A 144179-nucleotide genomic window follows, 5' to 3' on the forward strand; every position below is an offset into this window, starting at 1 on the left:
AATGTGGGTCTTCAGGCTCCTGTACCTTCTTCCCTGATGGTAGTAACCATCATGGCCCGGACGGTGAGGGTCCTTGATGATGGATGCCACCTTCAGGAGTCACTACTCTTTGAAGATGTCCGTGATGGTGGGGAGGGTTGTGTTGGCAATGGAGATGGCTGACAGCCTTCTGCAGCCTCTTTCCATCCTTCGGATTAGAGCCTCAGTATCAGACAGTGACGCAATCAATCAGAATATTGTCCACATAATCTGTAGAAATCGATGTCAGTTTAGAGTGTGCTGTCTAGATTCATTGCGGTTCAAAGAGGCTGCTTTAAGTGTTGAAGTTTCAAGAAAACATTAAAGTCATTTGACGGCAAGTCTCACCCATTCTCTTGGGTAGGTGACAAAGATCACATGAACAGTATTTCATTCAGGCGGGGGCCTTCTCCACAATGTGTTTGTCAGTAGTCGTCCTTCAACAAATATCAACAAAAATCTTCGAAAGGCAGTTACAGGGAGAATGAAAAAAAAGGAAATGAGCGGATAATTAAGTCAGCTACGATGGAGCAGACTTGATGGGCTGAATGGCCCAATTCTGCTCTGATGTCTTCTGGTGCTAGTAGGTACGGGCTGCAGTATGAAAACCAGGGAATTGATGAATTGGTTTGTTATTGTCACATCTACCAAGGTACAGTAAAAGGCTTTGTATTGCATGCCATCTGTGCAGAACTTCATCACATTATTACATCGGGGAAAGCAGTAACAATGCAGGATAAAGAGTTACAGAGAAAGTGGGGTGCAAGTAGACTGAGGTTCAAGGCAGCGATGAGCTAGACCATGAGGTCAAAAGTCCATCTCAGCATCTGAGGGGCTCTTCAACAACAGGATAGAAGCTGTGCCCCTGCCTTGGGTGGCTTCTTCTAAGGATGTTGTATCTTCACATTGGATACTCAGTCTAATCCTACCTGGTGCAGGCTTTACGAACCAAGATCACACACTTCTCTCTGTGGTTTATTCACACAACTTTCCAGTTCCGGCAGTGTTGCCCCATTCTTCTGGTGAAATCTGTATGGAGTGTTGTGAGCAGTTTTGTGCCCCTTATCAAGAGGATGACCCTGGGATAACATATGAGAAGTGTTTTTTGGCTCTGAGCCTGTACCTGCTGCAATTCAGAAGAATGAGAGGGTTAATCTCATTGAACCTATTGACTATTGAAAGGCCAAGAAGGAGTGGATATAGAGAGGACTTTTCCAATAATTGGTGAGTCTAGGACCAGAGGGCACGACCTCAGAATACAAGGACATCCTTTTTAACAGAGATGAGGAAGAATTTCTTTAGCCAGTGGGTGATGAATCATTGGGTATATTTGAGGTGGAAGTTGATAGGTTCCCGATTAGTAAGGGTGTTAAAGGCTGCAGGGAGAAGGTCAGAGAATGGTGTTCAGGGGGAAAATAAATCAGCCATGATTGAATGCCGAAGCAGACTCGGGCCAAATGGCTTAATTCTGCTTCCGTGTCTTCTGGTCTGATCTTATGCAATGTAGACACAAGATATTGTAGATGCTACACACGACCTGCTGGGGGAATTCGGCAGGATAAACGGGGTTCTGACAGTTTCTTTCCTCCCTCCAGTGTGACTCGAGCACATAGTGATTTACCCAGTCACTGTGTCCCCACACTCCCATCAAGATTGCAAACTGAAAAACCTTGATCACAATCGTCCAGGACCCATCTCTACTGATCCCATTTTCCAGTATCAGTGCCACAGTCTTCCCTGCCCTTGTGATTCCTGTGCTCCACTATGCACATCCTCCATGGTGTGAGAGTCTCTGTCTCCATCACCCCTCAGGCTCTGACCCGCATCCTGGGAGAAAAGAAATTCCCCCAGACACCTCATTGTCTCCCATCCCATGGAAAGCCGGGGCAGTGTGGCTCACATAACCCCACTGTGGTGCCAGTGGCCTGGGTTCGAATCCTGCTGCTGTCTGGAAGGAGTTTGTACATTCTCCCTGTGACTGCACAGGTTAGTAAGATCATCGGTCACGTGGGTGCAATCGAATGGCACAGGCTCATTGGGCCAAAAGGGGCTTTTACCATGCTGGATCTCTAAATGAAAGAAAATAAAAAAATAAAATTTTGATGATTGTTCGCCATCGATCTCAAGCTCGGCTGCGAAAGGAGGGGGCTAGGAACCCCATCCCGCAAAATCCCAGAGCTACAGAAGCTCCAAAGACCTTGACCCTGGGAGCGGAAGGATCTTCCCGTAGAAGACGTAAGCTGGGTTACCCCTGGGGATGACCAGAAAGACTGGCCCAGGCAGAGCACTCTGGCGAGCTGTTGTCAGTGACCTATGCTCCAGTTGGGATGATGTAAGTAAGTAAGTCTCCCCTCCATAGACTCTGCCTACTTGTCTGGCTGCCTCGGCAAAGAGCCCACCCATCCTGGACATTTGCTTTTTCCCCTTTCCCACCTGGCAGAAGATTCTGAAAGCATGAACCGCCAAGCTCAAGGACAGTTCTACCCTGCTGTTAAATGGTTCCCTGGTATGATTATGGCCTTATTGTCTGCCTGCTCTGTTCTTTCTCTGCAACATCTTATTTGGCACTCTCGACTTGTGCTCTCTCAGTGCCCTGATGATCTGTAAGGAGGGTGTGTAAAACAAACAAAGTTTTTGACTGTACTTTGTATTATGTGACAGTATAAAGACAATTTAGTTTTGTGATAATAGTGAGGGTAATCTCCAAATACAGGAAATGTTGGAAACAATCAGTGCGCCAGGCGGTATCTGAGGAGAAGCGAACACAGGTTTGGAAACTTGAGGTGGATACAGCCCTGTTAAGACGCGAAGGCCTTCGGGATTTGAAGTCCTAGTCTACCCGGGGGTCTACAAAGCCCAGAAGGCTCGGCGGGGCGCCCATACGCAGCGGCTGAGGTCCGGGGCGCACCTGGCGGTGGAAGGGCGTGTGTGCAATTACGTCGAGGGCGGTGGTTGCTGCTTGAGCAGAGTTTAATCTGAAGTTGCGAAAGTTTTCTCATCTTTAGCGGAACTCCGTCTTCACGCCATTTGTTCGGTTGAGAGTCGGGGCCGCAGGTAAGTGCGACGATGGGAATGTAACCTCACCCCGACCCTCCGTCCAGTGGACAGCGCTGGGAATGGCTCGCCACCGTTCCCACCCGGATCCCGTTGCTTCTCTCCATCCCCAGTCGCGGCTCCTTCACCTTCACATCCAGCTGCGGTTCATCCGTTCAGCGCCTCTTTCCCTATCCCCTTCAGACAAAGGATTCATGGAGGCCATTCAGCCTATCGACCACGTCCTTGATTTGTTTCCAACCACCATCCCTTCTCCTTCCCGAATCCACAGCTACTAAAACAGAGCTGCCGGCCACCCGGCTCACGCCCTCTCCCCTCCCCGACTCCCACTCCTTCTGGACTCTTCATTGCCATACCCGTCTCCCAGCCGTCGTCCTGGGTGATGGGGATCCTCAATGATGAATGCCGATTTTTTTGAGGCATTGTCTTTTGAAGATGTTTTAATGCTAAGGAGGCTAGTGCCCCACGATGGAGCCGGCTGAATTTGCAAGCCTCTGCAGCTTTTTCCGATCCTGTGCAATGGCCCCTCCGCATCAGACGGTGAGTGCAACCAGTCTGATGGCTCTCCACCGTCTATCTGTAGAAATTTGCTAGTCTTTGGTGACTCCTCAAAGTCCAGCTGAAGTATGGTCGCCGAGGTGCATTCTTCGAAATTGCATCAATATGTTGGGGCCAGCATAGATTTTTCGAAGTCCAAAGTAAATATTTTATCAAAGTGTGGCACCATGTACAAACCTGAGATTCGTATGAAAACCATAATAGAATAATAACCATAACAGAATCATTAAATCAGACGTGTAGACACCCAGGAGTTTGAAACAGCGCACCCCTTCCACTGATCTGTCGATGAGGACTGGCGTGTATTCCCTCCATCTCCCTTCCTGAAGTCTGCAATTAATTTCTTGTGTCTCCATGAATCCAGGTTTAATTCCTGAACTATCTGCTTTGCTGGGTTTCCAATACATTTTTTCTCACAAGTTATATGATTTATAGATGTTGATATTTTTCTCTGTGCTGCTGCAAAAAAGCAAATTTCAAATCATGTGTCGGTGGCACTTTGATTGTACACCAGTTGTCCAGCCTTTGGATGCCAGCTTAGTAAGAACTATGTTACAAGGAATTCTGTATTCCCCCCTCTGACCTTTTACCTCTTCTCACTGCCTATTACTTCCTCCTGGGTTCCCTCCTTCCCTTTCTCCCATGGCCCACTCTCCTCTCCTATCAGATTCCTTCTTCTCCAGCCCCTGATCTTTCCCGCGCACCTGGCTTCACCTATCACCTTCTAACTTCCCCTGCCCCCCCCACCTTTTTTATTCTGGCATCTTCCCCCTCCCATCTCAGTCTGAAGAAGGGTCTCAGCCCGAAATGTCAGCTGCCTATTCATTTCCATAGATGCCAGAGCTGCTGAATTCCTCCAACATAGTGTGTTGCAAAGGAATTCAAAGTTGGCATTGCAGTTGACAAGACTAAATAGGCTTTGATAGGTTAAAGCTTGGAAGCTGCAGATGCTGGAATCCGAAACAAGAAATGGCAACGTTGCAAGTACTCAGCTGATCTAGAGGCGTCTGTGGAGCAGCCAGCGAATATTTGAGGTCAGGGAATCTTCCTCAGAATGGCAATGTAACGCAGGTAAAATGCTGGAGGAACTCAGCAGGTTGGGCAGCATCTATGGAGAGGAATAAACGGTCGACGTTTTGGGCCGAGCTCTTTCCTCAGAGGTAGTTCATTGCCCATTCAGAAATCTGATGGCAGAAGGGCTGAGGAGGAATTGATTGTGGACATCCCTTAATTCAAGGGGTGTGGGCTTGGCAGGCTGAGACGGCATTTAGTTCCCCATCACTAGTCGTCCTGGAGAAGGTGGCAATGAGCTGTTGCGGTCCTTGAGTTCTGTGCATACCTGCAATGTTGTTAGTGAAGCGGCTCAGGGATTTTGACCCAGTGGCGATTTGGTTTCCAAGCCAAGGTGGCGTGTGGCTTGGAGGGCAATGTGCCGGTCGATCAAAAATCAACTTTATTCACCAATCACCATTACATGTGCCGTGTTCTGTTGGTCAGGGCATGATGTGCAACAGTCAACCATTGTAAAAAATTGTACATTAAAAAAACAAAGTTAGAGGTTAAAGATGTGAATTAAATGTGCATAAATAATACATTTCAGCCTGTATTTACAATAAAAAACAGCATTATATATAAAGTGGTTTAAAGTGTCCGCAGTGCAGGGCAGCGATGATGGGTGTTGGGGCTAAATACAATGTTTGATCAGATGTTGGGGGAGAAACTTTTAAGATGGCGTGAAGTTTTTGTTTTAATAGTCCTATTGCGCTTTCTCAAAGTGAGGTTTTGGAAAAGGCAGTTTGGTGGGGGTGGGGGTCTGCAAAGATTTTCCTGCCTGCTTGTCTGGCCTGGACATGTATCCTGCAGTGATGGTAGAGCACAGCCACTGATCTATTTGGCCCGCAGAGTATACTGTACGTGTCCTTGCTGGTAGAGGTCATGGATTTGGAAAGTGCTGTCGAAGGAGTCTTGTAATGACTGAGTGGTGCAGACTGGTCCTTTGTGTGTCAGTGGTGGCTCGTGACATGAGAAGAAGGTTGAGAACCCATACTCGAGGGGTTGTAGGTTGAAGATGAGAGGTGAAGGATTTAAGAGAGACTTGAGAGGCATTTTCTTCACCCATAGGGAAATGGGCGAGCTGCCAGAGCAAGTGTTTGAAGCAGGTACACTAACAGCATTTAAAACGTACTTGGATAGATACATGCAGTCCTCAAAGTCTGTACCTCCTGCCCAAGGTAGTGAGAGGGCACACAGAGGATGTTGCCATTAGTGAGAGAGTTTACACTGGGGGCAGAGCCTCAGAATCGAAGTACATCCCTTGAGAACAGAGATGAGGAGCTCCTTTAGCCAGAGGGTGGTGAATATGTGGGATAAGAAAAGTTTTGAGGGATATGGGCCAACTTGGGCAAATGGGACTGGTTTGGCAGGCACGGTGGTTGGAATGAATGAGTTATTCTAAGCTGTTTTATTCTGTCCTATGTCACTGTATAAGTGAACATAAACTGTCAGGAATGCAATAGGGCCCCACCCCACTATCTGGGCCACACCCTCTTGATGCCACTATCAGGCAGGAGCTACAGGATTCTGAAGACCCACACCTCAGGGTTCAGCAGTGGTTCTTCCCCACAGCCATGAAGTTCTCAAATCGACCTGAGAGACCCTACCAGACCAAGGACCAGGTCTACTACCTCTGCTGTATGTCGTGACATTTGTTAGGGATGCATTACCTACCTTGGGCTATGTTTTTTAATCTTCTCTCAGCTTTACAGTAATGTTATTGTATCGTGAGAGTCTCTACATTCCCTAACCTGTCTGCTAAGTGTGTACTGCACCCTCTCCCTTGAAGTCCATACCTGCTGCCCAAAGTATTGAAAGGTTCACGTTGAGTGGGTGTGGAGAGGATGTTTCCAGTCGTGGGGCATCTAGGATCAGAAGACATGGCCTTAGAGGGACGTCCATTTAGAACAGAGATGAGAAAGAATTTTTACACTCAGAGGGTGGTGAAGGCAAGGTTATTGGGTAGATTTGAAGCAGAGGTCAATAGGTTCTTGATTAGTGGACATCGAAGGTTGCAAGAGAAGGCAGGGTTGAAAGGGAAAATAAATCAGTCATGATCAACTAGCAGGGCAGACCCGATGGGCCGAATGACATTATGCTCCTACCCTCGGTGGCCACTTTATTAGGTCCACCTGTACATTCGCTCATTAATGCAAATATCTCTGCAGCCAATCATGCGACAGCAGCTCAATGCATAAAAGCATGCAGACATGGTCAAGAGGTTCAGTTCTTCAGACCAACATCAGAATGGGGAAGAAATATATTTTAAGTGACTTTGGCCGTGGAATGATTGTTGGTGCCATATGGGGTGGTTTGAGCATCTCAGAAACTGCTGATCTCCTGGGATTTTCACACACGACATAAGACCATAAGATACAAGAGCAGAATTAGGCTATTCAGCCCATCACAATTGCTCTGCCAACCCATCATAGCTGATCCTGGATCCCACTCAACCTCGTACACCTGCCTTCCCACCACATCCTTTGATGCCCTGACTGATTGGAAAACAGTCTCTAGAGTTTACAGTGAATGGTACAAAAAAAAATTCCAGTGAGTGGCAGTTCTGTGGGATGAAAATGCCTTGTGAATGAGAGAGTTCAGAGGAGAATGGCCAGACTGATTCAAGCTGACAAGAAGGTGACAGTAACTCAGATGACCAGGGGTTATGACAGTGGTATGCAGAAAAACATCACTGAATGCACAACACACCAGGCCACACTGGGTTCTAGTCCTGTCAGCTCAGAATAGGAAACTGGACACACGGGGCTGTTGAAGATTGCCTGGTCTGATGGATCTCAGTTTCAGCTGTGACATGCAGATGGTATGGTTGAAATTTGGTATAAACAACACGAACCTATGGATCCATCCTGTTGTTTCAATGCTTCAGGCTGGTCCTGGTGATGTAATGGTGTGGAGAAAGTTTCCTTGGCACATGTTAGGCCCCATACCAGCAAGTGAGCACTGTTTTAATGTCACAGCCTACCTGAGTCTCATTGGTGACCGTGATGGTCGCAGTCTGCACTTCTTCTAATGCAGAGGTCCACAGAAGGTTGGGAGCCCAGCCACCTTCCAGCAGGATAACACACAGTGTGTCACAAAGCACACATCATCTCCAGCTGGTTCAGTGTACTCCAGTGGCCTCCACAGTCATCAGATCTCAGTCCAATAGAGCACATTTGGGATGTGGTGGAACGGGAGAAACTCAGCCAACAATCTACAGCAGCTGTGTGATGTTCTCATGTGATCATGAACCAGAATCCATTTGGAAAGTTTCCAGTACCCTGTTGAATCCATGCCATGAAGAATTCAGGCAAAGTTCCAGGAAATCCTACCCAGTAGTAGGAAGGTGTACCTATGGTTTTATGGCATGGCGGTATATAGTTAAATATGCATCTCGATTTGCATTGAAGTAGAAGGAATCTCGTTTAATAATGGGACTGCAGCTTTATTGGTGAATATAATGGCAACAGATTGAATTTTGAAAGATCGTCCCATGCTTTTGGAAGCTCAGAGTGAAATGTTGTGATGATTATACTTTACCAAACCGTTCCTGAAACGGTTCGTCTGCATTGGCAGGTAATTTCTACCAAACAAGTTCATGCAGGTAATTAGCAATTTTCAACCTTTTTCTACTTGTGATTTTAATTTCTCTGTGGCCGCCACCTTCCATAGTCTCTGTTAGATGCTGAAGTTTTTTTTGTCAACTGTACTAATTATTCTAATATAATTCAATATTTATGCTTTAACAGGTTATAGATATTATATGTTAAATATAATGTTACATATGTATATGAAAAATAAAATTTTCAACACTCTGAATAGCATACATTATAATCTTCCAACCAACAATAAAAAAAATGCTTAATATTGTTACTTAGGGTATTTAGGAAGATGCTTGCGACTGATGAAAACTAGTGAGTGTTTGATTGCACCCTGGTTAAAGATGATAAAAGATCATCTCTTTTCACATCAAGTTGTTACAAACTTTTGATAGCAGGTGAAGAGCTTTAACTAAGACCACATTCAGATAGATAACAGGTAGGAAATCGAATTTAAAACAACATTGCTTTCTCCTAGAGCTGGTGGAAACCTAATTTGAATATCACAAGTTATCCAAAACTTTGGCTGTGTTTGAATTTTGCTTGAGCTGGTGTATCACTCTTCAACTCGATAAGACATTCTTGCGATGGGGTGTCAATGTTATTCACGTTCACCCCAAATGGACCCACCACCCAACCTGGAATTGGCATCTCCAGCAGGTCTCTGAACAGAAATTCCATATCAGTGTGCAGTTGTTTCAAATGATCAAGATATACAATCAGATCATTATCTTGCAATTTGATTTTAAGAGAGGTCAGTGAAGGAAATTGCTTGGACTTGTGACATCCAATATTGCTACTTAAAAGTTTGAGTTTTCCAAAGGAAAAGGTAATAGCCTTTTTGATTGTGAGATTGCAGTTTTTTCCTTGTAACTGTTTTTCAGTTTTTCAAATATATCTGACAAGTAAAATATGTCAGCCTTAGCAGCAACAATTTGTTCTTCATGCTGCTTATTACATAGAGATGCTACAAGGAAAGCAATTTTGGCTTCTTTTCAAAATACAAGTATCAGGGGTTTAGTGGAAGTTAAAATGGTAGATAGTGATGAGGTGGTAGACTTCATGTGTTCTTGCCTCTCTGCAGTTTAGTTGTATCTGCCCGATGATCCCTCTGCAGTAACCTCCTGTGTCCGGCTGCGTACTTGCTGTCTGGTCTTGCTGCGGACAGCGACAGCCAGTCTGCAGATTGTGATTTGGGGGTGGATGTGAAGTGGGGCTCAGTGGACTGCCCTGCAGATTGTGAACGGTGATTTGTGCGTGGTCAAACAGGAGCAGAGCAAACCATTGATGCCTCTCACATGATCTAGCATATTCTCCCATTTATTTTATTCAGGGTTTCAACTAAGTTATGTATATTCATCTTTTTGATTTATATATTTCAGTCATATTTAATTAAAACGGTAAACTCATCATGGCCCATTCAGACACTCCTGTGGTCCCACCAGTTTCTTGTTTTCCTGACCCTATGAAATCTGGCATGACCCTCTGGAGCCCACGTTGAGAACCAGTTGTAGAAGCTTCCCTAGAGCCTGGTGATACATGCTCTGAAACCTTTGTACCTCCTGCCCGGAGAGAGGAGTAGACAGATTGATGAGGATAGTTGCTTACCTAAGGCAGCAGGAGGTGCAGATGGAGCCGGTGGAGGGGATACTGGTTTGCGTGTTGCCCTGACTCTGTCCCTGTGCCCGTGCCTCCTGTCGATACTGCAGATGGAGGGGAGGATGTGCCCCGAGTGTTTTCAGCTGAGTCTGCCACTCTCCGCAGCCTCTGGGGTTCCTGCACGTTCAAATTGTTGTAAGCTAGAAGGGACACTGAGGGTGTTCAAGACGCAGCAGTAGATTGAAGTAAGGTTCTGAAATGCAGGGAAGACAGTGTCTGTGGAGAGAGAACTAAAATCATCTTTCATTAGAAGGTAGAACAGAATGCACCTGCACTTTGGCCCAAAATGTCCAAACCCTTTAACCTACTCCAAGATGAATTTAACCCTTCCCTCCCACACAACCATACATTTTCTTGTTATCCAGGTGCCTTGTAAATGTTCCTAACATATCTGCCTCCGCTATCTTCCCCGGCAAGGCATTCTACGCAACTCCACTCTGTGTTTAAAACTTCCCTCCAATCATAAAATGATGTTGCCTTGCGCCCCCCCACCCCCCCCCTATATTAGCCACTAGAACCAGGCAAGGTTAGAAATCAATTGTTAAGGTTGTTGGTAAAGTGGTAAACTTCTCATAACGACAATCAAGGAGGAGATACAGGAGGCTGAAGCCGCACACTCTGTTTTAGGGAGCAGGTTCTTCCCCTCTGCCACCAAATTTCTGAAGGATCCATGAACAGGACCTCACTAATGTGCTGTCTCTACACTGTATTTATAGTGGCAGTTTATAGTGGTGTTCATGCTATCACAGAACAAGGGACTTCACAACATCACTGATAATAAGCCGGCTTCCGATTGAGGGTGGGCTGGTACAAGACGCGGTATTGCCAGCAGATGGAGGTGCTATCTGCTGCTTAAGTAAGCCCTTGCCAACCCCTCTCAGTCAGCACCATTGCTGCCTGCAAGGAGCACCTGTCTGGCAGGGGCATGAAGGCACCAGCGTCTGCGTCTGAATCCGAGTTTGCTGGGGGCTGAAGGATTCAGTGTGGTGCTTTGGCACACACGTCACCTTGTCGTGGTGGAGAGGCTTGTGAGATCTGAGCCCCTGACAGTAATGGCACCTGGAGTTTAGCGCCTGGTAGAGTCGTCCAGTGGCAGGAAGGTCAGGGGGAGATTCCAGACAGAGCAATCCAGTGAAAACATCAGCAGCGGAGCTGGCAGAAGATGGTACCTCACAACAGTAGGGGAGTGTCCCCAATTGCCTTGCCTTCCACCGGTACTGACACGGGCCACGTGGTGACTGCACCTGCATCAGTCTCCCCATGAGAGACAGGGACTTCCCATCAAGATGGTGCCAGTGAACGATTCCTCAGGCAACATCTTCCAGTTTAGATTAGATTATGAGGACACTCAATCCTCATTTATTGTCATTTAGAAATGCATGCATTAAAAAATGATACAATGTTCCTCCAGAATGATATCACAGGAAAACACAGGACAAACCAAGACTAAAACTGACAAAACCACATAATAATAACATATAGTTATAACAGTGCAAAGCAATACCGTAATTTGATAAAGAGCAGACCATGGGCATGGTAAAAAAAAGTCTCAAAGTCCCGGTCGACTCATGATCTAACGCAGGCGGCAGAAGGGAGAAACTCGCCCTGTCATGAACCTCCAAGCGCCGACAACTTGCCGATGCATTGGAAGCACCCGACCGCAGCCGACTCTGAGTCTGTCCGAAAACTTCGAGCCTCTGACCAGCCCCTCTGATAGTCAATCATTTCAGCTCTTCTATGTTTTCTACTTATTCTTTTTATCTTACTTTTGTTTTTGAAACTGTTGGGAGCCTGGGACTTGTCATCTGTAGTTTGATCGAGCGAGCTAGCACCCTGCTGTCCTTGAGAAAACTCCAGGGCAGACCTACGAGCACGAACCACCATGAGGAGAAGCTCAGAGGCGAGTTGAGATTGACTACGCTTCTCACTGATTAAACCGCCGAGGAAGAATTGAAATATCGAGGCAAATGCGGGGGAGAGTGAGCAGTTCTCGGAGGGGCCGCTGGTTCGAGTCGCTGCCCTCGGAGGGGCCACTGGGTCCCGATGCTCTTGGAGGTGTGTTGAAAATTCTGAGATTTATGGATTGGACTGCAGTTCCTATCAGCCTCTTTCAGATCAATTTTTTCGTGCTGTTGCCCATATTGGTTGCTGATTGGTGGGCTGGGGTTTGGGTGTCAATGTTTTTGCTGTTTCTCCATCTGGGCGATTGGTTAGTTTTTGTGCAAGGGAGGGGTTGGGTTTGTGAGTTTTTGTTTCTTTTTCTTTTTATGCGGGGGTTACAACTAGATGGCGAGGGGGGTTGATGTTTCTTTCAACTACTTGTATGGTTTTCTTTATCTTATGGCTATCTGGAGAAGGTAAATCTCAGAGTTGTATTCTGCATACGTACTTTGATAAAGAAAGATACCTTTGAACGTTAAACAGAGCCATGTGCAGGCATTGTCCACTAAGGGAATCTACCCACGCATCCCAGATAGGTGAGTCCCAGATTATTGTCCACAGCCGCTTGAGAACTTGCCAAGAGGCAACCCCTCTGGAGAGCATCGTACGCGATTTGTGTGGTCGCACTCCTTCTGCACACGGTACTGAACAAGTCTGAGCTTTTCTCACTCGGGAGTTGCCTCCGTACATACCAGAACGTTCACTTTTAACAGCTGCGTCATTTTTGAATTTTAAGTTGGTTGTGTTGGCACAGGTTTTCAATTGTAAAACCACAGGTGTGTCAATTTGCGATGGCTTACTATGTCTGAGTCAGCATGTTAGGTATTATTTAGAAACATAGAAAATAGGTGCAGGAGTAGGTCATTAGGCCCTTCGAGCCTGCACCACCATTCAGTATGATCATGGCTGATCATCCAACTCAGAACCCTATACCTGCCTTCTCTCCATACCCCCTGATCCCTTTAACCACAAGGGCCTTATCAAACTCTCTTTCTTGGTTGGCTGAATAGATCCTGGCTGACAAGCTCCCGTCAGACACTGTATGCCCTTTGGTGTAAGTAAATTGTATTGTAAATTGTCATTATCGTTCATTATTATTGATCGTACAGCAGCGGTTCAGACCCTTCAGCCCATCTAGTCCCTGCTCACCATGAAGAATCAACTCTATTCACCAAAGTATTTGTTATAAAGATACGCATGTCATATCACTATGTGCTACCTTGGAAATGAATCTCAAGATAGTAAATGGTGACATATACATACTTTGATCATAAATCATAAACATTACACATATTAGGAATTTTCTGTAGTGTGTTGGTGCAACGTGAAACAAAAACATTCACTTAACTACGAAGAATTATATAGAAATACAGTGCAGATATGGAATAAAAGGTGATGCTGCCTGGCTTGCTGAGTTCCCCTAGCATTTTGTGGGTGTTGCATAAAAGCCAGCTTGTATTTACAATGTAACAGCCTTATTTTTTAAAAAAGTGGTTTGAAGTGTTTAAAATGCTGTTCTATGACAGGGGTAATAGAGGGGGTGGGGGTGGAGGGGGCTAATTGGAATGGTTGATCACATTAACTGTTTAATGTGATCTTTTAAACTTTTTAAACTTTTAAGAAGGCATAAGGGAGCTTGGGAAAGGGAAGTTTGCTGTGTGGGTAGTGTCTGCAATGATTTTTCCTGTCCGCTGCTTTGTTCTGGACACAGACAAGCCCTGCAGTGTCAGTAGTTATCTGCTGACCTGACAGGTCGCTGTAGTTTCTGTACACTGTGAGAGGATGCTACACCAAACCAAACAGTAATGGCCGATGTGAGGATGCTCTCTATCACCTAACCATCTAACCCAGTCAGTCAGTCAGTGGGTGCCGTCCCAAATCCGGGGTTCGCAGCTATGCACCTCCATCTTCTTTGATCTTGCGACAGCACCGAGTACAGCTTCTCCTCCAGTTGTTCTCGCTGGCCGCCTTGGCAGTGCCCGCCGTCATCCCCGCCGAACTCGAGCCCGAGGCCGTATCGGCCTCCAGCCGCAGCCGCTTCTTCGAGCTTGGCCCTTCCTTAGGCGGAGGCCTTGGGCAGGTCCAGGCACACGGTGCAGCGCCCAAGTTCATCATGTCTCTACTAACTAGGTGCACAGCGTACGATTCGTAGATACGTGGTGAGGCTTTAATCTCTCCCACGGAAGATGGCCGTTGGCTCACAAGGAGCTCATCCGCCCTTTGTCAGGTCCTGCTGGGTGTCCTCACACCCTCCTCACCAGACTAAGTCCGGTGGGGGAGCCGGCCCAAGTCGCCGACCACTCAACCATGGCCCCCGGCTGAGCGCTGGGTGCCCGCCCCCACCGAATCTCCACGAGTGCCGGCGCCCGACCGAAAAACCATGGTCATGCTCCCCAAATGAAGCGAATTGAAAGGTCTGTGCAGAGTGGATGTGGCGAGGCAGTTGAGGATTTGAGGGTGCAGCCCAGAAATAAAGGGTCGTCACTTTCAAACCAGGGTGAAGAATTCCTTCAGGCAGAGGATGGTGAATCTGTGGAATTTGTTTCCTCTGAGGAATGTGGAGGTTCTGTGTTGCTAAGGGGGAGGGGTAAAGCCACAGAATGCAGTTGAGAAAAATCAGCCATGATTGAATAGTGGAGCAGCCTGGATGGGCCACATGTCCTATTTCTGCTCCTATATCAGATGGTCTCGTGGCCTAACTAATCCCATTTAGCAGCACCTCATGCCCTTGTGTGTTTTAGCTCGTCCAGGGTATTAAATATTGTGAGAGCCTCTGCTTTTACTACCCTCTGAGGCAGTGTGTTCTGCACTACAGCTGTCCTCTGGGTAGCCTCGGGTCCCCCCTAACTCCTAGCCTGGGACCTTTGCGTGCGGGTTGTAGATCTCCCTTGTGTTGCTGTTTGTTGGGAGTGAGCTGTGTGCAGACTGGCCGCAACAACAAAGACTGAACGTCACAGAGTCACTGGGGGGTGAATTTCCCATTTCCTATGCTGCTTTCCAAAGCCGGTGTCGAGTTTATTGTTGTGGGACAGGTACATGCAAAGGTTCACTTTATTTAGCACTTGCATGTCAAAATGTACAGTAAGGTGCCTTGTTTCTGCCAGGAACCCACAAGTGTTGCCATGCCTCAGGTGCCAACGAAGTATGCTCACTACTCGTTACCACTAACTCGTACAAGTTTGGAGTGTGTGCGGAAAGCCGCTGATCACATCCAAACCGCTTGGGGACGGAGGTGGCAGAAGAACAAAGTATTCCAGCTGACGTGGCTAGCCGTTACGTTTCCACGCCACTGTGAGGCACTGCAATCGAAAGCCTGTTGCAACATCATCATGGCCACGTAAGCATCAGCTATTCCGAGAGCAATACATCACGGATACAGGCCCTTCAGCCCAACAAATCCGTACTGAGCACGGTCCACCCAGTGAGACACAATTACCTGCGTTCAGTGAATACCGAGCACCAGTTAGACTCAATTACCTGCGTTCAACCCACACTGAGCACCAGTGAGACACAATTACCTGTGTTCAGCCCACACTGAGCACCAATGAGACACAATTACCTGTGTTCAGCCCACACTGAGCACCAGTGAGACACAATTACCTGTGTTCAGCCCACACTGAGCACCAGTTAGACACAATTACCTGTGTTCAGCCCACACTGAGCACCAGTTAGACACAATTACCTGTGTTCAGCCCACACTGAGCACCAGTGAGACACAATTACCTGTGTTTAGCGAATACCGAGCGCCAGTGAGACACAATTACCTGTGTTCAGCCCACACTGAGCACCAGTGAGACACAATTACCTGTGTTCAGCCCACACTGAGCACCAGTTTGACACAATTACCTGTGTTCAGCCCACACCGAGCACCAGTGAGACACAATTACCTGTGTTCAGCCCACACCGAGCACCAGTGAGACACAATTATCTGTGTTCAGCCCACACTGAGCACCAGTGAGACACAATTACCTGTGTTCAGCCCACACTGAGCACCAGTGAGACACAATTACCTGTGTTCAGCCCACACCGAGCACCAGTTTGACACAATTACCTGTGTTCAGCCCACACTGAGCACCAGTTTGACACAATTATCTGTGTTCAGCCCACACTGAGCACCAGTGAGACACAATTACCTGTGTTCAACCCATATCGCTGCAAGTTTGAGAAGAGGGGATGTCACTTGCGCCCGCTGGCCGGGCAGAAAAAGGCAGCAACTGGCGGCAGATTTTCTGGAGCTCTGACCAACAACCAGTCAGTGTTTGGGATTTGATTAGCAGGAGCAAGTTAAAGGAAGGCAGGGGCAAGTGGAGTGACCCTGGTCTGAGTGGACAGAGTTGGGAAGATGATCTTGAGGCTTTAGATCTTCAAGGATGCAGCAAAGAAAGGCTTCAGTCAGAGGAGGCAAAACAAAGAAAGAAATGCTCCAGGTTAAGTTTTTTTTTTCTCCTCCCTCCTTTATATCGGCTCAGTGAGAACAGTGGAGATGCCAGGTAGGATAGTGGAATGCTCCTCTTGTGGATGTGGGAAGGCAGGGAGACCTCCAGTGTCCCTGACCACTACAACTGCGAGAAGTCCATCCAGCTGCAACTTCTAACAATCCATGTTAAGGAGCTGGAGCTGGAACTGGATGAACTCCGGATCAATCAGGAGGCTAAAGGGGTGATTGATAGATCATATAGAGAGGTAGTTACACCCAGGACACAGGAAACTGGGTGACAGTCAAGAAGGGGAAAGGGGTTAAGGAGCCAGTGCAGAGAACCCCTGTGGCCATCCCCCTCAACAACAGGTATATCACTTTGGATATTGTTTGGGGGGTGGCGCGCGGTGGATTTTACCTAGCAGAGGAAAGTCACAGTGGTCGGGTGGCTGGCACCAAGTCTGGCTCAGTGACTCAGAAGGGAAGGGTTGGGGGGAGAAGAGGCGAGTTGTGGTGATAGGGGATCCATTAGTTAGGGGAACAGAAAGGAGGTTCCTTGGGCGAGAATGAGATTCCTGGTTACCTTCCAGGTACCAGAGTCCGGGCCATCTCGGATCGAGTCCTCAGCAAGCTTAAGTGGGTGGGCGAGCAGCCAGAGGTCGCGGCCCGTGTAGGTACCAATGACATGGGTAGGATGAGTGACGAGGTTCTGCGTAGGGAGTTAGATGCTAAGTTAAAGGGTAAGACCTCCAGGGTTGTGATCTCAGGATGGCTACCCGTACCACATGCTGTGAGGCCAGAAATAGGAAGATTATATAGTTTAATACGTGGCTGAGGAGTTGGTGTAGGAGGGAGGGCATAAGATTTTTAGATCATTGGGCTCTCTTCCAGGCAAGGTGAGATCTGTTCAGAAGAGATGGTCTGCACCTGAACTGGAAGGGAACTAATATTTTAGCGGGAAAGTTAATTAATGCTGCACGGTGGGGTTTAAACTAGAGTTACAGGAGGATGGGAACAGAGTGCCAGAACAGTTAGTGGAGAGCTTGTGGAGACAGATGCTGTTAAGACCTCATACAAAGTCAGGAATCAAAAGGTTGAACATGCTGCAACTAGTGTCCTGAACTGCATATATTTTGATGCAAGAATTATTATAGGAAAGGTGGATGAGCTGAGGGCATGAATCAACACCTGGAATTATGACATTGTAGCCATTAGTGAGACTTGGCTGCAGGAGGGGCAGGACTGGCAGCTCAATATTCTTGGGTTCTGCTGTTTTGGACGTGACAGAATGAGAGGGATAAAGAAGGAGGGATGACTTTACTAGTCAGACAATAGACAATAGGTGCAGGAGTAGGCCATTTGGCCCTTCGAGCCAGCACCGCCATTCACTGTGATCATGGCTGATCATCCACAATCAGTATCCAGTTCCTGCCTTATCCCCATAACCTTTGATTCCGCTATCTTTAAGAGCTCTATCCATCTCTTTCTTGAAAGCATCCAGAGACTTGGCCTTCACAGCCTTCTGGGGCAGAGCATTCCATACATCCACCACTCTCTGGGTGAAAAAGTTTTTCCTCAACTCCATCCTAAATGGCCTACCCCTAATTCTTAAACTGTGTCCTCTGGCTCTGGACTCACCCATCAGCGGGAAGATGCTTCCTGCCTCCAGCGTGTCCAATCCCTTAATAATCTTATATGTTTCAATAAGATCCCCTCTCAGTCTTCTAAATTCCAGAGTATACAAGCCCAGTCGCTCCAATCTTTCAACATATGACAGTCCCGCCATCCCGGGAATTAACCTTGTGAACCTACGCTGCACTCCCTCAATAGCAAAAATGTCCTTCCTCAAATTTGGAGACCAACACTGCACACAGTACTCCAGGTGTGGTCTCACCAGGGCCCTCCAGTCTACCTGCATGTTGAAATCCCCCGTAACAACTGTAGCATTACCTTTGCGACATGCCAATTTTAACTCTTGATTCAACTTACACCCTACATCCAGACTACTGTTTGAGGGCCTGTAGATAACTCCCATTAGGGTCTTTCTACCCTTAGAATTTCTCAGTTCTATCCATACTGACGCTACGTCTCCTGATTCTATGTCCCCCCTTGCAAGGGACTGAATATCATTCCTCACCAACAGAGCCACCCCACCCCCTCTGCCCATCAGTCTGTCCTTTCGATAGGACGTATACCCTTGAATATTCATTTGCCAGGCCCTGTCCACTTGAAGCCATGTCTCTGTTATTCCCACAACATCACACTTACCAATTTCCAACTGTGCCTCAAGCTCATCCACTTTATTTCTTATACTCCGTGCGTTCATATACAATACTTTTAATTCATTACTCCCCTCACCTCCCATATCAATTCCTATTTCACTTGGCCATACTGTACGATCCCTTCTTGAGCTTTCTGCTCTGTTGATTCTGCTGTCTTTCTTAACTTTTCTTATTCTCACTTTCCCTTTATCTCCATCCTTATGTTTCCAGTACGTCCCCTCCCCCCTCCACTACTCAGTTTAAACACACCCGTGTTGCAGAGGCAAACCTGCCTGCCAGAATGCTGGTGCCCCGCTTATTAAGGTGCAACCCGTCCCTTTTGTACAATTCACCCTTACCCTGAAACATACCCCAATGGTCCAAGAATGTAAATCCTTGCTTCCTGCACCAGTTCCTCAGCCGCACATTCAGATCCATTATCTCCCTAGTCAGGGAAAATGTCACAGCAGTGCTCAGTCAGGACAGACTGGAGAACTTGCCTAGTGAGGTTTTGTGGGTGACACTGACTTTGATAATGGGGCTGAATTACAGACCCAACAGTCCGCAGGATTGAGAGAAACAAATTTGTAAGGAAACTGCAAACCGCAAGAAACATAAGTTTGTTGTAGTAGGTGATTCATAACTTTTCAGATATTGACTGGGACTCCCATACTGTAAAAGGACTAGATGGGATCGAGTTTGTCAAAAGTGTTCAGCAAAAGTTTCCTTAATAAGTATTTAGAGGTCCCAACGAGAGGGGCCATTCAGTACTGGATCCGCTATTAGGGAATGAGGAAGGGCAGGTGACGGAAGTTTTTGTAAGGGAACACTTTGCATCCAGTGACCACAATGCCTTTAGTTTCACAGTAATATTCAAAAAGACAGGTCTGGTCTGTGGGTTGAGATTCTAAATTGGAGAAAGGCCAATTTTGATAGTATCAGAAATGGTTTGGCAAGTGTGGATTGGGACGGGCTGTTTTCTGGCAAAGGTGTACTTGGTAAGTGGGAGGCGTTCAGGAATGAAATTTTGAGCGTACAAAGCTTGTATGTGTCTGTCAGAATAGAATGCAATGATAACAAGTGTAGGGAACCTTGATTTCAGGAGATATTGAGGCCCTGGTTAAGAGAGAGGGAAGTGCATAGCAGGTGCAGCAAGTAGGAACAAATGGAGGATGAAAAATGCAAGAGAACACTTCAGAAAGAAATCAGAAGGGCTGAAAAAGGTGTGAAGTTGCTCTAGCAGACAAGGTGAAGGAGAATCCTAAGGGATTCTGCAGATATGTTAAGAGCAAAAGGATTGTAGGGGACAAAATTGTTCTTCTGGAAGACCAGAGTAGTAATCCATGTGTGGAGCCAAAAGAGATGGGGAAGATCTTAAATAGATTTTTTTTTCATCTGTATTTACTCGGGAGATGGGCACAGAGATTATAGAAGTGAGGCAAAGTGTCTTCAACTTCATAGGCCCTGTACAGATTACAGAGGAGGAGGTGTTTGCTAACCTGAGGCAAATCAGGGAGAATAAATCCCTTCAGATCCTATGGGAGGCAAGTGCAGAAACTGCTGGGACCCTATCAGAAAGATTTTAATCATCCTTTGCGACAGGAGAGGTACCAGAGGATTGGAGGAGAACCATTGTTGGTCTGCTGTTTACAAAAGGCTCCAAACATAAACCAGGAGATCATAGGCCAGTGAGTCTCACATCAGTTGTGAATGACCTGGGTGACAATGTGGTCAACTGGATCAGCAGATTTGTAGATGACACCAAGATGGGGGGGTGTAGTGGCAGTGTGGAAGGTTATTATGGCTTGCAGAGGAATCTGGATCAGCTAGAAAAGTGGCAGATGGAAATTAATGCAGACAAGTGCGAGGTTTTGTACTTCAGTAGGACCAACCAGAGTAGATTGTGCACAGTGAATGGTAGGGCAGTGAAGAGTTCGGTAGAACTAACAAATCTGGGAATACAGGTCCATAATTTGTTGAAAGTTGCGTCACAGGTAGATAGGGTTGGAAGGAAAGCTTTTGGCATATTGGCCTTCATAGATCAATGTACTGAGTGCAGGAGATGGCATGTTATGTTGAAGTTGCATAAGATGCTGGTGAGGCCTAGTTTGGAGTGTTGTGTGCAGTTTTGGTCACTTACCTATGGGAAAGGCGTAAACAAGGTAGAAAGAATACAGAGAAATTTTACAAAGATGTTGCTGGGTCTGGAGGACCCGAGCTATAAGGAAAGATTAAATATGTTAGGGCTCTGTTCCTTGGAATGGAGAAGATTGAGAGGAGATTTGATAGAGGTGTTCAAAATTATGAGGGGTACAGATAGGGCCAATGCAAGCATGCTTCTTCCACTGAGGTTGGGTGGGACGACAGCCAGAGGTCATGGGTTAAGGGTGAAAGGTCTAAGGGGAACGCGAGGGGAAACTTCACTCAAAGGGTTGTGAGATTGCAGAATGAGTTGCCAGCACAAGTCGTGCATGAGAGCTGAGTTGCAAAGTTTCAGAGAAGTTTGTATAGGTGCACGAATGCGAAGGGTATGAAGGGTCTGGTCCTGGTGCAGGTTGATGCGACGAAGCAGTTTAAATGGTTTTGGCATGGACTAGATGGACTGAAGGACCTGTGTCTGTGCTGTACTTCTCTATGCCCCTATTTCTCCATGTACCTCATTCAGCCCCTATCCCTCCGAACCCCATCACGCAAGTACCTGTATTCAGCCTGAAATCTCTCTGAAATACAGCCCTCCACGTGCATTATAAATGCAACTATTTTACCTCCCTCAAACACTACCTTTTGGAGTGTGTTCCATACACTCACCACCTATGTTCCTTCTAAGCTGTGCGCGCGCACACACGTTTTTCAATCAGCGCACAAAGGAAATTACTGTGCGCACAGAAGGTTAGTTACCTAAAATAATGTAGTAATTAATAATTATACTTATTAAAAATAATCTTTTTGCTAAATGTTTCTGTTAACTAGTTAGTTGGTTTTTCAAATACCACAATGCATATCACTAATTTATGTCACCTCACCTTTCCTGTTCCGGTTTGTACAGCTGCATTACAGCGGCACCCATCTTTGGCGGACAGTGTTCATATCGTAAAGTTTACAAAGTTTCAAATCCTGTAGATAGCTTAGTTAAGTTTTTAATTGAAAAAATATTGATTCACTATGTTGAATTCAAAAGAAGTGAAGGGCGTGAAGCGCAAAAGAACAAATTTGTTTAAAGTTGAATGGCTTAACAAAACAGTAGAAACTGTTACACTGAAAGCTCATGAGGTCATGAACGTTCAGCTACGAGAAATGTTTATGTATTGTGACAAAAGAACCAGTTATCAGAAGATTTATGCCGATTAGAGGACAATGGGGGAACATGCAAGGTGCTAATAAGAGAGAGACGAGAGAGATTACCGAAAGGAAACACGGTTCCGAGTATTGTCAGAGACCGGTGGCTTTGAACCCTGAACCGTTTGAAGTTTGATGGACAGGCGATACCCCAGCAGGGGGATAAAAAGGGACAGGTTCACTAAGGCAGAGACACACAACTCCACGAGGTAATGAGACCCTGGAAGCGGTGTGCCCCCACAAGTTGGTGGGAATTTTTGAGGTCTGATCGCGGGACCCGCCATGGACGCACAGGGTAGAAAGGTACAGGTCGGCGGGAACCTGGTGTGTGTGTCCGCCCTTGCCTGGGTGCCGGGTTCACCGCAGAAGAACGATCGTATCTGGAACGGAGGGGTCACAGTCGGGGACCTCAGAAGACATTACAAAGGGCTCACCCGAGAGCTAACTGCGAGGAATATCGAAGGTCTGTGTGGAATCCGTTTTGAATATTCATTCGCTTTCGCTCTCTCTCTCTTCTCCCCGCCCCAACGGCACAACAGTGATTACTGCGAACTGAACTGAATTGAACTGAACTTTGCGTCACTTGAAACTGATCATTTACCCCTAGACTGCGATAAAGCTTGATTGATCCTATTATCCTAGATCTGTGTACATGTGTGTTTTATCATTGCTAAACTGTTGCATTTATATCCTCTTGATTAGAGTACTGTGTTACTTATTTCTTTAATAAAACTTTCTTAGTTCCAGTAATCTGGACTCCAACTAAGTGGTCCATTTCTGCTGGTTTGGCAACCCAGTTATGGGGTACGTAACAGTATGATTCGGAAACTGATGTTATCTGTTTGTATTGTCGTAATGCGAAAGTTGCTGGAGAATTTGCTAGTGGAAAGAAGCGAGATTATATTTGGAAACTTGACCTTTTGAAGTGTCATTTGGCAAGTAAATCGCATTTGTCAGTGTACAAAAGCTCGGGTAACCGAACCTGTCATTACCTGTTACAGGAGTGCTACGCATGTTACGGTTAAGTGCAAATGAGCAAGAGTGAAAAGGATCAATCCCAGAGGAGATCAAGGTTCTTAGCGACAGTGTGTTGTTAGCTGTTAAAATGAATAACTCTTTACATTCGGTTCAACACTTAATGAAGATATGGAAAAGTATGTTCAACTCCCAGACAGCTGGCGAAGCAAAAATTATGCGTTTGAATTTCTGGAGACTATCAAATATAATTTTCAGAAAGACATGTTTGAAGAAATAGCATCAGCAGATTTTCACATGTTAACAGTTGATGAAACCACAGACATATCTGTCAACAAATGTCTCATTCTATACTTCAAATTCAGATCTAAAGATTGTACTGATTTTAAAAAATGTTTTTTGGCAGAATAGTTCACCTGCAAGCATGTGATGCTTCTATTGTTTCAGCGATCAGGCAGTTTTATGAAGAGAAGAAACTTGATCTCCATAAATTGGCGATGTTTACGTCTGATGGAGCGTCACTAATGTTGGGCAGAGTTAGTGGTGTTGCAGCAAGACTTAAACAGGACATTCCACACTTAGTTCAGCAACACTGTGTAGCACACCGTGAAGATCTGGGGATTTGTGATGCATGGAAAGAACTCAAGTTAATCAGGGACATTGAAACTTTGAGAACAACCTATACAATGTTTTCTCGATCTGCAGTTAAAAGATGCAAATTTAAAGAAATTGCAGAGGCCTCTGAAAATGAAGCTGTTGCTTTCAGACCTCTTAATGAAATCAGATGGTTATCTAGACACTTTGCATTGCAGGCAATAATAAAAAAATTACAAGGCACTGATCACATACTTTGAAGAGATCAGTCAAATGACCCTGTGGCTAAATACTGTCACAAGAAATTGACAAACATCACATATAACCATTACAGGTTTTAAGTGATGTCTTTGATGAACTGGCTGCACTGTGCAAGATTCTGCAAAAGAGTGGCCTGACACCGATTGATTCACTTCATTTTGCGTGAGGCAAAATTAACAAGATAAGAAAACAGTATCTGGGAGACAATGTTTTGTGGAGTGACAAAGGTGAAGTTTTGCTAAGCCAACAACGTGAAGAAAACGTCACAGTAGATACAAGTTCGCTGTTGACTTTTATAAATAGTCTTTGTGTTCATTTAGGAGAAAGGTTTCCTGAAGATAAGGTACAAGAATGGTCAGCTTTTGATTTCTCTGCAATTGTAGATTGTGACTTCACATTTTGGCAATGAACAAGTTAATGCCTGGCTGAAAATACTGTAATAGTTAGACAGTTTAATGATTTCAAATTTTCCATGCAAGAAAAAATTAAATCCAAACTGATTTCAAACTTTGCTCAAATGGTGGCATTTGTATTTCAAAATGAACAGTTTTGCGACTTTGCACAGTTGATGGACATTGGGGGAACCTTTCTTGCACCTAGTGCGGACTGTGAGCGAGGTTTTAGCCTAATGAATCAACTCAAAAGCTGAGAAACCATTTAGTCTGAAATTTTTCCACTGTGACTGAAAACCAATTCCAATATTTCCCACTCCCTTTAAACCACTGGGAAATTTATTATACGACTGTGTAACACACAACATAAATGACACAGAAGTACTTTTAGATATCAATAAGAGTAACATCCAATAGTCCCGATAACCTGGTATCACCAAAGTGCTGGGATACTGAATTATCGCAGTTGGACTGTATTTTGTGAAGGAGCTGATGTCGAAATCTGACTTGAATATGAAGATGCTGCTTTACTCCCACAATCAGGCCATTAAGCTCGGAGGAGCAACACTCATCTTTTGTTTGGGTAGCTTACAACCTAATGGTTTGAATATCGATTTCTCCATCTTCTGGTAATCTCTCTCCCTTCCCCCTTCATTCTTTCCCCATTCCCTATTCTGGTTTCCAGACATCCCATCTCTCCCAGAAGTTCAGGGAGTCTCCGGCATATCGATAGTGGCTCCCTGGTGCCCGGAATTATATACAATATCCCGGAAATAGATTTTTTTGAGAGGGAGAGGGCGAGGGAGAGTGAGCATCCTGATTGGTCTCTCTTTATTGCTAAGAGTGGTCTCCAACCACCGGGCCGCGAGGAAACAATATGATTTGGCGATATGAAAGGATATGAGTCAGCTGCACCTTTCCTCACTCCCTGTCATGCACTGTTGAATTTTAACGCACGCGAGGTCATCAGTGACCCAAGACGTACAAAGGAATAGGTCTGTGACCCATTTGTGAATGTTCCCAGTGAATCATCCATGTCAGCGCGGGAAAAAGATCAACTCCTCGAGCTTGCAAATGACGGTGGGCTGAAAAGTATGTTTGACATAATATGTCTGCTGGCATTCTGGATCAAAGTCAAGGCTGAATATCCTGAGATGGCCACAAAAGCACTGAAAACGTTGCTTCCATTTCCAACGTATTTCTGCGAAGCGGAGTTTTCTGCAATGAATGCAACAAAAACTAAATTGTGGAATAGACTGGACATAAGGAACCCCCTTCGAGTATCGATGTCTCCAATCACCCCTCAATGGGACCGTCTTGTTGCAGGAAAACAAGCCCAGGGCTCCCACTGATTCAGCGATATTGGTGTGTTGCTATGATTTTATATGTTCATAACGAGTTCATAACGTGTGTTTAATATCCAAACATTACTTAAAATGTTATGATGCTATTGACTTATAAGTGACTTATAATTCAGTGGTCCCCAGCTTCCGGGCCGCGAAGAATACAGCGCGAGCTGAAATGCACCCAGCACATCTTTAAGAAAAAAGCCGAAATAAACAAGCTAATTAATTAGGTGCTGCCCGGCATGTAAATGTTGGCCCAGATCAGAGGCGATTGCTGATTGCGTCGTCTCTGATCTGGGCTGACATTTACGTACCAGGCGACACATAATCAATTAGCTTGTTTATTTCGGCTTTTTTCTTAAAGACATGCTGGGTGCGTTCTGGCTACAGCTGTACCGCTGCATTCTTCGCAGCCCGGAGGTTTGGGACCACTGTTATAATTGACTTATCACTACATTCATGTGAGGAAAATATGCACTGTGTGTTTAATACTAAATTCATTAGATAAACCCCTTTAGAAACAAAACTGAGTGTATTAGCCACTTACAAGTGACTTATAGTTGACTTATCACCTATATTCCAGTCGCATTTAACACCCACCCCCGGGTCGGCCGGTCCGGAAGAATATTGCCAATATTAAACCAGTCCGCAGTGCAAAAGAGGTTGGGGACCCCTGATTTAAACTAGCTGGCTGGCTGCCAAGGAGCTATGCTCCTACGTGATGAGGCCAAACTCCCTGCAGACTTGCTTAAAGTTGTAATAGAATAAACATGATAATATAATACAGTATAAGTAGATAATTTAATATCACATTTGCTGCATATACCCAACTTGGTTTACAGATTAGACAAAATCACTCAACAACGTATTACATACGCGCATAAACCCTTGGAGGTCGAGAAGGGGTTGGGGTGGGGTGATGTGGGGTTGTGAGGCTCAGGGGTGCTACCTCCCTGAAATGAGTTTTTGCAGGGTGGGATGTCTGGGTTTCGCTCTCGGCTCAGCTGCCTATTCCCTCCTTCCCTCTCTTCTGGTGTCTACTGCCCTCTCCTGTCAGATTCCTTCATCTCCTCATCTCTTCCACCTCTCCCCTTCCAGCTTCTTCATCGGCCTTCTCTCTCGCCAATCAGCTGCTAGCATGTATTCCTTCCACACCCCACCTCCTTCCTCCTTATTCTGGCTTTCCAGATCTGATGAAGGAATTTGGCCAAAAACGTTGACTGATTATTCTCCTCCTTCCTGCAGAGTTCCTCCAGTGTTTTGTGTGAGAGGTACTCAAGATTTCCAGTACTACTTGTATTACTGTCGTTGTCTAAGGAGGGTGTATTCCCCTGTCCTGTGCAGTTTGTAGCTCTTCATAGTCATAGTCATACTCTATTGATCCCGGGGGAAATTGCTTTTCGTTACAGTTGCACCATAAATAATAGTAATAGAAATAGTAATAGTAATACTGCTATTAGTAAATAGTAAATAGTCATAGAAATAATAAATAGTAATAGAATCGTAATAGAAAATAGTAATAAATAGTTAAATAGTAATATGTAAATTAAGCCAGTAAATTATGAAATAAGTCCAGGACCAGCCTATCGGCTCATGTTGTCTCACCCTCCAAGGGAGGAGTTGTAAAGTTTGATGGCCACAGGCAGGAATGATTTCCTATGACGCTCTGTGTTGCATCTCAGAGGAATGAGTCTGGCTGAATGTACTCCTGTGCCCAACCAGTACAGTATGTAGTGGATGGGAGACATTGACCAAGATGGCATGCAACTTACACAGCATCCTCTTTTCAGACACCTCCGTCAGAGAGTCCAGTTCCATCCCCACAACATCACTGGCCTTATGAATGAGTTTGTTGACTCTGTTGGTGTCTGCTACCCTCAGCCTGCTGCCCCAGCACACAACAGCAGACATGATAGCACTGGCCACCACAGACTCGTAGAACATCCTCAGCATTGTCCGGCAGATGTTAAAGGACCTCAGTCTCCTCAGGAAATAGAGACGGCTCTGACCCTTCTTGTCGACAGCCTCAGTGTTCTTAGACCAGTCCAGTTTATTGTCAATTCGTACCCCCAGGTATTTGTAATCCTCCACCATGTCCACACTGATGCCCTGGATGGAAACAGGGGTCACCGGTACCTTAGCTCTCCTCAGGTCTACCATCAGCTCCTTAGTCTTTTTCACATTAAGCTGCAGATAATTCTGCTCACACCATGTGACAAAGTTTCCTACTGTAGCCCTGTACTCAGCCTCATCTCCCTTGCTGATGCATCCAACTATGGCAGAGTCATCAGAAAACTTCTGAAGATGACAAGACTCTGTGCAGTAGTTGAAGTCTGAGATGTAAATGGTGAAGAGAAAGGGAGACAAGACAGTCCCCTGTGGAGCCCCAGTGCTGCTGATCACTCTGTCGGACACACAGTGTTGCAAGCACACGTACTGTGGTCTGCCAGTCAGATAATCAAGGATCCATGATACCAGGGAAGCATCCACCTGCATTGCTGTCAACTTCTCCCCCAGCAGAGCAGGGCGGATGGTGTTGAACGCACAGAAGTCAAAAAACATGACCCTCACAGTGCTCGCTGGCTTGTCCAGGTGGGCATAGACATGGTTCAGCAGGAAGACGATGGCATCCTCAACTCCTAGTCGGGGCTGGTAGGCGAACTGGGGGGGATCTAAGTGTGGCCGGACAATAGGCTGGAGCAGCTCCAGAACAAGTCTCTCCAGGGTCTTCATGATGTGGGAGGTCAATGCCACCGGTCTGTAGTCATTGAGGCTGCTGGGGCGCGGCGTCTTCAGCACAGGGACGAGGCAGGATGTCTTCCACAGCACAGGAACCCTCCGGAGCCTCAGGTTCATATTAGGAGGATAGAGAATTGTACCATCCTCCACACTCAGACCTTTCTCCCCTAACTGAAGAAACTCCACTCTTGGATCCCACATAGTGAGTGGACTCGGCTGGGTTTTGTGGGTGACACAATCTGAGCAAGAATTGCTGTTTTCAGAAGAAAAAGGCTGCACGTTGATGCAACTTTGCTGCATCCGTCACAAAAGGGGGCATTTCCTGGTGACCCCCCCCCCCTTTTAATCCCACTTCCCACTCACATTCCAACATGTTGGTCCATGGCCTCCTCTACTGAAACGATGAGACCCCACTCGAGTTGGAAGAGCAACATGTCATATTCCATCTAGGTAGCCTCTATCCAGATGGCGTAAAATTCTGGTAATTTCTTTCCCTTTCCCTCTCTCTTTTACATTCCCCATTCTGGCTCCCCTCTTACCCCTTCTCCTCACCTCTCTCTGGTTCCCCTCCTCCTCTCCTTTCTCCCATTGTCCTCTCTTCCCTCCTATTGGATTCCTCCTTCAGTCTTTTACCTTCCACCCACCTACCTAGTTTCATTTACCACCAGGCGGCTGGTATCCCCTCCCTCATCCCCACTCTTTTCTGGATTCTGCCCCCTTCTTTTCCAGCCCTGACACAGGATTTTGGCCTGAAATGTCGACTGTCAATTGCCCTCCGTAAATGCAGTCTGATCTGCTGAATTCCTCCATTTTGTGTGTGTCACACTGTTATGGCCTACAGGACAACCCAATGAACCTCAGCCAAATGAGATATCTCTTGCTGTGTGGTCACTGTTGGGTGGATAATGCAGACCCACTGGGGAATCCATATCCTTCTGCAATGTGGATAGGGGCTAAAATATTCGGAGGGGCTAAAGGTGGCAGTTGTGGCACGTGGCCAAGTGGTAGGGCGTTGGGCTCACGATCTGAAGATCGTGGGTTTGAGTCTTGGCCAGGGCAGTGTGTTGTGTCTTTGAGCAGGGCACTTAACCACACAGTGCTTCAGTCCACCCAGCTGGAAATGGGTACCAGCAAAATGCTGGGGGTTAACCTTGCGATGGACTGGCGTCCTATCCGGTGGGGGAGGGGGGGGGAGTCTCGTGCTCTCAGTCGCTTCACACCACGGAAACCGGCATAAGCACCACAAGGTGCTTATGCCACATGGGCCACAAGGCTCGGGACAGACTTTAACTTTAAAGATGGCAGCAGGTGGCAACTTCTTGGAGTTCATCTGCTTTGGGGTTCTAACATTTTTCTGCCATTCATTTTTTGGGATTTTTGTTCTTTTTGTGGGTGTCGGTGGAGAGTAAGAGTTTCAGGTTGTATGTTGTATATATTCCCTGATATTAAATGGAACCAACGAACTGCTCTGGTCTATGAGATCAGCGTGATCTCCCATATCCCGAAGATGTGCCGGTCGGTAATGGACCACTGTGAATTGTCACTTGCACCTATGTTCTCTAACTGGTTATATCACTGGACGGCTTGTCGTGGTGGCTGCACTGTCTTGGAGGAAGCTGCACAGGGGTTGCAAACAGCCAGATCCTTCAAGGGGACAAGCCTCCCCAACATCGAGGGCACCTTCGAAAGGCGCCTTCTCTCATTAAGGACCTTCATCATTCAGGGCATGTACACTCCTCATTGCACAGCAGCCCAAATACACACACTCAACACTTCAAGAACAGCTTCTTCCTTTTTGTCGTCAGAGTTCTGAATGGGCTATGAAACTGCAAACACTACTTCAATATTCTTTTTTTTTGCTCTCTTTTTGCACGACTTACTTGATTTTATATTTTTTCTTATTGCAATTTAGACTTTCCATTATGTATTCAATATCCTGCTACCACAAAACAACAAATTTCATCATATATGCCAATGATATTAAACCTGATTCTGATTATTTTCTTATAAGATTGTTGTAGCGTGGATGAAATTACCGGAGAGACAGAGTCACTAGTAGATACAAAGCAGCTTCTTTAATTGACACAACAAGGTACAGCAGGTATCTTACGGACGGAGACGCTTTCCGCAGAAAGGTCTGTTAGCTCAATGTGGGCTCGATATTTATATGCTAAACACAAAGGCAATCGCTACTTAGAAGTTATAGACAATGCTTCCTTTTGAAGCTACATACAAACAGCACACCTTCTGACTTCATCCTTTCCTTCCGACGCCAACATGTCTGGGTTGGTATCCACAGCCTTTAGGAATGTAAGTTAAGTCTACGATACATTTATTTGGCATTTCCCGTGCTAACATAGAAGACAATTAATATTTATAATGTATAAGTGATACTGCCTTCGAAACTACAGCATCAGGCGCCAGAAGCATCTGGTATTTACACCTTTTAGGAAGCCCATTGTGGTGGACTCGATCCACAGTCCTTTGTCAAACAGTTAAAATAGAAGTCTGGTGGCCAAAGTCATTTAAGTGTTAACAAATCATCTACCCAAAAAGAAATCCACTCTAACAGTCCTTCCTCTTGGCCCTCCTGGACAAATTAAATTTGTATCAGGAAAGGCCAACCTATGAGGATCTGCTCAAATGGGGCAGCAAAAATGCCCTGTCTCAAAACTCCCCCCAACTTTATGTACCCCGATATCTATCCTAGCATTACCGACCAAATGTTAAGCAGAGAGGCTGTTCCAAGTCTTTAGGAATGCAGCTCCTTTGGTGTGTCTACTCTTCCCCTGCAGGCTGACTGCAACTTAATTACATTCTTTTGTCTTCAGCCCTTTATCCTCTGGTCACTGAAACTCCTTCCAGGAGCACCAACAGGCTCTCTCATCGATGTACAGGAAGCGGGGGAGGGGTGGTGGCCTCTTCGTAAATGTCTGCAAGGACCTCTCCCCGGTGGCACCCCCTTCCGAGCTGTCCGTCGATCACTGGCTCAACTGCTGAAAGGGGCCCAGCTCCTCAGACTGGGGGTGACTGCTTTCAGATGCTGTGTGCCGTCTGAAATGCCATCAAAGTGCTGGAACTTGCCGTCTCTGCTTTCACTCAAAAATCTCTCCCCGTCTATTTCCCAATAAATTTCTATACTATGCTATAAAATTAATGATCTACCTTCAGCAGCCAGCCTTCTTTACAGAATACCATCATCATCACACTTCAGCAGGCCGTTCATGGTTTTCCAACATGTTCTCAGTGTCTTCAGCCACGCTCTCGGCGTCTTCTGTCGTTGCGTTTTTCCCGGGTATGTTTTCATCAGCTGTGGTCAGGTCTGCCAAGGCCGGCTGGTGTTCCTCTCTTAGGTTCTCTGTAATTACATGGTTACTGGGTACACTTGGTTGCCCACTCTGCCTCTGGGAGCAACAAAAGGATGAGTTGTATGCTTTAACCTGAGTCCAGTGTTTCCACTGGCTGCCTCGCTGAGTCTGTACACAGATGCACGTATCATTCGTTAATAGTACAGTCTGTGGTCCTATCCACCTGGGGGCAAACCCTGGCCTTTCTGGCAGCACCCTCGCTATGACTTGGTCGCTGGGCTGTGGAAGAACTATCCCCTTTCCCTCTGGCTCTTTCTGATCAGTGATTCGCTGTTGTTGTTTCGCTCGGTCCTTTAACACTTTAAGTTGACAGTAACTTTTCCCCCTGCTTTTCGGCAGGGGCCCTGTGCAGTCTATCTGGATGTTTTCCCAGGGTCCCCTCGGCCGAGGCTGATTTGCCAGCTATAGCTTTCTGCCCTTACCAGGGTTATGCTGGGCACAAGTGATACAACAGCGGCAGAATTTCTCAACATCCCCATGTGTCCCGCACCCACCTGGTCCCTTCTTTGCTTCCTTTCTTCTCCATTTTTCCTTCTCTTCTGTCTCTACCTCTTCATATAATTTTATTAAACTGGCTGCTGTCGTTTCCTCCTGCACACTTGCAATTTCAATTGCCTCTTGTTCCCCTGCTGCTTTATTCACGGTAACGTCTGCCCTCGGAGGAACTGGGAAAACTTTATGTTCTGGAGTGGCCGCAGTCTCTCTGAGTATCCCCTGGTGTTTTTGTTCCTTCACTATACCCTGAACAACGGTCAGTGTGTCAGTTTGTATTTCTCCTTTTCCTGAATCTATAACAGCTCCTACTTCCCTTAGGATGTCTATTCCAAGGATTGTGCCCTCATTATTTGGACGTTCCCAGAAATACACTGGAAGCTGCACTCCCCCGATTTCTAGTATTTGCTTCTCGCTTCTTTCTGCTTCCGCTGATTTCCCTCCCACACCCCTGATATAACTGGCCTGTCCAGTTGTTGGTAAGGGTAAGTCTGCTATCGATACTGATGCCCCTGTGTCCACCAACATACTGCATTGCCATCCCCCTAACAATGCCATTATGTGCATCCATGAGTCATCAGAGCTGGCCGTGGAGCCCGCTGCCACATCTTTTTCTGCCTTAAGAGGCGCCGTTACTAACTCTTTGATCTGATCGACAGTCAGACTGGTTGCTGATGGGGTGAGTGACTGGGTGTATGTCGTGACCTTCGCCTGGGCTTTACCCCTCCCTTTTGGACACTGTCTTCAGCCATGTCCCGAATAGGCCACAGCTGTAGCATATCAACTCCTTCACTGTCTTATACCTGGTCCAGCAGTCCTTTGCAAAGTGCCCTGGTTGTTGGCAAGCAAAACAAGCCCTCCGGGTTATCACAGCAGCTGCATCCGCTATACCCACTTTACGATTTCTCTTGCCTTTTCTTTGGTCTATCTCACTGGCCCACGAAACTATCGCAGAGTAGTTGGACCCTACCGTTATGCCTAAATCTATAACTTCCTGGTGGGCTGAACTCAGGCCTTCTTTCAGCATTTTTAGGAAGACAGGGTCGTCCCTCCCTGGGTTATCCAACCCGGAATACTCCTCGTACACTTGGTATTTACGTTCTGTGTAATCCACGGCTGTCTCGTCAGCTTTTTGAATCACTGCCATTATCGCTCCTGAGCTACTCTCGCCTCCCCCCAGCTGCTGCCTCACTTCTCCTTTAAAAGAGCGATATCTTTCTTCATTACAGGCACTCCCGGTAGTTGCCCATGCACCATCCCGCACCCCCTGGGCCATTCTGTCCCACATACTCCTCGGGCACTTGGCTTTCACTAAACACGTGTATATCTTTAGGATGCATCTGGTGAATTTCAACCATTTCCTCGAGCATACGCCAGAATTCTGAATTCCCACAGGTGACTTTAAGTGAGGGCAACTCGGACAAAATGCTCTGTTTCTCCCCAGGGGTGAAGGGCTTATGAATAGTCGTAATCAAGGTCAAGGGCTGGCTCGGATCGTCAGGATTCTCAACCTGATGTTGCCTGACCTCAATAGGTGCCATTCTGTTAGATCTCTCTGGGTAAAACCTCTCCCTGAGATATCCCCACACTAATTCCCACACTATACAAAATATAAAACCGCAGAGCATGTATTCCACAATCTGCCTATTTTGAGTACCTGAACTCGTGATGCCTGCTGTATTCCTTTGCATCACACTTGCAAACACGTACACTAAAATGCAGCTCCCCAAACGAGTATACACACCCCAACGCTGACGTCTTGAACCGTACCGTGGGTTACCACCTTTCTCAACTGGTGGTCCAACTCTCACCAAGTTAACATGCAAAGATTCCTCACTTACATAAACACACATGCACACGCACACACTACTTTAATATCTACCAGTCCAGCTCTCCACGTTCGTGTACCTCGTGATCCCGTGTACCACCGACCGAACAGATCCAAGGGTGAGTGTATTTTAGACAAATACTCACCAACTTAGACTGCTAGGAACGCTGGCCATACGACGGGTCACGAAGGCATCCCACTCCTGACACCAAATGTTGTAGCGTGGATGAAATTACCGGAGAGACAGAGTCACTGGTAGATACAAAGCAACTTCTTTATTCGACACAACAAGGTACAGCAGGTATCTTACGGACGGAGACGCTTTCTGCAGAAAGGTCTGTTAGCTCAATGTGGGCTCGATATTGATATGCTAAACACAAAGGCAATCGCTACTTAAAAAGTTATAGACAATGCTTAGACAATGCTTCCTTTTGAAGCTACATATATACAGCACACCTTCGGATTTCATCCTTTCCTCCTGACGCCAACCTGTCTGAGTTGGTATCCACAGTCTTTAGGAATGTAAGTTAAGTCTACGATACATTTATTTGGCATTTCCCGTGCTAACATAGAAGACAATTAATGTTTATAATGTATAGGTGATACTGCCTTCGAAACTACAGCATCAGGCGCCAGAAGCATCTGGTATTTACACCTTTTAGGAAGCCTATTGTGGTGGACTCGATCCACAGTCCTTTGTCAAACAGTTAAAATAGAAGTCTGGTGGCCAAAGTCATTTAAGTGTTAACAAATCATCTGTGGATGGCCAGAGGCTTTTTCCCAGGGCTGAAATGGCTAACATAAGGGGGATAGTTTTAAGGTGCTTGGAAATAGGTACAAGGGGGATGTCAGGGGTAAGTTTTTCACACACAGAATGGTGGGAGTGTGGAATGCCCTCCTGGCGATGGTGGTGGAGAGGGTTACAATAGGGTCTTTTAGGAGACTGTACATGGAGCTTGGAAAAATAGAGAGCTGTGCGGTAGGGAAATTCTAAGCAGATTCTAGAATGGGTTACATGGTCATCACATTGTGGGCCGAAGAGTCTGTAACGTGTTGTAGATTGCTAAGTTTTAAAAGATGCCACCTCCAGTGTATTGTTACGCCTGGTGGTGTCAGCCTGAGTTTTATGATCAGATGCAGAGGCAGTATACCATTGGCTGGAAAGAGAGCCTCTTTGTGTCCTGAAAGGAAGGATTGTCAAGCTTTCTTTAGTTCAAGGTGTTTGTGCCAGTTATTGTATCTCCAGTGTAATTTGTAAATGTGGGTTTTAGCTCAGAGATGGAGCACCCTGCTCATCCCTCAACTGTGGCTAGAACATTCCCCTGGCCATTAACTCACCCCCTGACACACCAAAGCACATGGCCTTCATTAGTCAGCAAGACCAAGGAGCTGATTATTGACTTCAGCAGGAGGAAGCCAGAGGTCCATGAGCCAGTCCTCATCCGGGCCTCGGAGGTGGAGAGGGCCAGCAACTTTAAATTCCTCGGTGTTATCATTTCAGAGACCCGTCCTGGGCCCAGCACGGCAGTGCCTTCTTCCTTGAAAGTTTGCAAAATATTGACACCCTTCTAGAGATGTGTTGTGGAGAATATACTGACCGGCTGTATCACAGCCTGGTATGGAAGCACCAATGCCCTTGAATGAAAAATCCTACAAAAAGTAGTAGATACGGCCCAGTCCTTCACAGGTAAAGCCCTCCCCACTGTTGTGTACATCTGCATTGAGCATTGTCCCAGGAACGCTGCCTCCATCATCAGGGACGCCATCATCCAGACATTATGTCTTCTTACTGCAGCCATCAGGAAGAAGGAGCCTCAGGTCTCACAACACCAGATTCAGGAACAGTTACAGTGCCTATAAAAATTATTCACCCCCCCCCCCGAAAGTTTTATTGTTCTACAGCGTTGAATCACAGTGGATTTAATTTGGCTTTCTTTTTTGACACTGATAAACAGAGACTCTTTCGTGTCTAAGTGAAAACAGATCTCTACAAACTGATCAAAATTAAATACAAATATAGAACAAAATAACTGATTGTATTGGTATTCACCCCCCTTTAAGTCAATACGTAAAGGTGCACCTTTGGCAGCAATTGAGTCTGTGGATAGGCCTCTGTCAGCTTTGCATGTCTGGAGACTGCAGCTTTTCCCCATTCTTCTTTACAAAACTGCTCAAGCTCTGTTAGATTGCATGGGAATCGTGAATGAACAGACCTTTCCAAGTCCAGCCACAATTTCTCAATTAGATTGAGGTCTGGACTCTGACTTGGCCACTGCAGGACATTAACTTTGTTGTTTTTAAGCCATTCCAGTGTAGCTTTGGCTTTCTGCTTGGAGTCATTGTCTTGCTGGAAAACAAATCTTCTCGCAAGTCACAGTTCTCTTGCAACTACATCAGGATTTTGTCCAGGATTCCCTGTATTTTGCTGCATTCATTTTTACCCACTACCTTCACAAACCTTCCAGGGCCTGCTGCAGTGAAGCATCTCCACAGAATGATGCAGCCACCACCATGCTTCATGGTATGGATGGTGTGTTTTTGATGAAAGGCCGTGTTTGGCTTACGCCAAACGTAGCATTTAGTCTGATGGCCAAAAAGTTCAATTTTGGTTTCATCAGACCATAGAATCTTCTTCAGAGTCTCCCAAATGCCTTCCGGCAAACTCTAGCCGAGATTTCATGTGAGTTTTTTCCAATAGTGGCTTTCTCTTTGACACTCTCCCGTAAAGCTGTGACTGGTGAAGTAACTGGGCAACAGTTGTTGTATACACAGTCTCTCCCATCTCAGCCACTGAAGCTTGTAACTCCTCCAGAGTCGTCACAGGTCTCTTGATGGCCTCCATCACTAGTCCCCTTCCTGCACAGTCACTCAGTTTTTGAGGACACCCTGCTCCAGGCAGACTTACAGTTGTACCATAGCCTTTCCATTTCTTGATGACTGACTTAACTGTACTCCAAGGGATATTCAGTGACTTGGAAATTTTCTTGTATCTATCTCCTGACTTGTGCTTTTCAATAACCTTTTCGCGGAGTTGGTTGGAGTGTTCTTTTGACTTCATGGTGTAGTTTTTGCCAGAATATTGATTTACCAGTAGTTGGACCTTCCAGATACAGGTGTATTTTTACTACGATCAATTGTAATGCCTTGACTACACACAGTGATCTCCAATTAATAATTACGTGACTTCTAAAACCAGTTGGCTGCACCAGTGATGATTTGCTGTGTCGTATTAGAGGGGATGAATACTTAATGCAATCAATTATTTTGTGTTTTGTAGTAATTAATTTAGATCACCTTGAAGAGACCTATTTTAACTTTGACACAAGTCTTTTTCTGTTGATCACTGTCAAAAAAAAGCCAAATTAAATCCGCTGTGATTCAATGTTGTAAAACAATAAAAAATTAAAACTTCCAAAGGGGATGGAGTGGATTCTTTTTATAGGAACTGTATGCAATTCACTTTGCAGCCTGAACAGTGCACAGCAAGCTGCTTGATCTGTTGATCTATCCCAGGCCACCAGACAAAGCTTTAAACCAACACTTTCATTTTGTCTATGCCTAGATGACTGGCATTTCGCTGTCTCAACAGTCTAGCTCTCAGCTTGGATGGTACCACAACTCTCAATCCCCACATAAGGCAACCCCTGTCAAGGGCAAGTTCATCCCAGCTCGGGTAAAAATGAGGGACTGGAATTTCTGCTGCATGCACATTCCAGCCATTTTGGGTGGCCATGTAGACCTGAGACAGTTGTGGGGGGGGTTTCCTTTGGATCATCATTGCCGTCGTCGGGACTTTTGATTTTGCATTAGAATATGTCAAGAGGATGTTCTCGCTTGTAAAATTTTCAGGAATTTCCTTTTCCAAGGGTAAACAGGACAATCCATGAGCATTTCCATGATTAGTTGTCCTGTTAAAAGTCTATCTTGTAATTGTGCTCTCCAAAAGCCAAAACCCATCTCTGCATTTGTGGTGCTGTTGTTAATTCACTTCTGTGGAGTGAAAACGACACCAGTGGTTGATGATCAGTAATGAGGGTAAACTCTCTCCATATAAGTGCAGGTTTAAAACAGCACCAGACTCAAGTCCTCTCTGTCGACCTGTGAGTAATTTTTCTCTGCAGCGGTAAGGGAACGTGATGCAAAAGCTCTGGGGCATTCACTTCCATCAATCATAAAATGAGACATGACTGCATCTCCAGAACATCATAAGGTGAGATGTCTCAGTGAAACTTCACTGGACAATGAGCGAGTACAGTGTCTGACGTCACTATTTCCTTTACCTGTTTGAAAGCCACCTCACACCGCTTTGTTCATTGCCATTTCTTCCCAATTTGAAGTAATGTGTTCAAGGGATGGAGCACAGTGGTCAGGTTTGGTAGGAGCCTGTTGTAATAGTTGTTAAATCCTAAAAGGGACCACATTCTTTGGCCTTGGGGCATCCACCACTACTTGAATTTTCTCAGCGCACTTGTGTAATCCTTAGTTTACAGAATTCACAGTTGTTCCATTGTGCCCTGAGTCCATGAATGTAATATTTTAACACTGTCTTCATTTTGGAGATGTTCCTTGCTGTCCCTACTGGTAACAATGATGTCATCTGGTCAACACTTGAGTGCTCGCTGCACCTGGTCCATAGCTTTTGGCCAGAGTGTAGGTGCAGATGCTACTCCAGAAATAAGCCTATTATAGCGACAAAGCACTTTGTGAGTGTTTATGGTGAGAAACACTTTGGACTCTTCTTCCACCTCCATCTGTAGGTAGGCCTCAGCTGTCCACTTTGCTGAAGTGCTTTCCTAGTGCAAAAAAATCCCTATCCTGGACAGGAGGGTATTGAACTACTTTGAGTACTGGCTTGCTGGTGATCTTGAAATCCTCACAGACCCATTCTTGTTGGCTTCTGGGACCACTGGTATTGTCCACGGGCTTCACTCAAACTTGGAAAGAATTCGTTCAGTGTCCGTGCAGCCTAGCTCACTGGCTACTTTATCACAGCTTGTATAAAGAACCAGACGGACTCTGTAAAACTTGGGCGCAGCGTTTTCGTTTAATACTACTTTACCCTCCATATGTTTGAGTTTTCCAACCCATCTTGAACACTGCTGTGGCATCATTCAGTACCTTTCTTAATTTGACTCTGTTGTTGGGGACATGACATGGAAATGGTGGATGGATCCCAATCAAGATATAACTGTCTGAGCCAATCATGCTCCACAATGTTGGCCCTCCTGTTTTTACACCATACAAGCCCAATGTGGCTTGTTGGTTGTTGTATGTCACTGTTACAAATGTCACTTACACAGGAGTTATCTTTTCTCCAGTATAAATACTTAGTCAGATATCTGCTGGCTTCAGTTTAGTATCTTTGAAATGCCATTCAAAGTCTTTTTGTGGAATGACTGAAACAGCCGAGCCAGTGTCCAATTCCATTTTAACTAATTTTCCATTTACTTCAGGTGTAAATACAGGTGTCCCCTGTTTTACGAATGTTCGCTTTACGCCACTTTGCTTTTACAAAAGACCTACATTAGTACTTGTTTTCGTTAACCAAAAGAGGATTTTCACGCTGATGAAAAAAGTCGCCCACTTTAAACTTGTGTTTACCCCGAGAAAGACTACCATGATCGTGAAGCCTTGTGCGGGCAGGTGTGTGCGCATGTGTGTACGTGTCGATTTTTTTCTACAAATTGGTTTTGGCTAAATCTTCCCAATTTCTGTTAAGTGAAACTACGCTGTACATACATTATTTCTACTTTATATAGGCTGTGTATTTATCATATCATTCCTGCTTTTACTATATGTTAGTGTTATTTTAGGCTGTATGTGCTATTTTGTATGATTTGGTAGGTTATTTTTTGGGTCTGGGAATGTTCAAAATTTTTTCCCATATAAATTAATGGTAATTGCTTCTTTGCTTTACGCCATTTTGGCTTACAAACGGTTTCATAGGAACGCTCTACCTTCGGATAGCGGGGGAAACCTGTAATATTGCTTGTCAATTGGCAGTTTTCACATTGTAAATCTCAAGGCTACCCAGTCCTGTGTCACTCTGATCATTATCCAATTCTTCACCAATACCTGGAGATCAGTGCTCTTTCTGAAGTGGCAAGTTGATTTTTTAATCTTTTCCTCTTCCCTATGTAGTCCATTTACTTTTGTCTGCCCGACACGCGGTTTGTATGTGTCCTACTTTGTTGAATTTCCTGCAAGTTGAACCTCTAAACTTTCATTGGTCCTGCCACAACGGTAATACGACTTGTTTGGCCAGCCATGTTTCTGTTTGGACATAGCAGTTCTGTTCATGCTCACTTTCATTCCTGACTACAACTCAATTGTGTCTTTGCTGTTTCTGTTGATACTGCAATTTCAACTACTTTTTTAAATGTGAGTTGTGCTTCAGTTAGGAGCTGTTCTTGAATGATTTCTTGTCAGACTGCACAATCTAAACAATCTCTCAGTGCATGATTAAGCCAATCTCTGAACTGGCAATGCTCAGACAGTCTCTTCAATTTAGCAACATATGCTGAAATGGAATCCCCTTCCTTTTGATTCTACTTATAAAACCTAAAGCATGCTGCAATCAACAATGGTTTTGGTTCTAAATATTCCTGCATTGGAGCAGTTAAACGTCTAAGCAAATTGTATGCCTTTAAACCCAATGCATTCAGTAAAACTGGCACTTGCTTGTCATTGGCTATTAAAGTTCACTCCATATACAATATCTTTTGTGCACTTGAATGCATCTATTTTTTTCCAATCTAGCTAGCCATTCATGCTCTTTTAAGGAAATTATAATTATTACCCAGTACTCGCTGTTTATGAATTCCAGAATTTAGTCCATTTTCTGCCTTACTTTTTAAAACTTGACTGTTTCTCTCTACCCCTTCTGAAGAGGCAAAGCTGCTTCAGAAAGAAATGGTGCTGCACTGCTTTTTTAAAACTCAAATGTATGGCTGTGCTTTTTTATTTGACTGAAATTGTCTTGCTGCTCTTCAACAGTTAGGAGTCATCTTGGGATCATTTAGAACTTCCTCATTGCCACTGTCACATTTTGAAACTCCAAAATGTAAAACTAATTGTAAGAAAAACGAGGGAGCCAGGACATAACATGTCTTGGTTTTATTTTTTACGTGAAGCGAGGTGTGCGCCTATGGTGTGGAGGCGTCGTGACGTATACGATTCACTTATTTTTACATTTAGCCCGTAATTAATTATTTAACTGCACAAGAATGCTTCATCAAACAATATATTTACAATATTGCTAAAGTATTAAATACACAACACTATCGTCTGCAGCTTTTTCTGTCCCTGTGCATTGGAGCCGCCAAACCAGATGGTGATGCAGGCAGTCAGAATGTTATCCACCGTACATCCGTAGAAATTTGCAAGAGTCTTTACTGAGGAGGGTATGTCCTGGATAGTGGGGGTCCTAAATGACGAATCCACATTCCACGCCAATACAATTCCTTGCACCCTGAACCTGTTTTCTCTTTCTCTCACACATACTTGTCAACTCCCCATTGCCCCTTACTTACGTGCAAGGGACAATTTCCAGCTGTTAATTATATATGATAACTCAGAACCTACGCGTCATCAGGGTGTGAAGGAAACCAGAAGTTCAAGTTTAGTACCACAAAGGCATCGGGCTAATTGGATTTGTTGGGGGTGGCTGGAGCGACTTGGCTCGAATGTCCGCAAGGCACTGTTCTGTGCTGTATTGCTAAAAATTGCTGCTGGTTCTCTCTGTAGAGGGAGGTTGATGTGGGGAGAGAGGGGGAATAGAGTGACATAGAAGTGGGAGGAGACTCGCACCAGGCGAGATGAGTAGGCAGTTTTTATTGTGTAATGTGTAAGTAAGTAAAATTAATGAGCTATTGCCTGACTTTCTTCTGTTTGGAAGTTTGATGTAATGAAAGTGCCTGTCATTGGGAGGAAATAGAGATTTAGGAAGGCTGAGTAATGTGTATTAAATTATTTTAAAATATAGTTTTCCTTACTTGAGGGAAGTTGGTGAACCAGTTATAACGCTAGGTTGCCGAAGACTCTTGTGCGGTATTGTAGTAATTTTTACCACCACTCACAACCTTTCTATCAGCAGATTTGCTTAAACTTTCAACATCATTTATTTTCACCCCAGCTACACTGTCAGCTCTGGCACTCTGGTTCCCATCCCCCTGCAATAGCACTAACAAACCTCCCTGAAAGGATATTGGTCCCCCTGTGGTTCAAGTGTAATCTGTCTCTCTTGTACAGGTCCCACCTGCCCCAGAAGAGGTCCCAATGATCCTGAAATCTGAAACCCTGTCCCCTACACCAGTTCCTTGCCTGGTGCCTCAGGACTGGGTGTGTCTGCACCTGCACCACCCCCTGCCCCTGGCACTCCTCCTGTGCCACACCCCTCCCGTGGCGCTCTACCCTTGCCATTGCCAACATCCTTTGCTCCTGCCAGATTACTCTCTGGTGTAGTACTGTATTTGGCAATGTAGAGCAAGGTCCTGGGCACCCTAGTTACATAGTATGTGACTAAGGTTTTTGCACAGTACTGTACATTAACAAATTATACAAGAAAGAACACAAACGGAGTCCATGATAGTGCAACGTGGTCACAGTGTCACTGTGATTAGGGTTGTGTAGATCAGTTCAAGGACCAAATGATTGTAGCTGTTCAGAGCCTGGTGATGAGAGGCTTCAGGCTTCTGTACGTCTTGCTCGATGGTAGTCGTGAAAAGGTGGGATAGCCCGTTTGGTGGAGATCTCTGATAATCATTGCCTTTCAGAGGCAGTGCCCCCTGTAGATTCAGGAGGACTGTACCCGTGGTAGGCTGAGCTGTGTCCACTACCCTCTATTGCAATGTACAGGATCGGAAAAGGCAGCAGTTGTATCAGGCCATGATACACCCAGTCAGGATACTTTCAACATTGCTTCAGTCGAAGTTCCTTAGAGTGTTTAGTGATGTGTGAACCTTCTTTACCTTTAAGAAAGTAAAAATGCCAGTGCTGTGGACCTTTTGAGCCACGTGACTTGCTTTGCCATGGCAACCTGTGTTTCCCCTCTAAAATTCTGTTTATCAAGTCCAATCCTGGAATAAAAATGGAAGCATTTGGCCCCTTGTATCTGTTTCACGCCTAGTTGATCTTGTACCTCTGTTGCCGTTTTTTACACTCATCCCACATCCCTTAATATAACCATATAACAATTACAGCACGGAAACAGGCCATCTCGGCCCTTCTAGTCCGTGCCAAACTCTTACTCTCACGTAGTCCCACTGACCTGCACTCAGCCCATAACCCTCCATTCCTTTCCTGTCCATATATCTATCCAATGTAACTTTAAACGACAACATCAAACCTGCCTCAACCACTTCTACTGGAAGCTCGTTCCACACAGCTACCACTCTCTGAGTAAAGAAGTTCCCCCTCATGTTACCCCTAAACTTTTGTCCTTTAACTCTCAACTCATGTCCTCTTGTTTGAATCTACCCTACTCTCAATGGAAAAAGCCTATCCACATCAACTCTATCTATCCCCCTCATAATTTTAAATACCTCTATCAAGTCCCCCTTCTACGCTCCAAAGAATAAAGACCCAACTTGTTCAATCTTTCTCTGTAACTTAGGTGATGAAACCCAGATAACATTCTAGTAAATCTTCTCTGTACTCTCTCTATTTTGTTGACATCTTTCCTATAATGCGGTGACCAAAACTGTACACAATACTCTAAATTTGGCCTCACCAATGCCTTGTACAATTTCAACATTACATCCCAACTCCTATACTCAATGCTCTGATTTATAAAGGCCAGCATATCAAAAGCTTTCTTCACTACCCTATCCACATGAGATTCCACCTTCAGGGGATATGCACCATTATTCCCAGATCCCTCTATTCTACTGCATTCTTCAGTGCCCTACCATTTACCATGTATGTCCTATTTTGATTAGTCCTACCAAAATGTAGCACCTCACATTTAGCAGCATTAAACTCCACTTGCCATCTTTCAGCCCACTCTTCTAACTGGCCTAAATCTCTCTGCAAGCTTTGAAAACCTACTTCATTATCCACAACTCCACCTATCTTAGTATCATCTGCATACTTATTCATCCAATTTACCACCCCATCATCCAGATCATTAATGTATATGACAAATAACTTTGAACCCAGTACAGATCCCTGAGGCACACCACTAGTCACTGGCCTCCAATCTGACAAACAGTTTCCCACCACCACTCTCTGGTGTCTCCCATCCAGCCACTGCTGAATCCATTTTACTACTTTGATATTAATGCCTAACGATTGAACCTTCCTAACTAACCTTCCATGTGGGACCTTGTCAAATGCCTTACTGAAGTCCATATAGACAACATCCACCGCTTTACCCTCGTCAACTTTCCTAGTAACCTCTTCAAAAAATTCAATAAGATTTGCCAAACATGACCTTCCACACACAAATCCATGTTGACTGTTCCGAATCAGACCCAGTCTATCCAAATACTTATATATACCATCCCTAAGAATACTTTCCATCAATTTACCCACCACTGGTTTCAAACTCACAGGCTGATAATTGCTAGGTTTACTCTTAGAACCCTTTTTAAACAATGGAACAACATGAGCAATACGCCAATCCTCTGGCACCATTCCCGTTTCTAATGACATTTGGAATATTTCTGTCAGAGCCTCTGCTATTTCCACACTAACTATCCTCAAGGTCCTCGGGAATATCCTGTCAGGACCCGGAGATGTATCCACTTTTATATCCCTTAAAAGCTCCAGTACTTCCTCTTCTTTAATCATCATAGTTTTCATAACTTCCTTACCTGTTTCCCTTATCTGACCCAATTCAGTATCCTTCTCCTTAGTGAATACAGAAGAAAAGAAATTGTTCAGAATCTCCCCCATCTCTTTTGGCTCCACACAAAGCTGTCCACTCTGATTCTCTAAGGGACCAATTTTATCCCTCACTATCCTTTTGCTATTAATATAACAGTAGAAACCCTTGGGATTTATTTTCACCTTACCTGTCAAAGCAACCTCATATCTTCTTTTAGTTTTTCTAATCTCTTTCTTAAAATTCTTTTTATATTCTTTATATTATATTAAATAATATAATATTTCATATTATCTATGAAAATCTCAGTCTGTCTCTCAAGTACAGCTGTCTCCACAGCCTTCCAGGAAGAGAATTCAAAAGAGTCCCTGCTGACTGGGTGGATGAATTTGCCCGCTGCCCATATTTTGAGGCTGAAAAGCTGCTGACTGAGGTTCAGTGGGTCTCGGGTGTGAAGGAGGGAGTAGTTCCCACAGAGACACGCCTAAAGTGGAGTGTTTCCACAGAGCTGGAGTGTTGGCCCGTCAGCGGCACCGACTTAAATTGAACTTCCAATGGCAAAGATTAAACACAAGGAATTCTGCAGATGTTAGAAATCCAGAGGGAACAGACAAAATGCTGGAGAAACTCTGCACATCATGCAGCATCTATGGAAAGGAATGAACAGTCGATGTTTTGGGCTGAGGTCTTCCGAAGGAGTCATACCCAAACAGAAAGAGTAACTTTATCTGTCACTTGTTGTATGTCTGAATGACCAACACAGTCTGAGGGTGTTCTGGGGGGCAGCCCAGACACAGTCTAGCCCAGGAAGTAATGGGGGCAGCCTATGACTGTCTCCACCCTTCTGGCACCAACGTGGAATGCCCACAACTCATATCCCTAACCCGTACGATTTTGGAATGTGGGAGAATGCTGGGGAGTCCTGAAGAAACCAAAATGGTCATGGGGAGAAGGTACAAACTTCTTATAGACAGTGGCAAGAATTGAACCCCAACCGCTGATACTGTAAAGCGTTATGCTGTCCACTATGCTACCGTGCCATCCCTAGATGATCGCACAGCCCATATCGAAGGCAGGGGAAGCCTATTCACTGCAGACTGCATTCCTACACCATACACTGGTAGTACTGAAGATCGGAGCCAGGAGTTCGATCGGTAGTCCAGAAGCCTTTGTCAGTTGGAGGATTGGCTGCGTGCATGCATGGTGGGGTGAGGGAGGAAAGAGGCTTGTTTTTCTTGATTGTTTTGTTGTGGTTGTTCTGTCAACATCAGGGGCATGTTATATCAGAGCTGGAATATATGGGACACTTGTGGGCTGCCCCGAGGACATCCTTGGGTGTGTTAGTTGTTAACACGAACAACATATCTCACTGCATGTTTGGATGTACGTGTGATACATCGGAGCCTCGTTTTCAGACTGTGTAAAGTGTCAGCTTAACCTGCAGCCCTTCCTACGTTCCAACCACTGTCTGCTGACTAAAGATCTGCAGGATACTGTCAAGTCAAATGCTCAGTAATGCAGCAAGTGTCAGCTTGCCCTTCTGTTCCAGCGAACATTCTCACTGTCATTTGAGTCAGCTGCTGTCCGATCTGATTACTCATTGTGAAAGCATCCTCCGGAGTGCACATCAAGGGGACCGATGCATCACCCAGCCGGTTGCAGAGCGGGTTTGGTCGCCCTGCGTTAGCGACTACTTCATGCCTCCCCGTTAAAGAGCCGAATGCACTTTGGTTGTTTGTCGGTCTTTATCTGGTCTTATTTGATTCTATTGGAATTCTTTGACTGCTGCATGAGTGGATCTCAAGGTGTATGTGGTAACATGTATGTACTATGATCTTTGGATGGAAATAGTTTGTACTTTATTTCCTCAGGGGCCTAAGGAAATTCGCCATCTGCCCATTGATCCTCACCATTTTTTTAAAGATTCACCATAGAACGTGTCCTATTCAGGTGTATGGCAGCTGCTCTGCCCAAGACTGCAAGAAACTACACAGCTCAGCACACCAGAGGAATCAGCCTCCCCTCCATGGACTCTGCCTACACTTCTTGCTTTCTCAGTAAAGCAGCCAGCGCAGTGAAAGACCCCACCCACCCCAGACATTCTCTCTGAAGATGCACATAAATTGCTAAGGGAGCTACTCAGCATCAATGGAGAGAAATAAACATTTGACATTTTGAGCCAGAGCTGCCTGACCTGCTGAGTTCCCCCCAGCATCCTGTGGGCAGAAGATACAACAGCCTGAAAGCACATCACGGGCTCAGAGATGGCTTCTACCCCACCAGTTATGAGACTCTTCAACAGCCCTCTTGTACAATAAAGTGGATTCTTGAGCTCTGAATCTACCTTGTTGTGGCACTGGCATCTTATTGTGTGCCTGCACTTTGTCTGTAGCTGTGACATTATACTCTGCCTTCTGTTTTGTCCCGGAGTTGGAAAGTACACAAAAATCGCTCAAGACAGTAAGAACACACAGGAAAGGCATTTAGGATAGGATTAGGATTATGAAGACACGTAGTCCTCTTTTATTGCATGCATTAAGAAATGATACAATATTTACTCCGGTGTGATATCCCAAAACACAGGACAAACCAAGACTGAAAAAACTAACAAAACCACATAATTATAACATATAGTTACAACAGTGCACAATACCATAACTTGATGAAGAAGTCCATGAGCACAGTAAAGTTCAAAGTTTCTCAAATGTTCCACATCTCACGCAAACGGGAGGAGGAAGAGAAACTCTCCCTGCCATACCGACCGCAATCCGACTCTGAGTCATCCGAAAACTTCAAGCTCTGATCAGCTCTCCGACACCGAGTACTGAGCGCCATCTCTGTCCGAACGATTTGACCTCCTTCTCGGTCGCCAAAAGCAGGCAAGGCCGGGGATTTTGAGGCCTACCCTCCGAAAGATTCCCGACCACACAGTAGCGACAGCAGCAAACGGACATTTCAGAAATTTCTCCAGATGTTCCTCTGTGCTTTCACGTCCATTCTCCATCAAATCAGAATTGTCCATGGCCCCTATTTAACAGATACGATATCATTTTTCACCGGAGGGCTGTGCACACGCAGGCGCGCCGCCATCTTCTCCTCCCAAATCCCCATAAGTAAAAGGGGAGGGAGCGAGAGGAACACAAACTGGTAGGGACACGTACGTACATAGAGTACTGTGTAAAATTCTTGCACGCTAGGGCACTTAAAACTGGGAGGAGAAGATGGCAGCGAGACGCAGCTCGCAGCGGCCACTCTGGTGAATTATATCTGTTATTTGTCAAGTAGGATGCCGTGCACAATCCTGATTTGATGGAGACAGACGTGAGAGCACGGAGGAACATCCGGTGAAACTTCTGAAATGACTGCTTCTGTATGATCCAGAATCTCTTGAGGGGAAGGCCCCGAGTCCTCGGCTTTGCTAGTTGCTCAGTGGCTGGGGCAGGGTCAAAGCGCTCGGCAGTGAATGGTGCTCGGAGGGCTGGTCGGAGGCTTGAAGTTTTCGGACGGACTCAGAGTCGGCTGTGGTCAGGTGCTTACAATGCATCGGCAAGTTCCATCTGTGTGAGATGATGGGGTTATCGGGACTTGAGACTTTTTTTTACCGTGCCCATGGTCTGTTCTTTACCAAATTACGGTATTGCTTTGCACTGTTGTAACTATATGTTATAATTATGTGGTTTTGTCAGTTTTAGTCTTGGTTTGTCCTGTGTTTCTGTGATATCACTCTGGAGGAACATTGTATCATTTTTTAATGCATGCATTTCTAAATGACAATAATCTAAAAAAAAACTTTTGCATGGTACTGTATTTGTCCACATGGAGCAGAGAATTTGTAAATCCGGTGGGAGCAGAGGATGTTAATGGTGAGGGTGGGGCACTGCGACAGGTGGCAGAGAACAAGTGCTGGGGTGGGGTGGGGGGGCCTTGGTGTGGATGTAGACACACCCAGCCCTGAGACTCCAGGTAAGGTCACTTGATTCCAAACAATTGGTTTATTAATCATTACAGAATGTCTATCTGGTGCTTCCCGCACCCTCTGCTTTCCAGAACTGTGATTCCCCTCTCCCTGCCCCCTTCCCACTGTCAGTCCACATCAGAGACCCGTAACAGAATCAGGTTTATCATCACTCACATGTCATGAAATTTGCTTTTTTTTTATGCCTCAGCAGTATGGTGCAATATATAAAATTACTCCAGTATGGTGCAGAAGTCTTAGGCATCCTAGCTATACGTTCCTAAGACTTTTGCACGATATCATATGTTGGATTTCTGAATTTTAATTTGAACTTATTGCCATATGTATGCAGAGCAGGATCCTGCGATTCAGGCGTGTAGAACTTTTCTCGTCAGAACAGTCACACAAAAAATGTAGTGGGCGTGGATGAAATGGGCCATACTATATCCCTCAGTGACTGTTAATCAGAAAAGAATGCTATTAGAATAAAAAAAATAGAAGTTCAAAGTAAACTTATTATGAAAGCACTTTTATGTCACCATACACTACCCAGTTTCATTTTCTTGTGGGCATTCACAGTAGATACAAAGAAATACAATAGAATCATTGAAAAACTACAGACAAAAATGTACAAATGACCAGTGTGCAAAAATAAATAAATAATAAGTGATAAATAATATTGAGAGCAGGAGTTGTAGAGTCCTTGAATATTTCAGATGATGGGATCTTGTCTATATGTGTAGGGTGTCATAAACTTGGGATGGTCTGTGCCTCAAGTTATGAATGACTTTATTAGAGGTAGAGCTAGACATGCACGACAGCAGGACTGCTAAGTGAATCACATTGTGACGTGTTGTGCTATACAATGTAACCTGGCAGTATTACTTTGTCTGACGATTTGGCTCAGTGCTGACAGCTGCGGTTACTTTAATTAGACGCTGACTCAACCTGTGGTGGCTCATCATTTTGGCTACCCCCACCCCACCCCACCCTTGAGAGTTGAGGCATTGCGGTCACAGGTATCGTGTACAAAATTAGAGAATGTCCACTTCTGGTCACGATGCCATCTGCGTACACTTCTCCCACAGTCGACATCTTTTGTTTAGACCATGAGACCATATATTTCACTTCCTTTAAGTCCTTTACATTTGTCTTTCGTGCTGATTGTGACTCGGGAACTGTTGGAGTCAGTGATTTGCAGTTTGGAGATTATTTGGGTGTTCTAGCGCTCTGCAGTCTCAGAGAGGATTCTGGGAGGCAGAGGAAGCGTGCACGAATCTCGTGGTGAGAAAGCTGTGGGACTGGACTCCGTTTCGCTGATTAAAGTGACTAGGGAGATTGAAAAATAGGGGCGAATGTGGAAGGTGCACCGACTGCCTGCCTTTTGGTCACTGGTGAGTTTGCTCTTCTGCCAGAGACAGGAGACAGCCTTTTGGTCGCTGGTGAGTTGGCTCTGCTGTGGAGACGGGAGACAACCTTTTGGTCGCTGGTGGGATCGCTCTGCTGTGGAGAGGGGAAACAGCCTTTTGGTCGCTGGTGAGTTCGCTCTGCTGTGGAGAGGGGAAACAGCCTTTTGGTCACTGGTGGGATCGCTCTGCTGCCAGAGAGCGAAGCTGCTGCTGTGCCTGGAGAATATTATTCAGGTTTTCTGCTTTTTGGATGTGGACTTGGACTATGGACTTTTTCAGTCTTATAGCTTTTTTTAATTGTGGTAAACCATATATATAGGTTGTAACTGGGTTACCTGCCTGGACGCGCCCCTCTGCTGACTGCTTCTGTGGCTCCTCCCACAGATCCCTGAATAAAGGTGATTGTGTCACTGCTCCTCCCTCAGTCCAGGACAGATACTCAGCATGGACATTGGTTGATTTACTGCTAATAAAAGCCTTTCAGTATTTACTCTACTTCCAGTCTTTTGGAGTAATTGATGGTGCATCATTAATATTTCATTTTTCACTCTATCTTTTTTTGTTTGTGCAGGGAGGGGGGATTTGGGGGTTGATGATCATGCTTGGTTTCTTGGCTATCTGGAGAAGAAGAATTTCAGAGTTGTATACTTTGATAATAAATGAACCTTTGAATGTTAAGGATGGCTTTTTTGTCATCTCAGGAAGATTATCGATGATCACAGATCTGTTGTTATTTGCTCTTGCCCCACTTGTGGGTTTAAACCATATTTCGAGATGAGTGGACAATTCAGACCCATGCAGTTGCATTCAATTTCTCTGGTCTTCTGGAAATTGGCGGCTTTAGTTGGTGCTGGAAAGCAGGAGGCCATTCTTTCAAAGAAGAACAGGAGACCACCCGAAACTCCTGGCCTAATGTCTACCCTGCCACTAAAATCAAACCATTTCATCTTTATCATACTGTTTGCAGGATAAAAAATTCTCAGTGGATTAGGCAGCATCTCTGGAGAGAGAAATGGTTCAAAACGCATGTTGGCCTGCGAAACAGGCATCAGAGAGGGCAAGTTTAAGTTCGTCATTCAACGGTACATGAATCCCCGTAAAATAGTAAGAAACTCTGAGGCCAAAGTGCAAAACACAGTACCAACAGTCACACACAGCACCAGGCACAAATAGAACACACAAGATAGCAGGCACAACTTAATAACTCATCAGGGGTGATTGATAAGTTCGTGGCCTAAGGTAAGAGATGAGTTATTAACTTCAAACTTTGTGCATAATCACTCAGAGTTGAACTGCATGTGCATGTAATGAGAGCTGTATAACTCATCTCATTCTACCTTAGGCCACAAACTTATCAATTACCCTTGCTATGGACACTTTCTGGAAGTCCAAGATCCATATGTTCCACGACCGCTGGACTAAGTGTGTAAATGTAGGAGGGGACTATGTTGAAAAATAAATGTGCTAGGTTTTCTAAAATTGACTCCCCCTACCTTAGGCCACAAACTTATCAATCACCCCTCATACATATATGGTACCACACACTATCTTGAGATTCATTTTCTTACAGGCATTTACAGGAAAATGAAGAATTTATGAAAAACTGACAAATCAAAAGAGGACTATACGTGTGTGTGTACACTGTATATGTCAGATGTACAGATACAGTGTACACTGTATATAAAGTACACTGTATATGCCAGATTGTTAATCAAGAGGCCATAGTTACGATCTCAGCTGCATCTTTAAAACTGAGGTGTGCAGGAATTTTCTCTGTGGGTTATGAATCTTCGGAATTTGCTGAGAATGGTGGAGCTAGGATCATCGGGAATATTTAAGGTGGGGATAGTTGAGTAGTGAAAAGATCGGGAAACTGGAATAGAAGTAGAGTTGAGGGCTGTCTCAACCACTTTCTCTGGCAGCTCATTCCACTCGTTCCTCGTCTTCCGGATGTCGGAGGGAGCAGGGAGCGGGTGCAAAGTGCACACAGGTCGACGTCAGGGTTCTTTTGATCGGTGTCTTCACCAATTAACTGGAATCTGAAAGCTCGCACTCATTCCTGAATGACAGTATACTTACTTGTGTCCAAGTAAAACAGCTCGGCTGTCGTCACCAAACTGTTTGAAAGATTGTCAAAGAAATGCCATTTTTACATGGAAATTGATTAGTTGGATACAGACATTGACCAATCGGCAACCTTGTGTATGTTGACATTCCTTATTTATATAATACAGGTGTTAATAACCAATAGAACCTACAAGTTAGAGGACAAGAGTACTTAATAATTTGTAAAGTGAGCAATAATGAATCCTTATGCCAGCCAGTAAAACGGGTCCACTACCCAGCCGTACCAAGGGAAGTGGTGCTCCACAAAGCCCTTTCTTGCCTGGGTTGACTGCACGCCGTGTGTCAGGTTGCCTTCTCTCCTTGGAGCGACGGAGGATGAGAGGTGACCTGATAGAGGTGTATAAGATGATGAGAGGCATTGATTGTGTGGATAGTCAGAGGCTTTTTCCCAGGGCTGAAATGGCTGGCACAAGAGGGCACAGTTTTAAGGTGCTTGGAAGTAGGTACAGAGGAGATGTCGGGGCTAAGTTTTTTACGCAGAGAGTGGTGAGTGCGTGGAATGGGCTGCCACCGGCAGTGGTGAAGGCGGATACAATAGGGTCTTTTAAGAGACTCCTGGATAGATACATGGAGCTTAGAAACATAGAGGGCTATGGATAACCGTAGGTAATTTATAAAGTACGTACATGTTTGGCACAGCATTGTGGACTGAAGGGCCTGTATTGTGCTGTAGGTTTTCTAGGTTTCTCACTCATCTTGCCTGGACACAACTTCCACAGCAGCTCAATAGGCACCCAGTGGCTTTATGTCATGTGAAGTAGTCAAGGCCATTTACAGCAATGAACCCTTAAAGTATTAGATTCGGGGGTTGGGAGAAATATCACAGTGAAGTTATTGTCAAAGTACTGTACCTTGTCACAATTTTACCATTTACTACCTTGAGGCTCATTGTCTTTACAGGAAAATAAAGGAATGCAATAGAATTTGTGAACAACTGGACATAAACAAAGACTAACAAACAATCAAAGTGCAGAAGACCAACTGTAATAAGTAATACTGAGAACACGAGTTGCAGCCTCGTGAGTTGTGGAGCCTGTAGGTTGTGGAATCAGTTCAGAATAGTGAGGGGCACGATGTGATTGTGAATGTGGGAGGCTGGATTTGTGGACTGCTGTTGATCCTGGTGATATAATGTTAGTGGAGGGCCTTGTCTTGCAGTATAAGAGCAGTTATTTGAGTCTGATAAGCTGGTTTGTGAAAGTATCTCAGCCTCGTGAATGAGGGAACAGGTGCTGATCAGCCTTACCTGGCTCCTTGCCTTTCCAAATGCCAAGCAGATTATATTTCAGGTCTATCCGGCTTTACAATGGGCTTCTTTGTACCATCTTTCCTTGCACATAACAGAGGGAAATGAGATCAAAAGCCGTAAAGCACACTGAGCTGGGTCCGTGATTGACATCATTGTTTCAAAAGTTGGCTACATATAATGAGTGGTTTTGCAGCAGGATATTTGTCAATGAGAATTATTTCTGTGACAGCTTAGGGTTAAATGCCACGCTCAACGGCTCAGGTAACCTCTGTTCTGTGCGGAGTAAAATGGTTAGTGTTTCCGTTCTGGGACCATTGATCCAAATCAAGTTGAAGTTTATAGTCATTCGCCGATACACAGTGCTCCTCTGGACCACGGTGCACAACATAGTACATATAACTCACGCACAACACATACAGTAATATTACCGCAAATAGTCCAATGTATTCCAGGAGATTAACGTTTAGCATAATGTGTATTCTTGACACAAGTTTTAAAAAAAAAAGTAAACAGTATAACACTACTGGCAGTTCATACGCGATGAGGCCTGGGCAATGGCAGGGAGTTCAGTAGCCTCATGGTCTGGAGGAAGAAGCTGTTTCCCATCCTAACAGTCCCTGTCCCATGGCTATGGTACCTCCTGCCTGATGATAGGGGTCAAGGAGATTGCGGGATGGGTGGGAGGGATCCTCGACAATGCCAAGGGCCCTGTGTATGCAGCAATCCTGATCAATATCCTGGATGGGTGGACGACCCCGCTGATCGTCTCAGCAATCCTCGCAATCCTTTGTGGAGTTTAGATTAGATTGTGAAGACACGTAGTCCTCTTTTATTATCATTTAGTAATGCATGCATTAAGAGATGATACATTGCATTAGAACCTCTTGCAATTGCCATTCGAGAATCTCCAAATATTACTGGAATAACTCGGGGCTTAAAGTCCCATAAAATATCACTCTATGCTGATGATTTACTTTTATATATTTCTAATCCCCAAAAATCCATCCCTGCTGTTTTAGAGTTATTAGCACAATTTGGTCTTTTTTCAGGTTATAAATTAAATCTTAGTAAGAGTGAACTTTTCCCGATTAATAAACAACTTCCCTTATATCATAACTTTCCTTTTAAATTGATTAATAATTATTTTTCATATCTTGGGATTAAAATTACTTGTAGATACAAAGATTTATTTAAGATTAACTTTTTACCCTTAATTGACCATATTATTCAACTTTCATCTAAATGGTTTCCTTTATATTTAACTTTGATTGGTCGTATTAATGCAGTTAAGATGTTTTTTTTGCCAAAATTTTTATATATATTTCAGGCATTACCAATTTTTCTTCCAAAATCTTTTTTTGATAAAGTTGACTCCAAAATTTCTTCATTTATTTGGCAAAATAAAAACCCGAGACTGGGTAAAATACATTTACAGAAAGCTGAGAGAGATGGAGGCTTAGCATTACCTAACTTTAGATTTTATTATTGGGCAATTAATATTCGACATATGAAATTTTGGTTACTTGACCAGGATATACTATCCATTCCTAAATGGGTAGCAATGGAATTACAATCTGTTCAGGGCTATACACTTGGCTCTATTTTAGGTTCCTCTCTTCCTTTTGATTTGAAACGCCTTAAACAGGTGTCTAACCTGATAGTTAAATATACCTTATGTATTTGGTTTCAATTCAGAAAATTTTTTGATCTTAACCAATTTGGGCTAGCGATTCCTATTTTAGGTAACACATTTTTTCCTCCCTCTTTTACGGATCGTGCTTTTCAAATTTGGAAGACTAAGGGTATTTCATGGTTTTTGGATTTATTTTTAGTTGGTTCCCTTATGTCTTTTGAACAATTATCTAATAAATATAATTTATCAAGAATACATCTTTTTAGATATCTACAAGTTAGAAATTTCCTAAGTACTATACTTTATTCCTTTCCAATGCTTCCTCCTACATACATTTTAGATACTATAATTAACCTTAATCCATGTCAGAAAGGTGCATCGGCTATTATTTATAATATTATTATGAAACTTAGGAAAGCTCCATTTGATAAGATTAGGGTAGATTGGGAACAAGAATTGGGATCTATTATTTCCGTGGATGACTGGGGGCAGATTTTACAATTAGTCAATACTTCCTCTATCTGTGCTAAACATTCCCTAATTCAATTTAAAGTTGTTCATAGAGCACATATGTCCAAAGATAAATTAGCTCGCTTTTATTCTCATATTAATCCTTTTTGTGATAGACGTCCGGGGCAGATAGTCTCTTTATCTCATATGTTTTGGTCTTGTCCTACTCTGGAAACTTTTTGGAGAGACATTTTTAATATTATTTCCAAGGTATTGAATATAGATATCTCTCCTCACCCTATTACTGCTATCTTTGGACTACCTAAAATTTCCAGTAATCTTTCTCCTTCAGCCCGTAGAATGATTGCATTTCTTACTTTAATGGCGAAAAGATGTATCTTACAACATTGGAAAGAGCCTAATGCTCCAACTACCTTTTTTTGGTTTTCTCAGACGATATTATGCTTGAATTTGGAGAAAATTAGAAGCAATCTTTATGACTCTTCATTTAAATTTGAACAGACCTGGAGATCTTTTATTCAATATTTTCATTTAATGTAATATATACCCTTCTTGTTTTTTTTTACTGTTTTTAATGGAGGTCGGGATTGAGGACGTGATTTTAAGTTTTTTAACTCTGTTTGGTTCCAAGTTAGCCCATTGCTTTGCTTTGCTTTTAGTTAGTTGCACGGTGGGTTTTTTTTTCCTTTTCTCTATTGATATATATAAAAATTAGTATACTATTATGTTACCTTGGTATGTTATGTTTAAATTACATTGTTTGTATTTTTTTTGTATTAATATCTCCTGTAATTTTATTATATTCTAAGTGTATTAGTGCCTATATGGCTTACCTTTTTGTATACTTATTCAATAAAAAGATAAAGAAAGAAAGAAATGATACGATATCCCTCCGATGTGATATCACAGAAATACAAGACAGACCAAGCCTGAAAAACTGACAAAAACCACATAATTATAACATATAGTTACAACAGTGCAACAATACCATAACTTGATGAAGAACAGTCCATGAGCACAGTAAAAAAGTTCAAAGTCTCTCGAATGTCCCACATCTCACGCAGACGGGAGAAGGCAGGAAACTCTCCCTGCCATGCCCAACCACAGTCCGACTCTGAGCTGTCCGAAAACTTCGAGCCTCAGATCAGCCCTCTGACACCGAGTACCGAGCACCATCTCTATCCCAACGATTCGACCTCAATCTCGGTCGCCAGCAGCAGACAAAGCTGGGGATTTTGGGCCTTCCGTCCGGAAGATTCTCAATCGCACAGTAACAGCGGCAGTGATCCGGCATTTTGGAAGTTTCTCCAGATGTTCCTCTGTGCTTTCATGTCTGTCTCCATCAAATCAGAATTGTCCACGGCCCCTATTTAACGGATACGATATAATTTCACCGGAGAGCTGCGCGTGGGTGGGATGCTCCAGTTGGTCAGGACACTGAATGGTGCTCCTGTAAAGACATTCCCTTTGATGAGTTCAGATGCTGTGCCCAAGATCCCAAACAATGTCAGAGACTTCAAGATTTATTTATTATCAATGAATGTATAAATGATACAACCCTGAGATTTGCTTGCTCACAGATGGCCACAAAGGAAAAAACCCGAAAGAACCCAATTTAGAGAAAGGAAATTAAATAAATAAAAGACCAACTCTCGATGTGCAAGAGGAAGAGGAAAAAATACAAATCATGCAAAGAATTGGAGTGAACCAGAGCATTCCAAACCAACACTGAATCCTCAGATCGGAAGCCCAGAGCAGGACCAAAGCCAGTTCTTCATGTCAGGCTTTGAATAGTCTGCTAATTAATGCTAAGCAGACTTGATTAGCTTTGCATGTTACATGTCCATCGAAACGTACAGGGAAGTGTGTTGTGGGCAGCACAGTCCGAGGGTCTGCTGGGGCAGCTTGCAAATGTCGCCACACTTCTGGCACCCACACAGCACGCCCACAGCTTCCTTAACCCTGACCTGAATGTGGGAGGAAACCTGTGCAGTCACGGGGAGAACGTACAAACTCCTTACAGAGGGTAGCCGGAATTGAACCCTGTCCGCTGATCACTGGTGACTGCACTAACCGCAATGGTACTGTGCCCAGAATGTAGCCGGGTCCATCGTACAAACTATCCTCGCCTCCAATAACTCTGTCTATGCTTTGGGAAAGCAGTCAACATTATCAAGGACTCCTCCATCTGAGTTATTCCCTCATTTCCCCTCTGCTGCTGGATCTCAGATACAAAGGTCTGACGGCACCAACCATCAGATTGAAGCTGAGCTTCTCAGACTGTTGAAGGGACCTCTTGTGCACTATTAACCAGTCAGCACAGTTTCACTAGTCTTAACTTAGTTACGTAGAGGGGCAGATTGAATTAAAGGCAAATTTTGATGGTATTAGACAGAAACTTGCAAAAGCTGCTTGGGGTATGGTGTGAGCAGGCAAAGGGACGGCTGGCAAGTGGGAGGATTTAAAAAGTGAGATATTGAGAGCTGAAGATCGGTATGTTCCTGTTAGAGTTGCGGGAACCTTGGATGACGAGGGGTACTGAGGTTCTGGTTAGGAAAATGGAAGCATGGGACAGGTTCAGGCAGGTGTGATCAAGTGGATCCCAGGAGGATTTGTGGGGGTAGACAAGAAGGAAATCAGAAGGGTGGCAGATTAGTGCAGCAGTTTGGACAATGCTTCACAGTGCCAGGGGTACAGGTTCAGCTGTTTGTGAGGAGTTTGTATGTTCTCTCCATAACCACGTGGGTTTCTTCCGGAACCTTTGGTTCCCTCTCACTTCTAAAGACAGACTGTTAGGTTAGTATATTAATGCTGAAAGCACAGAAATGGTAATAAACCAAGTATCAAAAACTGAAGCTGCTTCTACAGGTGCTACCTGACCTGCTGAATCTTCCTAACTATGTCCTGTTACTTTTCCAGCTTTTCGACATCTTGCTTTCATTAGGTGACGCACCCTGTATGTCATTAAACATCTTCATAGAAAAAGGTGACAAATTTATTCAAAGATGTATTAAACATTGTGTAATTGTCAAAGCAATAACGGGTAGGAGTTGCACTATGACGGTGTATCAATATTACTTCAAACTATTTAAAATTGGTGATGAAATACCAAAAGTCCACACCCTTTACATTCCATCTCTTCATTCTGTTCCATGTACAAACATGTATTTGATGTTTTGCAATTCTATTGAACAGAGATGGGCTCAGTCTATCAAGAGGGGAAAGGAGGGGGAAGATGTCAAAATAAGAAGGTGGGGAGAGGGAGAGGGGAGGACTGCAAGCGGGCTGCTGGTAGGTGCGAGTCTTGGTGATCAGGTGGTCGGAGAGCAGCTGAGATCATAGAGGGGAAAAAAGGTGAGAGAGGGTCTTCACGCCTCACCCGACTCCATTGAAGGGGAGAACATTTGAGGAAGGGTCTAGGCTGAAACATCGACCATTATTTCTCTCCATAGATGCTGCCTGTCCTGCCGAGTTTCTCCAGATGAGTGTGTGCTTTGGGGAAAAATTTATACATTAATTTATTTTGTTTTAAGTCGGCCACATTTGGCTCCTTTCTGACTGAGTGCTGAGCAGCAGTATTAGTTTCCTGGTAACAGCAGTAGGGAAGGTCTGGAAGTTAAAAAAAAATGGAAAAGAGATGAAAGAAATTTAGGAAAGGGAAGAGAATTAAGGTTCAACAGGTGGCACAGTTAGTGTGATGCCTCATAGTGCCAGCGATGGGGTTCCCGCCTCTGTGAGGACTTCTACATTGACTCCTTGACCGCGTGGGTTAGGTGAGGAAGTTGTGGAGATGCTTTGTTGGCACCAGAAGCACAGCAATGCTTATTTCAGGCCAATTCCAATTGATTTGCGTATTGTGAACAGACGGATTGGTAGCGTAGCGGTGGGCACAACCCTTCAGAGTGCCGGCTGTAGACGTGATCGGGGTTCAATCCGCGCCACTGTCTATAATGTTCTCCTGGTTGGCTTCCGACAGGTGCTCTGGTTTCCTCCCAATCTCCAAACAGCTGCCGGTTAGTAAGGTGGGTGTGTTACGTTTGGTGTTGGAGTCGTGACAACATTTGCTGGCTGCCCCCAGCACATCCTCGGTTTGTGTTGGTCGTTGACACAAATGACCCATTTCACTGTGTGTTTTGATGTACATGTGACAAATGAAGCTAATCTTTCTTTAAAAATACTTAATGGAAGAAACAGCAAGCCTAGACTAGTGTGTTCTTCTAGGTGAGTTAGAGAGGGAAAGCCTGGACTAGTTAAAGCAATTCAAATCAAGTTATTCAAATCCAATGCATATACAGCTGAGCAAGACCATGTCCTTCTGGGACCAAGGTGTAAAACATTCAAAATAGCAAGCTTTCAAAAATAGTGAGTAACATAATTCCAAATACTGAATAAAGAAGCACATTCACTGAAAAAATACACAAATAATCCAAGACCCTGAGCGACAATGTCCGGCAATCGATGATACAGTCTCCCAGCAGTGTGCAGGCACATGCAACCCAGCCTGTCATTCCACTGCTTGAACACAAGAGGGCAGCACCAGAGGACTCAACCATGCTGTAGCGGTTCCACGTCTCTCACCTGGTCTGAAGCAGCAAGCAAGCCTGAGGCTTGGGGCCTAGCTCTCGCTACAGCTGAGGCTACGCAGCTCCCACATTGACTGTCCCACCACCAGACAGGGGTAACAGGCCTGCAGCAACCTACATTATCACTGTCCAGCAGAATCTTGCCATCACGAGTGAAATGTCCGAGACGGACTCCCATGGTTATACTGCGCCAACTCCAATGCTTCCGAGTAGTGGGCAGCAAGACGGTCTGCGGCCAGGTGAGCTCCTTCGTCACCTTGGTCGACCCCTTCGACATCTTGGCTGGCTCTGCCGCCAACACTGGACCAGCTCCTCCGATCAACGGGATGCTCCCTGATGGAGCAGTCATGCAGTACCCCATGTTCTGGGGGTAGAATTATCTTTCAATCGTAAAAAACTAAGAAAATGCATCTTTGGTTAGCCCAAAAGAGGCTACTGCATTTGCAACTTGCCACCATCTTACTAGTGTGTCCATATCAGTGATTTAGAGAGGAGAATTGTAGACTAGTGTGTCTATTCGGTGATTTAGAGAGGGGAATTGTAGACTAGTGTGTCTATTCGGTGATTTAGAGAGGGTAAGTGTGGACTAGTGTGTCTATATCGGTGATTTAGAGAGGGGAGACGTAGACTAGTGTGTCCATGTCGGTGATTTAGAGAGGGGAAACGTAGACTAGTGTGTCTATATCGGTGATTTAGAGAGGGGAAGGGAGGGGAGACGTAGACTAGTGTGTCTATTCAGTGATTTAGAGAGGGGAAATGAGGGGAAACGTAGACTAGTATGTCCATATCGATGATTTAGAGAGGGAAAGCGTGGACTAGTGTGTCTATATCAGTGATTTAGAGAAGGGAAGCGTGGACTAGAGTGTCTATATCAGTGATTTAGAGAGGGGAGACGTAGACTAGTGTGTCTATATCAGTGATTTAGAGAGGGGAAGCATGGACTAGTGTATCTATATCGGTGATTTAGAGAGGGGAGACGTAGACTAGTGTGTCTATATCGGTGATTTAGAGAGGGGAAGCGTGGACTAGTGTGTCTATATCAGTGATTTAGAGAGGGGAAGTGAGGGGAAGCGTGGACTAGTGTGTCTATATCAGTGATTTAGAGAAGGGAAGCGTGGACTAGTGTGTCTATATCAGTGATTTAGAGAGGGGAAGTGAGGGGAAGCGTGGACTAGTGTGTCTATATCAGTGATTTAGAGAAGGGAAGCGTGGACTAGTGTGTCTATATCAGTGATTTAGAGAGGGGAGACGTAAACTAGTGTGTCTATATCGGTGATTTAGAGAGGGAAAGCGTGGACTAGTGTGTCTATTCGGTGATTTAGAGAGGGGAAGTGTGGACTAATGTGTCTATATCAGTGATTTACAGAGGGGAAGTGTGGACTAGTGTGTCTATATCAGTGATTTAGAGAGGGGAGACGTAAACTAGTGTGTCTATATCGGTGATTTAGAGAGGGGAAGTGTGGACTAGTGTGTCTATATCAGTGATTTAGAAAGGGGAGACGTAGACTAGTGTGTCTATATCGGTGATTTAGAGAGGGGAAGCGTGGACTAGTGTGTCTATATCAGTGATTTAGAGAGGGGAGACGTAGACTAGTGTGTCTATATCGGTGATTTAGAGAGGGGAAGCGTGGGGAAGCGTGGACTAGTGTGTCTATATCAGTGATTTAGAGAAGGGAAGCGTGGACTAGAGTGTCTATATCAGTGATTTAGAGAGGGGAAGCGTAGACTAGTGTGTCTATATCGGTGATTTAGAGAGGGGAGACGTAGACTAGTGTGTCCATATCGGTGATTTAGAGAGGGGAAGTGTGGACTAGAGTGTCTATATCAGTGATTTAGAGAGGGGAAGCGTAGACTAGTGTGTCCATATCGGTGATCCTCCTTTGCATCCTCCTCAAAAACCACATCTCTGCTGCTTCAATTCGTTTCCTCATGTTACTAGATACTGTCCAACATTCTGAGCCATATAACATAACTGGATAAACGTAACATTTCAGTACTCTGAGGTGGGTTGTCATGCCTAGTTTAGTATTGGTCAGTATACTCTTCATTCTCATAAAGGTGTCTTTTGCCGTCCCTATTCTTCTTTTGATGTCCATGTCGCACCTGCCATCTGATGTCACCCAGCTTCCTAAGCAGCAAAAGTTCTGTACTTGTTTTATGTCTTCCCTGTTTATTCTCAACCTGCAGATAGGATTCTCCTTCTTTTTGGGTATCACCATACATTGTCTTTTTGCAATTGATAGATAGACCCATTTTTGTACTTTCTTCAACAACTATATCAATTAAGTTTTGTAGTTCTTCCTCCGTACTTGCAATTAACACAGTGTCATCTACATATTTGAAATTATTGATGTTTTCACTGCCAACTTTGATTCCCAAGATGTCTCTTATTTTTTTGTAATATTGTTTCACTGTACACATTAAGTAAATCAGGGGAGAAAACACACCCTTGTCTAACGCCTCTCTTAATTTTCGTAAACTGACTCACTTCTCCAACTATTTTTACAGTGGCAGTTTGTTCCCAGTACAGATTTCTGATTAGGCGGAGGTCTTTCGAATTAGCGTTTTATTTCTATTCTGACATGTTCCAGCACGTATCCAACGAACTTCGCTAATTCCCATAATGTTAATCTTTAATCTTTCCATTTCATTTATCACATTGTCCAATTTTCCTGCTTGATATAGGGTTCTTACATTCCAAGTGGCAATAATTTTCTTTTGTGTTACTTTAATTTTATGAGCAGTAGCTTAATGACAGTCGGGGATCCCCTGCTGACCAGAATCAACCCTACCCAGCGAAGCATCTTCAGAATTGTCCTGAAGATCATCTTGACGCTGTTGTTGTGTGATACATTTTGTGAGCTTGACCATGGTTTTCTTAGCTAATAGACTCTAGGTAACCAGGTATCTAGCAACGGTGGTTTGCTGTTGCCTACCATAGACTAGTGTGTCTATATCGGTGATTTAGAGAGGGGAGACGTAGACTAGTGTATCTATATCGGTGATTTAGAGAGGGGAGACGTAGACTAGTGTGTCTATATCGGTGATTTAGAGAGGGGAAGCGTGGACTAGTGTGTCTATATCAGTGATTTAGAGAGGGGAAGTGAGGGGAAGCGTGGACTAGTGTGTCTATATCAGTGATTTAGAGAAGGGAAGCGTGGACTAGTGTGTCTATATCAGTGATTTAGAGAGGGGAAGTGAGGGGAAGCGTGGACTAGTGTGTCTATATCAGTGATTTAGAGAAGGGAAGCGTGGACTAGTGTGTCTATATCAGTGATTTAGAGAGGGGAGACGTAAACTAGTGTGTCTATATCGGTGATTTAGAGAGGGAAAGCGTGGACTAGTGTGTCTATTCGGTGATTTAGAGAGGGGAAGTGTGGACTAATGTGTCTATATCAGTGATTTACAGAGGGGAAGTGTGGACTAGTGTGTCTATATCAGTGATTTAGAGAGGGGAGACGTAAACTAGTGTGTCTATATCGGTGATTTAGAGAGGGGAAGTGTGGACTAGTGTGTCTATATCAGTGATTTAGAAAGGGGAGACGTAGACTAGTGTGTCTATATCGGTGATTTAGAGAGGGGAAGCGTGGACTAGTGTGTCTATATCAGTGATTTAGAGAGGGGAGACGTAGACTAGTGTGTCTATATCGGTGATTTAGAGAGGGGAAGCGTGGGGAAGCGTGGACTAGTGTGTCTATATCAGTGATTTAGAGAAGGGAAGCGTGGACTAGAGTGTCTATATCAGTGATTTAGAGAGGGGAAGCGTAGACTAGTGTGTCTATATCGGTGATTTAGAGAGGGGAGACGTAGACTAGTGTGTCCATATCGGTGATTTAGAGAGGGGAAGTGTGGACTAGAGTGTCTATATCAGTGATTTAGAGAGGGGAAGCGTAGACTAGTGTGTCCATATCGGTGATCCTCCTTTGCATCCTCCTCAAAAACCACATCTCTGCTGCTTCAATTCGTTTCCTCATGTTACTAGATACTGTCCAACATTCTGAGCCATATAACATAACTGGATAAACGTAACATTTCAGTACTCTGAGGTGGGTTGTCATGCCTAGTTTAGTATTGGTCAGTATACTCTTCATTCTCACAAAGGTGTCTTTTGCCGTCCCTATTCTTCTTTTGATGTCCATGTCGCACCTGCCATCTGATGTCACCCAGCTTCCTAAGCAGCAAAAGTTCTGTACTTGTTTTATGTCTTCCCTGTTTATTCTCAACCTGCAGATAGGATTCTCCTTCTTTTTGGGTATCACCATACATTGTCTTTTTGCAATTGATAGATAGACCCATTTTTGTACTTTCTTCAACAACTATATCAATTAAGTTTTGTAGTTCTTCCTCCGTACTTGCAATTAACACAGTGTCATCTACATATTTGAAATTATTGATGTTTTCACTGCCAACTTTGATTCCCAAGATGTCTCTTATTTTTTTGTAATATTGTTTCACTGTACACATTAAGTAAATCAGGGGAGAAAACACACCCTTGTCTAACGCCTCTCTTAATTTTCGTAAACTGACTCACTTCTCCAACTATTTTTACAGTGGCAGTTTGTTCCCAGTACAGATTTCTGATTAGGCGGAGGTCTTTCGAATTAGCGTTTTATTTCTATTCTGACATGTTCCAGCACGTATCCAACGAACTTCGCTAATTCCCATAATGTTAATCTTTAATCTTTCCATTTCATTTATCACATTGTCCAATTTTCCTGCTTGATATAGGGTTCTTACATTCCAAGTGGCAATAATTTTCTTTTGTGTTACTTTAATTTTATGAGCAGTAGCTTAATGACAGTCGGGGATCCCCTGCTGACCAGAATCAACCCTACCCAGCGAAGCATCTTCAGAATTGTCCTGAAGATCATCTTGACGCTGTTGTTGTGTGATACATTTTGTGAGCTTGACCATGGTTTTCTTAGCTAATAGACTCTAGGTAACCAGGTATCTAGCAACGGTGGTTTGCTGTTGCCTACCATAGACTAGTGTGTCTATATCGGTGATTTAGAGAGGGGAGACGTAGACTAGTGTATCTATATCAGTGATTTAGAGAGGGGAGACGTAGACTAGTGTGTCTATATCGGTGATTTAGAGAGGGGAATTGTAGACTAGTGTGTCCGTGTCGGTGATTTAGAGAGGGGAAACGTAGACTAGTGTGTCTATATCGGTGATTTAGAGAGGGGAAGGGAGGGGAGACGTAGACTAGTGTGTCTATTCGGTGATTTAGAGAGGGGAAGTGAGGGGAAACGTAGACTAGTGTGTCCATATCGATGATTTAGAGAGGGAAAGCGTGGACTAGTGTGTCTATATCAGTGATTTAGAGAGGGGAAGTGTGGACTAGTGTGTCTATATCAGTGATTTAGAGAGGGGAGACGTAGACTAGTGTGTCTATATCGGTGATTTAGAGAGGGGAAGCGTGGACTAGTGTGTCTATATCAGTGATTTAGAGAGGGGAAGTGAGGGGAAGCGTGGACTAGTGTGTCTATATCAGTGATTTAGAGAAGGGAAGCGTGGACTAGAGTGTCTATATCAGTGATTTAGAGAGGGGAGACGTAGACTAGTGTGTCCATGTCGGTGATTTAGAGAGGGGAAACGTAGACTAGTGTGTCTATATCGGTGATTTAGAGAGGGGAAGGGAGGGGAGACGTAGACTAGTGTGTCTATTCGGTGATTTAGAGAGGGGAAATGAGGGGAAACGTAGACTAGTGTGTCCATATCGATGATTTAGAGAGGGAAAGCGTGGACTAGTGTGTCTATATCAGTGATTTAGAGAAGGGAAGCGTGGACTAGAGTGTCTATATCAGTGATTTAGAGAGGGGAGACGTAGACTAGTGTGTCTATATCAGTGATTTAGAGAGGGGAAGCATGGACTAGTGTATCTATATCGGTGATTTAGAGAGGGGAGACGTAGACTAGTGTGTCTATATCGGTGATTTAGAGAGGGGAAGCGTGGACTAGTGTGTCTATATCAGTGATTTAGAGAGGGGAAGTGAGGGGAAGCGTGGACTAGTGTGTCTATATCAGTGATTTAGAGAAGGGAAGCGTGGACTAGTGTGTCTATATCAGTGATTTAGAGAGGGGAAGTGAGGGGAAGCGTGGACTAGTGTGTCTATATCAGTGATTTAGAGAAGGGAAGCGTGGACTAGTGTGTCTATATCAGTGATTTAGAGAGGGGAGACGTAAACTAGTGTGTCTATATCGGTGATTTAGAGAGGGAAAGCGTGGACTAGTGTGTCTATTCGGTGATTTAGAGAGGGGAAGTGTGGACTAATGTGTCTATATCAGTGATTTACAGAGGGGAAGTGTGGACTAGTGTGTCTATATCAGTGATTTAGAGAGGGGAGACGTAAACTAGTGTGTCTATATCGGTGATTTAGAGAGGGGAAGTGTGGACTAGTGTGTCTATATCAGTGATTTAGAGAGGGGAGACGTAGACTAGTGTGTCTATATCGGTGATTTAGAGAGGGGAAGCGTGGACTAGTGTGTCTATATCAGTGATTTAGAGAGGGGAGACGTAGACTAGTGTGTCTATATCGGTGATTTAGAGAGGGGAAGCGTGGACTAGTGTGTCTATATCAGTGATTTAGAGAGGGGAGACGTAGACTAGTGTGTCTATATCGGTGATTTAGAGAGGGGAAGCGTGGGGAAGCGTGGACTAGTGTGTCTATATCAGTGATTTAGAGAGGGGAAGCGTAGACTAGTGTGTCTATATCAGTGATTTAGAGAGGGGAGACGTAGACTAGTGTGTCTATATCGGTGATTTAGAGAGGGGAAGCGTGGGGAAGCGTGGACTAGAGTGTCTATATCAGTGATTTAGAGAGGGGAAGCGTAGACTAGTGTGTCTATATCGGTGATTTAGAGAGGGGAGACGTAGACTAGTGTGTCCATATCGGTGATTTAGAGAGGGGAAGTGTGGACTAGAGTGTCTATATCAGTGATTTAGAGAGGGGAAGCGTAGACTAGTGTGTCCATATCGGTGATCCTCCTTTGCATCCTCCTCAAAAACCACATCTCTGCTGCTTCAATTCGTTTCCTCATGTTACTAGATACTGTCCAACATTCTGAGCCATATAACATAACTGGATAAACGTAACATTTCAGTACTCTGAGGTGGGTTGTCATGCCTAGTTTAGTATTGGTCAGTATACTCTTCATTCTCATAAAGGTGTCTTTTGCCGTCCCTATTCTTCTTTTGATGTCCATGTCGCACCTGCCATCTGATGTCACCCAGCTTCCTAAGCAGCAAAAGTTCTGTACTTGTTTTATGTCTTCCCTGTTTATTCTCAACCTGCAGATAGGATTCTCCTTCTTTTTGGGTATCACCATACATTGTCTTTTTGCAATTGATAGATAGACCCATTTTTGTACTTTCTTCAACAACTATATCAATTAAGTTTTGTAGTTCTTCCTCCGTACTTGCAATTAACACAGTGTCATCTACATATTTGAAATTATTGATGTTTTCACTGCCAACTTTGATTCCCAAGATGTCTCTTATTTTTTTGTAATATTGTTTCACTGTACACATTAAGTAAATCAGGGGAGAAAACACACCCTTGTCTAACGCCTCTCTTAATTTTCGTAAACTGACTCACTTCTCCAACTATTTTTACAGTGGCAGTTTGTTCCCAGTACAGATTTCTGATTAGGCGGAGGTCTTTCGAATTAGCGTTTTATTTCTATTCTGACATGTTCCAGCACGTATCCAACGAACTTCGCTAATTCCCATAATGTTAATCTTTAATCTTTCCATTTCATTTATCACATTGTCCAATTTTCCTGCTTGATATAGGGTTCTTACATTCCAAGTGGCAATAATTTTCTTTTGTGTTACTTTAATTTTATGAGCAGTAGCTTAATGACAGTCGGGGATCCCCTGCTGACCAGAATCAACCCTACCCAGCGAAGCATCTTCAGAATTGTCCTGAAGATCATCTTGACGCTGTTGTTGTGTGATACATTTTGTGAGCTTGACCATGGTTTTCTTAGCTAATAGACTCTAGGTAACCAGGTATCTAGCAACGGTGGTTTGCTGTTGCCTACCATAGACTAGTGTGTCTATATCGGTGATTTAGAGAGGGGAGACGTAGACTAGTGTATCTATATCAGTGATTTAGAGAGGGGAGACGTAGACTAGTGTGTCTATATCGGTGATTTAGAGAGGGGAATTGTAGACTAGTGTGTCCGTGTCGGTGATTTAGAGAGGGGAAACGTAGACTAGTGTGTCTATATCGGTGATTTAGAGAGGGGAAGGGAGGGGAGACGTAGACTAGTGTGTCTATTCGGTGATTTAGAGAGGGGAAGTGAGGGGAAACGTAGACTAGTGTGTCCATATCGATGATTTAGAGAGGGAAAGCGTGGACTAGTGTGTCTATATCGGTGATTTAGAGAGGGGAAGTGTGGACTAGTGTGTCTATATCAGTGATTTAGAGAGGGGAAGTGTGGACTAGTGTGTCTATATCAGTGATTTAGAGAGGGGAGACGTAGACTAGTGTGTCTATATCGGTGATTTAGAGAGGGGAAGCGTGGACTAGTGTGTCTATATCAGTGATTTAGAGAGGGGAAGTGAGGGGAAGCGTGGACTAGTGTGTCTATATCAGTGATTTAGAGAAGGGAAGCGTGGACTAGAGTGTCTATATCAGTGATTTAGAGAGGGGAGACGTAGACTAGTGTGTCTATATCAGTGATTTAGAGAGGGGAAGCATGGACTAGTGTATCTATATCGGTGATTTAGAGAGGGGAGACGTAGACTAGTGTGTCTATATCGGTGATTTAGAGAGGGGAAGCGTGGACTAGTGTGTCTATATCAGTGATTTAGAGAGGGGAAGTGAGGGGAAGCGTGGACTAGTGTGTCTATATCAGTGATTTAGAGAAGGGAAGCGTGGACTAGAGTGTCTATATCAGTGATTTAGAGAGGGGAGACGTAGACTAGTGTGTCTATATCAGTGATTTAGAGAGGGGAAGCATGGACTAGTGTATCTATATCGGTGATTTAGAGAGGGGAGACGTAAACTAGTGTGTCTATATCGGTGATTTAGAGAGGGGAAGTGTGGACTAGTGTGTCTATATCGGTGATTTAGAGAGGGGAAGTGTGGACTAGTGTGTCTATATCAGTGATTTAGAGAGGGGAAGTGTGGACTAGTGTGTCTATATCAGTGATTTAGAGAGGGGAGACGTAGACTAGTGTATCTATATCGGTGATTTAGAGAGGGGAGACGTAGACTAGTGTGTCTATATCAGTGATTTAGAGAGGGAAAGCTGTTGCTTCATTTGAATGGTGTTTATTCTTGTCATTTTTGTTAAAATGAACTGAAGGTAAAAGGGAAATAAAGTTCATGTTCCATTTACTGTGGTTTGATAAAATACTCAGGTGAAGGATTCTCTCACCACGGTCATTTTTCGGGGTGATTCAGAATGGGACTTTTGCAACTCTTGGGGTTGGGATGAGTTTGATCTATTGAATCAGAATTGGTTTTTTTTATCACTGAAAGACATCATGAAATTGGTTTTGTGGCAGCAGTACAGTGCAAGATGTAAAATTATTGTAATTTACAAAAAATAAATTGTAGAAAAGAGGAATAGTGAGGAGTGGTGCTGGTGGACCATTCAGAAATCTGACGGCGGAGGGGAAGGAGTTGTTCCTGAATCATTGAGTGTGTGCCTTCAGGCTCCTGTACCTGCTTCCTGACGGTAGCAGTGGGAAGAGCGCATGTCGTGGCTGATGGGGGTCGTTGATGATAACATCTTCATGACAGACGGCCATAGAACCATAGAAACTACAGCACAGAAACAGGCCTTTTGGCCCTTCTTGGCTGCGCTGAACCATTTTCTGCCTAGTCCCACCGACCTGCACACGGATCATATCCCTCCATACGCCTCCCATCCATGTATCTGTCCAATTTATTCTTAAATGTTAAAAAAAGAACCCATATTTACCACCTCGTCTGGCAGCTCATTCCATACTCTCACCACTGTCTGTGTGAAGAAGCCCCCCCCAATGTGCCCTTTAAACTTCCCCCCCCTCACCCTTAACCCACGTCCTCTGGTTTTTTTCTCCCTTTGCCTCAGAGGAAAAAGCCTGCTTGCATTCACTCTATCTATACCCATCATAATTTTATATACCTCTATCAAATCTCCCCTCATTCTTCTACACTCCAGGGAATAAAGTCCTAACCTATTCAACCTTTCTCTGTAATTGAGTTTCTCAAGTCCCGGCAACATCATTGTAAACCTTCTCTGCACTCTTTCAACCTTATTTATATCCTTCCTGTAATTTGGTGACCAAAACTGAACACAATACTGCAGATTCAGCCTCACCAATGCCTTATACAACCTCATCATAACATTCCAGCTCTTATACTCAATACTTTGATTAACCAATGTACCAAAAGCTCTCCTTACGACCCTATCTACCTGTGACGCTACTTTTAGGGAATTTTGTATCTGTATTCCCAGATCCCTCTGTTCTACTGCACTCCTCAGTGCCTTACCATTAACCCTGTATGTTCTACCTTGGTTTGTCCTTCCAACGTGCAATACCTCACACTTCTCTGTATTAAACTCCATCTGCCATTTTTCAGCCCATTTTTCCAGCTGGTCCAAGTCCCTCTGCAGGCTCTGAAAACCTTCCTCACTGTCTACTACACCTCCAATCTTTGTGTCATCAGCAAATTTGCTGATCCAATTTACCACAATTTGCCTTTTGAAGATTTTTGTTAGTTTGTTGAATGATGACTACTGACAAACGCATTGTGGAGAAGGGCCCCACCTTAATGAAATACTGTTCATGTGATCTTTGTCACCCGGCCAAGTGAATGGGTGAGACTTGATGTCAAACAACTGTAATGTTTCATTGAAAAGTTGACACTTGAAACAGTCTCTTTGAACTGCAGTGGATCTAGACAACACTGACATTGATTTCTACAGATTATGTGGATAATATTCTGACTGGTTGCATCGTCGCCTGATGTGGAGGCTCTAATGCACAGGATTGAAGCTGTACTAAATCATTTGTTGAGTGTGGGTCTTCAGGCCATTGTACCTCCTCCCCCAATGGTACGAACTAGAAAAGGGCAGGTCCTGGACGGTGAAGGTCCTGCCTTCTTAAAGCACTGCCTCCTGGTGCTGGGGAGGGCTGTGCCTGTGATGACTGAGGCTGAAATGACTCAAATGACAACAATTTAACCCAGTGGTGACAAATCTGAATGCTTGGAAAGGGACGCAGAGAGAACAGATGGGAAGCACCTTTTGAGAGGTGCGTGCTGCTGCTTGGATGTTCTCTGCTCCTCTGAGCCCGACTCAAACACAAGACTTCGCATGTGTCAGAAGATACGTCTAATGTCTGGGATATATTCAGGGTACACTCAGTGGCCACTTTATTAGGTGCAGGAGGTTTGTGGTCTTCTGTTGTACCAATCCATTTCTAGGTTCAATGTGTTGTGCATTCAGAGATGCTCTTCTGCCGTCCACTGGGTTATTTGAATTACTGTCACCTTCCCGTCTGCTTGAACCAGTGTGGCCATTCTCCTCTTACCTCTCTCATTAAGAAGTCATTTTCACCCACAGAACTTCCGCTGACTTGGATTTTTTTCGTTTTTCACATCATTCTCTGCAAACTCTAGAGACTATTGTATCTGGAAATCCCAGGAGATCAGCAGTTTCTGAGATACGCAAACCACCCAGTCTGGCACCAACAATTATTCTCTGGTCGAAGTCACTTAAATCCTGTTTCTTCCCTAGTCTGATCTTTGTCTGAACAACAAATGAACCTCTTGACCTTGTCTGCATGCTTTTATGCATTGAATTGCTGCCTGATGGTTGGTTGATTAGATATTCGCATTAACGGGCAGGTCTGCTTAGTAAAGTGGCCACTGAGTGTACAATACTAAAACAATGAAATTAAAAGTTTCTAGAGAGCAGTAAACTGTGGGAAAAAACTCAAATCAATATTTGCTGTGATCACCTTTTAAAGTGCATCAACTCTCTTGGGTAATCTGTTGTACAGCTTTATAAGAAAATCAGCTGGTAGGTTGTTCCAAACGTCTTGGAGAACTTGCCACAATTCTTCTGCAGACTTTGGCTGTCTCGCTTGGTTCTGTCTGTCCAGGCAATCCCAGACAGCCTCGATGATGTTGAGAGTAGGGCTCTGTGGAGGCCATACCATCTGTTGCAGAACTCCTTGTTCTTCTTTTCACTGAAGACAGTTCTTTATGACCTTGGCCATGTGTTTGGGGTCATTGTCCTGCTGCAGAATGAAGTTGGGACAAATCAGCTGCCTCCCCGATGGCATTGTGTGATGGATGAGAATCTGCTTGTACTTCTCAGCATTGAGGATTCCATTAATTCTGACCAGATCACAGAGTTCATTTGCAGAAGTGCAACCTCAAACCTCAGAATCAGAATCAGGTTTATTGTCACCAGCATGTGACGTGAAATTTGTTAACTTAGCAGCAGCAGTTCAATGCAATACATAATCTAGCAGAGAGAGAAAAAATTAATAAATAAAATAAAAATAATAATAGACAAGTAAATCAATTACAGTATATATGTATATTGAATAGATTAAAAAAGTGCATTAAACAGAAATACTGTATATTAAAAAAAGTGAGGTAGTGTCCAAAGATTCAATGTCCATTTAGGAATTGGATGACAGAGGGGAAGAAGCTGTTCCTGAATCGCTGAGTGTGTGCCTTCAGGCTTCTGTACCTCCTACCTGATGGTAACAGTGAGAAAAGGGCATGCCCTGGGTGCTGGAGGTCCTTAATAATGGACGCTGCCTTTCTGAGACATTGCACCCTGAAGATGTCCTGGGTCCTTTGTAGGCTAGTGCCCAAGATGGAGCTGACTAGATTTACAACCTTCTGCAGCTTCTTTTGGTCCTGTGCAGTAGCCCCTCCACACCAGACAGTGATGCAGCCTGTCAGAATGTTCTCCACACTACAACTATAAAAGTTTTTGAGTGTATTTGTTGACATGCCAAATCTCTTCAAACTCCTAATAATGTATAGCTGCTGTCTTGCCTTCTTTATAACTATACTTTATACTTAATTGTCGCCAAACAATTGAAACTAGAACGTACAATCATCACAGCGATATTTGATTCTGCACTTCCTTCTCCCTGGATTACAAATATTAAATATTAAAAATAGTAAAAATTAGTAAATATTAAAAACTTAAATTATAAATCATAAATAGAAAATAGAAAAATGGAAAGTAAGGTAGTGCAAAAAAACCGAGAGGCAGGTCCGGATATTTGGAGGGTACGGCCCAGATCCGGGTCAGGATCCGTTCAGCAGTCTTATCACAGTAAGAAAGAAGCTGTTCCCAAATCTGGTCGTACAAGTCTTCAAGCTTCTGAGCCTTCTCCTGGAGGGAAGAGGGACGAAAAGTGTGTTGGCTGGGTGGGTCGTGTCCTTGATTATCCTGGCCGCACTGCTCCGACAGCGTGCAGTGTAAAGTGGGTCCAAGGACGGAAGATTGGTTTGTGTGATGTGCTGCGCCGTGTTCATGATCTTCTGCAGCTTCTTTTGGTCTTGGACAGGACAACCTCCATACCAGGTTGTGATGCGCCATAGAAGAATGCTTTCTACGGTGTATCTATAAAAATTAGTGAGGGTTTTAGGGGACAGGTCAAATTTCTTCAGTTTTCTCAGGAAGTAAAGGCGCTGGTGGGCCTTCTTGGCAGTGGACTCTGCTTGGTTGGACCAAGTCAGGTCATTTGTGATAACTACATCGATATGTTGGGACCAGGTTAGATCCTCAGAGATCTTGACACCCAGGAACTTGAAACTGCTCACTCTCTCCACTCCTGATCCCTCTATGAGGATTGGTATGTGTTCCCTCCTCTTACTCTTCATGAAGTCCACAATCAGCTCTTCTGTCTTACTGACCTGCAGGGAACCTCTGCAGTACTTCACTGTTGGTTGCAGGCACTCATCCACGTTGCGCTCTCCAGCTCTTTTACAGACAAACTGCCTCCTGCTTGAGCCAAAAATGTCAAATTTTGACTCATTGCTGCAATTGTCCATCACCCCAGTCCTTGTGTCTTTGTGCATAGGTGAATCGCTTGGTTTTGTTTGCACTTGGAGCACTGGCTTTTTGGCAGCATCTCTTCCATGAAGTCCACCTCTGACAAGACTTCTCCGGACTGTAGAGGGGTGTAATTGGGTTCCAGTGGTTTCTGCGAGTTCAGAGATGATAGCAGTGCTGGATTTCTTCTGATTTAGAAGGGGCCATCAGCTTGATACATCTTTTGACTGCTGCACCCAGTTTCTGTGGCCAACCACTGCGTTACTGGCATTGCCTGTTTCTTTGTGCTTCTTCAGAAGAGCTTTGACTGCACAGCTTGAAAGTCCTGTCTGCCGTGAAATTTCTTCTCGGGGTGACCTTGCTGATGCAGGATGAGTGCCTTATCTGTTTGCTCTTGCTGTGAAGTAAAAATTGATAATTTCAAAGTTAAATTATCATACCTGCCACACCCTACCCTTTCAGTTTGGTTGTCTTTCACCCAGTTTGATTCCTTCTTTGCCCATTTCTGTTTCATTTAATGAGTTGAATTCATCCAACTCATCACGTCACTGATGATAAGCATCTGTTAGCTTTGTCTACTCATGAACTGGGCCAGATATGTATGAAGTCATCAAGTTTTCTTGAAGCGTGGTCTATTGCTTAATGTTACTTTCTTTAACGATACAACCATTTCTCCATAACATAAATTTTTTGGAAAACAAATATTTGGAAATCTAAAGTTTGCTCTTTTCTACTGACACACTCATGGAGAAGACAAAAAATATGCATCTGAAACAAAATTTATGTCAAAACCCGAGGGTGCCTGAGGCTTGTGCTGTATATGTATGAGTGAGGTGGGATGCTGAGCTGTGGCCGTTCAGCGCTGCAGATACCGGTTCAATCCCGACTACAGCTGCTGTCTGTGTGGACTTCGCATGTTCTCCTGGTGGCTGAGTTTATTCACCCCATGCTCCGGTTTCCTCCCACATTCCAATGACCTGTGGATCGGCCTCTGTAACTTGCCCCTAATGTGTAAGTGAATGGTAAATCTTTGTGGGTGGGGTGGGGGAAGCAGGTTGGTGGTCACCATGTACTCGATGGGCTGAAGGGCCTGTTTCCATGGTAACATGGCCCTAACCTTATAGGAGGAGAACCACCTCCTGCCTTTCCTCCAATTGCCATTCTTAATATGAAAGCAATACACCCAACTGGAGGCCATCACTGTGAATTCGGCTGATCCCTCATCTCATGACCACACGTGTGCGCGCTCTCTGGTAAAGTTGGCAGTCGATAGTCATACACCAAATACAGAAGAGAAACACATCCTTTGGCCCATCCAGTGGGTGCCCACCAAGATGCTCAACTAAACTGGTTCCCTTCGATTAGATGACATTTCTTTGTCATGGGTACATTGAAACGTAGAGTGAAATGTGTCGTTTGCATCAATGACCAACACAATCGGCGGCTGTGCTGGGGCGCAGCTCGCAGGTGGCGCCACGCTTTCAAGATTCCAGATTGTTCAGTGTCGATTCCAGATTGTTCAGTGTCAATTCCAGTACATGTTTGTAAAGGACAGTGAAATAGTTGTTACTCCAGATCCAATGCAGCCCAAAAAAAAACACAAAAAGTCAAAGAACACAATAATAATTTAAAAAATATATAAATTCATAGTTTATATACATTGATTGTATGTCCATAAAGTGATGCTGGACAGGAGTGTCTGTACGTCAGGTGACTGACAGGAAACGATAAAGTAATAGTGATATTGGATGTGGGGGGGGGTAGGTATTGATCAGCCTTACTCCTTGGGGAATGTAACTGTTCTCGAGTCTGGTGGTCCTCCTGTGGATGCTATGTGCTTGTCCTCTTCCCTTTCGGTGCCAGCATAACCTGCCCACAGTTTACTAACCTGTCTTTGGAATGTGGTTGGAAAGCAGAGCACGCAGGGGAAACTCATGCGGTCATGGGGAGAATGTACAAACTCCTTACAGACAGGTGGCAGGTGAACCCCAGTTCATCTTCTGACGCTTGTTCTTCCTCTTCAGCCCCTCACCCGTACTGGGGCATAGTCCACTGGCAGCAGCTCGCCAGAGTCCTGTGTCCTGGGCCAGTCTTTCAAGTTGTCCCCAGGTATACCCAACTTCCAGGTGAAGGACCTTCCTCTCCCAGGGATGGGCTCTGGAGCTTCTGTTGGTGTTTGTGTAGCTCTGGGATGGAGTTGCTAGCCCTATGTCCATGTTCTCCTTTTGCAGCCGGGACTGTCCGTGGCGCAAACGCTGAACAGCGGTGCTGTAGGGCGTTTCACTGACCTCGAGCTACCATGGTGTCTTTGTCCAAGTTTAGCCCATATCCGTCTAACCCTTTCCGAACCATGTACCTGTCGTGTTATTGTAGAGACTGATTTAATGAGATTGTGGTGGGCAGTATTGGTTGCAGCGATGGGGTGCTATCACAAAGCTGTCCCCTGCCGAGCAGCTTGTTGTCCGTTTCTTGCTTCTGAACATCCGTTAAGTGTGTGAGTGAAGAAGAGAACCTCTGGGGTGGTGCAGTGGCCTAGCAGTTAGACAAACGCTTTACAGCGCTAGCGATCCGTGTTCAATTCCCGCCACTGTCTGTAAGGACCTTGTACGTTCTCAACGTTCCAGAGAAGTACGAGTTGGGTAAGTAAGTTGTTAGCGTGGTATGTTGGCTCCGGAACCATGGGAACACGGGGCAGGCTGTCCCCAGCTCGTGCTCAGACTGTGTCATTGATACAAGTGGTGCATTTCACTGTATCTTTCAGTGTATTTGTGATGAACATAGCCAAACTTCTTCCTTCGACTAACCTCATCAAAAGTCTGGAGGACCCTACCTACAGCATCCACTCTTTTGTGTCACTGAGGCTGACGACATTAACGAAACCTGATAAACCTGAATAAAGTCACTCACTGGAGACATGATTGCAATATTTCATCACAGGACACACCTTGAAAAGTTGCTTATTCAACTGATGTGGGTGGGGCTGTATCCCTGGGGTATTTAGCTCCTCCCCGGTTCGCTATTTTAGACTCTTGAGTGCAGCAGTGGTCTTCAGACATTCCTGCTGTGGTTTAATAAGCAGCATCTGTTTGAAGCTTGGATTGTACTTGGCTTATTAATCAGTTCACGCCTCTCGTCGTCACTCCGAAGACTGTTCATGTTGTAAGTTGTTTCTGATTCTCCCCCCCCCCCCCCCCGTTGTTTAGTTGAGAATCTGAAGGAACAGTGGATTGGGATTTCTGTGGAGGAGAGGGAGGAAAAAATGTAGCCTTTCATTTCTCCTCAAAGCTGCGAACTAGCCACTAGTGCTGGGGTCTTTTAAGGGGTTACATTCTTCTAAAGAATGTTAGGAATTTCTGATTCTTTGCCGGTGGTGCTGGGAGATCAGGAGAAAAGGCCCTGTTTCTGAAGAGTTCAAAGGAAGGCAACGTTTTCTGAGCTGGGAACTTCCTCAGAGCATTTTGTGAACGCTGTGGTGTGTGGTCGCTAGTGGAACGCAGTAAACAGAGTGAGCAGCTTGTACGTAGCGAGTCACTGTGCAAATATCGTTTCTGTCTGTTGGAAAAAGGAATAAATATCGAAGGTGAGAGAGGGAAAGTTGAAAGAAGGGCGAGGCGGGGGCAGGTTTTTATTGACGGTGGGGAAGGTGCTGGACGGGAATGGACTACCAGGGGTGACAGAAGCAGGTTAGGTGGTGGCACGTAAAAGGCATTTCGGGCCCGGACCCTTCGTCAGGACGGAGAATGATTATTCATTTCCATAGATGTTGCCTGACCTGCTGAGTTTCTGTGTGGCACAGAGATTTAGTTTCACTTGGCATCGCGTTCGGCGTAGCAACTGCGGGATTAAAGGCCTGTCCCTGTGCTGTGCTGTGCCGTGCCGATCTACGAGTCGGTTACGCGGAGGGGGCTAGGATGAGACTTCATCAATATCGGAATAAGCACTATTCACAGTAAAAGAATAAACCGTGAACTGGCTTTTCATTTCTGCAGCCACAGTCAACGCAGTCAGTGGTGTTCTATTACATTCCTTGAAGCCCACAGCAGTGGCGCCTCTCATGTGGCTCCCTACCACAATAATGGAGGGGCTTCCTCGCCCCACCTGGCCCCTCCCTCTCTGGTAGGAGAAGAACCCTTCACTTGTGGCCCTTCCCTACCGAGCCCTTGCGGTGGCTGTACCGGTCGTCAGCGTCCCTCCACGGTCCTCTCTACGCGGGCGGACCAAATGGGAACGCCACGCTGCAGCCACAGGCCGGACGTGGAGAACTGAGGCCACGCCACAGGTTGAAGGTACATCTTTGGCCAAAGGGCATGCACTGTGCCGTGCTCTTCTGTTTATCGACGTAGAACCCCCGATTTAACTCTAGCCTAATCACGGGACGATTTAACCTGCCAACAGCTATGTTTTTGGCCTGTGCGAGGAAACCCACATGGTCACGGGCGCAAGGACCTACAGGCAGGGGAGGGAATCGAACCCGGGTTGCTGGGACTGCAAAGCGTTGTGTTAACCGCCACTCTGCCGTGCGTCCCCACGGTAGCATAGTTGTTCTCAGTCCTGTGGATGTATGGCTACAGTCTTAAGGAGGGATTGAATAGGCTGGGTTTTGTCTCATTCAGGCCGAGGGGCGAATTGGATCGGCTTTTGCTTGGGCCGGTGGAGTTGAAAGCCACAGGGTGGGGTGTCAGGTGATGGTGTGTATACGGTGTGAGCTGCCAGACAGGGATACAATTACAATGGAGAAAAGGTGTTTGAAAGGCTATTTGGGCCTCATTGTTTTTGCTCTTTTTGCACTATGTTTAATTATTTTACGTATGTATATATTTCTTAATCTATTGCAAAACAACTTTCTTGATATGTGTTAAAAGTCAGATTTACTAGTTGGACAGGAAAGGTTTAGAAAGATGTAGGTCCAAGCAAATAGGATTAAAGTGGATGGGCTTGCAGTTCAGCATGGTTGGGATGGGCAGAGGGGCCCAATTCTGTCCTGTACAGCTCTATGATTCTAAACTTCAGGTAGTGGTATAGTTGCTTGGAAGGAGGGTGACCATTGTTGAACATCCTCTGACAGTGTAGCACTCTCACTGACTGACATGCTTAAGACAGGTTCTGGCTCAGCTGGAATTCCCCGTCCAGTTAGTGTATCTTGACTCAACTAACTGCCTAGGCCTAGATGGAGTGGATGTGGAGAGGATGTTTCCATTAGTGGGAGTGTCTAGGGCCAGGGGCCACAGCCTCCGAATAGAAGGACGACACTTTAGTGCAGAGATGGGGAGGAATTTCTTTAGTCAGAGAGTGGCCAATCTGTGGAATCCATTGCCGCTGACGGCTGTGGGAGAAAGCAGAGGTTGACAGGCTTGTGATTAGTCAGGGCACCAGAGAGAATGCAAGTGAATGGGACTGAGGGGAAAAATAAATCAGCCATGATTGAATGGTGGAGCAGACTCAACAGGCCGCAGAGCCTGATTCTGCTCCAGTGTCTTATGGTCACATGCGCTGAGCCCTGCAGTGAACTTTGTATTTTTTGTTCGAATTTCAGGACCACTATTCTGCTGGAGCAGCTGTATCCCCACAGTGTGCTGTACCCCTGTGGGAGGATGGCAGACGACCAGCTGGAAACAAGCTCCGTGCCCTGGAGCTCTGTGTTTTTGCCTGTGTTGGGTAAGTCAGTCTCCAAGTTGCATGAAATTGAGGTTGCTGGAAGGCTGAAAATGCTGGAGACACTCAGCAGGTCAGACAGCATGTGCAAACAGAACATTGTTTTTTGTTTCAGGTTGATGTTCCCTTAATGTGTCAGAGAAGGTGAGGACGGGGTTGGCATGGATACGATGAGTAGAAAGGCTTGTTTTCGTGCTGTGGGATTCCCTGACTTTAAGTTTTAAAGCAGTTCATGCTGCTATCTTACTGCTCCATTAGTCCAAGTTCAGTCCCGACCCTGGTGCTAAGTGGAGTTTACACTTTCTCCCTGTAAATTCATGGGTTTCCCCCGGGTGCTCTGGTACCCTCCCACACCCCAAAGATGAGCTGCTACATTAATTGCTCACTGTAAGTGAGCCCTTGGTGTAGATTTATGGCAGAAAGGATCCCCATTGATGTCTTTGGCAATGTGTAATTAGCATCATTTCTTGTCTCTTAATTTGCTGCTCGATTGGTGTGTACTTAGTTTTCTTGTATTTCATCTTTCCTGTGCTTGCTTATAGTTTGATAAAATCATCTCTGTATATGGAATTGTTCAGTGAATTTTCCCGTAATAATGTGACAGTTGGTTCTGTAATTTTCTGGAATGGTCATTGTCTTCAGGAGCTGGTGTCATGTTGCTTGAACCTCTCGGTTACTGCAGCTTACAAGCAACACACATCAAAGTTGCTGGTGAACACAGCAGGCCAGGCAGTATCTCTAGGAAAAGGTACCGTCGACGTTTCAGGCAGAGTCCCTTCGTTAGGAGTAACTGAAAGAAGAGCCAGTAAGAGATTTGAGAGGGGGAGGGGGAGATCCAAAATGACAGGAGGGGGAGGGATGGAGCCAAGAGCTGGGAAGTTGATCAGCAAAAGGGATATGAGAGGATCATGGGACAGGAGGCCCAGGGAGAAGGAAAAGTGGGGGGGGGGAGCCCAGAGGATGGGCAAGGGGTATAGTCAGAGGGACAGAGGGAGAAAAAGGAGAGAGAGAGAAAGAACGTGTGTATATAAATAAATAGCAGATGGGGTACGAGGGGGAGGTGGGGCATTAGCGGAAATTTGAGAAGTCAATGTTCATGCCATCAGGTTGGAGGCTACCCAGACGGAATATAAGGTGTTTTTCCTCCAACCTGAGTGTGGCTTCATCTTTACAATAGAGGAGGCCTTGGATAGACATATCAGAATGGGAGTGGGACACACATCTTAATTCCACATCCCATTCCCATTCCGATATGCCTATCCACGGCCTCCTGTACTGTAAAGATGAAGCCACACTCAGGTTGGAGGAACAACACCTTATATTCCGTCTGGGTAGCCTCCAACCTGATGGCATGAGCATTGACTTCTCTAACTTCTGCTAATGCCCCGCCTCCCCCTCGTACCCCATCCGTTATTTATATACACATGTTCTTTCTCTCTCTCTCCCTTTTCTCCCTCTGTCCCTCTGACTATACCCCTTGCCCATCCTCTGGGTCCCTCCCCCTTGTCTTTCTCTCTGGGCCTCCTGTCCCATGATCCTCTCATATCCCTTTTGCCTATCACCTGTCCAGCTCTTGGCTCCATCCCTCCCCCTCCTGTCTTCTCCTATCTTCTCCTATCATTTTGGATCTCCCCCTCCCCCTCCCGCTTTCAAATCTCTTACTAGCTCTTCTTTCAGTTAGTCCTGACGAAGGGTCTGGGCCCGAAACATCGACTGTACCTCTTCCAGTAGATGCTGCCTGGCCTGCTGCGCTCACCAGCAACTTTGATGTGTGTTGCTTGAATTTCCAGCATCTGCAGAATTCCTCGTGTTTGCGGTTACTGCAGCTTAATTGTTTTCTCTAGAATTTGTGTTATCTCTAGGCAATCACAAATGCTCTTTTTCTTTGCCTCTTTGTTTTTTGGTCATGTAACACTTCATAGAATTGCTAGCATTAAGTTTTATGCCTCATTTGTGACTTCCAAAGAGCCTCTGGATGGGGGATGCTTTTGCTATCCGATACTGCCGAATGTATCACTGGCCGAATGGTCCCTCCAGGTGAGGCAACACTTCACCTGCAGATCTATTGGGGCTCGTCTGTTCTACTCAGTGCTCCCGATCCAGCCGCCTCTACATCGATGAGACCCAAAGTAAACTGGGGGACTGCTTTGTTGAGCACCCCCGCTCCCTCCATCTGTCAAAAGCGTGATTTCCCGGTGACTGGCCATTTTAATTCCTCTCCCCATTCCCATTCTGATATGGCAGCCCGTAGTCTCCTCATTTGCCGCCCTCAGGGTGGAGCAGCAACACCTCGTATGCCATCTGGGTAGCCTCCAACCTGATGGCATGAACATCGATTTCTCCTTCTGGAAAAGAACATTTTCCCCCTCTCCCTTCCCTCCTCTTCTATTCCCCACTCTGGCCTCATGCCAGTCACCACCCCCTGGTGCCCTTCCATCTTCCCATTCTCCCATGGTCCACTCTCCTCTCATATCTGATTCCTTCTTCTCCAGCCCTTTCCAACATACCTGGCTTCACCTATCACCTTCTAGATAGTCCTCCTTCTCAACCCCTCCGTCTTTTTTTTCTGTTTCTTCCTCCTTCCTTCTCAGTCCTACTGAAGGGTCTTGTCCTGAAACATTGAAAGTTTATTAATTTCCATAGATGCCGGAGCTGCTGAGTTCCTCCAGCATTTTGTGTGCATCGCTATATAGTATATTGCTTTATATAGTGTGCATTGCTATACATTAACAGGGCAGAGTGTAAGGTCGCAGACATTAGCACATAAGGTGAGGTGGCAAGGTGCAAAGTGGATGTTGTGACAATAGCAGGATGCAGGTAGGGTGTTTGAGGGGGTGGAAAGTTGGCAAGTGAGATGTAATGCATTTGGTAAGAGGGATTGAAAGACAGATTCTTATCTGAATGGAGCGAGACTACAATCAGGTCAGGGTATGGTGGGATCGATCCATGAGTCAGAGACATACGTGTCCAGAACAAAGCAGCGGGCTGGAAAAATCATTGTGGGCACTGCAATCTGTCTTTTCCAAAAACCATGAAAGGGCCATTGAAACAAAAACTTCATTCCATTTTAAAAGTATTTTCCTTCTGGCAGTTCATCTGAACAACCATTCTTGTTAGACACTCCCACATTCCCACAACCTGATACTGATACGTGCACTGTAAACACTTTAAACCATTGTTTATAAAGCTGTTTACATTGTAAATACCTGCTGGCATTCATGTATTCTTGCACATTTTATTCCATTTCTGTGCTTAAAGTTTATTTTTATCTAATTCTTCATTCTTTTGTAATTATTGAACATTGCTTTTTGTTTGTTGTGAATCGTGCCCTGACCAACACACCTAACACCTGCAAACGTAAATGGTGAATAATGTCGATCCCTGATCCTTTTAAAGTTAGCAGACTGGTATTATTGAGAAGTGCCAATGGCACGTTGGCCTTCATTGCAAATGAGTTGGAGACTAAAGAAGATAAAGCTGAGCCTTTTGTGTCACATCGAAGCAGGCAATGAAGTTTTTCATCAAATCAGCGAGAATTGTGCCCGGGCAGCCAAACAAGAGTTGCCACACTTCTGGCGCCATCGTACTAACCCTAACTCGTATGTACATCCTTGGAATGTGGGAGGAAACGGGAGCACCGGCAGGAATCCCACATGGTCACAGGGAGAATATTCAAACTGCTCGCTGGCAGTGAAGGGAATCAAACCCCAGACCCACGTAAAGGGATTGCAGATGTACAGGGTACTGCCTGAGGGCATGCCTTGAAAACTGTGCACAGTTCCTAACGAAAAGACATAGTGCATTTCCCACTCATAGAAACATAGCAGCACAATACACAAACCTACAGCACAATACAGGCCCTTCGGCCCACAAAGCTGTGCCGAGCACGTCCTTACCTTAGAAACTACCTAGGCTTACCCATAGCCCTCTATTTTTCTAAGCTCCCAGGGTAATTGCTGGGAAGAAAAGATGGTCCTGTTGCAAATGCATAGGGAAGTTAGATCTGTATTCTTTGGAGTTTAGCAGAATAAGGGGTGATTTTAGTAAAACTTTTCAGATGCTGAAGAGACCTGACTGGGCACAGAAAAGAGTACAGATCAGGAATGGAGTCTTCAGCCCACAATGTCAATGTTAGATAGGAAGTAGAATCAGGTTTATCATCTCTGACGTACTGTATGTTGTGAAATTTGTTCTTTTGTGACAGCAGTACAGTGCAATACAGATAATATGCTGCAAATTACAAAGAGAAAAAATAGTATGTGTAGTGCAAAAATAGTGAGGTTGTGTTCATGGGTCAGTTGACCGTTCAGAAATCTGATGGCAGAGGGGAAAACGTTGAGTGTATGTATGGGGTGTCCAGGGAGGGGTAGCACCTCTGGCGGTGGGCTTGTCGTGGTGCACCCAGGGGCAGCTCGTCCAGCTTTGGTTCCCACCTGCCACCCAGCTCTCGCCCGTGGCTCCAAGTAACTGTTCGCATGGCGAGGGCGGCCTCACCCCGGTACTCGTGGGCTAAACCAGGTGAGGGTGGCCGGTAACCTCCAGCCTCGCTGAGACAGGGGTGTGCCTACCCCACCGTGCGAAACCAGCCCCGGTGGGCTGGGCGGATGAGATCAACTACAAGATCCAGTGGCCAAGAATGCGGTGATGCAATGCTTCGGGAAGAGCGAAAGGCATGACAAGTCACGGAAGGTGTCATGGCTGTCTACTGCACTGAGGAAGCCTCCAGTCACGATGATTTTTCAAACAGTTGGGCCAAGATAGGAATTGCCCCAGTGCAACGGTTTGTTCACTATAAAATGCCTCCTGCACAGGTTTTGTCATAGTTGGAAACAATTCTGTAACCAACACCTAAACTGCTGCGCATGCCTCTTCGGGCTGCAGGGGTAGCAATGAGAAGAGGGCATGTTTTGGGTAGTGGGGTCTGTAATGATGAATTAAGCTGATCTCGTCTGCCTGCCAGTGACTGATATCCCTCCATTCCCTGTATATTCATGTACCTCTCTGACAGCCTCTTGAACACCTCCATCAGTTCTGCTTTCATCAACACCCTGTGTAAAATAGTTAACCTACACATCTCCTTTAAACTTTGTCTTTCTCACCTTAGGTGCATGAAATGTATATCATCGGGTATTTGACATTCCTACCTTGGAAGAAAGGTTCTGACTGTCTACCCCATCTACGCCTTGCATAATTTTATAAAAGTAGATGTTCATTGCCACTGGTGGGAGAATCTCCAATGTGGGGACATAGTTACAAGGGACAGGAAGGGTCAGTGGTTTAAAAACTGTGGTGTATGGAAATTTCTTCCAGAGAATCCCTGGAAGTCTATGGCCTGCAGAGTTGTGGAGAATGGATCATCAGGGGGTACTTAAGGGGAAAATGGGTATCTTTGAATGATCAGGGTATTGGGACCAATGGGGGAAGAGAAGATGATCCTTTCGGAGGATGGACAGGGATCTCCTGGTATTTTCTTGTGTTCTTACGATGAGAATATGAGAAGGGAAGTAAGGAGGGAAGTTATAGAATCAGAGGATGCACCAGCCCTGCACCAGTCTCTTTGGCCCATCCAGTCTGTGCTGACGTGTTGTTCTTCCTTGTCCCATCGATCTGCACGTGGGACATAGCCCTCTTGTCCATGTACTTATCCAAGCTTCTCTTAAATGTTGCAGTTGAGCCCAGATGCACCACGGCAGCCTGTCTACACTCGCACCACCCTCTGAGTGATGAAGTTCCTGCCCGAGGTTCCACTTCAATATTTCACCTTTCACCCTTAGCCTATGACCTCTAGTTCTATTCTCACCCAACCTCAGTGGATGAAGCCTTCTTGCATTTACCCAATCTATGCCTTCAATTTTTTTTATACCTCTATCAAATCTCCCCTCATTCTCCTACGCTCCAGGGAATAAATTCCTAACCTATTTGGACTTTCCTGTGACTCAGCTCCTCAAGTCCCGACAACATCCCTGTAAATTTTTCTTGTACTCTTTCCATCTTACTGATATAATGGGAATGGGACAGATGAGTTTGATCTGCTGGGAGCCAGTGTAGACCTGTTAGGCTGAAAGGCCTCTGGGTATAATAATTGGTTTCTTGAACAGTGGTACACGATATCCAGCTGGGAGTTGTCAGATAGATGTCCACTTAAAATGTTGGCCCTTGCCCATGGACAATATTGTTCCACACTTGAGGAGCAGGAAGTGGCCTCAAAAATGGTTGCAGCTGGGACTCATTCGCTCTCAGCAGGTCTGAACTGCTTCCACAGCCTGTAGACTCACATTATCTACACAAAATGCTGGAGGAGCTCGGCATCTGTGGAAAAAAGTAGAGTTGACGTTTCGGGCCAAGACCCTTCAGCAGGACTGTAACGCCGACTGTACTCTTTGCCATAGATGCTGCCTGACCTGCTGAGCTCCTCCAGCACTTTGTGCGTGTCGCTTGGATTTCCAGCATCTGCAGATTGTTTCTTGTTTGTGACTCACATTAGCTGTCTGTTTCTTGTATCTGTTTGTCTTCTTTTGCACTTTGGTTGTTAAGCAGGATTTGTGTGTGGTTTTTAATTGATTCTATTGTATTTCTTTGTTCCTTCTTGACATCTACAAGAAATGAATCTCAAAGTTGTATTTGGTGACGTTTGTAAATCATGAATTAAAAAAGTGTAAATAAATAATATCGAGACGTGTTGTCAAGCCCTTGAAAGTGAGTCTGTAGGTTGTGGAATCAGTTCAGTGTTGAGGTGGCCGGAGTTATCCTCACTGGTCAGGACAGAGTTATCCACACTGGTTCAGGATGGTTGTCAGGTAATAAATGTTCCTGAGCCTGGTGGTGTGGGACATAAGGCTCCTGTACCTCCTACCTGATGTTAGTAGCGAGAAGTGAGCAAGACCCAGATTGTAGGTCCTGTGAGCCACGTGGTTACAGGGAGAACGGGCAAACTCCACACACAGCAAGCACGAGGTGAGGATTAAAGCTGGGTCTCTGGGACTGTGGGGCTGCTGTGTGGTCCCAGGTTGCACTGTCCCTTGAGTTGCTTACTAATATACTCGTGTTTCCTTTCTCCCCCTCAGATTCACAAACGAGTCACCTTCTGCAGTCAGAGCAGCAGAAAGTCAACGAAGCAGCATTTAAACTGGACAAGTTGACTCAGGAGTTGGACTCGATGTGGTCGTCACAAGGCGGCCCCACATCCCAGGAAGCAGTCCAGGTGTGTGGTCAAAGGAAAGAAGAGCTTAAAAGGAGATTGCGTTTGCATTCTTATAGTACTTTCAGTGTCCCTCTTGGGAGGCCCATTGTGACCTACTTTTGAAGTAAAGCAAGGCCACACCTGTGGGTATATTCAAAGTGGAAGTCGATAGATTCCTGATTGGTTGTGGAATCAAGGGATATGATGAGAGGGCAGGTGCATGGGGTTGAGTGGGATCTGGGATCAGCCATGATGAAATGGCGGAGCGGACTCGATGAGTTGAATGACCGAAGTCTGCTCCTGCGTCTGTGGTCTAACATCAGAACCGGGAGAGCCGAATTGTGCACTGTGAGATCTCACAAACACACATTGGCCAAATCTGTGCATCGTGACTTTGACTGGGGGTGGGGGGTGGTGGGGGGAGGGAATAGTGGTAAATACTGACTTGGGCACTGTGGAACTAAAAGGACGTAGAGAAGGTGGTTCCATCAGTAGAAAAGACCATGATCCAAGATCTGTGTACAGCCTCAGCATAAAGGGACATCCCTGTAAAGCTGAAGATGACTGGGGTGACAAGGTAACAGAATGGTTATCAAGTCAATGAGTTATAGAGTACTATAGCACAGAAATAGCCCTTGGGTCCGTCTAGTCCGTGCTGAACTATTATTCTTCCTAGTCCCATCGACCTGCACCTAGAGCATAGTTCCCCATACCTTTCCCATTCCATCCCTTCCTGTGTATCTATCCAAACTTGTCTTAAGTGTTGAAATTGAACCCACATCCACCACCTCCTCTGGCAGCTCGTTCCACACTCTCATCACCATCTGAGTGAAGAAGCTCTCCTTCATCTTCATGAACAAGATGGATCAATTGGTTATGGACTTCAGCAAAGGGAAGTTGAGGGAACACCCCCAGTCCTCCTTGAGAGATTAGAGATGGAAAGGAAGAGTAATTTCAAGCAGCTGGGTGTCATCATCTCTGATGAAGTATTTTGGGCCCAGCATATTAATGCAATGACAAAGAAAGCTTGACAAAGAACTTGCCCAGGGCAAGTTCACAGAAGTGATAACACTGAGGAATTATGCATCTTGGCTGTCAGATATTCAAGTGTTGAGTGAAGAGCTAATTAAATGGCATTCACATCATGTAATTTCCCTTTAAACAAAGTACTTTTGAGTCAATTCAATTTCCTGTTGGAATTCTTTGAGAAGATTACATGTAGGACAGATAAAGGGGATGCAGTGGATGTTGTATATTTGGATTTTCAGAAGTCTTTTGACAAGGTGCCACACATGAGGCTGCTTACCAAGTTAAGAGCCCATGGTCTTACAGGAAAGTTGGCTGATTGGTAGGAGGCAGTGAGTGGGGGGAAAAAAGGATCCCTTTCTGGTTGGCTGCCAGTGACTAGTGGTGTTCTGCAGGGTCTGTGTTGGGATTGTTTCTTTTTGTGCTGTATACCAATGACAGGTGATGGAATAGACGGCTTTGTTGCCAAGTTTGCGGATGATACGAAGATTGGTGGAGGGGCAGGTAGTGTTGAGGATACAGGTCGGCTGCAGAAGGACTTGAACAGATTAGGAGAATGGGCAAGAGAGTGCCAAATGAAATACATTGTTGGAAAATTCACAGTCATGCACTTTGGTAGTAGAAATAAATGTGCAGTCTATTTTCTTAATGGGGAGAAAATCCAAAAATCTGAGATGCAAAGGGATGTGGGAGTTTTTGTACAGAACACAGGTAGAATCTGTGCTGAGGAAGGCAAATGTAATGTTAGCATTCATTTCAAGAGGACTAGAATACAAAAGCAGGGGTGTGGTGCTGAGGCTTTATGAGGCACTGGTGAAGCCTCAGTTTGAGAACAGTTTCAGAGGGTTCAGAGAAGGTTCACAAGGATAGTTCTGGGAATGAAAGGGTTATCATACAGGAAACATTTGCTAGCTGTGGGTCTGTATTTGCTAGAATTTAGAGGGATGAGGTGGGGGGGATCTCACTTAAACCTTTTGAATGTTGAAAGGCCCAGACAGAGCAGATGTGGAAAGGATGTTTCCCATGGTGGGGGAGTCCAGGACAAGAGGGCACAGCCTCAGGATAGGCAGGAGTCCATTTAAAACAGAGATGTGGAGAAATTTCTTAAGCCAGAGGGTGGTGAATTTGTGGAATTTATTACCACAGGCAGCTGTGCAGGCCAGGTCGTTGGCAGAGCTTGATAGATTCTTGATTGGACATGGTGTCAAAGGATATGGGGAGAAGTTCAGGGGGTGATTTGAGGAGGGGAAAAAGGATCAGCCATGATTGAATGGCAGATCAGACTCGATGGGCCAAATGGCCAAATTCTGCTCCAATGTCTTGTGGTTTTAGAACTATGGATTTGAATAGATTGAGCGACAGTTATTATTACCTATTAACCACAAGGCTTTTGAACTGGAGGAGATAACTTCACTCAACTCTTCACTGAACTGTTCCCACAACCTATGGACTCATTTTTAAGGACTCTTCATCTCACGTTCTTGATATTTGTTGCTTATTTATTATTATTATTTCTTATTTTTCTTTTGTATTTGCAGTTTGTTGTCTTTTGTACACTAGTTTTCCATCCTGTTGGTGTGGTCTTTCATTGATCCTATGATGGTTATTGGATTTATTGACTATGCCTGCAAGAAAATGAACCTCAGGGTTGTATATGGTGACATATACAGTATGTACTTTGATAATAAATTTTCTTCGCACTTTGAAATTTCCTTATAAATCAGGTTCTCAAGTACTGGCAACGTCCTTGTATATTTTCTCTGTACTCTTTCAATCTTATTCATATCTTTCCTGTAGGTAGGTGGCCAGAGCTGCACACAGTACTCAACGTTAGGCCTCACCAATATTTTAACATCCCAACTCCTGTACTCAATACATGGATTTATGAAGGCCAATGTGCCCAATTAACGTGAAATGTCCTTACAACATCAGTTCAATTTTACTGCTGTCAGGAAGGAGTTTGTACATTCTGCCTGTGACTGTTTGGTTTCCTTTGAGTGCTCCGGTTTCCTCCTGTTCCTAAGGTGTCGGGGTTAGTGGGGGTAATTAGGTGGTGTGGGCTCATTGGGCCATCAGGGCCTGTTACCGTGGGCTCATTGGGCCATCAGGGCCTGTTACCATGCTGTATATCTAAATAAATAACATCAAAATAAAGTTATTGCTACCTATTTGTGATCCCCTCAGTTTAAGCTTTCTATGTCGAATTGATTCCTAGACCCCTGTGAAAGATGCTCTGGTGACTGCAGCCGATCCCTTTGGAGTTTCCGCCTCGAATAAGTTGGGGCCTCAGAGCCAGCCAGGATCCATCACAGGCGTGACGAAGAGCTCTTCAAAACAACCATCGCAAGTGTACACACCACTGACCTGTGAACGAGTGTCCTCTCCCTATGGCTATGATCCACTGATTTTACCAAAGCAAGACCAGCGATCTCAGTCAGATCGAGCCTCCTTCCCCCAACTGACGTTGGGACCGCAGACATCATATTCCACATCAGACTGGCAATCACGGTCAGATCGAGCCCCATCTCCTCGTGGTTTTAACCTCATTAATTCATATTCCCAACCGGACTGGCAATCACAGCCAGATCGAGCCCCTTCCCCCCGACCAATGTTGGGATCGCAGACACAATATTCCCAACCGGACTGGCGATCACAGCCAGATCAAGCCCCTTCTCCTCGTGGTTTTAACCTCATTGATCCATATTCCAAACCGGACCAACAATCACAGTTAGATCGAGCCCCTTCCCCCCGACCAACGTTGGGATTGCAGACACAATATTCCCAACCGGACTGGCAATCACCGTCAGATCGAGCCCCTTCTCCTCGTGGTTTCAACCTCATTGATCCATATTCCAAACCGGACCAACAATCACAGTTAGATCGAGCCCCTTCCCCCCGACCAACGTTGGGATTGCAGACACAATATTCCCAACCGGACTGGCGATCACAGTCAGATCGAGCCCCTTCTCCTCGTGGTTTCAACCTCATTGATCCATATTCCAAACCGGAGTGGCGATTACAGTCAGATCGAGCCCCTTCCTCCCGACCAATGCTGGGATCGCAGACACAATATTCCCAACTGGACTGGCGACCTCAGTCAGATGGTGCCCCATCTCCTCGTGGTTTTAACTCCCTGACTCCTTTGGAAAAGCCTGGCTTCCGCTCATACCACGGCCAGTCTCCTGTCTGCGAGCCACAGTCTTTTAGCAGCAGTGGAGTCTCCCAGTCCCCAGGCAACTTCAGCCCAAGCCTGTCACCCTTTTCAGGCCCCGCCGGTTCTCCGGAACACTTCCATGGGTTCAGTCCTCGAGAGAATGTCCCTTTACCTTACTCTAGCAAGCCGAATTTTGACACGGAGGACTCCTCTCTCACAGCAAGGACAAAGCCTGAATTTACCCCTGCACTTGGAGCCTTCAGTACTGACCCAGGTAAAGGTAAGTGAGATGTTACCTTCACTTTGAGGGGCTCCTGTTTTGCTCCCGCATCCCAAAGACATAGTGGTAGGGTCAGTGAGCTGTGGACATGTTGTGTTGGCACTGGAAGTGTGGTGGTATTTGCAGGCTGTCCCCAGCACATCCTCCTAGATTTGATTTGATCCAAAACATTGCACTTCACGTCATGAGTCAATGTACATGTAACAAATAAAGCTAATCTCTCTAAAGCAAGGAATACCTGTGGAAGATCCCCTGTGCGGCTCCAAGTTATGATGGCAAATGTGCTTGTGTCACAAGTAGCAAGCCCACTTTGCATATTCAGTGCTGGTACCTAAACCTCTGAGTACAAACCCCAGACGCCAAAGGATGGGGTACACCTGAACCCGGGGGGTGGAGTTTGGGCTGACAATATCCCTGTGGGCAGGCTTTCTCAGGGTGTCGGGGAGGGTATAAGCTAGTTTGGCAGGGTGACGGGCAGTTAGTACACACAAGTAGATGCAGTGTGTAGTTGGACTGTGAGGAAGGACGGGCAGATGATGGGACAAAATTGCAGTCAGTGGGATGAGCTGAAGTGCAACATGGGAGCAAAATCGAAAAGGGGAGTGAAGGTGTATATAGTTGAGTGCATGCAGTATACAAAATAAGGTTGATGAAGCTGTAGCATTGTTTGAGGTTGGCAGCTATTGTTGGCATCTTTGAGTCGTGGCTGAAAGTAGATCAAACACTACTTCATTGCCACAGGCAGTCATCGAGTGTATTTAAAATGGATGTTGATAGGTTCCTGATTTGTCAGGGTGTCAAAGGTTACTGAGAGTGGCAGGAGAATGGAATCAAGAGGGATACTAAATCGGCCACACTGGAATGGTGGAGCAGACTTGATGGGCTGAATGGCTCCATTGTTTTATGGTCTAAAATTCGCCACATTTGTTACAATGGTCAAGGATGGTTCCATAAATATACAACCATAATATTGTGACCACGCCAAACAGACCTGTTCTGAACTATGCATTAATTGGCAGGGTTGCACCAGCAATGACCGATCCCTGGATCTAAAGTGTTTCGTGGAGCTGTTTGTACTGTCGTCTTTGAATATTCAATACTCTAAAAGCCTCTGAGGATAAACTCCAGACACCCGAAATGTATCCCTTTTGTAGCATGGCTTCATGAATATACAATTAAGCAGAAGGTTCTGCAAAAACTGTGCCTTAAGTAGTAGGGTAGAACCTTTATTTATGAGCTACTAGCAGGAAAGTTTATCTATTGTCTGTCCCCAATTGAACAGAGAATGTTCCACACCCAGCGACTGGTTTTACTAGTCATAAAGAATCACTTGGAAGCCAAATTGTGTAGGGTTTTATTTCCTGAAGACTGGTTCTCATTTTAGTTAATCCATAATTGAGGCCCCCCATTGGTTGAGATTCACCATGAGTATAGTGACCTTGTGTGTTCGTCCGTCGTTGACATCGATGAGGACCTCGACACCATCATGATGGTGTCGAGACTAGCGTGTGATTTGGATTTAAGTGAGGGAGAGTTGCGCAGCGTCAGCCTCACTCTCTTCCCAATTCCCGTCTGGATCTAGTGGCAAGACAGAGTTAAGACAGCTGGAGATGGGACTAGGCGCAGCGGATGACCAGGACGTGTTCCACGATGCTGGCAGAGACCGCCTTCTTGACCGTTGGACCTTCCATAGGTCTCGTCTGCTCAGTCTGCCGGAGTCTGTCTTCACATGCTGGGATAGACAACTCCCTATCTCACCGAGGGTTTGAGACCCGTCGGCTACCCTCACCTGGTTTAGTTGGCTTGTCGAAGCCGTTGCCCGGGGTGTGGCCGCTGACGCATGCAAACAGCTACGGGGAGCCACAGGTGAGAGCTGAGTGCCGGGTGGGGACCAAAGGTGGACTAACCGCCTTGAAAAGGACACGACATGTTCCCCCACCAGAGGTGCTACCCCTCCCTAACACCGTATACATCCCTGTGGCCTTGTGACCTTGCTGTCTATGTGATACATAAGCCAGGGCAGCATGATGTGGAGAGTGGCTAAGCCACACATGAAGGCCAGGAGCTGGACTTGGTTGTCAGAGGCTATTTGAGATGCACACCATTGGGAGCATTTAATAGGTAGTGGGAGCTTATCCCCACTATCAGCCCTGGCTTAAGGAACCTCATCTATACTTAAAATATCTACAATGCCATAACTCCAGGATGAACCGATACCCAGCAGGGGATCCCCTGGATGTGGCAGTGTAGGGTAGAATGCCCAGCCCCGAGGCAGCAGTAACAGAACTGATGTTGAGATTTGCCTATCTGTTAACTCCTACAGGTGACAACTCGAATCCCAAGAAACCGGCCAGCGTGTGGGCTGAGGCGGACCTGGATGTTGCTTACGAGAAGAAGCCTTCAAAGACACCAACCCAAGAAAGCAGTACGTGTGTCCTCTTGTTACCTGCTTTGTATCATCACGTGTCCTGAGATACAACCAAAACTCTTCCAGACAAATCATGCTGTATCGCAGGCTCATGGGGCCACAATGATTAGAGCATTTTTTATGTCATGGACCCCTACAATTAAGTGAGGGGTCTGTGAATCCCAGGTTAGGAACCCTGGGTTAGAGGGTATGGGTTCATTGGGCCAGAGTGATTGGGGGAGGGGGGGGGGCTTGTTGGGCCAGAATGATGGGGGGGGGGGGGTGGGCTCGTTTGGACCAGAATGATGTGGGGGAGGGGTGCTCGTTGGCCAGTGATGGGGGGGGGAGAGATGCTCGTTGGGCCAGAGTGATTGGGGGGTAGGCTTGTTGGGCCATGTTGCCTGTTACTGTACTGTATCTCTAAATAATTGTGTTTGTTTTTGTGTTTTGTGACAGAGCGGGATTGGAATTGGAACACAACAAAACAGGGAGGAACCTGGAGGCAGACGGACCTTGATTTAGCAGTACCTCGATCAAGTAAGGTAGGACTTCATGGACCCAGACATAGAGGTGCCCACTGTGACCCTGTCTTGCTAGGAAAGGTTAGTCAGACTAGACTCGTGTCTGCTGGAGGTTGCAAGAGGGGGGCTGATGGTGAGAGACAAGATCATAAGAGTTTTTTTTTTATTGAGTGCAATCGTGAGCAATAGCCAGATCAGAAATGCCGATCAGGTCAACTAGTTCCCAAAGAGAACTCTGATAGGCCAATCAGATGGTTCACTGATACTCAGCGATAACAGGCACAAGGGTTGCTAGCCCCAGTACCCCAGAAACACACCTGAATGGTGCGGCGAAGGTATGTGCTATGCTTGACCTGGTCCTGGAGTTACAGAACTTGGAAACAGACCCTCCAACTGGATGTCTGAACCAAGCTAGCCCCATTTGCCAACATTTGGCCCATAATTTTCTAAACCTTTCCAATCCATTTAACTGTCTATTAGAAGCTGTTTGTACCTGTCTCAGCCAAGTCCCTGGCCGCTTGTTACACATACATACCACATTTTGTGTTTTTTAAAAAAAGTTCTTGTAAAAGCTTTTAGTCGGAATGTGAAACATACTGATTTAATCAATGACATTTATGAGACTGGAATAATACCAGAAGAGATCAATAAAATCAGTATTTATCACTCTTCCTAAGAAACCTGGAGCAATAGAATGTGAATTACATAGGACCATAAGTTTAATGAGTCATATCACTAAGATGCAGATGATCTACTAGTATATATTTCTAACCCAGGAAAATCTATTCCGGCAGTATTAACTTTGCTTGCTCAGTTTAGTAGTTTTTCTGGTTATAAATTGAACCTAGGTAAGAGTGAACTTTTTCCATTAAATATGCAGGTTCCCACTTACAGAAACTCTCCATTTAGAGTGACTACTGACTATTTTAGTTATTTAGGAGTTAAAATTACTAAGAGACATAAGCATCTATACAATTTTAACCTTTTACCATTAAGTAATCAGGTTAAACAACTGATTACTAAGTGGTCCCCATTGTCTCTATCATTGATTGGCTGATTCAATGCTGTTAAAATGATTATTTTACCTAAATTTTTATATTTATTTCAAACGATACCAATTTTTATTCCTAAATCCTCCTTTGATACTATTGATTCTAAAATTTCCTCTTATATATGGCAAAATAAAAATCCCAGATTAAGTAAAAAAAAATACTTACAGAAATCTAAGAAAGAAGGTGGTTTGGCATTGCCTAACCTAAGATTTTATTATTGGGCAATTAATATTCGATATTTAATATTTTGGACACAAGATTGGAATATAATTCCAAGCCCGTATTGGGTAAACCTTGAAGGCCATTCTGTACAAGGGTTTTCTTTAGACTCCATTTTAGGAACTTCACTGCCTTTTGTACTATCTAAATTGAATAAACAAACATTTAACCCTATAGTTAAACATACATTGCGAATGTGGTTTCAATTTTGTAAATTTTTTGGCCTGAATGAATTTATGTTATCAAGTCCTATTATATCTAATTTCTTTTTTCAACCCTCAGTAATGGACCAAGCCTTTTTGATATGGAAAACGAAAGGTGTAATATGTTTTCGTGATTTGTTTCTGGATAACTGTTTTATATCTTTTGAACAGTTGTCTAAGAAACTTGATTTGCCTAGGTCTCATTTTTTTAGATATTTACAAATAAGAAATTTTTCAAATACTACGTTGCCTGTCTTTCCGACTTCAAATCCTACTGGCATTACTGATAAAATTTTGGGTTTAAATCCTTTTCAGAAGGGATTAATAGCAATTATTTATGATATAATTATGAAATTATAGCCAGATATATCTGATAAAATTAAAAATGAATGGGAAAGGGAACTTCAACTTTGTCTACCTATAGAGAAATGGGATAAAATTTTTCAATTAGTTAATACTTCTTCTATATGTGCTAAACATACATTAATACAATTTAAAGTAGTACACAGAGCCCACATGTCCAAAGATAAATTAGCCCGTTTTTATTCCCATATAGACCCTACTTGTGATAGATGTCACCCTGAAGCGGCTTCTTTAACTCATATGTTTTGGTCCTGTCCTCTTTTGGAAAAATATTGGAAAGATATTTTTGATATTATTTCAACAGTTCTATGTTTTGATTCAAAACCCCATCCTATTACGGCAATTTTTAGATTGCCAGTGGTAGAACACAGATCTTTGTCTTCTTCAGCCTGTGGGATGATAGCATTTGTTACTTTAATGGCTAGAAGATCTATTTTGTTGAACTGGAAGGAAATCAACCCTCCTACTACTTTCCAATGGTTTTCTCAAACTATATTAAGTTTAAATTTAACCCTTCGGTTAAATTTGAAGAAACTTGGAAACCTTTTATGCAACATTTTCATATGATGTAATCTGACCTTTCCGAATCTTTTTTTTCTAACTTAAATTATATGAATAGGGGAGCGGAGTTGACGACATTACCAAACGTGTCCGATTCAAGATAGTGGTCTAGCCCTGTTTTGTCCTGTTTTTCTTTTTTTTTGTTTTTTTTTTCTCTTTTTCTTTTGGGGATTTTTTTTGTTTATATATATTCTTTTTCTTTTTATTTCTTTTTTTAATGACTAATTTCATTATGAGTTTGGAAATCTGTTATTCCTATGTTACTTAAAATCCTTTTTGTATATTCTGATTAAGATTATTCCAATTTCTTTGTACCAACTTTGTTATTGACTTTATAATTTTGAAAATTAATAAAAAGATTTGAAAAGAAAAGGAAGTAGGTACAGAGGAGATGTCAGGGGTAAGTTTTTTTACGCAGAGAGTGGTGAGTGCGTGGAATGGGCTGCCGGTGGCGGTGGTGGAGGCGGAAATGACAGGGTCTTTCAAGAGACTCCTGGATGGCTACATGGAGCTTAGAAAAATAGAGGGCTATGGGTAAAGCCCAGGTAGTTCTAAGGTAGGGATATGTTTGGCACAGTTTTGTGGGCCAAAGGGCCTGTATTGTGCTGTATGTTTTCTATGTTGCTAATTATCGATAGAACAAGGAGAGCAGGCAAGATCATTTAACGGATGCTGTGCAGGGACTGTTAGGGTATGACACCGGAGTGAGTTTTGTTGAGAAGCTGGGTAACTACAGGAAAGAAGCTTTGGAGGTGACTTGTAGTCCTGGTGCTGATGGACTCGTAGCGTTCTCCTGATGGCAATTTGCTGAATAGGTGGCTGCCTGGGTGGGTGGAGTCAGCAGTAATTTATTCAGCTCTTTCCTTTGCTCTGGCTTCTTCCATCTCACCATAAACCTTTGTCCTTGATTCCCCAACTCTGGGCAAATGACTGTGTCCATTCACCTAATCGTTATCCCTCGAGATTTTATACACATCTTACAATCTCCTATGCTTTAAGGAATAAGGTCATATCCTGTCTAATCTCTCCCTATAATACAGTCTCTCAAATAGCTGTGTGAAAACATAAAAAAAATCATAACAGGATGAAATCTCCCAGTGTTCAGTCTTCGGAATTCTCTTCCTCAGAGAGCAATGAGTACAGGGTTTAAAAATATTTTTTAATGTAGAGATGAATGGATTCTTAATAAGCAAGATACTGAGTTTGGGATACAACCAATGTCCATGATCTTATTGAATGGCAGGACAGGCTGCAGGGACAAAGTGGTCTGCAGTCCAAGTAAAATTTATTATTAAAGTACGCGTATGTCACCGCATGTGAGCTTGCAGACATTTACAGGAAAATAAAGAAATTCAATGGAATTTATGAAATATTATGCAAAAATAAAGAGAACATGCTAATTTATATGTTCTGCTGGTGAGCGTCTTTGCACATCAGGATATCTGGATAATGCAGCCCCACATTCCTACTTCAGGAGTAAAATCACCCCACCCCCCCCACCCCATGCATCAGCCTCGTACCCTTCAATTCCCCAAAAGTGTAAAAATCTATTGATTCCTGCATGGCCGTCCCCGATTCCACTCCGCAACTGTGTCACTACAGACGTCTTGGACAGAAAATTCCAAATGTCTATCGAGATTCTGTAAATGATATTGGGAGGAATAGAAAGGGTAGTTAGTTAAGATCTTTTTTTGACAAGAGGGGATGAGGTTAAGATGGGATGAAGGAATTTTAAAAATGATCGGAAGGGTATTTCAAAAGTCCTAGTAGTTTTTTTAAAAATCAAAGTACACATATACAACTCTGAGAGTCATTTCCTTGCAGGCATTCACCAAGAAGCACAGTAGAATTAATGAGAAAAATAGGTTGTGGAATCATTTCAGTGTTGTGAGTGAAGTTTTTCACTCTGGTTCAGGTGTCTGATGGCTAAGGGGTAACACACACTGAACATGAACAGTGACGGACGAACAAACACGAAAACGGCAACAGATTGTTCAAATACAAAAAAAAGGAAGATAAAACAAAGTAGTAATATAGGTAAATAATATTGAGAATGTGAATTGTAGAAGAGTCCATGGATTGTGGGAACAGTTTAGTGATCGTCGTTATCCCCTCTTGTTCAAGAGGCTGGTGGTTGAGGGGTAGTAACTGTTCCTGAATCTGCTGGTGTGGGTCCTGATGGCAGCAGTGAGAGGAGAGCGTGGTCTGGGTGGTGGGGGTCCTTGATGACGGATGCTGCTCTACTGTGATAGCGCCCCGTGTAGACGTTCATGTTACAGATGACTGGAAAGCTTGGCCAGAGGAGGTGGTGAATCACAACAGTCTTTCTGTTTAAGAGGTCGGTGTGGAGCAGATGGCCCGAATGGCCTGTAAATTGTGCAGCTGGTGCAGAGCAGAGAGTGGAAGGTTGCGCAGAGAGTTGGGTGTTAACGTTGTACCGTGTCCATCTCCCCCTTTAGGCTGCCAAAGGCCGGAGCAGTGCCAATACCATTCAGTTGTACGGGACCCTCCCCAAGAATGGCCAGGCCCTCACTGTCTCCCCCTGGTGGATGCGGGCGACACACTCGAAGCAAAGGAGAGCCAACTCCTCCTGGAGCAGCCCGCCGATGCCTGGTCACAGCATGGGCCTGTTCAGCGTCAGTCCAGGAAGCCCCCGGTCTTCGGCCATCAAGGAACGCCGGAACGTCCTGCCCCTGTCCGTCTTCATCCGGCCGACCATCGTGAGTAACTGGGATCATGAGGTGGCTCCGGGCTGGCCCCGGATGGGGCCCCCTGTCTCCTCAGACCCGAGGAGCCCAGCACAGCCCCAGCAAGGTCAAGAAGGTGAGCTCCAGGAATTGGGTGCAATGCTTTGTGTCGGGAGTATACTCGGTATGGTTGTTAGTGCCCTGTGCTCGGTGTTTCGGTACTATCAGCTCGCGGTATGGGAAGAAGTGCAGCGGGTAACGCCGCTGGCTCCTCCTTCCAACTAGCCAGGTTCAATCCCCACCCATGTGTTGGGGATGTTCACCATGTGACCACATGGCTCCCCCCAGTTATTCCTGTTTCGTCCTACGTGCCAAAGTTGAGCGGGTTGGTCGGTTAACTGGTCACTGTAAAGTGCGTGGGTGAAGGGTAGAACATGGGGAGAATAAGATAGGATGAGAGTAAATGCGTAAGATTGAGGTCGATTGTGAGGTCATCTTGTGCTGGTAACAGCGAGATAGAAGTCTGGTGGTTCGTGCTTCAGGCTCTTGTATCTTCTGCCCAATGTCTGGGGGAGGTCAGGTCTGCCTTACGGTGGCAGTGAGAACTGTGGACCGATAGAGGGGAGATTGACGTGCTGAGCTGTGTCTGTAACTCTGCAGTTCCTTGTGGTTAGTGTTGGGCACATGGCCAAGTGGTTAAGGCATTCGTCTAGTGATCTCAAGGTCGCTAGTTTGAGCCTCAGCTGTGGCAGTGTGTTTGTGTCCTTCAGCAAGGCACTTAACCACACATTGCTCTAGTCTCTGTGCGAGGATTGGGGCCCCACACAGACTTCCAATCAGCACCTCGTAAGGGATGAAAATGCCCGACACGGGCCTCTCATGGTCTGAGTCGACGTTCCTCCTTGTGGTTATGTGTGGAGCCATTGGCGTAGCAAGCCACCAGGCATCTCCAGACAGGGTGTGTCGATGCAGATTGGAAGGATCAGCAGAGACGAGCCAAATTTCTTGAGGCTGGAGGAAGTAGAGGTGCGGGTGAGCTCAGTGTTGCTGTGCTGTTGGTGAGGAGAGTTGGACGGGAGGGTTTGCATTGGGCTGCAGCGTTGCAGTATCGCCTGGCTTGACCCGTCTTGTCTCTCCTCTCGTCTCAGTGGCTTCCTTCACGGATATGAGCGAGGTTGAAAAGGAGATAGCCAGCATCCTCCCGGCAGGCGAAGCCGAGTGTGAGGAAGGAGTCCCCCCTCGACCGCTCAGCCCCACCCGCCTCCAGCCCATGCTGCTGCCGGGAGCCGAGGGGGTGGGCAACAAGGAGGAGCTGCTGAAGATCCGGGCGACCATCCCGCGGGCCCTGAAGAAGCGGTCGTCCATCGATCAGCCGCCAGAGGAGCGGCTGCCCTTGGAGCGGCACACCCACCAGTACCAGGAGCTGACTCGGATATTCCGCCGCCGCTCCCAGAGGAAGCAGCAGGAGGGGGCCGACGAGTTCCCGCACACCTTGCCTGCCTGCACGCCGGAGGAGGACAGCGACATCACCGTCACCAGCACCACCACCCCGGCGGCTTCTCCGGTGAGTCCGACACCTCTCGCCACTCCTGCGGGCCCCAGACCCATTGATCCGTCCTTCCTCTATGTCTGGTTGCCCCTCCCTCCTCTCTCCCCGCTTCCTCCTCTTCCCCCTTCCTCCCCTCTCCCCCCCCCTTTTCATTTCACTTTTGGCACCTCTGCCACCAGCCTCCATACCCCACTCCTTTCCCCCTCGCTTCCAGGCTTTGGAGACCCTCCTCCCCTCCCCTGGTCTCTATCACCCCAACCCCCACCTCTGTCCCTGAGCCCCTCCCCTGGGCCTGTTGTGCTGCCTCCTCCCCCCTCCTCCCCCCTCCTCCCCCCTCCTCCCCCCTCCTCCCCCCTCCTCCCCCCTCCTCCCCCCTCCTCCCCCCTCCTCCCCCCTCCTCCCCCCTCCTCCCCCCATAAACCTGCACCATCGACTTCCTCGGGCTGCTTGTTCCCGTGTGTCCTCTCGTTTCACATCTCTCTGCCCTGGGGTGGGAAATCGACCTTGAGATCTCCTTCATCTTTATCGATTCATAGAACACTACAGCCCTTTGGCCCTGAACTATAAACCTGCCTAGTCCCATCGACTTACTCCAGACCACAGCCCTCCATGCTCCTCCCATCCACCTACCTATCCAAGCTTCTGTTAAATGTTGAAATTGAATCTGAACTTACCATTTTCTCTGGCAGCTCGTTCCACATTCACCCTGCCATCTCAATGAAAAAGTTCTCCTCCCTCATGTCCTCCTTCAGGATTTCACTTTCCACCCTCGACCCACGACTTCTAGTCTCACCCATCCTCAGGGAAAAGCCTGCTGGTATCCACCCTGTCTGTACCCCTCATAATCCTGTATCCCTCTATCAAATCTCTCTTCGTTCTCCTGCGCTCTCGGGGATAAAGCCCTAACCTGTTCAACCTTTCGCTTTGACTCAAGTCCCCAAGTCTCGGCAATATCAGTTTTCTTTTTCAATCTTATTGACATCTTTCCTGTAGCTAGGTGACTAGAAGAGTGCACAATACTCCAAATTAGGCCTCACCAACATCTTATACAACTGCAACATAACACCCCATCTCCTGAACTCAATAATTTGATTCTATTTATTGAGCTACAATGTGAAGTGGGACTGTCGAGCTACCATGCCACCCCAATTTATGAAGACCAGTGTTCCTAAAGCTCTCTTTCTGACCCTATCTACCTGTGACACCACTTTCAAAGAATTATGGATCTGTATTCCCAGATCCCTCTGTTCTACCACACTCCCCAGTGCCCTACCACTCACCACGCAAGTCCCATCCTGGCTTGTCCTCCCAATCTGTGACACCTCGCACTTGTCTGCATTAAATTCCATGTGGCATTTTTCAGTCTATCTTTCCAGCTGCTTCAGATCACACTGCACGCCATAATAGCCTTCCTCGCTGTTCACTACACCCCCAATTTTGGTGTCATCTGCAAATTTACTGATCCAGTTAACCACATTATCATCCAGTTTGTTGATATAGATGGCAAACAACAATGGACCCAGTACCAGTCCCTGTGGCACTCCAGTAGTCACAGGCCTCCAGTCAGAGAGGCAACCATCTACTCTCTGGCTTCTCCCGCAAATCCAGTGTCTAACCCAATTTTCTACCTCATCTTGAAGGCTGAGTGACCGAGCTTTCTTGACCAACCTCCCATGTGACACTTTGTCAAATGCCTTGCTTAAGTTCTCCCTTTCTTTCTTTCCAGGTGAAACGTACCATCCTGAAGAAAGAAGGCAGGCCATCGATCAGTAAGAAAATGCGTGCACGCCTGAGCCCATTGGTGGTGTTGCTGGACGCAGCCCTGTTGGGGGAGCTCGATGTGGTACAACGCATAGTGCACGAGGTAATCACCCGGCCACTCCTTGTCTTTCAAGTCCAATGCATTCAAAACTTTCAAATATGTGAAATGTTTCTGTCCACTGTCATAAGATGTAGGGGCAGGAATAGGCCATTCAGCCCATCAAGTTGGCTCCATCATTCCATCATGACTAATTTATTATTCCTGTCAACCCCATTCTCCTCGTCCTCTCCCCGTAACCTTTGACACCCTGACTAATCAAAAACCTATCCTCCTCCACTTTAAATACACCCAATGACTTGTCCTCCTCAGCTGTCCGTGAGAATGATTCACAATCCTCTGGCTAAAACAATTCCTCCTCATCTCTGTTCTAAAGGGACGTCCTTGTTTTGCTCTTGTTTTATAGAACAGAACTGCTCAGTACAGGCCCTTCGGCCCACCATGTTATGCTGACCTTTTACCCTACTGTGAGGTCAATCTACCCCTTCTCCCTTGCATCGCCCTCCATTTTTCTATCATCCATGGGCCTATCTGAGGATTTCTTAAATACGCCTAACGTATCTGCCTTTGCCACCACACCTGGCAGCTCATTCCACACACCCACCACTTTCTGTACACATAGATAGATAGATACTTTATTGATCCCAAAGGAAATTACAGCGTCGCAGTAGCATTAGAATTGCACAGATAGACAAATAATAGAAGAGAAATAAGAAAGAATAAAAAAATAAGTTACCTCAGACAGTCTAACTGTGGGGGGGGGGGGGGGGGTCATCACTTCTCCGGCAATAGGTTGACATTATAGAGCCTAACGGCCGAGGGTAAGAATGACCTCAAGACCATCACCATCTCCCTTGTCTCACTGATGTTGAGCTGCTGATGATTCAGCTTGCACCATTTGACAAAGTCCTCCACCAGGGCCCTGTGTTCATCCTCCCGTCCTCCCTTTATTCTCCCAGCTATTGCTGAGTCATCAGAGAATTTCTGCAGATGACATGACAGTGTTGTATCTAAAGTCTGTGTTATACAGGGTAAACAGGAAGGGAGCCAGTACAGTCCCCTGTAGGGCCCCAGTGCTGCTTATATATGTCTGACACACAGCTGTGAAGCCGCACAGACTGTGGTCTGCCAGTCAGGTAGTCCATTATCCAGGATACAATGGAAGTGCCAACCTGTATAGAATGGAGCTTTTCCCCCAGCAGTGACGGTTGTCTGGTATTGAAGGCACTTGAGAAATCAAAAACCATGATCCTCACAGTGCTGCTCTGCTCATCCAAATGGGAGTAGGCTCTGTTCAGCAGGTAGACGACAGCATCACCAACTCCAATGTGCTCCTGGTAGGTAAACTACAGGAGATCGAGGGCTGATCTGACCAGGGGTCAGAGGTGAGCCAGGACCAGGCTCTGTAGGGTCTTCATGATGTGTGAGGTCAGGGCCATTGGACAGTAGTCATTTCAAGACTTTCAGTTGGCTCATCTTGGGTACTGGGACCATGCATGTTTTCCACTCAGTCGGACCCTTTCCAGGGTGAGACTCAGATTGAAAATACACTGGAGAACTCCACACAGCTGCCCAGCCCACTCCCTCAGGACCTTGGGGTTCACACCATCCGGTCCCCATGCTTTGCCATGCCTGAGCTTCCCCAGAGGCCTTCTCACCCGCTCATAATGAAGTTGAGTCCACGATGACTGGGAAATAAAACCTGCCTCTGACCACCCCCCTATACGTTCCTTCAATCATCTTAAAACTATGCCCTCTTGTAACAGTTAGTCCTGACGAAGGGTCTCGGCCTGAAACGTCGACTGCACCTCTTCCTAGAGATGCTGCCTGGCCTGCTGCGTTCACCAGCAACTTTGATGTGTGTTGCTTGAATTTCCAGCATCTGCAGAATTCCTGTTGTTTGCCCTCTTGTAACAGCCATTTTCACTCTGGGAGGAAAAAGTCCATTCAATCTATGCATCTTATCATCTTGTACACCTTTATCAAGTGATATCTCATCCTCCTTCGCACCAAGGAGAAAAAACAATAGCACACTCAGCCTATCCTCATGTCATGCTCTGTAACCCAGGTAGTTTTGTCTAATTTTTGTCTTTTACTGTACTTCTGCTGCAAAACAACACGTTTCACATCAAATGCACGAAGCTGACTCTGATTCCTGGCAACACACGCAAAATGCTGGAGGAACTCAGCATCTGTGGAAAAGAGTAACCAGTCGAGGTTTCGGGCAGGACAGATGCCCAGACTTGCTGGGCGCTCATGGCTCCACAGTGACACCAGCAGGTGCTCAGGAAAACTGCAAGCCCAGTGTAGCTGCAGTCCCCCTGAGTGCCTAATGGGGTCAGTGTGGAGCTGCCCAGAAACCGGCTTACTGTCAGTTGATCAACAGGAATTCTGCAGATGCTGGAAATTCAAGCAACACACATAAAAGTTGCTGGTGAACGCAGCAGGCCAGGCAGCATCTCTAGGAAGAGGTACAGCCTGGCCTGCTGCGTTCACCAGCAACTTTGATGTGTGTTACTGTCACTTGATTGTTGTTTTGTGGCAGCAGAACAGTGCAACACCAGAAAACGACTGTAACTCTCAAAAAGAGGAATAGTGAGGCAGTGTTCATAGTCCATTGAGCCCATGTAGCTTGACTACACTCGTGGCCAACAGACCTGTCTGTCTTTGGAATGTGGGAGGAAACGAGAGCACCTGGAGGAAATTGATGCGGTCACGGGGAGAACGTACGGACAGTGATGGGGATTGAGCTCCTGGTCATTGGTGATGTAACAGCGCCGGACCAATTGCTTTGCCATTGTGCTGACCCAAACATGGAACAGCAGAGCATCACAGATACATGGCACTGAGCGTTACGCGGTTGTGTAATTAAACGCCCTCTCCCACTGGGGCCCTAGATCTGTTTTGTGACCTTGTTTGGGGAGTGAATGGGCTGAGGAATATCCAATTCCCTTCCCCTTACAATTGGGACATTAGTCAAAGGGGTATTAAAGCCACCGTCGCCCCTCTTGCAGTAACCTGCTGAGCTCTCCCCATCTGCTTCCAGATTGACGACCCAAGCCAATCAAACGAGGAAGGCATCACGGCACTGCACAACGCCGTGTGCGGCGGCCACTGCGACGTCGCTGAGTTCCTTGTCAACTTTGGAGTCAACGTCAACGTGTCTGACAGTCACGGGTGGTTAGTTCATAAAGCAGCTTCCAGGCTGGGCTATCTAACTCCAAATAAAAACATTTATATGGTTCGTTTGAAGGTGTTCCATAAGAAATATTACTGAACAAATGTTTGGCAACAGCACATGAGTCAGCAGCTGGGAATTGTACCTGAGAGAGCAGGAAGAGGAGTTGGCGAGGTGCAGAGGTGGCAGTGCGAATGGGCAGAGTGCCCGGTGAGAGGGGGGAGGATCTGCCCATCTGTGACGGACCCCATGTACACGCCAGTCTGCGGTACCACGTGCCCACATTGCCAACCTCATCGGGGGGTGGGGGCTTGAATGGAAGTCTGGAGTTGGGGTGGAGGGTGGGGGCAGCCTGGGATGGAGTGTGGAGTGAGCTCGGGATAGAGGGAAAGGAGAGGTGATGGTGAGGAAGGGAGCGGTGAAGAGCAGCGTAGGATGTTTGGTGAGGGTGGCTAGTGAGGGGGAGCCAGGGCAGGGAGAGGTGAAGATGAAGGGGAGGGATGGAGGAGGAGGAGGAAGAATAGGGAGGGAGGCAAGTGTGATTTGATGCTGCCAAGACGGAGATCTTCACCTACCGGGTGTCTCTCACCGCCCCCACAGGACACCTCTTCACTGTGCAGCCTCGTGCAATGACCTGTCCATCTGCATGTTGCTGGTGAGGAAGGGAGCTGCCATCTTCTCCATGACGCTGAACGACGGGGCAACGGCAGCGGATAAGTGCGACGCCTATCTAGATGGTTACGAGGAATGCTACAAATTCCTTTTCAGTGAGTGTGTCCTCCCTGTCTCGTACTTAACCCCTTCCCCACCCCTGTCTCCTCACCCTCTCCCACCGCCCTCCCACAGTGTCTCCTCCCTGCACTGTCTCCCTCCCCCATCACCCGACACCACCTGCATCTTTTGGGTTTCCTCTTCCTCACCCTCTCCCTTCTCCCACCCAGCTTCTTCCCAACCCATATACCTCTCGTACCCCTCCTTCCCTGCCCCTTCTAGTGCCTGTCAATAACCCCAATACCCCATCATGGCTGTCCAGTTGCACCTCCCTGCTTTATCCCATCTCTTCCCTACCCCGTGCATGTCCCCTTGCCTCTCCACCCCCCGTGCCTGCCCCCTTGCCTCTCCTCCCCCCCATGTATTCCCCCTTGCCTCTCTGTCCACCCCGTGCATGCCCCCTTGCCTCTCCTCCCCTCCATGCATGCCCCCTTGCCTCTCCTCCCCCCCATGCATGCCCCCTTGCCTCTCCTTCCCCCATGCATGCCCCCTTGCCTCTCTATCCACCCCGTGCATGCCCCCTTGCCTCTCTATCCACCCCGTGCATGCCCCCTTGCCTCTCTCTCCACCCCGTGCATGCCCCCTTACCTCTCTATCCACTCCGTGCATGCCCCCTTGATTCTCTATCCACCCCGTGTATGCCCCCTTGCCTCTCCTCCCCCCCGTGCATGCCCCCTTGCCTCTCTATCCACCCCGTGCATGCCCCCTTGCCTCTGTCCACCCCGTGCATTTCCCCTTGCCTCTCTGTCCACCCCGTGCATTTCCCCTTGCCTCTCTGTCCACCCCGTGCATTTCCCCTTGCCTCTCTATCCACTCCATGCATGCCCCCTTGCCTCTCCTCCCACCCTGTGCACACCCTTTTTGCCACTGCTTCATCCTGTTGCCTCTCCTTTATCCGACAGGTGCTGAGCAGCAGGCAGGAATGGTGAATAGTGCGGTTCTCTACGCCCTGTGGGACTACGAGGCAGAAAACGCAGACGAGCTGTCGTTCCGGGAGGGCGAGGCCATCACCATCCTGCAGCGCGGCAACAAGGATGAGACCTACTGGTGGTGGGCGTCCCTGTACGGCCGAGAGGGTTACGTCCCTTACAACCTGCTCGGGGTAAGTGGATCCCTTCCTCTGTGCCCCCCAGCTCGCACTCTCTCCCTCCTCCTCCCCCCCATCCCCTCATCACTCCTCCCCTTAACTAACACTCCCCCTCACCCTTACACTGCCACTCCCACTCCTCAACCCTACCTTTCCTTTCCCCCTCTCCACCTCCTCATTCCCCCTCCCCGGGGGGGGCTCTAGGTACCGGGCGTGTTTTCACCTGGAAATTGCTGGTGAACGCAGCAGGCCAGGCAGCATCTCTAGGAAGAGGTACAGTTGACGTTTCGGGCCAAGACCCTTTGTCAGGACGTTCACCAGCAACTTTGATGTGTGTTGCTTGAATTTCCAGCATCTGCAGAATTCCTCGTGTTGGACTGTTTTCTCCTGGGTGCTTTCGTGACTGGGTGTGCTTTCCTGGCTTTCCTGGGGGGGGTGATACAATCTGGGGGTAATTGACAGGAATGTGGGCTTAATAGAATGGTGTCAATATGATTGGGTGTTTGATGGCTGAAGGACTTCCCTTGTGTAAATAACAGACTGTTGGGTGAACTCAGATTGAGCCCTGTCTGTGGTTGGCAATGAATGATTGAAGTTTCAGGTGAGGACCCTCCATCAGAACTAGAAAAAACCGACATCTCTGCTCATCCCAGAGCCGCCGGGTCTGTCCAGCAGGCTGCTGGTGCCTGTCTCTGTATGATGCTCTGGAGGCATTTGCCATCCCAGCCCCTTCCTGCAGGTGGCGGCAGAGTTCTACCAGCAGCTCCCTCCCGCTCACTGGGAACCGGGAACTTGACAGGATCCCGGTCAGGGACCTCACCTGCCAGGCACCCTCAGCACTGCTCTGAGGCACATCCACCCACAGGCCATAGGTCAAACCTGCCCGCCTTAACCTGAGCTGGACTTACCCAGTTTCGGTGATTTGCAGTCCTGATGAAGAGTCTCGAGCCCCAACATCAACCGTTCTGATCTACTGAGTTCCCCCAGCAGTTTGTGTGTTGCTGTAGTTTCCAGTCCCTGTAATCAGTCCCTTGTATTCCTCTCTGTTCTCCTTCCTATCCCTTTTCTCCTACACCCACCCCAGTCCCTACTACACTTTCCATGTCTCCTCCTTCATCTCCCTGTCACCACACACTCCCCCACCCACTGTTCCAATCTGTCCCTCTCCCCGCCTCCCTTATTTGGTTCCATTCTCCACCTTCCTCTCCTGTCAGAGTCCACTATCTGCACCCCTTTGTCACCCCCACTTCTCACTCTTCCTCCATCTCCCGATCACCCCTCAGCATCTGTCACTATTCCTACTCTCCCCTCCTCCATCTCCATATCACTCTCGTCAGCAGCACCCACCCATCACCTCCCAGCCTCTGTCACTATTCCCACTCTCCCCTCCTCCATCTCCCGATCACCTCCCAGCCTGTCACTATTCCCACTCTCCCCTCCTCCATCTCCCTGTCACCTCCCAGCCTCTGTCACTATTCCCACTCTCCCCTCCTCCATCTCCCTGTCACCTCCCAGCCTCTGTCACTATTCCCACTCTCCCCTCCTCCATCCCCTCAGCTGCTTCCACCTCCGCCTGGTAAACTTTGCTTTTGTCTTCCTTAGCTCCTTCTGCTGGTTACAGAGCCCTGTAGCCCCAGACCCCAGTGAACCAAACGGATGGTCAGCGTTCTGGGAGGGACCCTGTGCCAGGGCCCTGAGACGTCGACCATCCCTCAGTGCCGCAGACTCCACTCAGGCCACTGAGTTCCTCTGGCTGTCACCTCCTGGTGCACGTTCCAGCATCAGCCGGTGTTGTTGGACACCGGGCTTCTGGGACAGTTTGCGGTGTGTGGGATGGTGTTGCCCAGCGCGGTGGCCCTTTTGCCAGCTGCTTTGACAGCTCTCGCCTTTCTTTCCTCAGTTGTTTCCGAGAGTGCGGCCGACCGCCTAGGGAGACAAGAGCCGGGCGGCGTCTATGACTGACCGGAGGTGTAGCCTCGGACTGCCCGGTGGGTCGCTGGCCACGGACGGCACCTCCAACTGGAGCCGCTTCACCTGCACTTGGGCAATCCAACACTACGCAGCGCTCCTCTTCCCGAAGTATTCCCGACGGGGAGAATATCCCACCACAAAAACACGTGCCTCTCAGGTACCATTTGGAATCGGAACTACTCCTGGGAGACGACAGCCCTGGACTTTCTGCACCCTACCTTGTCCTGCAATGAATTCACCACGCATCCTGTCCTGCACCTTCAGAGTTCTCCGTGTACTCGCCCGAAATCAGTGGAGATGGTGAATTGGACCTTTCCAGGAAGGGCAACAGGCCTCTCAGCTGCTTCCCTCGGGATAACCGGCAGCAAAGGAGGTGACAGGAACTGCCAGCTCCACCATTTTTTATAAGCTGATAAAATCAATCTGGAATTTGGTGTGGACCACCGGAAGATCTAGATCCAGATCCCATGTGCGTTCCGAGTCTTTATGCTTCAACATTTCTGAGTCTTATTAAAGTATTATCTGTATTCATGTGGAATCTTGCGTGTGTGTGTGATCGATCCACCTTGGACCTGCCCCGCCAGGCAACTCTGTCTGATGCAGAGCTGTGATTGAATGGGATGGCGGGATAGCCTCTCGGGACCAAATGGTTGACTTTGTCTCCAAGGTGTCCTTGACCGGCTGCTGGTTGCCAGGGTGAGTGGAAACCTGCCCTTGTTGAAGGTACACTCACTCATTACTGGAGATGGGTCAGTTGCTTGAATGTTGCTGAAAGACTTAACCCAAGCTGTCCTTACTCAGGAAGTGTGTGATGGGACGATGTGGAGGGAGCTTCACTCTGTATCCATCCCCATCCCTGTTCATGGAGTGTGTGACGGGACGATGTGGAGGGAGTTTCACTCTGTGTGTAACTTTGTCCCTGTTCCTGGAGTTTGTGATGGGACAGTGTGGAGGGAGCTTCACTCTGTATCCAACCCCATCCCTGTTCCTGTCCATGGAGCGTGTGATGGGACGATGTGGAGGGAGCTTCACTCTGTATCCAACCCCATCCCTGTCCCTGTCCATGGAGTGTGTGATGGGACAGTGTGGAGGGAGCTTCACTCTGTATCCATCCCTGTCTCTGTCCATGGAGTGTGTGATGGGACAGTGTAGAGGGAGTTTCACTCTGTATCTAACCCATCCCTGTCCCTGTCCCTGTCCCTGTCCATGGAGTGTGTGATGGGACAGTGTAGAGGGAGCTTCACTCTGTATCCTACCCCGTCTGTGCCCTAGAATGTTTGATAACAAAGTGCAGAGGGCACTTTAATTTGTATCACAGAGAGAGATAGAACAGTAACAGGCCATTCAGCCTACTGAATCTGTGCTAACCATCATCGACACTAATCCAACTGTTACCCATCCCTCACCGAGTTCTCATCCACTGTGTGCGGATTCTACCCTCAGCAACTGACCGGTGACAATTAATCCACAAACCCATATGTCTGTGGGAAGAAACCGGAGCATCTGGTAGTGACCCACCTGGTCACAGAGAAAGCATGCAAACTCCACACGGACAGAGCCGGGGATCAGGATCATTTCCGAAGAGAAGTTACCTCCTTTGCTGCAAGTCCCGTGATTAAACTTTCCCCTCTGTCTCCTCTGCTCTGTGGAGAATGAATTCAGATTCTGTCCCTGAGCACGGACTGTGGTAGAGACCACAGGACCTCTGGTGTATGATGTTGTGCCACAATGGCTATTTTGCTTGACTCTAGCTTTGTATTGGCTGTTGGTAATTAGTTAATCATCCAATCAATTATCAACTAAGTCGCTGCTGTGTCTCTTTACTGTCCTGCTACCTGGAACAGACTAGGGTTCCTGAAGCTCAGCTCTTTATACGTCTCCTGCCTCACACAGCGTTGTACTCACTCCAGCTTCTGTCGATCACAGACCATCGTGGATCTCTGGACTCCAATGCCAAGCTCCCTTTCTCTAAGACTCCACCCATCGTGGTGTAGGTCCTAGTCTCTTTAAGCTTCCAAAATGCATCAGCTCACATTTGTAAGGGTCCATTCAACTCCAGCTGCCATGTTTCAGCCGATTTCACCACCACATCGCTACCTCTCTCACCTTCGCCATCAACAATTCTTCCAACTCTCTCTCTCGTCCGTGAGCTTACTGATCTAGCTTCTGCCACATCCACGTCTGAGTCATTGCTAACGAGGGTCCCAGCAACGACTTGCAGGCGATCAGTGAAAGAGAAAAGATTTTATGCACACAGTTCAATCATAAGACATAGAAGCAGAATTAGGCCATTCAGCCCATTGAGTCTGCTCTGCCATTCCATCAGGGCTGATTGATTATTCCTCTCAACCCCATTCTTCTGCTTTCTCCCTGTAATCTTTGATGTTTTTACTAATCAAGAACCAATCAACCTCCCCCCATCTTCCCCATCCCTGTTCCTCACTAGCTCCGGCCCACTCTTCCCCTCGGGGTTCACAGGGGCAGTCAGTGGGTGGAAACCTGGTAACCCTGCATTCACCCCACCTATTCTTACCGGACAGTGTGATGGCTCTGTGGCCAGAGTGTTCACAGGCAGTGAGACTGGACCCCCACCTGTCCTCCACTACTATCCCGAACAGGCTGTGTATTGAGTCCCATACTCTACTCCCTCTTCACTTACGACTGTGTACCTGCACTTAACACCAATACCATCGTCAAATTCGCAGACGACACAACAGTGATCGGGTCAATCTCCAACAGAAACGAATCAGCGTACAGAGCGGAGGTACAGAACTTAGTGAGCTGGTGCGCAGAGAACAACCTGTCTCTTAATACAGCAAAGACTAAGGAGCTAATTATCAACTTCGGAAAGTCACAGGATGATGAGTACGCTCCAGTCTACATTAACGGAGACATAGTGGAGAGAGTGTCCAGTTTCAGGTTTCTGGGAATACACATCCCAGAAGACCTTACATGGTCCACTAACAATAGTTAAGAAAGCACAGCAATGCTTGTTTTTCCTCAGGACGCTGAAGAAAGCTGGTCTACCTGAACAAATGCTGGTGAGCTTTTACCGCTGCACCATAGAGAGCATCTTAACATACTGCATCTCTGTGTGGTATCTCAGTTGTACAGCAGCTGATAGGAAAGCACTTCAGCGGGTCGTCTCTAGTGCATAGAAGATCATCGGGACACAGCTCCCAGCCCTGGAGGACACCTACATCTAACCTGTCCAATCCCTTTAGAATTTTATACGTTTCATTAAGATCTCCCCTCAATCTTCTGAATTCCATTGAGTATAAGCCTAGTTGATCCAGTCTTTCCTCATATGAAAGTCCTGCCATCCCGTTTCAAGATTTTCCATGCCCACACTTCCAGACTGAAAAATAGCTTTTCTCCCCAGAGCTATAATTGCTCTGACCCAATCGATCAGGCATCACCCATAAATTTGTTATATTGATACTTTTAATACTGGTTTTATGACTCATGCATCTGAGTTGTGCTTTTGTACTGCTGGACATCGCTTGCACTGGCTGGTGACTTGATTTTATTTATTGTTTATTTATTTTATTTGTTGTTTTATAGCATTGAGTACGAGAGTTGCAAACTCATTTTCACTGTATTGGTGCGTGACAAATTGCACTTTGCACTGACAGTAAAGACATTTCGTTCTATTCCCAGACGGGAATATATGGTGAATGGGGCAGATGCTTTTGTCTGGAGACAGAGCCACATGATGCAGTGTGTTTTGGAGGAAATGGCAGTATGCAGCTGTTTACCTCAGAGTTAAAACTGAATTCTTGTCGGGTGGTGAGGAGGAAATAAAATTCTTCCTTCTCCCCTCCAGCCCCCAAGCCCATCTCATCCCTACCTCATGCTCCTGGTCTCTCTCTCTCTCCTCTCTGTGTTAGGCTCCTTGGATAAGTTAACCATTTCAATGCCGCCATTCAGTCACTGAAGTGACCTTGGGCCAAGTCTGACTGGGAGGAACAGCAGACAGGTACATTCAGTGCGTCGGTAATGGGAAGAGTCAGTCCTGCTTGTTGATTGGACTGCAGCCGACGAAAATTAATCTCTTCTCTGCCAATGCTACCCTGTTTTGCGTGATGCTCCCAAGATACCTTCCAGGAAGGTTGAGGGTCGACACCTGATTACTTTGGGAGATTCCGGGAAGTGAAAAGCCCAATCTAAGAGTCCACTGGATACCTGCCCTGGGGTGGGGGACTGGGTGGGTGGATAGGAGGGAGGAAAAGGCCTTGTTTGCTGATATTGTTTTGTTGCTGTTGTTGCCTGTTTTATTCTGCCAAGCATTGTGGGCACGTTACATTGGCACCAGTATGTGTGGTGACACTTGCCGGCTGCCCCCAGCACATCCTCGGGTGTGTTGGTTGTCAATACCAATGACACCTTTCACTGTGTGTTTCGATGTACCTCTGATAAATAATGTATCTGAATCTGAAAGCCTGCTTGTTTTCTCCTAAATGAGAAAACATCTGCAGGAGCTGGAAATCTGTCTATATAATACTAAAATTCTCATGCTGTGTCCGTCTGTTTGTGACCTCCAATTAGCGCAAACGGTGAATTGCAGCGGCACTTTTTTTGGCTAAATTGAATTAAGATGCACTAACTTACAGAATGTAGGCAAAGCTCAGGGTTATATATTCGTGTAAATTTGCTCTTTCGCAAAAATCAACAGGCTCCCTTTTAACCCGAGAGCCTATCCGCCATCATGGAAATCGGGACGCGACAGCCGGACACATGCACATGGCCACTCTCAGCAGCGACACCTATCAGAGCAAAAGGGCAGGGCAGCTCTATTTCGAGGGTCACATTCTGCTAATCACCATCAGCATTTGCAGGATTAGGACAGATCTAACTGCCTAATAAGAGATAATTAAATCTTATTGTAATGACATACTTCGAGACACCCATAAAACCCTTTGCTGCAGTTAAAGGACAGCGGTGACTATAAAACATCCACTTAGGAGAGAGCCAACCACATCATCAAGAATAATCAGCATCCTTTGGTGTTACTGCTTCGTATCTTCTATCCAGCATTCTAGGCATCCGTTAGTCTCATGAGACCATGGATTTGCGCCTCGGAAGGTTTCCAGGGCGCAGGCCTGGGCAAGTTTGTATGGAAGACCAGCAGTTGCCCATGCTGCAAGTCGCCCCTCCCCACGCCACCGATGTTGTCCAAGGGAAGGGCATTAGGACACAACACGCTGCCTCAGCCAAGGCTTGAACTAGCGACCTTCAGATCACTAGACCGATGCTTTAACCACTTGGCCACGCGCCAACACTATCTAGTATTAGGGTAAAATAAATGGTCAGCCTAATTATGCTGCGTGGAGAGGGCCTTTATGATCAAGCGATGACGCCAAACGTCATCGAGAAGTAGCAAGAAGAGGGAGAGAATGAGAATCGGATGAGGCCAGGGCTGCACGACTCCAGGATCAAAGAGTCAGGGCAAAAAAAGATAAGAGAAGAAGAGACAGAGGAGGAGAGGCATGTACGTCTCCAGGATCAGAGACAAGCAACAAACATCAGAAGAGATGAAGAGACGAGGAATGAAAGGGATGCAGGTCTCCAGAATGACAAAAAAAGGCACAGGAGGAGGAGAGAGGAAGAGACAAATGAGCTGAGAAGTGCACGTCTCCAGCATCATAGACAAAGAACAAACAGCAGAAGAGATGAAGATGAAGATATTGCTGGGACCTGAGTTATAGGGAAAGGTTGAATTGGTTAGATTTTATTCCCTGGATAATGAGACGGGTATACAAAACTATCAGGGGTATAGATCGGGCGAATGCATGCAGGCATTTTCCCTTGGGTCGGGTGAGATGAGAACAGAGGTCAAAGGTTTAGAGAAAAGGGGAATTGGGGGGGGGTGGATTTCTTCACTCAGAGGGAGGTGAGAGTGTGGAATGAGCTGCCAGTGGAAGTGGTGGATGTGGGTTCAGTTACAACATTTAAGGGATTCATGGATGGGAGGGGAATGGAGGGCTATGGCCAGGTGCCAGCCAATGAGACTAGACAGAATAACAGTTTGACACGGACCAGATGGGCTGAAGGGCTTACTTCTGTGGTTTAGTGCTCTATGACTCTTGAAAAACTGCTGAATAAACTCACCAATGGAAACAGTCAAAAGCAAAGGTTATAGACCTGAAAACAAGTTTCTCTCTCAACAAACATTGCCTGCCATGCTGAATTTTTGCAGTTCTTTTTTATATAAAACCTGTTTCCTCTCTTTCCTAGTTGTGATAAGATCCCAGACTCTCAGAGGGACACAGCACAGAATTGGGCCTTTCAGCGCATCAAGTCCATCCTGACCACCAGCCCATTTACATTAACCTCCCCACATTCTTGTCCTAGATTTTACCTCTCACCTACTTTAGCCCACTCACCTGCCTGGGTTGAAACCGGAAATTGGAGTCCACAAACAGAATGTGCAAAGGCAGAGATCGGGATCGAGCCTGGGCCTCCGGTATTGTGAAGGAGCTGTTCTACTCTCTGTGCCAGTGCTGCCCACAGTACACAGGGTTGGAAGTTGGGTAGTTTACATGACCACAATGGCCTTTTGCCTGTGATTCTATGGGTGCCACATGCTCATCCCAGTTTATTTCCTCGTCCGTTGACTCAAAGATATGTTCACACATTCTGTGTTCAACGGGTGAGCAAGAGGGGCAGTGAAACTGTGCTTCAGGTGGGTTTATACCTCCTTCATCTACTACCCCAAGTTAATGTGAACAGGGACAGAGGCCAAGGAATTACTAAGCTTATTCATTTAGATGGCAATACGCATGGCCAAGTGGTTAAGGTGTTTGTCTAGTGACTTGAAGGTTGCTAGTTCGAGCCCTGGCTGAGGCAGTGTGTGTGTGTCCCTGAGCAAGGCACTTAACCACACATTGCTCTGCGACGACACTGGTACGAAGCTGTATGGGTCCTAATGTCCTTCCCTTGGACAACATTGGTGGCATGGAGAGAGGAGACTTGCAGCATGGACAACTGCTGGTCTTCCATACAACCTTGCCCAGGCCTGCACCCTGGAAACCTTCCAAGGCGCAAATCCATGCTCTCATGAGTCTTAACAGATGCCTATAAAAGATGGGAACAGGTCCTTCCTGCCGAACAAGCCCATGGTGCACTATTACACCCTGGGGATCAATTAATCCACTAACCTGTGTCTTTGGAATGTGGGAGGAAACCCATGCCGTCATGGGGAGAACCTACAAACTCCTTACAGGCAGTGGTGGGAATTGAACCTGGGTCACTGATGCTGTAATACCATTACACTTACTATGATACCTTGTCGCTCAACTCTGACCCACTTCAGGTTCAAGCTTGTTGTCACAGATGTAAATGCACAGGGTGTAAATACCATGAAAAACTAGCTTGTCCTCCAGCTCAAGCCCATTCTCCTGCCTTCTCCCCATAAACTTTGATGCCCTTACAAATTAAGAAACAAACCAATCTCTGCTTTAAATATACAACAAACAACCTCACTCCTTCGGAACGCTCTGCTCTCCACTCCCTCCGCACTAATCCTAACCTTATTATTAAACCCGCCGATAAGGGGGGTGCTGGCGTACTGACCTCTACCTTGCCGAGGCACAGCGACAACTCACGGATACTTCCTCTTATTTACCCCTCGATCGCGACCCCACTAAGGAGCACCAGGCCATTGTCTCCCACACCATCACCGACTTTATCCGCTCAGGGGATCTCCCATCCACTGCTATCAACCTTATAGTTCCCACACTTCACACTTCCCGTTTCTACCTCCTACCCAAGATCCACAAACCTGCCTGTCCTGGCAGACCTATTGTCTCAGCTTGCTCCTGCCCCACCGAACTCGTTTCTGCATACCTCGACACTGTTTTATCACCCCTTGTTCAATCCCTTCCGACCTATGTTCGTGACACTTCTCATGCTCTTAAACTTTTTGATGATTTTAAGTTCCCGGGCCCCCACTGCTTTATTTTCACCATGAATGTCCAGTCCCTATATACTTCCATCCCCCATCAGGAAGGTCTCAAAGCTCTCTGCTTCTTTTTGGATTCCAGACCTAATCGGTTCCCCTCTACCACCACTCTGCTCCGTCTAGCGGAATTAGTCCTTACTCTTAATAATTTCTCCTTTGGCTCCTCCCACTTCCTCCAAACTAAAGGTGTAGCTATCGGCACCCGTATGGGTCCTAGCTGTGCCTGCCTTTTTGTTAGCTTTGTGGAACAATCTATGTTCCGTGCCTATTCTGGTATCTGTCCCCCACTTTTCCTTCGCTACATCGACAACTGCATTGGCACTGCTTCCTGCATGCATGCTGAGCTCGTTGACTTTATTAACTTTACCTCCAACTTCCACCCTGCCCTCAAGTTTACCTGGTCCATTTCCGACACCTCCCTCCCCTTTCTAGATCTTTCTGTCTCTGTCTCTGGAGACAGCTTATCCACTGATGTCTACTGTAAGCCTACTGACTCTCACAGCTATCTGGACTATTCCTCTTCTCACCCTGTCTCTTGCAAAAACGCCATCCCTTCTGGCAATTCCTCCGTCTCCGCCGCATCTGCTCTCAGGATGAGGCTTTTCATTCTAGGACGAGGGAGATGTCTTCCTTTTTTAAAGAAAGGGGCTTCCCTTCCTCCACTATCAACTCTGCTCTCAAACGCATCTCCCCTATTTCACGTACATCTGCTCTCACTCCATCCTCCCGCCACCCCACTAGGAATAGGGTTCCCCTGGTCCTCACCTACCACTCCACCAGCCTCCGGGTCCAACATGTTATTCTCCGTAACTTCCGCCATCTCCAACGGGATCCCACCACTAAGCACATCTTTCCCTCCCCACCTCTCTCTGCTTTCCGCAGGGATCACTCCCTACGCGATTCCCTTGTCCATTTGTCCCCCCCCCATCCCTCCCCACTGATCTCCCTCCTGGCACTTATCTTTGTAAGTGGAACAAGTGCTACACATGCCCTTACACTTCCTCCCTTACCACGATTCAGGGCCCCAAACAGTCCTTCCAGGTGAGGCAACACTTCACCTGTGAGTCGGCTGGGGTGACATACTGCGTCCGGTGCTCCCGATGTGGCCTTTTATATATTGGCGAGACCTGACGCAGACTGGGAGACCGCTTTGCTGAACATCTACGCTCTGTCCGCCAGAGAAAGCAGGATCTCCCAGTGGCCACACATTTTAATTCCACATCCCATTCCCATTCTGACATGTCTATCCACGGCCTCCTCTGCTGTAAAGATGAAGCCACACTCAGGTTGGAGGAACAACACCTTATATTCCATCTGGGTAGCCTCCAACCTGATGGCATGAACGTCGACTTCTCTAACTTATGGTGATGCCCCACCTCCCCCTCGTACCCCATCTGTTATTTATTTTTATACACACATTCTTTTTCTCACTCTCCTTTTTCTCCCTCTGTCCCTCTGACTATACCCCTTGCCCATCCTCTGGGTTTCCCCCCCCTTGTCTTTCTCCCCGGACCTCCTGTCCCATGATCCTCTCATATCCCCTTTTGCCAATCACCTATCCAGCTCTTGGCTCCATCCCCCCCCCCCTCCTGTCTTCTCCTATCATTTTGGATCTCCCCCTCCCCCTCCAACTTTCAAATCCCTTACTCACTCTTCCTTCAGTTAGTCCTGACGAAGGGTCTCGGCCCGAAACGTCGAATGCACCTCTTCCTACAGATGCTGCCTGGCCTGCTGCGTTCACCAGCAACGTTGATGTGTGTTGCTCTGCTTTAAATATACCCAGAGACTTGGCCAAGGTGATAACAGCAGGGTAAAAGCTGTTCTTGAGCCTGGTGGGTGGTGTTTTCAAACTTTTGTATCTTCTGCCTGGTGGGACTGGGGACAATAGAGAAGGTCTGGGGCGGGTGGAGTCTTTGATTATGTTGGCTGCTTTACTTTGGGAGCAAGAAGCATAGACTGGGCTAATGGAGGGGAGGCTGGTTTTCTTGATGCCCTCCATTGACCCATTTCCCACTCCCACTAGGCAGAAGATACAAAACCACCTTGCCCCTCCACCTGTCTTCATGTCATCTGCAAACTTTGAAACAAAGCCATCAGTTCCACCATCCAAGTCATTGACATATAACATAAAAAGAATTGGTCCCAATACAAACCCCGTGGAACACCACTAGTCACCGGCCACCAACCATAAAAGACACCCTTTATTCCAACTCTTCACTTCCTGCTAATCAGCCACTGCTTAATCCACGCTAGAATCGTTCCTGTGATAGAATGGGCTCATAACTTATTAAGCAGCCTCATGTGTGGCACCTTGTCAAAGACCTTCTGAAAATCCAAGTATGCAGCATCAACTGATTCTCCTTTGTCTATCCTGCTTGTTATTTCTTCAAAGAATTTCAAGAGGTTTATCAGGTAAGATTTTCCCTTGAAGAAACCATGCTGACTACGGCCTATTTTATAATGTACCTCCAAGTACACTGAGACCCCATCCTTGACTCCAACATCTTCTTGACCACTGACATCAGATTAACTGGCCTATAGTTTCCTTTCTTCTGCTTCTCTCCTTTCTTGAAGAGTGGAATGATTTGCAATTTTCTGGTCTTCCAGAACCATTCCAGTATCTAGTGATCTTGAAAAATCATCACTAGTGCCGCCACAACCTTTTCAGCCTCCTCTGTCAGAACTCAGGGGTGTACACCATCTGGTCCAGGTGACTTATCTACCTTCAGACCTTCCAATTTCCCAAGAACCTTCTCTCTAGTAATGGTAACTTCACACACCTCATGATGCATGACACTTGGAACTTCCTCCATACTGCTAGTGTCTTCCACAGTGAAGACTGATGCAAAATACTTACTCAGTTCATCTGCCATTTCCTTGTCCCCCATTACTACTTCTCCAGCATCATTTTCTAGCTGTTTCATATCCACTTTCGCCTCTCTTTTACACTCTATGTATCTGAGGAAACTTTTGGTATCCTCTTTAATATTATTGGCTAGCTTACTTTTGTATTCCATCTTTACCCTTTGTAATGGCTTTTTTAGTTGCCTACTGTTAATTTTTAAAAGCTTCCCAATCCTCTTAACTTCCCACCAATTTTTGCTCTACTATATGCCCTCTGTTTGGCTTTGACTCCTCTTGTTAGCCACACTCACGTCATTTGCCCTCAGAATATCTCTTCCTCTTTGGGATTTACATAGTCTGTGCCTGCCAAATTGCTTTCAGAAATTCCAGCCATTGTTGCTCTGCCATCATCCCTGCCAGTGTTCTTTTCCAATCATTTCTGGACGACTCCCCTCTCATGCCTTTGTAATTCCCTTTACTCCACTGAATACTAATACATCTAACTTTAGCTTCTCCTTCTCAAATTTCAGAGTGAATTCAATCACATATGGTTACTTGCCCCTAAGGGTTCTTTTGCCTTGAGCTCTCTAATTGATTCTGGTTCATTGCACCACACCCAATCCAGAATAGCTGATCCTCCAGTGGGCTCAATCATAAACTGCTCTAAAAAGCCATCTCATAGGCATTCTAGAAAATCCCGCTCTTGGAATCCAGCTCCAACCTGAAGTTCCTAATCTACCTGCATATTAAAATTCCCCATGACTATTGTAACATTTCCCTTTTGGCATGCATTTTCTATCTCTCTTTGTAATTTATAGACCACATCCTTACTACTGTTTGGGGGTCTGCATACAACTCCCATCAGGGCCTTTTACCCTTGCAGTTCATTAGTTCTATTCAGAATGATTCAATACCCTCCGGCCCTATTCACATCTTTCTGATGATTTGATTTCATTTTTACCAACACAGCCATGCCACCTTTGTCTGCCTTCTTGTCTGTCCTTTCACTACAATGTGTATCCATGGACATCAAGCTCCCAACTACAATCTTCTTGCAGCCATTATTCAGTGATGCCTACAATATCATACATGCCAATATTTAACCGTGCTCAAGTTTATCTACCTTATTCCGTATACTGTGCACATTCAAACATAATGCTTTCAGGACTGTATTTATCCTCCTTGACTTTGTCTGCCTTTTATGCCGCAATTCACCCTGTTGACCACAATGGTTACTGACTGGAGTCCGCAGGAGAGGAAATCGAGGATCTAATTGCACAAGGAGGTATTGAGGCCAAGGTCTTGAAGCATATTGATGAGCTTTAAGGGTATGATGGTATTGAATGCCGAGTTGTAGTTGATAAAGAGCATCCTGATGTATTCACTTTTGCTGTCCAGTTGTGCCAGGGTTGAGTGAAGAGCCAGTGAGGTGGCATCTGCTGTGAACCTGTTGCGCTGGTAGGCAGATTGGAGTGGATCCAAGTCACTTCTCAGGCAGGAGTTAATATGTTTCATCACCAACCTCGCAAAACATTTCATCACTGTGGATGTAAATGCTACCGGACAGTTGTCAATGAGGCAAGTTACCGCCTTCTTCTGTGGCACTGGTATAATTGAAATTCACTTGAAACAATTGGAACAGGTGGCCAAAGCGAGAGGTTAAAGATCTCAGTGAACACTCCAGACAGTTGACAGTTGATCAGCGCAGCTCTTTAGTAGTTGACCAGGTGGCCCTTTGGACCAGACGCTCTTCGTGGGTTGTCTTTCCTGGAGGCTGTCTGCACATTGGCCTCACGGACTGAAATCACAGGCTCATTGGGAGCTGTGGGAGTCCATGATGGTTCTTCCACGTTTTGATGATCAAACTGAGCATAGGAGGCATTGAGCTCATCTGGAAGAAAAGCTCTGTTGTCATCTATGTTGCTTGATTTAACTTTATAAGAAGTGGGATGGTATTCGTTTTCAAGACTTATCACATCTGTCAGACATCCTTCATTGACTTGAACCTGGTCTGGAGTTGCCACTTTCCACTTGAGATGGCTTTCTGGAAATTTCAAAGACTCAAAGTGCTTTTATCATCAAAGTATGTATGCTGTATACACCCTGAGATTCATCTTCCTCACAGTCAGCCACAAAACAAAAATAAACAATGGAACCCATTCAAAGAAAAACATCAACCCCCCCCCCACACACAAAAAACAAATTGCAAAACTGGCAGCAAGAGTATCACCCCCCAGCACAAAAAAAATTATGCAAACGACTTTCTGATTGCACTTTCTGAGGGAGCTTAAACAAGCATCACTCCCCACTAACATCTTAACTACATTCTACAGAGGCGTGGTTGAGAGTATGCTGACCTTTTGCATCAGAACCTGGTACTCCAGCTGCAGTGCTGTCGACAAAAAAGCCTTGCAGAGGGTGGTTAGGGGAGCAGAGAAGGTTATTGGGGTCTCTCTACCTTCTGTCCAAGACCTCTTTCAGAGTTGATGCCTCCAGAAGACACGGTACATCATTAAAGACCCCTCACACCCTCTCCATGAACTGTTTGTTCTTCTGTCATCAGGGCAAATGTTACAGGAGCATCAAAACTAAAACCACGAGGCTACTAAACAGCTTCCTCCCACAGGCAGTCAGACTGCTAAATAGCTGCTCCACCTGACTCTGCTTTGGACACTTTTAACTTGCACTGGACACTTATAACTGATTTTAACTGACATGTGGCTGTTGTGTTCTACTGTTTATTGTTATGTTTATTATTTAGTGTTGTGTTTGTTATGTTATGATTGCACTGCTCCTGGAAAATGCTGTCTCATTCTGCCCTGCAGAGCTGATGTACGGTTAGAATGACAATAAAGTTTTTTGAATCTTGAATTTGAATCTTGACGACAAGAACATCAATTCCCCCCCACGCAAATCTCAGAATGAACATCCACCTGCCGAGGCGCAAAAAAATAACCAAATCGCACAAACAGCAATGAAAGCATCGACCCTGCCCCCCTCACACAAAAGAACAAATTGGGTAAACAGCAGACAGAACGTCAACTTCCCCCATGTGCAAATAACCAAATCCCACAAATGGCAAAAGGAACATCAAGCCCCACCCCACGTGCAAAGAAACAAACTGTGCAAACAGCAACAAGAAGAACAAGCTGGAAAGCCTATAAAGCCCCAAATCCAAGGAGTCCATATTCCGTTCAGATCAGTGAGATCGGTGAGAAATGGAGTCAATCATGGGCTCACACCCTGTTTCTAAGCTTCTTGACCTTGAAGTCGCTCACTCCTGGAACCTTCTCAGAGACAGCAAAGCAGCAGATTGCTCAATCATCCTGAAAACACACCTTCAAACTGTAGATTACAGGCTCTAACAGTACCATAAACACAGTTTTAAAAAAAGACATAAAGACCATAAGACACAGGAGCAGAATTAGGCCATTCAATCCATTGAGTCCACTCCACCATTCTATCATGGCTAATCCCAGATCACACTCAACCCCATACACCTGCCTTCTCGCCATATTGTTTGATGCCCTGACCGATCAGGAAACTATCATTTTTCACTTTAAATATATACATGGCTTTGGCCTCCACAGCTATCTGTGGCAATGTATTCCACAGATTAACTACTCTCTGGGAAAAAAAAATATCCTCCTTATCTCTGTTCTAAAGGGTCACCACTCAATTTTGAGGCTGTGCCCTCTAGTTCTGGACACCCCCACCGGAGGAAACATCCTCTCTATATCCACCTTATCTTGTCCTTTCAACATTTGATACGTTTCAATGAAATCCCCCCACATTCTTCTAAATTCCAGTGAGTACAGGCCCAAAGCTGCCAAACGCTCCTCATGTGTTAACCCCTTCATTCCCAGACTCATCCCCGTGAACCTCCTCTGGACTTTCTCTAATGACAACAAATCCTTTCTGAGATATGGGACCCAAAACTGTTGACAATACTCAAAGTGCAGCCTGACCAGTCTCTTATAAAGCCTCAGCATTATCTCCTTGCTTTTATATTCTATTCCTCTTGAAATCAATGCCAACATTGCATTTGCCTTCTTTACCACAAACTCAACCTGTAAATTAATCTTCTGGGAGTCTTGCACGAGGTCCCTTTGCACCTCTGATGTTTGAATTTTCTCCTATTTAGATAATAGTCTGCACTTGTTCAGTCCCCGAGTGAACACTTCATGTCTCTTTGTGTGAGTGAGTGAGTGTGTGTGTGTCCAGGAATGATTCCACCCTCACAAAATATGGATCATTTCACATGACATTAGTGGCTGATCAGAATAAATCGGGAACCTAGGGGACGTTCTGTATAGACAGAGAGTGTGAGAGAGTGATCTATCTATCCAACAGGGAACAAAGTTAGCAAGGTGGAAGAGGAATTTGAACAAAATGTTCAAAGGTTTACTCTGCCCTCAAAATTAATAAGTAATTAAGCTAATAAGTTGGAAGGAGGGACATTGAATTTGCCAAGAGACCCGAGGAAGGTTGAACCATGGAATCTCAGTACCTCCTAAAAGGTTCTTCATTTTTTAAATTATGCTTTTTGATTGGAGTCATGTTTGGGTGTGGGGATGGGTCACTTGCTTGATCTAGCTCAGTTCCAATTAATTACGGGTTCTGAGGCTGCCCCAGTCCAGAACTCCTGCGCTGTTTAGCAGCAGCGACTGCACTTCAAAGCAAAAGGCCCACTGACTCTCCAAGCTGTAGAGACGTCCCGTTGAGTGAACTTGAGAAAAGTGATTAATCTGAGGTCACTCTGCCCCTTTTCAGTGGACAGAGAGTGTTATTGTAGTAGTTACTAGTGTTATTCCTTTATCACTCAGTTAGCCACTCCCACATGGGAGGAGTTCACATATTATACAAGCAGTGTTATCGATAAAGTTCAGTTGAGTAGCCTGCATGCTGGCGTGCTGGTGTGTGCTCTGCACTGTCCCTCCATGATGAACACAACATGGTGTCAAAAGTGGATGATCATCGATGAATTGCTGCTACAGGCCAAGTGAGATCCCCAAAAATTTACAATAAGACTGTTCTTGTTTGCATCTGTCCAAGAAAAATAGCCAGAGACTTAGCAACCTGAAATGCCTATGCCAGTTGCTAACTGTATGCCCTGAGGTTGTGCTGAGACCTGGCCAGGGTTGCTAGGCAACACCTTCAAGCTGCACCCAAAAGTGGAAATATTGTAATAATCTGTGGCCACTAACCTGGGGAAGTGCACAGAGACACAACACAGCAGATAAGTCACTCAAACTCTCATGGAGAGAAAAGGCCTTTGTAAATTAATAAATAAAAAAAAGCAGGAAAATGGAACAAATACCAGCATTACCTACTTCTACATACCAAATAAAGCCCTTCAAGACATTTGATTTCTCTAAACCAGGGAACTTTGAGAGATGGTTCAGATGCTTTGATATTTAATGTAGCAAGCAATTTCATTCAGGCTTCAGAAGAGCATCAAGTAAGCACACTGATATACTGCATGCGTGACAATGCGGATCAGATCATGGGTGGATTAGGACTGACAGATGCTCAGGAAAAAGGAGTACAAAACAATGCAGGACAAATTCAAAGAATATGTCATAGGAAAGTGAAATGAGAGGGCAAATTTCAACTCCTGAAATCAGGAGCCAGGTGAAATATAAATGACTTCATCACAGCATTGTATGCCCTGTCAGACAGTGCATATGAAAATCTGAGAGATGAGCTCATTAGGGATGTTATTGTTTTTGGGCTACTAGACACCAAATTGTCAGAGACACTTCACGTTGTCTCACACTAGATAAAGCTATTACTATGGCCAGGCAGAGTAAGAATGTTTGTCAGCAACAGCCAGAACTCGGGCATGATAATGATGCTGAGGTAAAGCTAGATGCTGTGCAAAAAGGCAGTCCTGGGTATGACTCTAAACTGCAACCAGTGATGAGGCTCTGATTGGAGACTTTCAGAGCTTTGGGGAAAATGGAGTTACCCCTTAGTCATCCATTGCTCCCAGGGCCGCTCTGACCCGGAATGGTAGCACCTGCGAGGGTTCCTGCTCAGGATACGAGCGAAGGCCAACAGCAGATCCGGCCGGGTCAGTAACTGAACTTATGACGGAGAAGGCGGATGAGCTAGGACCTCAAATGTCAACGGCTATAGTACAGGCAGATGAACATTTGGGAAGAGAAATGGTGATTTCTTTAGTTCGCCCAACAGGAGGCAATAGTAAACCACTGTTGCTATTTGCTAAGAAAACCATGGTCAAACTCACAAAGTGTATCACACAACAACAGCATCAAGAGGATCTTCAAGACAACTCTGAAGACATTTTGCTCGGTAGGGTTGATTCTGGCCAGCAGGGGATCCCCGATCGTCATCACTCATAAAATTAAAGTAACACAAAAGAAAATTATTGCCACTTGGAATGTAAGAACCCTACATCAAGCAGGAAGATTGGACAACGTGATAAATGAAATGGAAAGATTAAAGATTAACATCATGGGAATTAGCGAAGTTCGTTGGACAGGTGCTGGAACATGTCAGAATAGAAATAAAACACTAGCTTATTTTTGTGGAACATCCCATACTAATGGAGTAGGAATTCTTATGGATGAACACATGGCAAAAAGTGTTTTAAGACATTGGGCGATATCAGAAAGAGTGCTCCTTGTTAGATTCAGAGGACAACCATTTGATTTAGCAATTATACAGGTATATGCACCAACAACAAATGGAACAAATGAAGATATAGATAAATTCTGTGAAGAGCTTGAACATGCAAAGAATGGGTGCAAATCTCAAGATATTGTTATTGTCACGGGAGATCTAAGTGCTAAAGTAGGACAAGGTGCTGATGGAAATACCATAGGAAAATTTGGACTGGGGAAAGAAAGAAAAGAGGTGAGAAATGGGTAGAATGGTGCTAGATGAATAATCAGGTCATTATGAATACCTACTTTAAAAACCATCCAAGATGCTTGTGGATCTGGATAAGTCCAGGTGATAACACCAGAAATCAAATTGACTTTATTACTATAAACCAAAGATTTAGAAACTCAGTGACTCAATGCAAAACATATCCAGGTGCAGACTGTAATAGTGACCATAACCCAGTAGTATGTCATGTAAAAGTAAAACATAAAAAACTAAAGAAGCAAAGACCTGAACAATCCCTTGAATACTTGCAATTAATTAAAAAAGAAAACTTAAGACAAAAATTTACAATTTAAGTAAGGAGTAGATTTCAAAGTCTAGAAATAGAATCTGTTGAAGATGATGGCAATCAAGTAGAAATGAAATTTAACTCTCTAAAGGATGCCTTGGTAGAATCAGCAAAGTCAGTGATGCCTAAAAAAAGAAAAAAGCACAAAGAATAAATGGATGACAGATGAAATCAAAAATCTAATGGAAGAGAGGAGATGGAAGAAAGCAAATCCTATAGAATATAAGTCCTTAGATAAAGAAGTTAAAAGCTCATGTCAAAAATCCAAAGAAGAATGGTTAAACCAGGAATATGAGCAAATAGAAAGAATCCTTATTACTGATCCAAAAAGGTTACATCAACAAATCAAGAATATCACTGGTAAAAAGCTCCTCTGTTCTTCAGGTGGATGTTTGAAAGCAAAGGACAGTACCATTATCATGGTAAAAGATGAGATTACGAACAGCTGGACTGAGTATATTCAGGAATTGTTTGAAGACGATCCAAGTGAAAAACCAGAAATTAAGAGAAACATTGAAGGTCCAAGTATTTTAAAATCTGAAGTTCATAATGCAATAAATAAGATGAAGAAAGGAAAGGCAGCAGGTCCTGATGAATTAGTAGCAGAACAAATTATTGCCCTTGAAGATTATGAAATTGAAACACTTACTAATTTAATCAATGACATTTATGAGACTGAATAATACCAGAAGAGATGAAAAAATCAGTATTTATCACTCTTCCTAAGAAAGCTGGAGCAATAGAATGTGAATAAAGTAGGACCATAAGTTTAATGAGTTGTATCACCAAGATACTTCTAAGAATTTTGATGAGAAGAGCTAAAAGTAAGACACAGGCTGAAATAGGCAAAGAACGATGTGGTTTTGTGAAAGGCAAAGGTACAAGAAACGCAATATTGATGTTAAGGACACTATTAGAACAAGCTATTCAAGTGCAAAAAGATTTGTTTATTTGTTTTATCGACTACACAAAAACATTTGATAAAGTGAAGCACAATAAGTTATTTGAAAATTACAGGAAACTCTAGATCTAGATTCGAAAGACCTCCGCCTAATCAGAAATCTGTACTGGGAACAAACTGCCGCTGTAAGAATAGATGGAGAAGTGAGTCAGTTTATGAAAATCAAGAGAGGCGTTAGACAAGGGTGTGTTTTCTCCCCTGATTTATTTAATGTGTACAGTGAAACAATATTACAAAAAATAAGAGACATCTTGGGAATCAAATTTGGCGGTGAAAACATCAATAATTTCAGATATGCAGATGACACTGTGTTAATTGCAAGTACAGAGGAAGAACTACAAAGCTTAATTGATATAATTGTTGAAAGAAAGTGCAAAAATGGGTCTATCTATCAATTGCAAAAAGACAGAATGTATGGTGATATCCAAAAAGAAGGAGAATCCTATCTGCAGGCTGAGAATAAACGGGGAAGACATAAAACAAGTAAAGATCTTTTGCTACTTAGGAAGCTGGGTGACATCAGATGGCGGGTGCGACATGGACATCAAAAGAAGAACAGGGATGGCAAAAGACACCTTTATGAGACTGAAGAGTATACTGACCAATACTAAACTAGGCATGACAACCCACCTCAGAGTTGTGTTATATGGCTCAGAATGTTGGACAATATCTAGTAACATGAGGCAATGAATTGTAGCAGCAGAAATGTGGTTTTTGAGGAGCATGCAAAGAATATCATGGACGAAACGAATATCTAACGAGGATGTCATGAGCAGAGCAAACACAAAAAGAGAAATAATGTATGAGATCATGAAAAGGCAAGGTAACTTCATTGGACATGTGATTAGGAAAGAGGAGTTAGAATACACGGTAATTATGGGAAAGATTGAAGGGAAGAGGAAGAGGAAGACAAAGACAAATGATGATGGAGACAGCAGCCAAAGAACTGGAAATGAATACCAATGAATTGATCCACTTAACCTGAAACAGGAGTGTGTGGGCCATGGCAGTCAAAACTCAAACTGGGCATGGCACCTGATGATGATGATGATGATGATTGACATAACCCAACATTGTGATTTGTTGAATGCTCCAACTCTCAACTTTATTTGACATCGCAAACATAGCTTTAACATAATTTTACTGGTATCGTGTTAAGAGGATATTGTCCCTAACACTTATATTTTTAAAATTAAACCAGGTTGTGATGTTTTCTTGCATAATAACAAAAGAGAGGGTTAAAAGGCATTAAAGATAGATGCAGAAGATTGGTGAAGGGTTTGAATCAAAGAGAATGTTTAAGTTGATTGCAGTTACTACTGTTGATATCATGTGCTGTGGCATTTACTCACTGAAATGTTATAAAGTGTTTTGTGCTTCTCCAATATTAGAGAAAATGGAAAAGGATACCGATGTAGGAAAGTTGAAGTCAACAGAGAAAATGATGGAAATACTCAGCAGTTCAAACCTAGTTCATGAAATATAGGAGCAGAATTAGACCATTTGGCCCATCAAGTCTTCTCCACCAGTTCATCATGGCTGATCCTTCATTCCTCCCAGCCCCAATCTCCTGCCTTTCCCCATATCCCTTCATTCCCTGACCAATCAAGAACCTATCAGCTTCTGCCTTAAATATAAATAAAGACTTGGCCTCCACAACTGTCTGTGGCAATGAATTCCACAGATTCACCACTCTCAGGCTTGAGAAATTCCTCCTCATCGCCATTTTAAAATGACACCCCTCTATTTTTTGAAGCTGTGTTCTCTGGTCCAAGATTCTCCCACCATAGGAAGCATCCTCTCCACATCCACTTTAGAAAGATCTTTCACCATTCGAAATGTTTCAATTCGGTCACCCCTCATTCTTCTGAATTCTAGTGAATACAGACCCAGAGCCATCAAATGCTCTTCATATGACAAGCTGTTCAATCCTGGAATAATTTTTGTGAATCTCCCTTGAACCCTCTCCAGTGTCAGCACATCCTTTCTAAGATAAGTGTCTTAAAACTGCTCACAATACTCCAAGTGGGACCTCACCAGTACTTTATAAAGCCTCAACTTTACATCCTTGCTTTTATATAACCTGCAAGCTAAGCTTCAGGGAATCCTGCACAAAGTCTCCCAAGTCCCTTTGCACCTCAGACCTTTGAATATTCTCTCCATTTAGAAAGTAGTCTACCCTTTTATTTCTTCTATCAAAGCGTATAACCATACACTTCCGGGCACTGTATTCCATCTGCCGTGTCTTTGCCCATTCTCCTAATCTGTCTAATTCCTTCTGTAGCATCTCTACTTCATCAAAACTACCTGCCCCTCAACATATCTTTGTATGGTCTGCAAACTTTGCAACAAAGCCATCAATTCCATCATCCAAGTCATTAACATATAATGTAAAAAGAAGGGGTCCCAGTACAGACCTCTGTGGATCACCACTAGTCACCAGCAGCCAACCAGAAAAAGCTCCCTTTATTCCCACACTTTACCCCTGCCAATCACACTGCTTTATCCATGCTAGTATCCATCCTGTAATACCATGGGCTCCAAACTTGTTAAGCAGATTCATGTTTGGCTCCTTGTCAAAGGTCTTCTGAAAATCCAAGTACACAACACCCTCTGATTCTCCTTTGTCTATCCTGCTGGTTATTTCTTCAACGAATTTCAACAGATTTGTCAGGCAAGACTTCCCTTTACGGAAACCATGCTGACTTTGACATATTTCTTTGTTAGTCAGAAGTACTGTATCCCAAAACTTCATCCTTAATAATAGATTCCAATACTTTCCCAAACACTGAGGTTAGGCTAACTGCCCTATAATTTCCTTTCTTTTGCCTTCCTCCCTTCTTAAACAGTAGAGTGACATTTGCAATTTTCCAGTCCTCTGGAACCATGCCAGAATCAAGCGTATAACCATATTACAATTACAGCATGGAAACAGGCTATCTTGGCTCTTCTAGTCCGTGCCGAACGCTTACTCACACCTAGTCCCATCAACCTACACTTAGCCCATAACCCTTCATTTCTTTCCTGTCCATATACCTATCCAATTTTTTTTAAATGACAAAATCTAACCTGCCTCTACCACCTCTACTGGAAGCTTGTTCCACACAGCTACCACTCTCCGAGTAAAGAAGTTCCCCCTCATGTTACCCCTAAACTTTTGCCCCTTAACTCTCAACTCATGTCCTCTTGTTTGAATCTCCCCCCTTCTCAATGGAAAAAGCCTGTCAACGTCAACTCTATCTATCCCCCTCATAATTTTAAATACCTCTATCAAGTCCCCCCTCAACCTTCTACGCTCCAAAGAATAAAGACTCAACTTGTTCAACCTTTCTCTGTAACTTAGGTGCTGAAACCCAGGTGACATTCTGGTGAATCTCGTCTGTACTCTCTCTATTTTGTTGACATCCTTCCTATAATTTGGTGACCACAACTGTATACAAGACTCCAAATTTGGCCTCATCAATGCCTTGTAAAACTTTAACATTATGTCCGAACTTCTATACTCAATGCTCTGATTTATAAAGGCCAGCATACCAAAAGCTTTCTTCACCACCCTATCCACATGAGATTCCACCTTCAGGGAACTATGCACCATTATTCCTAGATCCCTCTGTTCTACTGCATTCCTCATTGCCTTACCATTTACCATGTATGTCCTATTTTGATTAGTCCTACCAAAATGTAGCACCTCACACTTATCAGCATTAAACTCCATCTGCCATCTTTCAGCGCGCTCTCCTAACTGGCCTAAATCTCTGTGCAATCTTTGAAAGCCTACTTCATTATTCACAACACCACCTACCTTAGTATCATCTGCATACTTACTAATCCAGTTTACTACCCCATCATCCAGATCATTAATGTATATGACAAACAACATTGGACCCAGTACAGATCCCTGAGGCACACCACTAGTCACCGGCCTCCAATCTGACAAACAGTTATCCATCACTACACTCTGGTGTCTCCTGTCCAGCCACTGTTGAATCCATTTTACTACTTCAATATTAATACCTAATGATTGAACCTTCCGAACTAACCTTCCATGTGGAACCTTGTCTAAGGCCTTACTGAAGTCCATATAGACAACATCCACCACTTTACCCTCATCAATTTTCTTAGTAACTGCTTCAAAAAATTCAATAAGATTTGTCAAACATGACCTTCCACGTACAAATCCATCTTGACTGTTCCTAATCAGACCCTGTCTATCCAGATAATTATATATACCATCTCTAAGAATACTTTCTATTAATTTACTCACCACTGACGTCAAACTTACAGGCTGATAATTGCTGGTTTACTCTTAGAACCCTTCTTAAACAATGGAACAACATGAGCAATACGCCAATCCTCTGGCACCAAACGGTTTCTAATGACATTTGAAATATTTCTGTCAGAGCCCCTGCTATTTCTACACTAACTTCCCTCAAGGTCCTAGGGAATATCCTGTCAGGAGCCAGAGACTTATCCACTTTTATATTCCTTAAAAGCTCCAGTACTTCCTCTTCTTTAATCATCATAGTTTCCCTGACCTCCCAACTTGTTTCCCTTACCTTACACAATTCAATATCCTTGTCCTTAGTGAATACCGAAGAAAAGAAATTGTTCAAAATCTCCCTCATCTCTTTTGGCTCCGCACATAGCTGTCCACTCTGATTCTCTAAGGGACCAATTTTATCCCTCACTATCCTTTTGCTATTAATATAACTGTAGAAACCCTTTGGATTTATTTTCACCGTGCTTGCCAAAGCAACCTCATATCTTCGGTTACCTTATCTCATCTCTTTCTTAAGATTCATTTTACATTCTTTATATTCCTCGAGCACCTCATTTACTCCATGCTGCCTATATTTATTGTAGATCTCTCTCTTTTTCCGATCCAAGTTTCCAATATCCCTTGAAAACCATGGCTCTCTCAAACTTTTAACCTTTCCTTTCAACCTAACAGGAACATAAAGATTCTGTACCCTCAAAATTTCACCTTCAAATGACTTCTATTTCTCTATTACATCCTTCTCATAAAACAAATTGTCCCAAGTCACTCCTTCTAAATCCTTTCGCATCTCATCAAAGTTAGCCTTTCTCCAATCAAAAATCTCAACCCTGGGTCCAGTCCTATCCTTCTCCATAATTATATTGAAACTAATGGCATTGTGATCACTGGACCCGAAGTGCTCCCCAACACATATCTCCGTCACCTGACCTATCTCATTCCCTAACAGAAGATCCAACACCGCCCCTTCTCTAGTTGGTATGTCTATGTATTGCTGCAAAAAACTACCTTGCACACATGCAGCCCCCCTGGCCACCCTCAGGGTCGCTCGGCTCGCTGTCGTCTAGGGAAATAGCCACGGCACCGCCAAACTGGGTAATTCGTTTGTGTGGATGCTGTGTGAGGTACCCCACCCGGCCCAAATAACAGACATTACACCAGATGCAATTAAATGATTTACAGTTTATAGATATTACTGGAACTATATAATTAAAAGAGAATAAAATATAAAAGGAAAATAAAAGGCGCCACACTTATCAAAGTTCAATCTCTTCGTGCACAAAAACCGTTGGAGCTCAAGGACCTTCTTCTTCACCCTGCGAACCCTCGGACCACCTCGACCGGCCGCCTGGGACCAACAACGGTGGTCGACCAGACGCTCCAAACGAGTCCGTCTCCGTCTCCTCGCCGAACGTCCCGCTCGGGGTCCGACCCCGTTAGCGGACTCACAGCACCTCGTCCATCCTCTGTCTCGCTCTCCTGCCTTCTCCCCCAAAACCCCGCGCATACAGTATCTTCAAATACACCAAAACCATAACAACTATCCCAATTGGTTATTAGCACCCTCTTATCACCCTCTAAACCACAATAAGCTGCTAGCGCAAACTTTCTCAGCGTTAAAGCACAACAAAGCCGCATTCCCCAGATTAACAATAACAAAAACGCCATTTTAATTAGCCTCCGCAGTAACATAAAAATCGAAACCCCCTTACACTCTCCCCCCACCAAATAAAGTCATGTCCTCATGACTTCTAAATAACTCGCCACCCAGTCCTACAGACACACAACACACACATACACAGATACACACAGTGACAGTGCTCCCCAAACAGTGGACCTTACTCCCGCCCCACGGGCGCTAAATAGGCCAACCTATCTGGGAGCATCTTAACCCTCTGAGACCTCCGTACCCCCTCACCTAAACCCACAAGGCTCAGACACTACTAGGGATACCTCGGGCCTGCTTGCCAACTCCTCTCTCACTCAGGCCACCACTACAGATCGGAGCCCCCAGTCCCGTGTCCGGGGCCCCGCCTCTCCTCCTTCCTGATCCTGCCGTAACTCAGACTGCCCACAGCTAGCCCTCCCCACTACACCTGACTCAGTGGGAGAAGGGCCAAAGGTCTCTTCCTCAATCACGGGGAAGTTAGCGAAAGGCGGCATGTTCCACATGTGCAGCACATCATCCTTCGAATCCGTATCCTTCCTCATTCCTTCGATCGGTAGCTGCTGTTTGAGTTTCTCCAAACTGAAACATTTAGCCGGGGCTACCCCTTCAGCCTCCTGCAGTCGAGACATCAGCTTCTTCGGGGACTCCTTCAACTCTCGCCACAGCCTCAGCAGTTCTGACTCAGGGTTCCTGGCCATCTCAATCTGGGACGCAGTTACCCCACCAGCTTCTTCCACCCTGACCTGAAAAGCAGCAGTTAAAGGATGCTCAGCCTCCGGTTGTTTCTTCCTGAGGGCGTCTTCCAGGTCAACTTTCAGTTTTTCCACTTCATTTAAACTCGCGATAGTCATCTTCAGGTTCCTTTCAAGCGTCCGCCTCCCTTTTCCGAGATCTGTCCTCCATTTCTTTACCTCCTCGGGAGTGTAGTCAAACTCCCCTCCCTGGGCTCTCGGTTTTCTGTTGACCTTAGTCAGAACTTCCCCTTGATCTTCCCCAACTTGTAAATCTTCCAATCTGTTCTGAATGGACGTCTTGAGTTTCTGCTGATCCCTTCGAAGGTGGGTCATTGTTTCTTCTCGCTGGATTAATTCATCAGTACATGACCGCAGTGCGGTGCAAATCCCCTCTCTTCCCTGTGTCTCATTCAGATTGACGACCTGGGTTTCCATCCCCCGGTCCACCACCGTCTGTCCCAACACCAGGAAGTTCAACTGGTATGTCGGGTCATTTTCCTCACATTGCACCAAACTCCTCCGGCCAAAAACTCCTCCACATTTGACACTTCGCTTCGGTCGCCCGGGCTCAGCCACTCGCCTCGCCTCATAGTCCCCCCAGGCGAATCCAAGCTCTAGGCGGTCATCCACATACGTCAAAACTCCACACACCTTCGCTTCCCCCACGGTTTTCCTCATGCCCGCGGGAAGGATGCAGGGGCTCCGGATATGCCCTTGGGCATCTTTTCGGATCGGAAGAATCCTAGGGAACTAATAAAGGCCATCTTCGGCTCAACAGCCGCACTCCTCAGGATCTGGCAACATCCACCCCTCAGATGCAGCACATTAAACCACGGCGCATCATCCACACACACGCTGCCTTCATCTTCCACGCCGCCAGGGTCCAGTTGCCGCGACCTCTCTCTCACTGAGGTGTCTTCAGAGGTCAACTCCCCTCCCTCGTGGTGGTTCGGAGCATCTACTAAGAGGGTCTCACCCTCAGCTACTTTCCCCAAGCCGTACCACCGCTGGGTCTCGTTTAAATTCGGTACCAGCTCAAGGCTGCTACACACGTCCTCAGAAGCAACTCGACACGCTGGGTGCCCAGAAAATGCCTCCATGAACTCCAGGGTCATTAACCAATCATCGTCTTCTGGATAATTACCAGCACTGGTACCCAAAGTCTCGGGTGCCCTTGTGGTTGTCAAGGATAAATGCTTCAGACACCGGTTGTAAAACGAACTGTCCAACAACTTGATCTGTGCGCCGGGGTGGAGGATAGCATTAGCATCGCTTCTCTCTATCCATAACGACACCCTGGGGCGTGGCCCCTCCAAGCCTTCAGGAATAGGGTCTTTTCCTTGCGGAAGTTCAGTGGTACATTGCTAGGAACGTGCTTCCCCAGAGACCGCAGGCCGTACCCCCACTGGGCCTCCACTAAGTTTCCCGACACCTCTCTGATCAGCTGAACAACTGATCCCCCTGGCACTACAAGCAATTTAGCCGCCCTCCTCGCCAGAGAAGACACACTGAAAACTTTCCCCCCCTCTTTCAAATAACTGACAGCTGTCACTACGGTGTAAGTGAACCTGACAGCTCTCACACCGTCACCAGCCCGCCTACTCAAACTTTCAACCAATCCCTGTCGCTCTCCCTCAACCGAGCACTGCCACTCATCTAACAACTGAGAGATCCGCTCCGCCCACGTCTCGCACGTCTCCGCCCCTCCTGGGGTGGACACTATCCCCAGTGCCAGGCGGAGCCTGCCAGAGCTAGAACATTTATTCGCAGACTCTACCTCCAAATCAGACCACTCTTTCCTCTCTCTCCCAACTGCATGGACAGCCCCGAGTGCCACCTCTAACTCGTCAATGCTAGTCTGAACTCGAACGAAGACCGCACCCACAACGCATACAGCAATCAACAGCAAATAACCCACAGAGACACACATTACAGATTTAATCAGGGCACCCACACAGCATACCAACAGACTCAAGCATCCCGGACAAAGCCCCCACAATGCAGCCCCCCTGGCCACCCTCAGGGTCGCTCGGCTCGCTGTCGTCTAGGGAAATAGCCTCGGCACCGCCAAAGTGGGTAATTCGTTTGTGTGGATGCCATTTTAATTAGCCTCCGCAGTAACATAAAAATCGAACCCCCCTTACACACATTTTACAAACTCCAATCCATCCAGCCCTTTCACAGAATGGGCTTCCTAGTCTATGTGTGGAAAATTAAAATCTCCCACAATCACAAGTTCAATTCTCTCTTTGTAAAGCTCCTGATTAGGAGCTATAGAATATTTCTTGTCAATTTCTTTGACTTTGTCAACCAGTTTAAGTATTTCATTATTAGTTCACTTTTTTAATCCAGCAGTATATGAAATAATTTGTCCACGAATGTATGCTTTAAAAGTATCCAAGAGGACTTGATCCTGAATAACCGAGGATCCATGGAGTAGGTTTTGCCTTCCGAAACAGCCTACTTCAGAAGCTGACAGAGCAAACACTGGGAATCAATGAATGTCTCATGACTCTGCGAATCCAGCTTGTCAAGAAACAACAGTCACCATCATCAGCGCCTATGCTCCAACTCTAGATGCTGAAGATGAAGTAATGATGAACTTCTATGGCCAACCTGACAACATCCTTTTCTCTGTTCCCAACAACGACAAGATTATTCTCTTGGGAGACTTCAATGCCAGAGTCGGGAAAGATCATAGGCTCTGGACTGGAATAATAAACAAGGAAGGAGTTGGCAAGGTCAATGCCAATGGAGCACTCCTCCTCACCAAATGTGCTGAACACAACCTGGTGATTACAAACACCCTATTTCGCCAGAAAAACAGGCACAAAGTCTCCTGGCAGCATCCACGCTCCAAACACTGGCACCTCATTGACTACATCATCGTATGATCTCGGGACCAACAAGATGTACTGATAACAAGAGCTGTTACTGGTGCTGACGAGTGCTGGACAGACCATCGACTCATCTCGTCCACCATGAGAATGAAGATTTGGCTCAAAAGGAAACACCAAAATCAGAACACTATTAAAAAATTCAAAGTTGATATCCTTCAAGACATCAACCATGTACAGAAGTTCCAACAAAATCTTCAAGAACAATTGCCTTAACAAATTCCACCATCTGTAGAAGAATACTGGAATTGATTGAAGAATGCTATCATCACCTCTTGCAAAGAAACAATTGGGTTCAAGATGAAAAAACATCAGGATTGGTTTGATGATAACAACAAACTACTCCAACAACTCATCGAAAAGAGAAAAGCTTTCATCACCTTACAAAATGACCAACAATCGGCTACCAAAAGGAAGCACTGTCAGGAATGCAAGGCTGCAGTATAGAAGAGCACCTGAAACCTGAAAAATCAATGTGGAGGAAGAAAGCTCAGGAAATCCAACAACTAGCAGACGCCAATGCCACTCGAGGCTTTTTCAACACAGCAAAAGCTATTTTTGGCCCATCCACTCACAGTCAAGCCCCCCTCAAAAGCAAAGATGGTTCAACCATCCTGAAGAGCAATGTTGACATCAATTCTAGATGGAGGGAGCATTTTGAAGATCTTCTAAATCAAACCATCTCATTTGACAGGAATGTGATTAACAACATTCCAAAACAGCCCATTGACGACTCCCTAAGCAAAGTACCAACACTTGAAGAAGTCAAAGAAGCCATCAAAACCTTGAGAAACAACAAGGCCGCTGGACTCGATGGAATACCAGCTGAGATCTACAAGATTGGAGGTAAACCAACTGCATCAACTTCTCATCAAGATCTGGATAAATGAATATGTACCAGCAGACTTTAGAGACTCAGCAATTGTTACCATCTACAAAAGGAAAGGCGATTGATCTGAATGCGGAAACTATCGTTGAATTTCCCTGTTAGCAACAGCAAGAAAGATCCTCACCCGCATCATGAACAACCAGCTCAAGCCTTTAGCCGAGAAGATCCTTCCAGAGACACAAGTCCATTTTAAACCATCACGTGGAGCAATCGACACGATCTTCACAATGCGACAACTACAAGAAAAATGTCGTGAACAACTTGAACCTTTGTACATGGCATTCATCAACCTCACCAAAACCTTTGACTTGGTATCAAGGAAACTCCTATGGGATGTCCTATCCACCTATGGATGCCCTGAAAAGTATATTCGAATCCTGAGACTCCTCCATGATGGCATGTTTGCCACAGTCATGGTTAGCAACGGTAACTGTGAGCCTTTTCAAGTTAGATCAGGAGTAAAACAGGGATGCATGATTGCCCCAACTTTGTTCAGCATCTTCATTGCGACAATCATCCACATCATCAAGGACGACCTACCCCCAGGAATCAAAATTGTCTACAGAACAGATGGCAGACTTTTCAATCTTGCCCGTCTCAAGTCCAAAAACGAGACATCCATCGAGTTTCAATACACAGATGACAACAATGTTACAGCTCACTCAGAAAACTACCTACAACAGATTCTGACTGCCTTCAACCGTGCATTCACGAAACTTGGACTTACCATCAACTCCTAGAAGAGCAGATGATCTACCAACCGACACCAACTGAGACAAGTCAGATAGAACCATCTATTCAACTTGGCAAAATAATCCTGGAAAACATGGACTACTTTCTGCATCTTGGAAGTTACCTCTCCTCCAATGTCAACCTTAATGACGAGATCCAACATCATCTTAAATGTGCTGGAACAGCTTTTGGATGTCTCCGAACAAGAGTCTTTCATGATTGTGACATCCGAAAAGACACCAAAATGTTAGTGCATAAAGCAGTGGTGATCCCAATGCTCTGGTATGCATCAGAAACCTGGACAACATACTGACAACATCTGAAGGCACTTGAAAAGTTCCATCAACGCTGTCTTCGAAACATCTTAAGTATCAGCTGTGAAGATGGAAGAACCAATGTCAGTTTGCTAAATGAAGCAAAAACAAAAAGCATTGAAGCCTACGTCATCAAGAACCAACTAAGATGGAGCGGTCATGTTGTTCAGATGAAAGATGAATGTCTGCTGAAACAAATCTTCTACTCCCAGCTTAAAGAAGGCAAACATAAAAGAGGCAGACAACAGAAGAGATTCAAAGATGTCTTAAAAGGCAACATGAAGAAATGTAACATCGAGATCAGCAATTGGGAAACTAATGCCAAGGACAGGAAACTCTGGCAAGCCATCATCCGAGAAGGAACAGCAACTTTCGAAGCCAGCAGATGTGCAGAATTAGAAGAAAAGAGAAGATAATGGAAAGAGAGGCAGCAACAACCAAAGCCTGACCTGCCATCTGGAACTACCTGTCCTGAATGCAGAAGAACTTTCAAAGCCAAGAATGGACTCTTAAGCCACTTGAGAGCCCATAAGTAGATCAACGGAATGAGGACCATCATCCTCGATCTCGAAGGATAGCCACCACGACGAATGAACCAGAGGCGAATAGGGTGCTTAAGGGAAAAGAAGCCTTAGGATCCAGTAATCACAATATGGTTGAGCTCAACTTGAAATTTGATTGGGAGAAAGTAAAGTCTGATGCAGCAGTATTTCAGTGGAATAAGGGAAATTAAAGTGGTATGAGAGAGGAGACAGCCAAAGTAAATTGGAAGGAGCTGCTGGCAGAGATGTCAGCAGAGCAGCAATGGCGTGCATTTCTGGGAAAAATTAGAAAGGTGCAGGACATGTGTATTCCAAAAATGAAGAAATACTCAAATGGTAAAATAGTACAACCATGGCTGACCAGGGAAGTCAAAGCTATTGTAAAAGCAAAAGAAAGGGCATACAAAAAAGCAAAAATTTGTGGAAAGATAGAGGATTGGGAAGTTTTTAAATACCTACAGAGAGCAACTACAAAAATTATTAGGGGGGAAGATGAGATATGAAAGCAAGTTATCAAATAATATCAAAGTGGATAGTAAAAGCTTTTTCAATTATGTTAAAAATAAAAGAGAAATGAAAGTGGATATATGACTGCCAGAATATGAGGCAGGAGAAATAATGTCAGGGGACAGGGAACTAAATGAGTATTTTGCATCAGTCTTCACTGTGGAAGACACTAGCAGTGTGCCTGATGTTGTAGTGTGTAAAGGAAGAGAAGTGGGTGCAGTTGCTATTACAAGAGGGAAGGTGCTCAAAGAGCTGAAAGACCCAAAGGTACATAACTCATCCGGACCAGCTGAACTTCACTCTAGGGTTCTGAAAGAGGTAGTGTTAGAGATTGTGGTGGCATTAGAAATGGTCTTTCAAAAATCATTAGACTTTGGCATGGTGTCAAAGGACTGGATAATTGCAAATGTCACTCCATTCTTTAAGAAAAGAGAATGATAGCAAAGGAAATTATAGCGCAATTAGCCTGACCTCAGTGGTTGGGAAGATGTTGGAGTCAATTGTTTAGGATGAGGTGATGGAGTACTTGGAGACACAGGACAAGATAGTACAAAGTCAGCATGGTTTCCTTCAGGGAAAATCCTGCTGATGAACCTGTTGGAATTCTTTGAGGAAATTACAAGTAGGATAGATAAAGGAGATGCAGTGGAGGTTGTCGCTGGAGTTTCAGAAGGCTTTTGTCAAGGTGCCACATATGAGGCTGCTTACCCAGTTAAGTGTGCATGGTATTACAGGGAGGTTACTAACATGGCTAGAGTATTGGCTGATTGGTAGGAGGCAGCGAGTGGGAATAAAAAGATGCTTTTCTGGTTGGCTGCCAGTGACTAGTGGTGTTCCGCAGGGGTCGGTGTTGGGACCACTTATTTTTATGCTGTATATCAATGATTTAGATGATGGAATAGATGGCTTTTTTTTGCCAGGTTTGATACGAAGATTGGTGGAGGGGCAGGTTCATTTTGAGGATACAGGTAGGATGCAGAAGGACTTAGACAGATCAGGAGAATGGGCAAGAAAATGACAAATGAAATACAATGCTTGAAGATGCATGGTCATGCACTTTTGTAGTAGAAATAAATGTGCGGACTATTTTCTAAACGTGGAGAAAATCCAAAAAATCTGAGACGTAACGGGACTTGCGAGTCCTTGTGCAGAACACCCTAAAGATTAACTTGCAGGCGGAGTGTGTGGTGAGGAAGGCAAATGCCATAGTAGCATTCATTTCAAGAGGTCTAGAATTCAAGAGCAAGGATGTGACGGTGAATGGGCAAGAAATTGGCAAATGAAATACAATGCTTGACAATGCATGGTCATGCACTTTTGTTGTAAAAATAAATGTGCGGACTGTTTTCTAAATGGGGAGAATATCCAACAAATTTGAATTGCAAAGGGACTTGGGAGTCTTTGTGCAGAACATTCTAAAGGCTAACTTGCAGGCTGAGTGTGTGGTGAGAAAGGCAAATACCATGCTAGCATTGATTTCAAGAGCTCTAGAATAGAAGAGCAGCGACGTTATGCTGAGGATTTATAAGATACTGGTGAGATCTCACCTTGAGGATTGTGATCAGTTTTGGGCACCTCATCTCAGAAAAGATGAGCTGGCATTGGAAAGAGTCCAGAGGAGGTTAACCAGGATGATTCCAATAATGAAAGGGTTATCATACGAGAAATGTTTGCTGGTCTGGGTCTGTACTCGCTGGAATTCAGAAGGACGAGGGGTATCTTTCGAATGTTGAAAGGCCTAGACAGAGTAGGTGGAAAGAATTTAAACGCAAACAACAGGAATTCTGCAGATGCTGGAAATTCAAGCAACACACATCAAAGTTGCTGGTGAACGCAGCAGGCCAAGCAGCATCTGTAGGAAGAGGTGCAGTCGACGTTTCAGGCCGAGACCCTTCGTCAGGTGGAAAGAATGTTTCCCATGGTGAGAGAGTCTAGGGCATGAGGACACAGCCTCAGGATGGAGGGGCGCCCTTTTAAAACAGAGTTGTGGAGAGAGAACCTTAGCCAAAGGGTTATGAATTTGTGAAGTTTGTTGCCACATGCAGCTGTGGAGGCCCGGTCGTTGGGTGTATATAAGGCAGAGATTGATAGGTTTTTGATTGGACATGCCATTAAAGGTCACAGGGAGAAGGCCGGGAACTGGGGTTGAGAAGGAGGGAGAAAAAGTATTAGCCATGATTGAATGGCGGAGCAGAGCTGATGGGCCAGATGGCCTAATTTTGCTCCTATGTCTTAATCAAATCTGGTTTCTTACACGACTCTCAAACACAAGCGGTACTGAAATCACTTGTGTTTTTTTTATGTATCCCTACCGCATGCAAACTTTTCCACCAATCCCGAGAATGATAGTCCTCCAAATGAGTTAATATGGTGTTCAATCTCCTCTCTCGAATTCGCAAAGCAACCACTACCAATAGTTTGTGATACACACAGTGGATTGCCTCCTTCAGGTCTGGTCTACACAAGTCTGTACTGGTCTGTACAATGTAGACAGCCTGCATTGTCTGTCGGTTTTGATATTTTTGTTTGTGGCAGAGTGTCTTGATCGTTGTCTTCTGGTATGCATGCAGAGAGACAGATCTGCTCTTCTCTGGCCCCAGTACCTGGAGTTAAAGTGAGGAATTCAAAAGGTACAGAATAGATACCAACAATGATGAAGAAATATTCTAAAGGAGATGAAACAGTCGTGGCTGACAGAGGAAGTCTGTTACACTAAAATGGATGGCATAAAGTATGGTAATAAATATTGGGATGGGAAATCAGAGAATGGGGAACTGTTACACACCAACAGAA

General features: G+C 45.4%; 1 protein-coding gene across 5 annotated transcripts; it reads left to right on the top strand.

Annotated features, from left to right (window-relative positions):
- Positions 1 to 2964: 2964 nt before the first annotated feature.
- ppp1r13l (protein phosphatase 1, regulatory subunit 13 like) lies at positions 2965 to 110386 on the top strand. Of its 5 annotated transcripts, none has more exons than XM_072271189.1 (13): positions 2965 to 3072; positions 79708 to 79829; positions 86891 to 87027; positions 90248 to 91466; positions 93790 to 93891; positions 94330 to 94415; positions 99252 to 99615; positions 100628 to 101043; positions 102755 to 102892; positions 105894 to 106027; positions 106626 to 106792; positions 107699 to 107898; positions 109784 to 110386. In XM_072271189.1, the coding sequence occupies exons 2-13, from the start codon at positions 79766 to 79768 to the stop codon at positions 109811 to 109813; spliced, it is 3057 nt and encodes a 1018-aa protein (XP_072127290.1). In that variant the 5' UTR covers positions 2965 to 3072; positions 79708 to 79765; the 3' UTR covers positions 109814 to 110386. The 5 variants fall into 5 exon arrangements, with proteins under 5 accessions (XP_072127290.1, XP_072127286.1, XP_072127287.1 ...); XM_072271185.1 differs by lacking the exon at positions 2965 to 3072 and adding an exon at positions 77218 to 77333; XM_072271186.1 differs by lacking the exon at positions 2965 to 3072 and adding an exon at positions 77218 to 77333 and having other exon boundaries at positions 90248 to 91460.
- Positions 110387 to 144179: the final 33793 nt, after the last annotated feature.

Source organism: Mobula birostris, chromosome 10 (genome assembly GCF_030028105.1).
Source record: "Mobula birostris isolate sMobBir1 chromosome 10, sMobBir1.hap1, whole genome shotgun sequence".
Lineage (NCBI taxonomy): Eukaryota > Metazoa > Chordata > Chondrichthyes > Myliobatiformes > Myliobatidae > Mobula > Mobula birostris.

Excerpts from the sequence above, each read along its gene's own strand:
- ppp1r13l (XM_072271185.1), top strand. Across the intron at positions 87,028-90,247 it reads CATCCCAGGAAGCAGTCCAG|ACCCCTGTGAAAGATGCTCT; the intron begins GTGTGTGGTCAA and ends ATTGATTCCTAG. Across the intron at positions 102,893-105,893 it reads TACAACGCATAGTGCACGAG|ATTGACGACCCAAGCCAATC; the intron begins GTAATCACCCGG and ends ATCTGCTTCCAG.